Raw genomic sequence first — 144,179 nt, 5'->3', positions numbered from 1 at the left:
ATGCATGGAAAGTGGTATGGAACATAACTGTGACAGAAAAAGGCAATCTAACATACTGCACTGTGAACTCTCTACCTCTTTTGCTATTTCGCCTTCTGTACTCCACGTACCAAAGACCTCAGACCCGATGGTTGTGGTGGATATGTGGAGAATGGGCATACAAGAAACTCCCCTCCAAATGGAGTGGGACTTGTTTCCTGGGATGGGTATTACCACCAATGTGGATTATGCCTACTAATTTGCCCAAGCGTACACGAAGAAACGCTGATATTTCTCATATAGCAGGAGGAAGTACCCAAAGTTGGAGCGGTACTGATGATTGGCCACCAGAGCGCATTATAGCCTATTATGATCCTGCCTCCTGGAATCCTGGTGAGCTCATACAAGGGGCACGGGATCCTATTTATAATCTAAACAGAATAATTCGATTGCAAGCAGTAGTGGAACTTGTAACCAATGCAACGGCCCGGAGTTTGAGACTTATTGCACAACAGTTGGATGAAAGTAGAGCCGCCATTTTGCAGCTGAAAATGGGAATGGATTATGTACTTGCCAAGCAGGGAGGCCTATGTGGAGTCTTGAACTTGACAGGGAATGCCTGTTGCTTTAACATTTCAGATAATGGTGAGGCAATCCGTGTGTTGGCCACAAAGATGGAGAATATAGCACATGTCCCAGTACAAACATGGGAAGGATGGGATATGGGATGGCTCACCAATTGGTTACCTAATGTCACAGGACTCAAAGGGATACTATTGTCTTGCTTGTTTTTCTTGACAGTAGTGGTAATGGTTTTATGTATGATGCCATGTATCATTTCATGTTTTAGAAGTACAATTAGCAAGATGATTTCAAATGAAACTCTACCTCATATCATGGCCCTATACAGAGCTTTACCTCAGGAATATGATGAAGGTCAAGCTATCAAGGACACTTGGGATGAAGGTCCTTGAGCTTGAAAGGGGGGAATGAGGCATCTGTTCATAGTCTGCATTTTAATCAAGGCTTATATTTTGATCAAACACCTGTATTCTTAAAATGAGCTTAAAATATATTTTAAAATATCTGTATCTCTCATGCCAGGCAGCATCTCTCATGCCAAGCAGTGAGTGCATCGGCAGATGTGCTCATCTTAAAGAGGGCCCCTGGTTTATTGCGGTCATAAAAAGGCTGAGAAGCGAGGTCACTGACCTTACAAATTACAGAATAATCAAGTTGCAAAAACAATTATTATGCCTCCCATTTTAGACTTAAGCCCAAAGGGTAAATTGAAGAAGTTGCTTTTAGAACAGCAGCTGTTTTAGCAGCAAAAGGGGGCTGTAAACTAAGAGGCTTCTCTCGGAAGTTGCTTTTGGAAACTGGTTTTTTTACTAAGTTCCCTTTCTTCTAAATGTATATATATATTAATGTATTAAATATATAGGCTTAAATGTAATTATGCAAAGGATTTAGAAAGCATGAAATTTAGATGTTAGATTCTTATTTCATAGAGACATAGAGTCCTAGAGTTGGAAGAGACCACAGACCCATGCCAAACGGGAGGCACTATCGGAGCACTCCTGACATCTGGTTGCCGAGCCTCTGTTTAAAAATGAAATTAAAAACCATCTGGTTTGTAGGGAATAGGGAAAGAGAGGCCAAAGGTTATCTGGTAATTAAGGTGCCTTGTAGAGGTTAATGGCTACTTGTTTGCCATTTATAAATAGAAGAAAATATAGCTCTCTGTCTCCCATAAAAGGTAATAGGAAATGGGTGTATCTGATATGATTGGTTCTAGCAATCAGCCAATAGGAAATTCAACCAGGCTGATTGGACAGAGGCAGCCAAAGGAGGAGCAAGGGGACTGGGCTGAGGGAATATAAGTGCTGGCCATGAGGGCTGGCAGGCAGAGCATTGGTAACCATATACCACTGTGTCTCTCATTTATTTGTCTGACAAATAAATAATTATTTTAATTTCTCTATTGCTGCGTTGAATATTTCATTCCAGCTAAGCGTTAACCACAAGCAGGGTGCTACAATTTGTTGTGCATAGGACAAGCAGGAACTTCAGCAAATGCAATCTGGATGATTCAAAGAAGCAGGCCCTTCCATGCTACATACTACAGCTCTTCCTAGCATCACAGATTTTTCTCCCAAAGTGCCACTACGTCGATTCAATTAATGAATGATGAACCTTCATCATATTGAGAGATTTACAGCTGTGAAAGCAAATTGTCAATCATGTTTCTGATTTCTTCCATGTAAGTGCATATAAGCCTTCTGTTTCTCAATGCTTCAAAACACCATTGCCTATTGCACTAACATTTGTGCACATTCATTTTGAAGTGAGTCTTATTTGTTTGTCCTTCACTATACTTTCATTTTTGAGTTAATTTTTCAGCAGCAGCTATGAACCAGCACTGCTACATGCCAACTCTTCAGGTGATTAAGCATGCACCAAAATTTAGAGATGGGGAAGTGTGGCACTTCATTATGTAAAAATGTTTCTGTGCCACAAATCCTTCCGTTATCATACTGCAATAGTCTATTGTCAAGAGAAGTAACTCAGTTTGGATAAAGACATGAGTCATATCGTCTCCTACAGCCTGAGAAGAGGAGGAAGAAGAAGGAGACTTATTTTCTATATAAAGGATGGAGCATGTCCAAAAATAGAAGTAACACTTAAAAGAATTCTGCTTCTGGAGGAACTGCAAATTCCAAGCACCAAAAACACAAAGGTTGGAATGTTAGGTCAGCTCTGCAGAGAATATAGTGTGAAAGGCAGCCTGTTGCATCTGGAGTGTAAATCTCTCCAATCACAAGGAAGACTTAAGTGATTCAAAAAGTTCTATTCTAGTTTTACCATTTTCACCGTACTCATTATATTCATCCGTTTCTTCCTAAGGGCTTAGGGATTTGTGCTGCATTGGCAGAAACAGAACAAACTCTAAGCATTAATATGCAGGGATTTCAAATAAAAGAAATTGCTTTAGTTTACATTTGAATGCAATTATAAATAAAGCAGTCGAGTAGGCACTTTTCATCATATGGTTTTGCGATCCAAATGGTGTAAATGCCCAGTTCTCATTTTGCAAATGCCTGTGGCAGCTTTCCTTTTTTTTTTTTTTGTAACAAATCAAAACACTGCAAAATGAATTGTGGTGTTTAATTAACTAGGATGCCGTTTTGTGTACGGTAAAGTCCAATTAGTCAGCTGAAGTCATTTGTCATAACTTTTCGGGGACTGTGAGTAGAAGAAAGTATCTGATGACAGCTTTCTTCTTGTTGAAGTCTGGAGGGTGATCAGAAAAGAGGACCCAATAAAGCACATGTCGAGGTCTTGCCCTGTGTGCTGCTACACAGATTATCAGTTCTGCAAACTCTTGCAAGGGAGGGGGGATCAATCTGTCTGAGTTGGGGTGCTCCTTCCTCCACTCCTTCCTCAACAGGAAATTAGTTTTGATCATTTTATTATAGTGGTCCTAAACTAAAGATGATCTGCCAAGCTAGAACTTTTACAAGTGTCCCATAATGTTCATTCTGCACTTACAAGGAAACCAACTTTTAGTGTAGGAGCACCTCTGGAACTCCCTGCCCAATGACACCAAGTGGGTGACTTCACCGCACTGCTTTTGACAGCAGACAAAACCTTCTTCGTTTAAGCAAATCTACCCAGAAATGCAAGGTAGACGTGTATTCTAATGTGCGTGTGTGATGTTTTGAATTTTGTGTAGGTTAACTTGCTTTTGATGCTAATGTTTATTGATAATTTCAGTGTCTATTTTATTTTATTTTAACTTGTGGTTCAGAACAAGTTTAAAATCTTATAAGATAATATGCTGGAATTTGAATACTATCAGGCCAATTCTAATTAATGGGATGCGGGTGGCGCTGTGGTCTAAACCACTGAGCCTCTTGGGCTTGCTGATCAGAAGGTTGATGGTTTGAATCCCCGTGGCGGGGTGAGCTCCCATTGCTCTGTCCCAGCTCCTGCCAACCTAGCAGTTCGAAAGCACACCAGTGCAAGTAGATAAACAGATATCACTGCAGTGGGAAGGTAAATGGAGTTTCTGTGTGCTCTGGTTTCTGTCATGGTGTCCACATGACCCAGAAAGCTGTCTGTGGACAAACGCCAGCTCCACCGGCCTGAAAGTGAGATGAGCGCCGCAATCCCATAGTTGCCTTTGACTGGACTTAACCGTCCAGGGGTCCTTTACCTTTTACCTTTTTTTGAATTGTGATGCTCACAAATGTGCCTGCAAATATGTACTACTTTGTCTATTCTTTTGGCACACACAAAATATAGCAGAGACCCATTCCAGAGTGGAATGTTGGAACTACTTCAAAAGAAAATAATTATGCACACAGCACATAGCTAAATTATGGACTTCACTTCCACAAATGGCATCACTTTGGATGGCTTTAGAAGAGGATGAGACAAATTCATGAAGGTTCCTAGCCATGATTGCTATGTTCTGCTTCTACTGTCAAAAGCAAGATACCTCTGAACACAAGTTGCTGGCAATCACAAGTGGAGGAAGCCCAGTTGTACCCAAGTCCTGCGTGCTGGCTTCTCATCGGAATCTGGTTGGCCGCTTGTGAGAACAGGATGTTGGACTTTGGCTTGGTCAAGCAGGGCTCTTCTTTCATTCTTGCACAATGCTCATTCATCATCATTTTATTTCCTGAATGGTTTGTGGGGAGTAGCTAATGCATGGAAGATAGCGAGATGATCAATGGACAAAAGTGTAGCTTACGATGTAGTCCTTTACTAGTGAATCTTCGCTATAGCTGACTCACGGCTTATACAGTGGTGCCCCGCAAGACGAATGCCTTGCAAGACGAAAAACTCGCTAGGCGAAAGGGTTTTGCGGTTTTGCGTTGCTTCGCTAGACGAATTTCCCTATGGGCTTGCTTCGCAAGATGGAAACGTCTTGCGCTTTTTTTTAAAGCCGCTTGAAGAGGCGCAGTTGTGATGGACCGTGCTTCGCAAGACGAAAAACGTCGCAAGACGAAAAGACTCGCGGAACGAATTATTTTCGTCTTGCGAGGCACCACTGTATAGCTAACCACCTTCTCGCTGAAAGGCATCTCAAATGCCCGAGACATCATAAAACTGATAATTGGATTTTGAAATGATTTAGTGCAGAAATGTTTGCTCTAATATTACCGTAAGTCATGCATTAAACATGAAAACTCGGTCGGGAGTACTTTGCTGCTTTCATCTTAGTGAAAGGTAGCTGCTTTTTCAGCTCTTTTGGCAGATGTACCCTTTGAAATGTTGGGGGGAAAGCGTCCAGGCACATTATGATCTGTACACTCTCTAAGCTACAGGTTGTTCCTCATTGTGTTATGAGAATAAGTATAGTACATATTGTTCCGAATAAACATGGGAGACTTCGGTCCTAAACTTTAAAGACACGAAGAGCCAACCACTGTTTTATGAATAGGCCATCAATATAATGCTGTCATATGTTGCTAGTTGGCTAGAACAATTATAATACTACTTTACTGAGCTAATGAACTCCCAGGAAAGCCTTATGGGCTTTTCATACGTAGGTAAAATATGTACAGTATGTTGCCCGATACCATATCCCGATGCTAAAGGAAGAAGTGCTGTCTTGAGTTATGTTGAGCAATAATGTTTTATTTTTACATCCCCTGGCAAAGTCAGCCTTGTGAACTTGCCTCGTGAACTTTCCTCACTTTAGAACAGACTGTTCTTTAAAAATATATTTATCATGCCTCATTTTCCCAGAGACAAAAGTTGGGTGGGGGGAGGGGGTACTTTCCCAACAGTATTCACTGTGTGAGGAAACTTTGCAATGGATCTGCCCTAATAATAGGAAGCAGTAGGAGTCAGAGAAAATGGAATAGTTGTATTTATTGGGAAACAATACAGCAGCTAAAGCTTGTTACACAAGTTAAGACTATGGTTCCAACTAGGTCTGACCAAACTATGGAGGGAGCCACACCCAGAGAGGGGAGGGGTGTTTCTAGTACAGACCAGGCATCTCTCTTAACAGACAAGTCACGCATACAACAAAGGGGACCCGCCCACTTCACAACATTATACAATTATTATTTTTGGTGTTGGCATTGAATTGCATCAGGAAAGGTCAGCCCAGAAAACGATAGGTGATTTTTAGCAAATGTGTAACAAAGGCACTATTTAGGGAGACCTACATGGGATTATTCTTCAGGGCCATTCAGGGCCAGCCCAAGACACTTTGGCACCTGAGACAAACCACAAAATGAGCACATACACACGAGGGGAGAAGGGGTGAGTGAAAAGCTACATCAGGAACAAGCAGAGGGAATAAAGATCTGCATTGGAAACAAGACCATCAGCGCCTTCTGTTCTCCAAGAGGCCAAGGAGCAGACCGCCATTGTTGCTGCCACCTTAGCAGCAGTGGGTGGTGCATTCATTGGAGACTTGATTAGCTGCCCCTGTGGATCTTGCTGCCTGATGCGCTCGCCAAACCTTGCCTCATGGGTGGGCCAGCCCTGAGGCGACCTTTGTATCTTGATCATTCATTTCTTCTAAACACTGGCTGGTTTTTACAAAGAAATTTATACTCATAAGTACTAGATCTGTATGCTGAAGACACACATTCCTTGACTTTTTTCAAAAAAATTAAAATAGTAACCTCATCTGAAACTGCTCTAGTTTTTGTAAGTTATTTATACTTCATCACAACAAATGTTTGCAAAAAACCCAACAATACCTATTTTTTGACAAATTGATCTTGAAGAGGTCCAAGAGTGAGTGCTTGAACTTTGCTGAGCATGTTGTTTGTCCCTTCACTGAAATACAGCGGTACCTCGGGTTAAGAACCTAATTCGTTCTGGAGGTCCGTTCTTAACCTGAAACTGTTCTTAACCTGAGGTACCACTTTAGCTAATGGGGCCTCCCGCTGCCGCCGCGCCACCAGAGCACAATTTTTGTTCTCATCCTGAAGCAAGGTTCTTAACCTGAAGCACTATTTCTGGGTTAGTGGAGTCTGTAACCTGAAGTCTGTAACCCAATGTACCACTGTACATTGAAGCCCTCACTGAAATAGTCCCCTTAAGCAGGGTTGCCATGGGGCAAGTCTGAGCAACATGGGGATGACCACACCAGCTTCAGCTCATGAACTGTGTACTGTAGCTTGTTAGTAGCTCATTTCCCCTCCTTTCCAACAACAACAAAAGGGAGGGGGCATCAAAGACATGGAAAGATACAAAAAGTGGCAGTGGACTACAGTTTGGTTCCGTCAATCCACATCATCAGCCATTAGTTGGCTTGTTTCTGAAGGTTTCCCTAACTTTCTTTAGAAATTGCTCAAGGGGGAATGATTTCTAGAAACACGAGTCTGTTACTGTAATCGGACGTTACACATCTGAAGAGTCAGCAGCATTAGATTTTTTTCCCCAATAGGAGAGCTGCTGGAATATTTTAAGAAGCAGGTTCTGAATCTGAGTTAACATTCCAGCGACGCCTTTCTTATAGTTTCCAAATGGTCTTTGTTTGCTTGCCAAGTTTGTGCTGCTCTGCAGCCTTGGGGGGGGGGGGGAGAGAAAGAGAGCAGACATAACTGGAATCCTTTCGAGGGGCAGAACTAATGGATGTATTTGAGAGCGGAGAAATATTCCGGACAATGCAGAGGGGAAAATAAAGGTAGTCCGAAAATAAAACATTTCAAAACGTTTTGGCAGGCGAAAAGAACAGGGGATGGGAAAGGGGGTGGTGTGTTGTAATTGCATGTTCTGGTGTTTTCCAGAATACATATTGTTTTCTGGCAAGCCACAATGAGTTTGACAGGGTACAATGAGAAATTTGGAACAAGTTTGAGTAAGAGGAGGATACCAAAACAGAACAGCAATTGGATTGTTCTAATTGCTCTTGTAGATACATGGCAAATTCTACTGCAGCCTATCCTAGACTGCTGTCCTCCAGATTACAATAAGCCCTCAACTACCGGGGTTATGATCCGGGTGGGTCACACCTCAAGCCAAAATCATGTATAGCATACCCTCCAACATTTCTCCAGTGAAAATAGGGACATCTTAGTCTACATCAGGAAGCGTTTGTACGGAGCCTCCGGTCGTCTCACAGACTATTGACCTGTACACCACTAATCCGCTGCCACCAACCAGGTTCTCCCCGGTAATTCACTTAGTCTCAGTCAGGTTCTCAAATTAACAAAGAAGAGTGTAGTTTATTTCAGACACAAACAAACTTTAACTGCATTCCAAACGTTGTTACTCTTTACATTCTTAGTCTTGCTTTATCCTGTCTCTACCTCTTCTACCTCCCCTCACACGAGAACCCACTGCACTAACTGCCTCTCTATTTCCAACTGCCTGCCAACTGCTTTTCCAGCTGCCTTTCCCAACCAACCAACCCACTAAAACCAACCAACCAACTACCAACAACTAACTCAAATCTCGGGCTAAGCCCTTTTATATACAGGTAGGCTCCGCCTCCGGCTTTCCTATTGGTTTACATATTGACCCTTTCTCTCCACCTGTACAGACATTTTTCAAACGAACGGGCAAACGCCACAAGCATACCCTCCAACATTTCTCCAGTGAAAATAGGGACATCTTAGTCTACATCAGGAAGCTTCTCCCACATTTGATTTCCCACAGACATAAATGTCATATACAGATCAACATTGGTCACCTTGAGCCAATCTCTCTGCCTCTCCTGCCTCACAGGGTTGTTGTAGAGACTTCCTCCTGAGCAGACAGTGTAGGGCTCAATTTACAATAAAGAGAACAACATGAAAATGATGTACTGTTGGTATTTGACTCCGGTAAAATTACCCAAAATGTATAAAAACACCTCCAACTTTTTTTTGTAAGGCTTAATTTCCAGACCCTTGAACATCTTGGTTGCCCTCCTCTGCACACGTTCCAGCTTGTCAACATCCCTTCTTAAATTGTGGTGCCCACAGTGGCGTAGTGTGGGTTCTCAGCACCCAGGGCAAGGCAAGTAATTTGCGCCCCCTAACCCGTGGATTTTAGCACTCGAGTCTCTTCCGCGCCCCCCCCCAGATGTTGCGCCAGGTGCACCCCCCACGCTACGCCACTGCTCCCACCACAAGTGTTCAGGACAGCCATCCGAAGGCTGGCGCGGGGAGAAGGTCTCTCCGCCCCACCGCCAGGCTTCGGAGCAGCCTTCCGAAGGCTGGCGGCGGGAGGAGGTCTCTCCGCCCCACCGCCAGGCTTCGGAGCAGCCTTCCGAAGGCTGGCAGCGGGAGGAGGTCTCTCCGCCCCACCACCAGCCTTCGGAGGAGGTCCGAGGACAGTGGGGAAGATGCGCTGTGCTTCCCCGCTGTCCCGGAGATTTCCCTATGGACTTTCGTCTTGCGAAGGGCCGGCCAAACGCGCCCCCCCCACCAATGTTGCGCCCGGTGCGGCCGGCACCCCTGGCACCCCCCACGCTACACCACTGGGTGCCCAGAATTGGACACAGTATTCCAGGTGTGTTCTAACCAAGGCAGAATAGAGTGGTACTTCCCTTGATCTGGACACTATACTTCTGGTCTAGAATAGTGTTAAACTGCATCACACTGTTGACTCATGTTAAGCTTGTGGTCCACCAAGATTCCTAGATCCTTTTCGTGTATATTGCTAGTCAGCCAGGTGTCCCCCATCCTATAGTTGTGCATCTGGTTCTTCCTGCCTAAGTTCAGAACCTTACATTTGTCCCTGTTGAAATTCATTTTGAATTTTCTCATTGCTGGTTAAAAAAAAAAAATTCATCTGAGGTTGCCATGAAAACTGAAACCTAAAAAAAAAAACCCACCTTACAATGGTATTATCAGCAGTCATTTTAATAAGATTCTTTGTGCATCTAGAGAACATTTTAAGAGCATTAGCAGAAGAGAAAGCCTGTCAAGGAACATCAGCAAACAAGAAGGGATACTAAACCCTATCTAATCCCTCATTAATGCATGTTGCTGGGTTATTGGTAATCTGAATCTTTATGCTTGACAGCTTTTAGGGAATCAAATACACCATAAGGATCAGAGGATGGGGAGACAAACTTTATGACAGCCGGGACTTTTCACCTCAAGCTAGTTACTTCAAATTTGACCCCAATCACTCAGTAACATTTGGGATAATTCCCCACTTTCCTTTTAAAGGGACGCGGGTGGCACTGTGGGTTAAACCACAGAGCCTAGGACTTACCGATCAGAAGGTCGGTTGTTCGAATCCCTGCGATGGGGTGAGCTCCCGTTGCTCGGTCTCTGCTCCTGCCAACCTAGCAGTTCAAAGGCATGTCAAAGTGCAAGTAGATAAATAGGTACTGCTCTGGCGGGAAGGTAAACGGCGTTTCCGTGCGCTGCTCTGGTTTGCCAGAAGTGGCTTAATCATGCTGGCCACATGACCCGGAAGCTGTACGCCGGCTCCCTCGGCCAATAAAGCAAGATGAGCACCGCAACCCCAGAGTCGGCCACAACTGGACCTAATGGTCAGGGGTCCCTTTACCTTTAATGATTGTTCTGCAATGTGTTTCTAGGGGACAGGAAGCCCCGTTGAGAACTGGCCGCAGTAACTACAGTTCATAGGATATGTCTGTAAGGCAGATTCCCACAATCTCATTCACCCACATGGGAAATTCACAGATGTACTCTGTAAATTCTGTGCGAAAACATATCACGGTACTGGAAATATTTTACTGAGCCTGATTCTGATATTTGGAAACACTATCATGACCCTGAAATGGAACAGATACTGAGGTCCGCTGGAAAATTGCATGTCCCAGGGCTTCCTGCTGATTTGTCCCAAAAGTTATGCTATTGTCCAAGCTTGAGGACAGGGGTGCCAACATGAATAAAAGATGGGGGGGCAGATAAGCCCCACCCCACACAATCACTCACATGATGCGGTGCACACACATTTGAATGGTAATGCCCATCAACTTGGGGGGAGAACCCATCTCCCTCAAATATTTTATTGTGGGGGCAGAAGCCCCTGTGGACCCTAGGAGTTGGCTCCTATGCTTGAAAATAAATTGGGGGGTGGGAACATGGTGCTCAATTTGTATTGCAGACAAGCCTTACTAGCAGAACTTCTCATTCCAAGCTAGAGAAGATAACATTCTGAGTCATGCCAGCATTAACTTTAGCAAATCACTACAGTACTTTGTAAATTCAGGAAATGCAACAGATATTCTTAGCCAAATTGTGGCAGTGAAATTCAGGTTCCAAGAATAAAATCAGTAATTAGTTAGGTGTGACCTTCTGCATGTGTAATGTGTGTGCTTTGCCCAGAAGAGAATATGTTGCGCGGGTTGGAAACAGGGGTGTGTGACAGGGTGAAGCCAGGGGTGGGTGGGTGTGAATGTTAAGTTGTTCTTAGCTAGGTTTTTTTGTTTTGTTTTTTTGTTTGCAGGAGCTATTCTGCCAGGATTTTACCATCCGCATAAATCTTCATGGCCCTACTGATGCCAAAGAGGGATGTATGCGGATCCCTTCATCTGAGAACGTTTCTTAGTTGTGTTTATAATAAGACAAGTGCTATAACAAAGCTAGCTACAAGAGACCCATGTTCTTTGCAAGGCTTCTCTTATGGTGCTGAGCATAAGAGCATAAAAATAAGCCTCCATTTTTCACCTCTCTTTTTGTCATCTCTAGGAAAGCGTTGCTTGAAGGGAACTTTGGAACATTTGGGGGAAAGATTTTCGCAGCAAAGCTGTCATGTCCAGTGGGTGTGAGCTTGCTTTAGAAAATAACCTTCTCTCCCACCCCTAGTGAAGAGGCATGTTTATGTCCATGGACGTTGGTTCCAGGTATCTGTAGGTTTACCCGAATACCTTTTTGATGGCTTTGTGTGAGCACTGACTGGTAAACTGCCAGAAAAAAAGAAAATTATTTCCTGCCTGTTTCTCTCTCCTGTGCACAGAAGTCATTACTCTGTTCTAACAAGAGAGGCTTTGTGGATTTTTCTCTCTCTTCAGAATTCCCAAGTTTCATTCCAAGTCCTGTGGCAGCTAATCATGACCGTGGTTGCTGATAAGAAACCATAAATTGTTAGAGCCCCTCACGTCCGATAGGTATATTCCAGTTCTCACGCCGGGCTCTGCATTCTACACATTATTGTTCACAGATGGGAGCTGTCAGACTCTGTCAGCCCTCTATGCATGCTGAGAGAGTCACATCCGCCGCATTCCTGGAATTTATGGTGGCCTGGGCTTCACCTTGTAGGGTCCTTGCATCAATTACATGTCACATCACTTCGGTCTCACCCTACCCTAAAATACTTTCACCCACTTATGGGCATTCCAGTTAGGAGGGACAAGCCCCTGAGTTATTACAATGTAAATATTTTAATAGACTCGGGGGGGGGACAGGGGGGACTATTGTAGCTTAAAACTGTCTCATTGATATGTTAAAACTGATAAGTAAAAGTTAATGGAATATTTGGGTGTTGTTGTTTTGTTAAAGTTTATTTAACTTCATGGCACAGGGAAGTAAATGCATATCCCTTAAATCAGTTGATACTTCCAGCTGATGAAGGTGAATACATCGAAACAGGGCCCTGTCCTGGTTTCTAATCCATAATTGACTTCTGACGTCTGCTCTATGATTGAAACTGAGTCTCCATCTGCAAGCTGATAAGGATCAACATTATTGTTGAGTGAAAAAGAGAAAATCTTTGTAACGAATTATTGTGTTATACATATCTCTTTGAGTTTGAGTTTGTAATCTCTGTTAGAGTTTGTAATCTCTATTTGAGTTTGTAATCCTTATCAGAATACAAACTTTTGAATGGATTAGTTTTTGTTACTATTGACTATTGAATTGTGAGTAGGGACCACTCCCACTACTGAAACTTACATTGGCCTGAGTTCTTGGTGTGCTTTTTTTCTTGGTATATCCCTTAAATCAGGCATAGGCAAACTCAGCCCTCCAGATGTTTTGGGACTACAATTCCCATCATCCCTGACCACTGGTCCTGTTAGCTAGGGATGGTGGGAGTTGTAGTCCCAAAACATCTGGAGGGCAGAGTTGTCTATGCCTGCCTTAAAGCTTTGGCTAGCACTATCTTATGAGACTGCTATGCATTCGGCACTGGTATCAAATGGAAATTTGCAATGCAAGGACTGCCTGCCACAGTGGCAATCCCATGCCTCCAAACACTGGGTTTTTTTTAATCTCCCTCAGTGGCCCATTGTGTCCAACATCCTGTTCTCACAGTGGCCAAGCGGATGTTCCCCAGGAACTGGTATTCAGAGGCATAGCATGCTGGAGGGTAATATAATCAATATGACTAGTAGCCTTGTCCGCCATGAATTTGTCTAATCACCTTTCAAAGCTGTCCAAGATGGCGGCCACCACTACCTCTTGTGGCAGCAGATTTCATGGTCTAACTAGGCACTGTGTGTAGAAGTTCTTTCTTTTGCTTGACCTGACTCAGTGTTCACCTTCATTTCTTCTAGTTTTGTGAAACAGCACAGTCCCCATGCAATGCATAAAATGTTTATAATACGCTGGTACCTTGGTTTACGAACTTAATCACTTCCGGTAGTCCATTCTTAAACCAAAACCATTCTTAAACTGAGGCACGCTTTCCCTAATGAGGCCTCCCACCACCAGTGCCCTTCCACTGTTCAGATTCCATTCTTAGATCGAGGTAAAGTTCGCAAACTGGGACACTACTTCCGGTTTTGTGGTGTTCGTAAACCAAATTGTTGTTAAACAGGACTGTTCTTAAACTGAGTTACCACTGTAATAATAATTTATAATAACAATTTATAATGTATACCCCACCCATCTGGCTGGGTTTCCCCAGCCACTCTGGGCAGCTCCCAACATAATAATAATAATAATAATAATAATAATAACAACAACAACAACAACAACAACAACAACAACAACGCGATAAAACATGAAACATCTAAAGCTTCCCTATTGGTCATGCCTTCCTTCCTCACATTATTTTCTAAGGTACAAGCCTTTATGTAAGTGTGCACAGAACTGTCGTCTTAATACAGGCCGAGTTTAAACCATCCTGTCATCAGTCAAGAAAATCCCTTGACTTGGCGGCTTTACCTTACTGTCCAGGTCTCTGGGTATTTGGAAAAACAGTTTGAGAAGAACCAGATGTCTGTTCATTAGAACCTGGTGTCCTTTGGGGAATCTAGCTGTGCAACAATTTCCCGGTGCTTGTATTGCTATGAACCTAGGCCTTTGAACCAAGATGGCACCTGTGATGTGAAATGGGATGGAAAGTCTAGGAAGATCATTGCATTGTTCCAGCTCAGCGTTTCATGTTCTAAGGCTGCAGTGGCTGTGAACTATTGACCGTTTCACAACAAGAATGCCAGAAATCCATTTTTGGACATGAGCTTTTTTCTTTTTAAAAAATGCCTGGAAGGGAAAGCCTTGGGTTGTATCATTCAGGAAATAGTTCTCTAGAAAGCAGCACACCTTGATGCCTTTGCCACCTCTCTGTTGTGGAACAACACATGACTAAACACAGAATGATTCTCACAAAACTCTGGAGGGACCTTACCAGAGAGTCTGCTGCCACTGTGTGTTAAGCTGTGGTCTTTGTTGTTTCAGCATCTCACACTTAGTTGTATTGGACTTGCTTCTATATTCGGGTAACCAACTATATTCGGGTAAACAACCTTTTCTTCAACAGGAACACAGTCTATGCCTTTATCATCTGCATGTTAGGAAGAAATATAACAGGTGCACATTTTTGCAGCTGTGATGGGAAAATATCCACTTGCCCCCATGCAGCTATTAGGAATGTTCAGCCAGATGTGTGTTTGTGCACACACAAAATGTTACTTGTCAAAGTCAGTTGCCTGTCTGAGCTACCCCTTGAGGTATGGTTCAACCATATTTGGAATGTGACTACCTTAGAGCTTAGAAGGTGCTTTGAAGAGAGATACCTTTGCTGAAACCTGGTCTCCGGGGAAGAAGATAAGATGTCTCTCCCACCAACTACTCAAATTTCTGTATATCAGTGTCTTAAGAATATGCTTGAAATGACACTACAAACTCAGTGTAAAGTTTTCTGTGGAGACTGTATTATATAACTAGACTTGCACCCAGTTATTGTCATTAAAAGTTTTATTATTTTGGAAAATAATGATTTTATTGCACACAAAAAGTCAGTTGCCTATCAGTGCCTGTTGTCCTTAATCAATAGCCAGGCCATATCCAAACACAGTGGAAAGGCAGTTTTCTGCTTCTTTTACAGAAGAGTATGACTCATGGCAATAGCCCATGCAACTTCATCTCTTGTCACAATACATTTTCTCGCCACTGCAGTTAACTGCTGAAGATAGGATACTATAAAGATTAGTAGCAAAGGGGGGCTCCTCATGCCTGAGCTTATCCAAAAGCAAACAAATACATTGAAACAGTGGTTTGATAAGGGATATCTTGGCTAAATGCAAAAACCTCTTTTCAAACAACAACAACTAATCAGAACTGTGGTTAAAAAAATAATAATGCATGGATTTCTTCAAGAGCACAGATAAGCCACCAATCTTTATTTAGCTTTTTCTTGGGCAGCTGCCGTCAAGAGAAAATTCACAACAGCATCTAAAGGTTGAGTCATATTGTGCTGTCATTCAGAAGAACAGATGATTTATATAACAGTCATTAATGACAGGCTAACAATAGCAGCAGCAGCAAACTCTGAAGAATGGTTCTGAGAATACAATGCCAAGCATTAAAAAGATCAGCTTGTAAACTATCACGAGGTCAACCGAATCTGTGCTTATAGAGCTCTTTCCATTGCTATAGCAGGCACTATTGATGGACAGCAGCAGTCACGAATTAGGGGAGTATGAAAAGAAGTGTCCTTAAATTGAGTGCAGGGCCTCATGGGTGAACTCTGGGTCAGGTAGTGCACAGAGCACGGTGCACTCTGTGCATTTTAATTGCAGGATACTGGATTTTCTCCTTTGTGCATCAGCTTTACCTGCATGTAGAAACCTGTTTCCCCACCAGTGGCGTAGTGGGAGGGAGGGCACAGGGGTGGTTGCCCTAGGGGCAAAATTGTTAGGGGATGCAAAATTTCAACACCCAGTGCTGCCTCAATACAGCTGCGTGCTTCCGTCACTGGGTTCCATTGAAAATGGCTTCTCCTTCTGAACCAGAGAGTGACCTCTCCAAACGATGGAACGACTCTTCTTTTCTTATCTCTGTGGCTGCGATCTCCTGGGTGACAGAGACGCTGTTAGGCAGTTGAATGTACATGTGTACTCCGCCTGTTTCCCTCCCTCCTACCCCCCCCCCCTGTGTGACTCCGGGCACAGACAACCCATGCTACACCACTGTTCCTCACATTATGGTCTTTATTAGCTTGAGGTTCAAACTACACACAGGTCCCCTCAGAGACTGAGAGAGGCCCAGGCCATGCCCACCTTTTGAAGCTCCAGGGGACATGTTAAATTGGTGCTTGGAGGCAATGATGGGCTGGTCGTGGGCCAATAAGCTGAAGCTGAAGCTTGAAAAGACAGGTGGGTTTTGTGCCCTGAGTTCTCGTGTCTGGGAGGTGGGGAGATGGTCTGTTCTGGACAGGGCTACATCCCTCTGGAAGGATCAGGTCTGCAGCTTGGGGCACTCTAGAATTCAACATTGTCACTAGAGGATCAGGTGACCTTGGTGGCTAGGAGTGGGTCACCAACTATAGCCTCTTTTGGACAGAAAATACTGAGCCACTGTACTCCATGCTCCGGTAACTTCCAGAGTGGGTTACTGCAACGAGGTCTATGTGGGGCTGCCCCACATAGACTCAGCAATTCCATTGGTTCAAAATGCTGCCATGAACCAACCAACATTAGTACAAATGGATGCACTTTTCTAGCATGTAGTGCTCAGACTGAAAATACATTGAAAACTAGTGTTTCATGAGAAACATGGGATTCTTCTTTCTCATATCTAGTTCAATGTGAAGGGGTCTTTTTATTTTTGGTTGGGCGTTCAAGCACTTAATAAAAATAAAAACAATCATTTTATCATTTATACCCCACCCATCTGGCTGGGTTGTGGTCTAAACCACTGAGCCTCTTGAGCTTGCCAATCAGAAGGTCAGTGGTTCGAATCCCCATGACAAAGTGAGCTCTCGTTACTCTGTCCCAGCCTTTGCCAACCTAGCAGTTTGAAAGCACACCAGTGCAAGTAGATAAACAGATACCACTGCTGAGGTAAATGGTGTTTCTGTGATCTCTGGTTTCTACCATGGTGTCCCGTTGTGCCAGAAAAAGTTTAGCCATGCTGGCCACATGACCCAGAAAGTTGTCTATGGACAAACACCGGCTCCCTTGGCCTGAAAGTGAGATGAGTGCTGCAACCTCATACTCGCCTTTGACTGGACTTAATCCTTTACCTTTTTTTACCCCAGCCACTCTGGGTGGCTTCCAACACACACACAAACATAATCAAACATCAAAAACTTCCCAATACAGGGCTGCCTTCAGATGTCTTCTAAAAGTTGTGTAGTTATTTATCACCTTGTAATCAGATAGGAGGGCATTCCAAAGCCGAGAAGGCCCTTTGCCTGCTTCCCTGTAGCTTCACTTTTCACAGTGAGGGAATCACCAGAAGACCCTCAAAGCTGGACCTCAGTGAATCTGGAGTACTACAGCCTGGACACAGACTTACCATTCCAAGAAGAACTAAGTCTGAGAGTTTTTCTGCCTTAAGTCAAAGAGGCAATGAAATTCTTCCTTCAAGTCAAGATTCACAGGACTTGTGACTGGCCAAATAATTCTGGCATGAAGCCTATTACTAAATATAGTAATAAATCAAATAAGTAACAATTTGCTGTCCTTTCAGGACACCCCAAATCTGCTGCCTGATGCAACTGACTCACTCTACCTAATGGTAGGGCAAAACCCCATGGTATCTGCCAGTGGAAGTGGGCAGGGAAGATACAGTGGTGCCTTGCAAGACGAAATTAATTCGTTCTGTGAGTTTTTTTGTCTTGCGAATTTTTCATCTTGTGAAGCACCATTGTACACTGTTCAAGCAATGCACCCTGGGTATTAACGGTTTTAAGAAAAAGGAAACAAACTTGCAAGACGTTTTTGTCTTGCGAAGCAAGCCCATAGGGAAATTCGTCTTGCAAAGCAACTCAAAAAACAAAAAAATTTTTCATCTTGCGAGTTTTTCGTCTTGCGAGGCATTCGTCTTGCGAGGTACCACTGTAGATGATAGCAAGAATTGATGTCTGAGTGGTGCAGCAAGGTTTTTACATTAGTAGTCTTAGCCAGGAACAGCCACCATTTGGGCTCCATTTTAGGCAACAAAATGTCTTTGAGCACTGCAAGCAGCTCAACTGTTCCATTTTATAAACACGATGTAGCATCTATCTAGTGATACAGTGGAATCATTGTGCTGTGTAGCAGATTTCATGCTGACATGCACACATTCTTCAGGTGCAACAGGACAAAGAAACTGAGAGTTTTTATAAAGAAGACCTGTGCAGGTGCAGAGGTGAATGTATTGGAGCTGCATTCTTCTCTGATATGACGGCTCTCTTTGTATCGCAGCTACCCACAAACGCAGAAACCACTGCGTTCTAAGCAACTCTGTATAAAATAACTGCACTTGTCAATATGAACAGTAACAATTTTTGAAAGTCACATTGTGCTTCCTTGTCTTGCCAATTTAATTTAATTTTTTTTTTACAAACCAACCATTGTTGAACAATCTGTGCATGAAACAGAATTTAGCAGTGTAAAGTAAAACAAATACGAAACCCCTGAGACTTACTCAGAAACCCTTATCTTGGTTTACTCGCATATGGGAGGTGGGATTGCTTGATGACGTTTAGTCAATATACCATATTTTTCCGTGTATAAGACTAGATTTTTAAACCAAAAAATTAGATTTAAAATTGGGGCTCATCTTATACATGGGTAGTGCTGAGGGGTGTTTTCTTAATTTGGAGTCCCCCAAAATAGGGGGCGTCTTATACATGGAAAAATATGGTAGGCCCAGATGGGTATGAACCAATTTGGATGGAGTCAGTTCCAAATTGACTCCATCCAACACACCAGCTTAACTCAGCATGACTTCTGCAGTTCCACTTTTCCATTTGGCCACCTATCGTCCTGTAACCTTTTCTGTTAGCACATTATTTTATTCAGTTGCAGCTTCAGCAATGTTCTATGGGATTTGCACCTAGCAGCAGCATATTTATTTCCTTCTACAATGCCAGCATCTTGGGTGAAAGTTTGGCAGCTACCAGGTGAGAGCTGGGAGGGTCCACCCCTTTCTGTGTGCAACCTTTGAGAGAACCCTCCCTCCCTTCCTTCCTTCCTTCCTTCCTTCCTCCCTCCCTCCCTCCCTCCCTCCCTCCCTCCCTCCCTCCCTCTGTTTTTGTTTTTATTTAGTTTCTTTTCTTTTATTGTATTATGAAAAGGCTTTAATACAAATTGTTTTTTAAAAAGAGACTTGATATTTGTTGTAGTGGATATTTGGCAGTGTGTGTGTGTTTGTCATTTATATCTGGAATCATGGATCCATTCTCCTCTTTGTGGGGTATATTTGTGACTTTGTCCATGCTCTCTTTTGTATTCTGACTCCTGCCCACTTGTGAACAGTGTCATGATCTTTTGTAAAGGAGTACAAACAACAACAGCCCACTGAAAATAAGTGTGTGTGTGTTTCGGAAAGGAGAGATCTTCACAAAAACACATCTGGTTATGCTCTACTTATTTTTGCCCTCTATATTCTTTTCTTAATGCATCAAGATGAAAATAATCTTGAGCGATCACATCGGTGAGTCATCTGCCCTGACTATAGCAAATGTGGTCATCTCCTAAGTTGTTGTTCTGAAAATCCCCATCAGTAATGGCTTACTTGTGTTTCTAAAAAGCCCAGAACATCCATGTTTTTAATGTCACAATGATTTGATGCGAAGGCACTATGTATGAATGACAGTGCTGTAATGTGAACTATAGGGGAGGAGAAATCCCAAAAACCTTTTAAGAAACTTACATGATACTCCAGTCTTGATAATGTCTTACCATTCTGACATTAAAAGTTGTAGATCAAGCTAACTGGAAAGCCCCATGATCACTGGATTCCCTGACCCCTGGACTGCCTGACCATGCAGACTGCTGTTCACCTGACCCTAGGACTGGACCTGACTTTGGATGCTGAGTCAAGTACACCTCAGAGACTCTTCTGTTTGTCTGGCCTCCCACTCCATCAAGTCCTGCACATTGTTGCTCAACAACAAGACGACAACAGGGAGCCACACCCATTGCTCCACCTGCTTTTGCCTATGGCTCCACCCACTGCTATCACATGGCTCCCAGAAGGTTTCCTGGGGGAAATGTGGCCACAGGCTGAAATACCGTGTGTTCCCCACCCCTGGTCTAAACACCTCTCACCTATGCACTGGTCCAGTACAGCTTCAGCATACCAGTCTCTGCTACCTACTGGGATATGAGACACCGGCTTGTGAATGTTGTAGAGGAGGGGTGAGGAAAGGAACTCAAACACACCGGAATAATAACCACTGATGGGTTAATATGTTTTCACGGTTGCCCTGAGGGGTCCCTAAGAGCACTTCTGGAACCATAGAAGCTGGTCCCTTTAATACCTGAGCAAAAATGGGAATTTCAGCAGATGTAGTTTGTGTATCCTGAAACTTTGACCTACCTGGTGGCAAGTCAGTATGTCCAGGGTCAGTCCAAAGTCCAAACCGAGGCACAGTCCTGCAGAGATCCTGAAGCACCCAAACTGAGGTTCAGTCAATATGGGCAGTTGAGCAGACACAGCACCTCAGCTCTGCTGCGTTTTATATTTGCATGCTGAGGCATGTGATCCTCACCTGTTTTGGACCTACTCTAGCTGAGGAATCACTCCCCTCCTCCCAGAGCTAGTGAGCCCCACCTGGCCAGCTAGGGAGCTGGGCTGTGGCCCCTTGCCTGCCTCAGCCTCCTAAAGTGTCCCTCCCACTGCTCCCTATGCCTCAGAGCACGACGGGTTTGGGCAGACAGGGCCCTTCCGTCTCTGGTGATGGGTCCTGCTGCTCTGGTTCCTGTGCACTGACCCCCATTCCCTCACCATCACCCTGCAAGTACTTTCTTCTCCATCTCCTGCTTGCCCTGGTGTGCCCTCACTGGGATCCTCTTCCTCCTCCCTGTTGTCCTGTCAGTTCATGACATCTTGTGACAAGCTAGGCCAGCTGAGAGTCACTCTTCCGCAGGACCACGAAAGGTGCAGGAGCGCAGTCCCTCTTTGCAACTGGCCAGCCTGCCTCCTCCACAGTGTCTGACGCTAGAAATGTCCCCATTTCCCACTTTCAAAACCGTATACAGCGGTACCTCTGGTTACGTACTTAATTCGTTCCGGAGGTCCGTTCTTAACCTGACACTGTTCTTAACCTGAAGCACCACTTTAGCTAATGGGGCCTCCTGCTGCTGCCACGCTGCCGGAGCCCGATTTCTGTTCTTATCCTGAAGCAAAGTTCTTAACCTGAAGCACTATTTCTGGGTTAGCGGAGTGTGTAACCTGAAGTGTATGTAACCTGAAGTGTATGTAACCTGAAGCGTATGTAACCCAAGGTACCACTGTATGGGAAAAGGTTTCCAATGCTTTCAGAGGCAGGCCATAAACTCATTTAGGATTCAGCCCTTCCTTTGCTACTTAACAAATAAATTCCCCATTTCTCACCGGCTGTTTTGAGAGCCGTGAAAATATACAGTGACATGTGTGAAGCCGTAAATCTGCCTTTTACACAATTTCTACTGTCTGCAGCATTTGCAGCATTCTTGGTGTGCAGGATTGTGTGCTTTTATTTATATATTGTATCCGTGTGTACACCAACCCGCTTGCTGCCCAGGGACAGGTATCACGCCCTCCCTTTCAACTCTTTAGGCTTTTGTTTCTGAAGCTGGAAGAAGAAGAAATCAAAATTAACATCTCTCTGTGTAAGCAGATCTGGCTGCATGAATGTTCATCAGAAGCATAATTGGAAGCAGCGGGGATTCTGCACTAGAGCAATCTGGGATTGTCGGCACCTAAGGAGAGCCTGAGGCCAGGTGTCAGAGCACGAAAAACAAGCAACTCCTGGTGCTTATATGAAAAATATGCTCTTAAATTAGAGTTGCAAGCACTGAAAAATACTGGCCATGAGAGGACAGGTACACTACGGAGAAGGGAGGACCTCAGCAGAAGCTCTGACTGCCCCATTTACCTCTTCTACATACCGGTAATTATTATTTTTAATTATATTTGCATCCCGCCCTTCATCCAAAGGTCTCAGGGATGTGCACAGCATAAAAACAGAACAAAATCGCAAAGTACATAAGAAAAGCAAGAACAAGAACAAACCGATAAACCTCCCACAAACAGATTTAAAAGGATGTAGACTTGTAAATCAGCCAAAGGCCAGGTTGAAGAGGAACGTTTTTGTCATTGTACACCTAAAGATGTATAATGAAGGTGCCAGGCAAGCTTCCCTGGGGAGAGCATTTCACAAATGGGGATGCACTGCAGAAAAGGCCCGTAGTTGTGTAGCCACCCTCTGGACCTCTTGTGGAGGCGGCACATGAAGAAGAGTATTAGATGATGCTCACAGGGTCCAGGCTGATTCATACAGGGAGAGGTGGTTTTTGAAGTATTGCACTCATGAGCCTTTAAGGCTTTTTAGGTCAAAACCGGCACTTTGAATTGTGCCCAGAAACTAATTGGCAGCCAGTGCAGTCAGGCCAATATTGGTGTAATATGCTCAAACTGCCCTGCCCCATTGAGCAACCTGGCCAGCGAATTCTGCACCAGTTGAAGTTTCTGAACAGTCTTTGGAGGCAGCCCTACTTATGACGTGTTGCAGTAATCTAACCTAGAGGTTACTGGAAGAAGAAGAAGAAGAAGAAGAAGAAGAAGAAGAAGAAGAAGAAGAAGAAGAAGAATAGTAGTAGTAGTAGTAGTAGTAGTAGTAGTAGTAGTAGTTTGGATTTGATATCCCACTTTGTCACTACCCGAAGGAGTCTCAAAGTGGCTAACATTCACCTTTCCCTTCCTCCCCCACAACAAACACTCTGTGAGGTGAGTGGGGCTGAGAGACTTCAAAGAAGTGTGACTAGCCCAAGGTCACCCAGCAGATGCATGTGGAAGAGCAGAGATGCGAACCCGGTTCACCAGATTACAAGTCTACCGCTCTCTACACCATACTGGCTCTCTGTATACTGGAGTGTAGACAACAGAAGATGGGGGTGCAGCTGGATTACCAGCCCAAGCTCATGGAAGGTGGTCCATGTCTCTGAGGCTACCTGAGCCTTAAGCAACAGCAAAGGATCTAGCAATACCCACAAGCTACGTACCTGTTCCTGCAGAGGAGTGTAACGATTGAATGTATTATGCCCCAATACTTACAAACCTGATCTTAGCAGGTCAAAAGTCCACTTCTTGCAACAATATCTACAACCTCAACCTCCAAACCAGCTAACTTCGACCTGGGAAGGCTGCCAGCTTTTCAACCTACCCTGATGTTGAAGAGCAACTTTATGGGCTGAGAATAGCCAACCGTGACATGCAAGCCAAACGTGGCCCCAGCTGCTGCCTGTGTGCATATATATGAACACACATTAAGGCTCCAGCTTAATTGGCCAGGTTTCTAATTCACACACAACAGCTTGGTGCATGGACAGATGTGTACACGCAGGTCCTCTTTCTCATGGCTGCTGAATGTGCAGCTGCTGGAGGCCAGACTAGCCAGAACCCTCCTTCTCCTTGCCCAATGGACACGTGGTGAAGGGAGGGTCTGGAGAAGGGTAATGTTTACCTCTTTTCTATGAAATACTTCCCCTGCTCATTTCTGCACACCAAAATGCTGTGGGCCAAGCCTTTCAGCCCCAGGCCAGTTGGTAAGCATAGCCTTATGCCAGCTCTTGACTTAGACCAGGCATAGGCAAACTTGGCCCTCCAGATGTTTTGAGACTACAATTCCCATCATCCCTGACCACTAGTCCTGCTAGCTAGGGATCATGGGAGTTGTAGGCCAAAAACATCTGGAGGGCCGAGTTTGCCTATGCCTGACTTAGGCTGACCAAAGCGATACAATTACGTAATCCAAGAAGCATGGGCTTAATTGGTTTATGAAACACAGCACTTTAAATTATCGTCCAAGGAAGACTGAGTTGTTTCCATGATGACTTTCAGCCGGTGCAGAATTGTTCTGCCGATTCCACACTGGGCTCCTCTGTGTTCTCTCTTTAAACAATCCAGACAAACACTTTGGTATTTGCTTTTCACATTCCAGCAGTAATATTGTGTGTGTGTGTGTGTGTGTGTGTGTGTGTGTGTGTGTGTGTGGTACTGTGGTTAGTTTCCATTATATGCAATGCTTTCTTTTTATTTAAAAGAGGTGTCAAATGGAGAAGGTCAAAGGATAATCACAAATTGTATATATAGTTAGGATGTACAGACAAGACAATAAATTCAGGGTTTCTTCTTTCCCAGAGTGCAAAGGAAGACCATATAGAAGGTAAAGATGACGATAGATTTGGTCCCTCTCTCTTTGATAAATGCTCCCAATTCCACCCTTGTCCCGTGGTTACTTCCGTGGCAACTATGTTGAGGTTTAATGTGTCCACCCACAAATGCAACCTGCAACAATTGTTTCAGTTCTGCCACTTACCGGTAAATACTGCTTTGGAGGATTGTACAATCTGCTGGTATGCCCCAAAGCTGCATGAATTTGTCTGACTTGCAATGCTCCTGCCAAGGGAGCAGGAGACCTGACTGACCAACTTGGCATCTAGCAGGTGGGGCTAGCCACATGCACTGAATGACAGAAAAGGGCTGGAGCTTTCTTAGCAGTGGCAGTCAGGCTCAGTGAGAACTCTGACACATTCTTCAGTAACATGTTCACTATTTATATCTGTTAGGTATTGCAGTTCCTCACTGCAATAAAGTATTTGTGGCTGGTGTTTCTGACTTGCCCTTGTATTCTGGTTTTATTTTTTTATCCACAGTTTTGTTGATCAGGAATTGAAATTATTATTTTTTTTTAAACTGGGATTGTTGTTCATCTTGGGAGCATTGTTGTGAAGTCAAGGGGTGAGATAACAAATATTGCCATAAATAGATGCTATAAAAGATGGGTTTCATAATACTAAAATGCACAGCTGAAACCATCCTAGTAATGTATTTGCCAATATTCCTTCTGGCATATTACTTCAAAACAATGTACCCTCCCTCCTCCAATTCCTTTTAGTTTCTAGTCTGTTGTTTTGAAGGACAAACATTGGTTAACTGCCATTTCCCCCCCCCCAGACAATCTGTCAAGTTGTCCTCTTTTTGAGTGAGAAACTTTACACATCACATTAAATCTTGACTCCGCTAATACTTCTCTAATATCGTGGAATACATAAACACTGAGGAGTGCTTGGTAGCTTTTTGGAGAGCAGCACACAATGTACTGTTTTGTATACTGTCATTTAAATTAGGCTATCCTCTAAGAATGGGGTTATAGTTGAATTCACATCTGGAATTTATATCCAAGGGCTTGGCATGAGCCCCACTGCTCGCTTCTTAAATCCACCGATAAGACCCCATGGCTGCGAAGTTCTTGAAATAAGTGACATGCTTTGCTGTTGCACCATAGTTTAAATGAAATGCCAAATGTCTCGCAGGGATAGAAAACTTAATTTGCTTTTAAATCATCAAGAGTCCACCAGACGAAACACATTAAAGGAAGGAGAGTCTTGGAGTCCATCAGTTCAAGATGTTTAAAACTTGTTCACACAATTACCATTTCGGCTTGTGACGCGACTGAAATGAAATTCACCGAAGGACAAAGAAAACGAGCTTCGTTAGCTTAAGCCTGGCATTTTCCAATCTATTCAGATCCGAGAAACATGGTCTCCACACCCACAAAGGGCAGGCAATAGAGTGCTTAGACCTCACCCCACTGAGGGAGAAAGAAGCTGTGGGGACAGAATCAGGGAAAGTAGCAAATAGAAAGGCAAAGTACAGTGGAATCTCAGGTCTTTAACATCTCTGCTGATGAACATTTCGGAACCCAAATGTCGAAAACCCGGAATTGCTTCCATTTTTGAACGTGTCTCGGAAGTCGAAAGGTTTCCGCTGTGTGTTTTTCAATTTTCTCAGTTGAATTTGCCAACAGCCCTTTGCGCCTCAGTTTTCTAACGGAAGTCAGACGGTCTTCCAGAACAGATTATGTTCAAGAACCGAGGTTCCACTGTACCCTCTTTGCTCTCCACATTTCTCCACTGCTTCTTCTTTAGAGCTGTTGTTGCGTGGCGGCTCTGGTTCCTGCACCCAGACTGGCTACCAATTGTTGACTTGGCTCCTCACTCACTTCTTCTCTACATTCCCACCACATATGATAAAAAGTCCCTTCTTTTTCTTTACATTTCCAACATATGTTTGACCTGGTTTTATACATTTTTGCTATCTGTACTGGTGTAATATACCATCCACACATCATTTTCATATAATTTTATTTCAAAAGAGAAAAATCTGTAAATTTTACAATCATTCTAACATTTCAAAACTCAACTTCCTCTTTCTGCAGATCCTTAATTTTTTATTTTTACATTTCCTGCATATTCTCAACTTATTCTTTTTTTATCTATATATTCTTATGAAACTGCAGGTTATTGCAATAATCCTTCCAATGTTCTTATCCGTTTACAGTTTGTTTGTAAAAATTCCTTTACAATGGTACCTCGGAAGTCGAACGGAAACCAAGGCACGGCTTCTGATCAGCTGCAGGAAGCTCCTGGAGCCAATCGGAAGTCGCGCCAAACGTTTGGGTTCCAAAGAACGTTTGCAAACCAGAACACTCACTTCTGGGTTTGCGGCGTTCAGGAGCCAAAACGTTAGACTTGCAAGGCATTCTGGATCCAATGTACGACTGTACTAAACTGTACTGGCTACTGTAGGAGTGAGATCTCTCATGAATCCCAGCTTCCTTGCATCATAGTTGAGGAATTATTGTGTGCTAGATGCCATATTGAGACAATGAAACGTTTTCTCTGCCATGGATCAAATTATTAGTGATTGATTCTGTGATTCCCCTCCATGTGGCTTTTTTCTTGGGATTTTATATATATATTTTTAATATGGCCAAGCTAACTGTACCATTCTGGAACTAGTGGAGTTGTAGCTAGCAGCCCAACACTGGCCTCACTTCCGTCAGAATTCCTTAGGCTGAGAAAGCACTGCAGAACACTATTCAAAATCCCATTTCAAATTTATATATTTCCAAAAGGCTTGAGAATTGAGAGTTTATCGAACCTGTCCCAAAGGTATTTGCCACAGTGGATATTTGCCAGCTTAACAAGCAAGCAAGCAAGCATGATGCCAAGGTATGGGCTTCACAAGACTTAGAAAGCACTTCTTAATTAAATATCATGCTTGTCTGACAAGAAATGTAGCTATTTCACCTCTCTGAGCAATAAGGCAAGGCATTGTGAAGCTTATTCCCCACTCCCCACAAGAATGCAGCAAGCACGTTCCTCGATACTCAATTATATGCAAAACTTTTTCAAGCAATCCAAGTGGTAAATCTAATCTTGAGGTAATAAAAGCATGGATAACTAATTTCAGGGTCTGACAGAGAGAGAAATGAATTCAGCTCTACCATTGTGGCTGTAACTGCTTAAAAATGTTCAGATTACAAGCGACAATTCCCCTTCTCTCCCAGCCCCCTTCTCTACTCAAATTACTGCAGGACTGAGTCATCTAAGTATTGAAACCTGAACTATGAAGAAAATCAGATGAATTAAAGAGAACCATCAATAAGCAAGGTATGACAAGCACTCCATATTATTTAAGGCCTTTTTTTGCCATAGTGCTTGTCATAGCGAGCATCTTAAAATGGTTTGGAAATGAATTGATTGCATCAAGGAATAAAGAGTTAAACTAACAAACATTTAGGTTGGGTTTTTTTTTAAGTAAGATATTTATTACAGTGTATTTGTTTCATAGCATTTAATACAAAAGGTAAAACAATATAAACAAGAAAAAAATTATACCCATGCTTAAAAACATACAAAAGTTAAAATAACCTTGAACGTTGTGATACTGTTTTGAATTTGAAAACCTTAAGACATGCATAAGAATTCATCTTCATAAACGTATTATTTGCATTAATAGCAAAAAGTCTATGAATAGCATTGGGGAGGGCATAATGCGCTAAGGATGAAGCTCAATGAAAAATGCAGAAACGCTGTAAATAACCAATGACAAGGGCTCAAGGATGTTGATAATATTCAGCATGATTATACAGAGCCTTGTAAGCATGAGTGGAACACAGTGACCATACAAATCCAACGTCTGAAGCTCAGATTTGTAGGGGCTCTGAGTAGCCCATTTTATCTCCCTGTCTTCATTTGAAAGCTGGAACTTGAGTTGGTCGCTTGAAAGTGATGGAGCCATTTTCTCCATGTCAAAAAGCTGCCAGACAAAGTGGAATGCTTGGTATACCTTACTTATTGGCAGCTTTTTGGTTCTTTCAAACCATTGTCTTTCCATTTGCATCTCACTGTTGTTGGACTGCATAATAATTGTTCTCTGAAAGGTTGATGGGATAGTTTTTAGCAGGTCAGGCTCAAACACTGAGCCCTTTTCCACCATGAGTCTGACAAACAGGAATAATACATGGGTACTGAATGTACTGCATGGGATGTGGGTGGCGCTTTGGGTTAAACCACAGAGCCTAGGGCTTGCCGATCAGAAGGTTGGCGGTTTGAATCCCCGCAATGGGGTGAGCTCCCGTTGCTCTGTCCCAGCTCCTGCCAACCAAGCAGATCGAAAGCACGAAGTGCAAGTAGATAAGTAGGTACCACTCCAGCAGGAAGGTAAACGGCGTTTCTGTGTGCTGCTCTAGTTTGCCAGAAGTGGCTTAGCCATGCTGGCCACATGACCTGGAAGCTGTACGCCGGCTCCCTCGGCCAGTAAAGTGAGATGAGCGCCGCAACTCCAGAGTCATCTGCGACTGGACCTAACGGTCAGGGGTCCCTTTATCTTTTTACTGCATGCTAGCATAATGGAGCAGTTCATAACTTTTCCTTGTTCGGTGTTTGCAAAGTTTGATGAAAGAGGAATAATTCGGGGGGGGGGGAGAGTCAACTGATCTGATGTAGGTAAACATACTGAAGTCTTCAAATCTCACTTTATCTGGAATTTATACGGAATTTCCCTCTGCTTGTTTTTCAGCAAAGGCAGGTTTTATTCCGCTGTGCTTGATGACGTCTGCTGCCAAAAAGCTTTAGAAAGTTATGTGCACTTTTCAGAAAATGCTGTATTGATGCAAGTTAAGGTCATGTCTTACACCAAACAGATATATAAACAACCTTGACTTGGCTCTCTGTGCATCCTATGTAAATTATGTAAATAAATTCTAAAGCTGAAGGCACTTGATTTTGTGTGCTGCCTTGACTGTACAGAGACAAACGATCAAGAATAACCTCTGTTCTTTATATACAGGGCATTTTTCCATAGTTGACTTAGACCGCTATCTTGACACAGAGTCCAAAAGATTATGTAAGGAAAACTAAGCAAGGGAAGCAGCCTCCAACAAAGCAACCATTTGTGAAGTAAGGACACTTTCCTCACCAATAAAATCTATTTATTACTTACTGTTTTTTCTCCAGGGAGTGCTGAATGGCACACTAAGGAGTAAATTCAAGTGGATTCCACTGCCCCACTCCTTATTTTTCCACATTAAAAACTTATTCAAAAGGAAGTGGGTACCAAAAGACTAGTCACAATGACAACCTCCAATCAAGGCAATTAAAGTAAAGCGTAGTTCAACAGAAATGCCAAGTGTAGAATGAAGTGCACTTATTTGAGGTTTGAGAAGGTTGTAACAAATTGAGTAAGGACGACTACGGTATATAAAAGCAATTTGTTGGGAAATCCTGAGCTGATGTGTTAACTTTTTTATGTGCCACACCTTTTGATACCAAAATTCAATGGTGAGATAGTCTGTCTTGTAAAGTTTTGGCTACTTCTCATCAAGGTTCCACAAATCAGAATATGACAAGTTCTTTGTGTACTGGCAAATAAGGTAAGGGTTAATTTTGCATCTGGAGACAACCAGTTTCAGGACTGTTGATACTTCAGCAAAAGCTTTCTGCCATACCTTTTTCTACTGCTTTCATCCCAACCACAAATGGAAAATAATGAAGATAATGACTTTGATCTCTAGCCTTTTATAGAGGCTGGGGTGGGCTCAGGTGCAACACCAAACCAGTTTGGCATTGTGTATATGAACCGGCTCGAATTTTCAGAAGCATCTGCATCTGGCAAGCCAACACGTAACCAGGAAATACAGAACGTTTTATGGTTTATCCAAATGTGCCAGGATCACAAACCAGCTGGAAGTTAGCTTGCTTGGACAAATAATTACGTAAAATCCAGTGTTTGTCTGTTTTTGGATAGTGACCCACTGTGGCTAAGTGAAGCAAACGCTTTCAATATCTTTGTAGCAGAAGGCGCACATGAGATCAAGCCATGTTTTCCAGCACCAAAGCAATTGAATGCTGTATACCAGGCCTGTCCAACAGGTAGATCCTGATCTACTGGTAGATCATTGGACGTGATGTTTGAATTCCTGCTCCATGATTGCAGTCATGGGATTGTTGTCTTTCACATTTTCACATGACGTGGTATGTTTTGACTCCACAAAGTCAGAAGTGACAGAGACAGAATGTTTGTGTTACTGTGTTTCATGAAGCAAGGGAGGAGGCTTTCCCCCTTAAGCAAAGGCAGCATGTATAAGGTACAGTGGCTTTTCTGTGATGCCCCCCCCCCAAAAAAAAAAGACTGTGGGATGTTCTTTATTCAATAATTCACATTATCTTTTAGCCTTTAGGAAACAAAATTATTCTTAATTCTTATGTGGAGTTTATATTGTTGGACACTGCCAAGTGGGAGGAAATGTGTGACATTAAACTAATAAATTGGCTTTCAATTAAAGTTCAAGCAATGCAACTTTGTATCTTCAAGATCTACACCACTCTTGTTTAGAGCTAAACAGGCTGTGCTTGGATGTAATCTTTATCAAAATGGCAAACACTTAGGGCTGGCTATTAGTCACTAGTTTACCTTGAAAAGATTGATATGGTATAGTAGAGGAAAAAAGAATGTCTTGGAACGAACTCACCATTGAGCAAAGCATAATAAATACTCCCAATATCTCTTGCAGCTCTCCCTTACATTACTTATGGCATCATTAAAAATAGTCACTGAACCTTTCGCCTGAAACTATCGAAATATTCCCCAACTGTGTCTCAGCTCCATTCTACTCCCCCACCCCTTTTCAGAATGTGTACACACAGAAACGCATATGTAGATTGTGTGCAAGTTGAGATTCCCTGTACCTGGTTAAAACTTGTGTTGTTTCATCATTTAGCAGTTTTAACTATCATTTTTAAGGCTTAACATTTAGGCAGTAGAACTTTGAAAAAGCTTTTTTAAAAATCATGAGTCATTCATTGCCCTGCTAATTATTTTTTTTGTAAGCTGGGGAAAACTGAAAACAAATTTAAATAAAAAATAATTTAAGAAAATCTGAATATACCAATGGGGAAAAGATACAAAGTTGCATTTTGAAGCAGATATAATACACTAAATCATTTATTCTTCATTTTTTTAAAAAGGTTCAGTAAAAACATAGGGCACATAAAATGTCAGTCTTTATTATTAGCAAGAAACCTGAGTTTGCTTATTGTTGCACAGCTTTTCAAATATTGGCACCAATATTTACTGCTACCCTTCTTTCTTTCTCCACATCCAATCCTGAGCTGTATTTGCTTTTTATGACAGCCATGGCTGGAAACCCAGACTTGCATAGATGGGATGTTGCAAAATTAATCATTATCTTCAGTGCTTTGTTACTCAATGTTGGGAACTCCTGTTTTACTGAAGTCCAAAATTTTGGCACTAGCGTGTCTATAAGCTTTCCTTTTAGTGAAGCATGTGATGGAAGTTGTATCAGTTCCTCCTCTTCTACAGTATTAAATATGTAGGAGGATCAGTACCAAAGGGATCTTGAATCCACTGAAACCTGTCACCATTTTCAAAAAAGTACTTATCAAAATGGGCACTGAGATGAGCTAAATGTCCACTAATTAGTGAAATAGTATCTCTCTTGCTGTAGAACTGGGAAGCAGTCCATTCCTCCTCCTTCAGCTTTTCTCTTCCAAAGAAGTAGTTTATTTTCAAAGGCCGAAACTTTACAAGTGAGTCTAAGCAAATGAGTTTCGCTCCCTTATGAAGACTTATTGAACAAGTTCAGCTTTTTGAAAATATCAGAGAGATAGGCAACTTTTAGCAAGAAGTCCGCCTCCAGAAAACACTTAGCACTGGCATGGTTTTCTTGGTCAAGGTAAGAATGGAGTTCTTGAGGAAGTTCAAAAACAACAGTTAAATCTCAGCACATTTTATTGATTAAATCTAGCTTTCTGAGGTTGAGTTTGGATGAAGTTAACCACATCTAGCACTGTTTGCAGGAATTTGTTCAAATCAGCACTCAAATGCTGAGAAGCAAGTTCTTCCTTATGGGTAGTATGATGTGTAAAAACTGCATCAGGGGCTCTGCTGAGAATGAGTGCTTTTAGGCCATTGTAACAGCCTGCCACAGAATGAGCACTATCGATGCACACACCGACACAATGAGCCCCGTCTATTTTATTTACTGTCATGAAGTTGTCCACAATTCCAAACAAATCTTTGCCTGCTACTCCTACATTTACGTCCTTACAAAAAAATACTTCCACCATTTCATTTAGATCATCATCAAACCGCACATAACAGGTTAGATGAGCATCTCTATTGCTATCAGTGGACACATCAAACTGCAAACCAAAGTCCTTCCTCCTCATTTTTTCTAAAAGCTGCTCATTAAGTCCCTCTCCTAAATCTGGTGGCCGATTGCATTGTCAGAGGATACTCCAACCATAGGTAAAGGGACCCCTGACCATTAGGCCCAGTCGTGACAGACACTGGGGTTGTGGCGCTCATTATGGGAGTTGGAACGTAACTGGTTAAGTTGTTCCCATGGTGCCTCAGCATTCTGACGTCAGCCTAGCAAGCTGGGAGGAGTTTGGCAAGAGTTTCTCTCAAATCACAGGGGGAGGTGGCGCAACTGTTCCAAGATTGGGTTGCGAAGGTGGAACTAAGGTTCTCCACCAGGGTGCAAGGGTTCAAGAGCGACCGAGGGTCACAGTTTACTGGGTCTGCTCTGGAGAAGTTTGTCAAGGAAAAGGGAATACGTCAACAGGTGACGGGTGCAAAGTCTTCTCAAGGGAGAAGGGAGGCTGTGGCTGAACCCAGTGATGGGGATCAGGTCCAGAATCAGGGTTCAGAACCCGGTGATGGGGACCAGGTCCAGGGTCAGGGTTCAGGGCAGGTTTGGGCATCTCCAAGGGTTGTGAAAGGAATGTCCAGGTGTGAGGCTTCATCTCCGGTAAGCGTAATGGAGAAAGCTCACGGAAGGGTTGTCAAGTCAGAGGGGGAAGAGTCTGACGGAGAAGACACAACTGCTGGCCCTAATGGGTCAGTAGGGTATCAGGTATCAGGTCACAGGTGCGTGGAAAAGTGTCGCACAGTGTGATTCTGGGAGTGTTGAAGGGGTTCAACAGGTGCCTGGGAAAGATGCCGGGAAGGGGCACAAGGCAAAGGGGAAGGTGTTGAACTCAAAAAGGTCTTGTCAGAATGTGATGCAGAGGGGGTATGGGGTATGGGAACTTAACTGGTTAAGTTGTTCCCATGGTGCCTCAGCATTCTGACGTCAGCCTAGCAAGCTGGGAGGAGTTTGGGAAGAGTTTCTGTCTGTTCCCCTCTGGTCGTTGAGGGAGAAAGACGTAGCCTGTAATGGCGGAGAGGAGCCCAGGAAATCCCTGGGGGAATGTCGGAATAAAGAGCTGTAAATAGACAAACTGGACTCTGTGTGTTTGTCTGGAAGCTGAATCAAGCTGGTGACAGTTCTACACCGCTGTGTGAAACTCTGCTGAGCCGTGACTGAGTGGCGCAGCTGAGGGAAGCGCGCCGGACCGGGCAGCCATATATCACTAATCGAGGTTCGTAAATCAATTAGCGGGGGTCACGGCTAATAACCAAAAGTCACACTCATCTCGTTTTATTGGCTGAGGGAGCCGGCGTACAGCTTCCGGGTCATGTGGCCAGCATGACTAAACTGCTTCTGGCAAACCAGAGCAGTGCACGGAAACGCCGTTCACCTTCCCGCTGGAGTGGTACCTATTTATCTACTTGCACTTTGATGTGCTTTCAAACTGCTAGGTTGGCAGGAGCAAGGACCGAGCAACGGGAGCTCACCCCATCGCGGGGATTCAAACTGCCAACCTTCTGACTGGCAAGCCCTAGGCTCTGTGGTTTAACCCACAGCGCCACATAGTAGACACCATATCAATAAGAGTTCTTCTGTTATTGTATGGGTTTCTTACATTTTGCGACCCGGTAGGTTATTTATAGGATGCTAAAAGAGTTTTACTAAAGGACGGTAACCTGTGTATTAAATACTGATTCTTTCACCTGACTTAGTTTTCTAGAGATATATTCCATTGGTTTACCCACATCGTTCTTATAAACACTTTCTAAGTGGTGTTTCATTTTGCAAGGCAACGTGCATTCAATGGGGAGTATTTTCAAACACAAAACACACTGTGGGTGCTCTTCATTGTTCACACTAATGAAACCAAAATACAAATAACTGTCATCTTGTTTTCTGTATTTGCGGCTCCTTTCTTCATCAACTTCTTCTTTGTCATGCTCAACAAGTTCTTGCTTTTTACTAGTACTTGCCAAACTAAAGAATCTTTCCATTTTGCTGTTTTAATTTAAGCGTGGGACCCGGATGCAAGAAACTCTGGAAGCAGAAAAAAGTAGCACAGGAGGAAATGTTAGGCTAAAACAGACATCAGTTGGCTATACTTATGGGTATAAGTGAATGCCATCAGTGTTGACACATGCCTTGACTGCTAAGCGTGGCTCCTGTGCCTGCCCTTGTGAGCGGCAGAGGCTGTCAGAGGAGCCCACCCCCAAAAAAGCTTGCCGACCCCTGTGAAAAGATTTTTCAACCCCCAAAGGGGTCGCGAGCAACAGGTTAAGAACCACTGATTTGCACTATCAGATTATTGCGTCTCTTGTACACTGAGGACAAGAGCAAGATGCATTTTGGCCTCTAGGAGGCACTGCCATTAACACAGAAGGAAGATTCAGTGCCTTCTTTGTGGGCTTCCCTTTGTTAGCAAGGTTGGTGTGTCGCTTTCTGTCCTCTCGTAGGAGAAAGTACAGAGGAACAGGAAGAATCTGAAATTGATCAAAGGCTTGTTTTGGGGTTCTACTTGTAGCAAAATAACAAGTAAATTCAATTTGTAATTATTGTCTGAATAAACTACTTTTAATATACCAAATATGGTAATGCTGTGGTAAACAAAGTTATATAGTGGTCCCTCGGGTTACAAACACCTTGGGTTACAGACTCCGCTACCCCAGAAATAGTACCTTGGGTTAAGAACTTTGTCCCAGGATGGGAACAGAAATCATTTTCTGGCGGCGCAGCAGCAGCAGGAGGCCTCATTAGCTAAAGTGGTACCTCAGGTTAAGAACGGACCTCTGGAACAAATTAAGTTCGTAACCAGAGGTACCACTGTAAAAGAAAACTTTGTTTCTCAAGTAGCAAAGTAACTTTTGATTTGTAAAGGGCGATGGAGTGGGCAGAAGGACTATGTATTTTTCAAAAAACAAAAAACACACAAAAAAACACACCAATATTTTTTGTTTTCTCACATGGTTTCAAAATTTCTCTAGGTGTGGGGCATGCATGGGGAGGGGAAAGTTCCACTGCACAAACAGAAATCATTTTTCCTACAGGCTACAGCATTGGGCCTCTTCTTTACTTGGTAATGAAATGCCAGCCAGATGAATGAATCTTCCCTTGCCACACCTGCAGTTTCTACAGAACCATCTATAATCCATTCATCTGCAGCTAAAATAAAAAAATTCCTTCCTGTAGCACCTTAAAGACCAACTAAGTTAGTTCTTGGTATAAGCTTTCGTGTGCATGCACACTTCTTCAGATACCTATCTGAAGAAGTGTGCATGCACACGAAAGCTTATACCAAGAACTAACTTAGTTGGTCTTTAAGGTGCTACAGGAAGGAATTTTTTTATTTTGACTATGGCAGACCAACACGGCTACCTATCTGTCATCTGCAGCTGTTCATAGTACTCACCCAGATGCTTGGTCTTCCTAGTTGTCAGGGATGCTCAAAGCCCTGGATAACCGCCCAGGCATCTGCTAAAAGAATATATCCATCTTAACTTTTCCCTCCTAAAAAGTTTTACATGTACCTATCAAGAAAGTACAAAATCCATGGGCCGATGTTTAAAATGCCACTGACATCAGTCACAGTAATTCTAGAGCAAGATATATCATTGTATCACAGTAGACATTTAACAAGTATTTTCTTATGTTTGTTCCTCCCGACAGGATCCAGAGGAAAGTTGCGTTCTCGCCTCTGGGTTGAAGAGAGAATTACTCTACCCCTTTGTGTTGGCCACTTAAAGCACCACCAGCCTTAAGAGGGCAAAGCTAAAAAGGGGGAAATCTAGTGCCTGCAACTCCAAAGACTTTGACTCCAAATACTTAGTTCACACATTGATGTTTATCACTTGGCAACTACTAAATCCACTGATCTGCAAACATTCACACCAAATCAAGAAACAGACTGAACCACATAAGCACAATGCTTTTCAGATTCATCAGTTGCTGTATTAGGCCCTTTTCCTTTAAATCCTTCCTACTCACAAATCTGGAGGAACGTGGCGCTGTGGGTTAAACCACAGAGCCTAGGACTTGCTGATCAAAAGGCTGGCAGTTCGAATCCCCGCGACAGGGTGAGCTCCCATTGCTCCGTCCCTCCAACCTAGCAGTTCGAAAGCACCTCAAAGTGCAAGTAGATAAATAGGTACCGCTCTGGCAGGAAAGTAAACTGTGTTTCCATGCACTGCTCTGGTTCGCCAGAAGCAGCTTAGTCATGCTGGCCCCATGACGGCCAGCATGACTGTACGCTGTACAGGCTGTACGCTGGCTCCCTCGGCCAGTAAAGCGAGATGAGCGCCGCAACCCCAGAGTCAGCCACGACTGGACCTAATGGTCAGGGGTCCCTTTACCAGCAAGGCTGCTTGATCCAGCCTTTGCTGAAACCAGAAACACAATAGAGAGAAATAGGCGGAAGCCCAACTCTCCCGCAGCTCTTAACTGCAACTAGAAATGGCGGAGCTTGTGACAAAGTAACACCTTGTACTGTTACGTTGCAGTTCCACTTATTTCGTGGGTCAAACCTGCGCATCAAATAGCACAATGCAAAGCGGCTTAGTCATGCTGGTCACATGACCCGGAAGCTGGATGCTGGCTCCCTCGGCCAATAAAGTGAGATGAGCGCCACAACCCCAAAATCAGTCACAACTGGACCTAATGGTCAAGGGTCCCTTTACCTTACAAATCTAGCATTGTTTCTTTGTTTTTTATTAATCAGCCCAGTTCTGACCCTGCATCTCCTACACAGGAACAAAGCTGCCCCTTATCTTACTTAGCATTTTGTGCAACACTGGTACAAGTTACTGGCCATTAGCAAGTAGTCTCAAGCAATGATTATCTAGCACCATCAAATTACGGGACACTTAATAAAAAGAACTGTGCAAACAACTGGTTGCTGCAGTATTTTGAGAGGCAGGAGACATGCATGCATATGCAATATGCAGCAAGGGGTTAGGGGCCAATGACTTCTTGGGAAAATGGGTGGCACTGAGGAAGGATTTGAAGAAAAATAGTATCATGCAGGTGTCCTTGGATAAGTCACAGACATCAAGGATAGCAAGGAAACATAGGTAGAATTGTTTAGAAGAGAGCTTTGTAAGACAGCACTGGAGGGGAAAGAATCACAGGCAGTGTTGTAATGGGAAATGAGGGCAAAAAGACTGGAGCAAGGCCACTGAGTTTTAAGTAAGGCGCTTGGAATGTATGCAAAATAGGATGAAAAGTTAGTGTAAGGGGCTCACTGCAAGCTCTGGGGCCAAGAGACAGATTCAAATGATGTTCTAGAGAAAGGATTGTCATTAATTCTTACCTTCTACCTAAAGGAATATTGCTTCCAGCTTGTTCAGTGGCAGAACACTTTGTGGAAGGCCTTGTGGGTAAGATGACAGGGGTTTTGCTTTTACTGGAACATACCTGCAACAGAAGAATTAGTTAACTGGCTACTTTTGTTACTATGGCTTTTGAACAAGACAAAGCTAGCAGCAAATGTTTCAACCTTGTAAGTCAAGGCAACTGTGCCAAATTTTGTCATAACATGTATCAAAAGCCCACTAATCTGAAGAATTGCAACACTGTTTTTCATCATGCCACTGCTTGTAGACCAAACCAGGGGGAATGCACCATGGGAATACTACTAATTCAATCAAGATTTATTGCTTTCTTCCCAATGCTAGTAACCAAAAGGTTCTGAGCAGGTGTGTGTTTTAAATTTGAATTCCTGTAGCATTCAAGCAGCATTTTCTGTCAGTTTTTGCTGTTCCAGAGCACTATCCTGACCCTCAAGTTGTACTCTAGAGACTCATACTGCAGAGTGAACATTGTGGGAAGATGCCACAGATGGTTCCTTGTTCCCCAATATCCTCATACAACATATTTTTAGGACCCATCCTATTTTTTATGATTGGAAACTGTTTTAATGCTGTAACCTGCCCTGGAACCTTAGGGCGAAGGGTTGGGAATAAATGAATGAAGAATATTTATTATTTCTATTGGTCCAGTGTGATGGATGTTTGTAGGATTAACAAAACATAAGAGACAGAAGACATGATTCTTTGTGAGGGAGAAAACTCAAAATAATTTTATGGCAACAAAATTTGCAAAAAAGTAATAATTAAATGTGTTTCTTTTTCAATGCCCAGAGAAATTGTCTGAAGGTACCTGATGTAGTTCCAGCAGCTGTAAGCAGGCCTGGCCATATATAAAGGCCACTCTGAACGTTTTTTGGGGAAAAGCAGGGTACAAGGCTGTGTGCGCACTGTGCATTTAAAGCACATTTCCTCCCTCAAATAATTTTGGGTACTGCAGCTTTTTAAGGGCTGCTGGTAATTACAACTCTTTAAGGGGTAAACCACAACGCTCAAAACCCCTTGAGTGTGCTTTTAAAGTACAGTACATATGCAGCCCAAGCATAAAATACAAGGGGACATGCCAGGCTTTCATATCCAACTCTTAACTTATTTGCACTGCAAAATTAACTCTTGCTGAGCAGTGAAGGACAAGCCACACAAACGTGGGTACTAGTTAGCCCTTTAATATGTTTTATCCTCTTTCGCCTGTATTCACAGGCTATGAACTCCTGCATTGCAGGGGGCTGAACTAGATGAGCTTTGGGGATCCCTTTCAACTCTACAATTTAGGCCGGTGACTGAATGCATGGGTTCAACGACATGCTTTTTATGATTAAATGCTCTTTCCTGAATGAAGCTGGGAAACTTAAGGGGGTGCAGGGCATCTATTTTGGGGTAGACGAACTGCTCATGCGAAGCCTGCCACTCACCCACCCCTCATCCATCCAGCGCTACAGTCAGATACACACCGAAATGACCCTTCCTGGGCCAAGCAGAGCTCCAGCACGTGTCTCTCACGACAGGATCCGGAAGCAGAGAGCGGCAGCCCTGCCCCGGGTTTCAGTGAGAGGAATCCTCTGCCCCCCTGTGTTGACCACCTCAAGCACGGGACGCTTGAGGTGCGCAATGTTTAAGGGGCTCCGCGGGGAAAAGACCAATTTCAAGGCCAGCTCCACCTCGCACGCGGCCATGCTTACCTCCAACCTCGGAAGGCCCAGCAGCCTCAAGCCACCCCGACCAAGCAGCCCAGAAGCGGAAAGGGCGCAAAGGGGGCAAATGCGCCTTCAGCGGGTTTATATAGCGAGCGGGCAAAGCCGATCGCGCGAGACTTAGGGCCCAGGGCGCGCGCAATGGATGAGGACGGCGCGAGATGTTGGGGGGTGGGGTGGGAAGAAAGAGAATTCGTCCACTCCTAGCAAGCGCCTCTTCCGGCTACGTCGCTGATTGGTGGAGAGGAGAAGGCACGTGACTTATCTGAAAGAGAAGGCGGGCTTGGCGAGAGAGGTGGGCTCAGCTCTAGGCATAGAATGCTGGAATGGGAGAGGTTGGAAGGGGTCCCTGAGGGTCATCCAGTCCAACCCCCTTTTAATGCAGGGAACTCGGTCAAACAGGACAGGTGGCCATCCAACCTCTGTGGAAATGGAAAAGGGAGAGGGGTGGAAAGGGGGGCGCTTTTGCCTACACGCTGCAATGCATGTTGCGCTCTTACAGCAGGCGCCTCTTGCTTTCAGAGGGAAGGGAGATGTTGTCCATTATCTGCGCATTGCAGGAGGATAAATATTAAGAGACGGTGGCTTGCAGTCGCCCTGCCGTGTAGCCCGCGACTGGTTCCCCCCTCGTGGCATGGGGAGCTGGGGGTGGCAGTTCGCCATCGCTTTGCATTGTGCTATTGGATGCGCAGGTTTGGCCCACGAAATAAGTGGAACTGCAACGTAACAGTACAAGGTGTTACTTTGTCACAAGCTCCGCCATTTCTAGTTTCAGTTAAGAGCTGCGGGAGAGTTGGGCTTCCGCCTATTTCTCTCTATTGTGTTTCTGGTTTCAGCAAAGGCTGGATCAAGCAGCCTTGCTGGTAAAGGTAAAGAGACCCCTGACCATTAGTGGCTGACTCTGGGGTTGCGGCGCTCATCTCGCTTTACTGGCCGAGGGAGCTAGCGTACAGCTTCCGGGTCATGTGGCCAGCATGACTAAGCCGCTTCTGGCGAACCAGAGCAGCGCACGGAAACACCATTTACTTTCCCGCCAGAGCAGTACCTATTTATCTACTTGCACTTTGAGGTGCTTTCGAACTGCTAGGTTGGCAGGAGCAGGGACCGAGCAACGGGAGCTCACCCCATTGCGGGGATTTGAACCGCCGACCTTCTGATCAGCAAGTTCTAGGCTCTGTGGTTTAACCCACAGTGCCACCTGCATCCCATATATACTGTACAGTATTTCCTTCTTAATCCAGCCCTCCCTTTCTAAATCACAGAATCATAGAGTTGGAAGGGACCCTGAGGATCATCTGTTCCAATGCAGGAATGTACAGCTGGTCCCATATGGGAATCAAACCTCTGATCTTGGCATTATCAGCACCACGCTATTTATAGCAAATTAATTATTATTTTTTATAAAAATGTGAATTATTGGTCTTGCCAGTAACATTTGTAGTTGAGTCTGGATCGGTAATGTGGGCCACAGACTTTGCCAGGGCACAACCATCCTATTCGAGAGGGGTTGCCAGATGCAAAGCCCTGCTGTCTAGTTGTGGCCAGAGTAAGCAGGACACCAACAGCGAGATGTTTGCACTTGCCATAAATCACTTCCATGAATATGAAGGGAAGGTTCTGGAAGCACAACTTGCAACTGGGCCAGGCTCTGTCTCCACCAGCAAAGCAGCAAACATGCCAGTTCTTCTTCTTTTTTTTAAAGCAACTTCAAAAATAATTCTAGATTTTTGTGCAGCGGGACCAGCAAGGCCCAGAGAGCATTGCAATACTAAACATGAACACACTTTTATCCTTCGTTCAAAATTACCCCATGAACTTTTATGAAGAATACAAGCCATAAATAAAAGCTAGTCGAGCTGCAATTTCAATTTGGAGTCCCTGGCTGCTGCTATTGCATGGATTTATGCTTGCCCTATACATGTTGGTCTTCTTAAACGATGCTGAAAATAGCTCATAGTATGTCTTCAGCCCACATACTGTCAGTGCACCCCACTATTTGACTTCCACAATGCATATGCCCTGCAATTAACATTTCTAGATTGCCATACACAAATGCTGGATGGGAAAAGAGCACATAGAAGCAGTATGTATTTTATAAAGGCAGAAGAACTGTTTTGCACTCCTTGTCAGCCCTTCAGTGATAATGTGCTATCTTTGTTTCTTAAAGGCCACTTTCAAAATGTTGTTACACCCCTCCTCTTCCCCAAATGAGGGGTGCAGAAGAGCAATCCTGTACCCGGGGGTAGATACATCACTGTGCCAAAGGAACTGCCATTGTATCCAATACTAATCCCAAGGACGGAATGACACGGCTAGAAACATCCCAGAACACTGTGAATAGAGCAGACTGCCACCCTGTCACAGTCCCTGGAAATATTACTAAAACCTACCAATCAGGAATGGTGCAGATGGTCCTGGGACCTTTTCCTGGCTCTACACCCCCAGCACAGTGGGGTGGGAAAGCACAGACAACCAGGCAAAGTGTCACAGGAATATTCAAGAGACCTCTGTTGTACTATCTGCTAAGGCCAACACAAATGTATAAGCATGTCCTTAGAATCACTAGTTCAAATCCCTCTAGGACAAAAAATATTTTGTTCCCCAACCCCCACGAAAGAGAAATATGCAACTAAAAATGATATTAAGTGGAATATCGCTTCTGAACATGTGAGATTTTAATTTGCTATCAATTAAATTTGCTATCGGTTTAATTGCCCTGGATTTGTCCATGCCCCCTTTTCTAGTTTACTTGAAAAAACAAAAACAGAACAGCAATATGTCTCTTCTATGGTTAATTTATGTTTTATCAATTATCAGGAAAGGTGGGGAAATCATATGTTCCTGGGAAGGATTAATATTTTCTGCTGAATTTCCCCTATTTTAAATGACACCAGTGCTAGTATAATTTATGACTTCTTCACTGAACAAGTTACCAAATTATTATTAGGTCACAGCTGCAACCTTATTCAAGCTTTTACACCACAGAAGGCAGGAAATTTTTTGAACCAACCAGCAGCTGCTGCAATAAAGACAAATATTATGTACACAAAGAAGGTTAGTCTCATTGGGACTCTCTCTACAAAGGCACTAATTTGCACAGGGAATACAACTTTTTGAAATGTAATTAAGTTGCAAGGTAGGGGAAGGAATGGCTATACTATAAAATAATCATATTCCAGGGGTATTTATGGAGAATCGGACCAACCACAAAAAGCTGCTGTAAATAAAGGTAGGTAGGAATAAAAGCCCCTAACTTGCTATTAGCACAAAGTGTTAACCTGCTTTATGCATTTGGTGATGTCTTGTTCTGGTTGATGAATTTGGTAGGTCAGTGTGAGGCTGCCTGCTGTCTAATTCTTAGACAGAAAACAAATCCTTCTGCCATTCCCTTCTCACTATAGAAAAAAACACTGGTTTCTACCCTCTTTGTTTATGACTAAGAGGACCACTGTGGACCTTTATGAATGGTCAGAGGTGAACTTGAGTGGGCATGGACAGGAATGCAGTACCATCAAAGTGATGAGCTTAAAAAAAGGAAAAGGACATGTACTCATGATGCTGTCCAAATTCATGAGGCCAATGCTTAATTTCTAAAAGAAAAGAAAGAGTGTGATAGAGTTAAGGTTTGCCAGTGTCGTTGTCCATCAGCCCATATTTCATTCATGTGACAAGCAAAACTATTTTATAGATGTGGGCAGAAAGTAATGGAAACTCCTACATATTGCTGTCAGTAAATCAACAAGGGTTTTTGATTCCCAATGGTTTCACATAAGCCACCACAACAAAAAAGACTCCCAATTAAGTTGGTTTTCTTGGCTGATTGTCCTTCTTTGTCACTTTCCATTCAGATGAATGCCAAAGCGCCTTACACACAATAAGCAACAAAATCAGGGACATAATAGAATATTATCATTAGAGCACAAGTGATGTATTATCATTAGCAAATGCATAATATAAATAATTTATTATATATAACAATAATAATAAGACAGAAGCTAAACATTGTTGCATACATTGCCGCTGCCACCAAGCCAGCTTAATAATCATGCACTTTACTTAGTCAGCATACAAGAGTATCCTGATTCAATAGAAGCCACTGCTACAGAACCAGACTGTAACAAACACCCAGTTTTCTGACCCCAGTCAAGTGTTAGAATTCCTGCTCCATGATTGCAGTCATGGGATTGTTGTCTATCACATGACGGTGTATGTTTTGACTCCACAGAGTGGGAAGTGACGGAGACAGGATGTTTGTGTTACTGTGTTCCGTGAAGTGGGACTATTGTCCTTTGTTTTTTCTCTTTGCTGTCTGATGCTAGAGAGAGAGGGAGCCATGTTGCAGTGCTCTGTGTGTGTTTATATGTAAATAAAGTAGATTAGCCAAAATGCTGAGTTGCTGAGGTCTGTCACGCAAGCTACGAAGACTCTGCGGATCCCTAAGTGTGCCTGTGCCAGTTGGCATCAGTCATTGTGATGTTTGGGCTGAAGAAAGCTTTCGAAGCTCCCAAACGAACTGCCAGGAGGGAGAGAACATGCCAGTTGGGCATGTGTCTCTGCCAGGGCCCTACTCGAGTGTAGGGCTGAGCTCCTGACATCAAGTACATGTGCATTCATGGCCAGCAGGCCTGTTTCCACTCAGGCTGCTGTCCCCCAGACTCAAGCTCTCACAGAGAGATTGGAATAAATGCTACTCCTCCTCCCTTGGGACTCCACAGTCTCACTGAGAACCACCATCCATCCCCCACAAATAGCAGCAGCATGAAACAACAAGCAAAGGCAGTGATAAACTTGTTATGCCCTACTATCAGCTTCTGGTTGTTCTTGTTTCAGATGACCTGCATGATAAGCTTAATCTCAAGAGTCATGGTCTGAGCACTACACTGGGCAAAAGATTCCTGCAATGCAGGGGGCTGGCCTAGATGACCCTTGTGGTCTCTTCCAACTCTACAATTCTCTGATTCCATGGATGTCTTAACAATTGGCAGCAAGCCACACACCCCATCACTCTTCCCACCAGTTCTGTTACAGCCCAACATTAGCCAGGCTAGTAGACCTGCCAGGGAACAGGGTGAGCTGATGGGGTCAGTGTGCTCATACTGTCTGTTGCTCAGGCTTTTCACTCTTGGATTAATCTGTGTGCTTTTGGAGGGGTGGGGAAGTCTGTGGCTCATGGATTTTGAGCTCCAATTCTATGCATGAGCTTGAAATGTAGATAAGGCGAAGCAATGTTAGCTTGTCTAGGTAGCTGTATGGCTTTGAGGCTCTTACCACAACCACCCACAGCAAAATGGATATTTTCTGATAACATTTTGGTTGGGAGTATTTGGAGGCAAATGAGCAGCAGGCTGTGAAAAGGAAATGCAAGGGTGAGTGTTCTTTTGACCTTTCAATAAAAATTATATAAGCACAGTTGTGTTATAAATAGTTCGTTTTGTCTTACCAGAGAAAGGAAACACAAGGCTGTTTTGTTTGTTATGAAGGGATACAATGGGAACAATTGCTCAGTGTTCTTATCCTCCTGATACTATTTTGAAGAATAAAATTTCTTGCTTTCCCAACATTTCTTTGTCAACCATTAAAAAGAAAATACGTCTTTGTGATATGCACCCTGCCAACGTTGCACTTATTTGCTACTAGTTTTCAGAGGGGCAGCTGTATTTGACACAATCTCACAGCATCTTAAAAGACCAACAAACTTATTGTGGTGTGAGTTGAGCCCCCCCCCCCAAGCCTCCACTTTTAAAAAACAAAACAAAACAACTTAGCATCAGTGGTAGTTAAACCAGAGTTTACAGTTAGCTCCTCAAGAAAGGTTGAAAGAAGACACGCAAACAAAGACATTCAGCAAACAAGATTGTGAGGTGATGTATTTGTAATAATGCAAACATCCTGGCATGGCTAAGCTGATGAACACCTATATTGGAACAAAACAAACCTGTTATCTTTATTTATTTATTTATTTATTAAAAATGATATTTATTAAAGTTTCAAAAAAGGTTACAAAAATAAGAAAAAGAGAAAAAAGAAAAGAAAAAATACAAAATACAGAAAAATAAAAACACTTAAAAACAAATCAATCTTTCCATGTCTTGTCTTTCATTTACTTGTTTCCCTGACCTCCTCACACCTCCCTTTTTTGTATTCCAGTTCAGTTAGTTAATTCAGCAAATCCTTTCCCTCTTTGCTTTTATCCTAATCCTTTAACTTAATGTATTGTAACTTTGGATTCTCACCTGTTAACAAACCATTTTTACATACTCCTTTATAACATTGCTGCTAAAACCACTTAACTTCATTCTGACATCATTCTAACATTCATTAATTTTGCAGTATTTCTGTAAATAGTCTTTAAATTTCTTCCAATCTTCTTCCACCGACTCTTCTCTCTGGTCTTGGATTCTGCCAGTCATTTCCACCAGTTCCATATAGTCCATCACCTTCATCTGCCATTCTTCCAGAGTGGGTAAATCTTGTGTCTTCCAGTACTTTGCAATAAGTATTCTTGCTGCTGTTGTAGCATACATAAAGAAAGATCTATCCTGTTATCTTTATTAACCCCCCAAGTGATTGGGTTGGATTTTTATCTTGATAAGTTGTGATTTAGTGGTTTCATACTGGTATTTCCTTTTGAATTTCCTTTGTTTGAGAATCACCCCTTTTAAGGTCAGCAACAGAGTGTTCTGAGAGACTGAAATGCTCTTCTACTAGCTTCTGAATCTTTTTAAAAAAATGTTATTTTGTTGAAGGGCAAGTATATACATTGCACGACGAAATAAAATCAATTCTAATTTTATTAACGTGAACTAATATTTTAAACTAGCCTCCAGTTATGCCTGTTGGGCAGGAATGGATCACTAGTAAAACTGCCCTAAGCTGGAACACAAACAAAATATGCTGGATTTACAGCAGATCACTGATGCTAGTTCACACTGAGTGGTGGATCCTTATGCTGGCTAGGAGAGCAGAATGGGTGGAGTAGGGAGTTTGGTGAGAGAGAAGCAGAACATAGTCAGAAACTCACACCAGGGTGATGCTCTTCCTCAACTCGGCCCTCCAGATGTTTTGAGACTACAATTCCCAGCATTCCTGACCACTGGTCCTGCCAGCTAGGGATCGTAGGAGTTGTAGGCCAAAAACATCTGGAGGGCCGAGGTTGAGGAAGCCTGCTCTACAAGCAAAAACAACTGGGGTGGAGCACACAATGGAAGGCGCTAGATGCTGCTTACAGTGGAATACAGTATTTAAAAAAGGGATTGGGAACTAGATTGTTGGTGCACTGCAACTCCCATAAGGTAAAAGTAAAGGGACCCCTGACCATTAGGTCCAGTCGTGGCCGACTCTGGGGTTGTGGCGTTCATCTTGCTTTATTGGCCGAGGGAGCCGGTGTACAGCTTCCAGGTCATGTGGCCAGCATGACTAAGCCGCTTCTGGCAAACCAGAGCAGCGCACGGAAATGCCGTTTACCTTCCCACTGGAGTAGTCCCTATTTATCTACTTGCACTTTGCCGTGCTTTCGAACTGCTAGGTTGGCAGGAGCAGGGACCGAGCAATGGGAGCTCACCCTGTTGCGAGGATTCAAACCGCCGACCTTCTGATCAGCAAGTCCTAGGCTCTGTGGTTTAACCCACAGTGCCACCATACTGCTTAGCAATTGACCATACTGGCTGAGACTAATCCAGTAAACAGTCATAACTTGAAAGCGGGCTGAAAGGAAAAGCCTTGGTGTAGCAGCTGCCCATTTAGCAGCAGTGCCGATCACCTAGCTGAGCTGCAACCCCATTCCCATCCCCTTTGGAGAGTGTTCCAATAAATTTGGTGGAACTTGCTTCCAAATAATCATATGTGGAATTGTGCTGCACAATTGCGGTTCTGTGTACATTTAATGAGCTGGGATAGCTCAGTCGGTAGATCATGAGACTCTTAAGCTCTACAATTCTATGAACGGAGCTCAGTGGAGCTGACTTCTGAGTAAACTTGCCTAAGATCACACACATGGTTGTTCATCATTCAAGAACTGCAACAGCAAGCAATGAATGGTAAGGGATTCAGCCAGAACACATCACAGGGCATCGCTTCAAGCACAGCACTCTCAAGACAAAGGCACTTTGCAGAATCAGCTGCACTGGGCCCACTTTGCAAACTCCTGTCCATCCATGAGTATAGCCAGGGGGTGCAGGGGTGCAGCTGCCCTCCCATCAAGTAAATAAAAAAACCTGGACTGACCAATTGCATTACAGATAACTCGGTTCTCCCCCCCCCCAATAAATCATGTGTCCATTCCTTCATCACATAACACTTGGGGAGTTGCAAGAGAATGCACGAACTGTCTCCAGTGATAAATGTTTGTGTTGGGGTGATATGATGTCTCCTGCTTCTGGGCTTGCCCCACCAGAGCAAGGCAGTTGCCTCAGACGGCAGAGGCCAGGGGCAAGGAAGGGGAGGTGAGATGCTGCAGACAGACCTTTGCGCATCACGCAGTGTGCCCTGTGTGTCTTAAACCTGGGGGATATTGACCAGTTTCCAGTGTTAAAAGCCGGTAAGATCAGTGCTTTTTTTTTTTTTTAAAGGTGCCAGTACCTTGAAGCTCTCACAGCAGGCACCCCCAAACTTCGCCCTCCAAATGTTTTGGGAGTACAATTCCCATCATCCCTGATCACTGGTCCTGTTAGCTAGGGATGATGGGAGTTGTAGTCCAAAAACATCTGGTGGGCTGAGTTCGGGAATGCCTGTCTTACAGTAAGTGCCATACAGTGGTACCTCTGGTTACGTACTTAATTCGTTCTGGAGGTCCATTCTTAACCTGAAACTGTTCCTAACCTGAAGCACCACTTTAGCTAATGGGGTTTCCAGCTGTGACCGGAGCATGATTTCTGTTCTCATCCTGAAGCAAAGTTCTTAACCCGAGGTACTATTTCTGGGTTAGTGGAGTCTGTAACCTGAAGCGAATGTAACCACTGAAATATTACCTCAGGTTAAGAACTTTGCTTCAGGATGAGAACAGAAATTGCACAGCAGCGGCGCTTTCAGGTTAAGAACGGACCTCCGGAACAAATTAAGTACGTAATCAGAGGTACCACTGTACTTTTTAACATTTGGAGGGAGGAAAGGTGCTGGTCCTGTGAACCCTTGAGTAACGCCCCCCCCCCCCCAAGAGCACTGGGAAAGATTCAACTCTCAGGCTGGAAACAAGACATTTTCTATACCATTCTTTAAGAAGGAGGGTGCTATTTCACTCATGTCTTGCTTGTGGGTTCTGGGAACAGAATGCTGCCCAAGAACCAGCAGGCCACAGATCTCTTGCATTCTTAAAAACACACTGGGCATCTCTCCTCCTGCGTGGCCTTGGTTATATGTCTCTTGATACTGGTGGTGGAAGAGCAGGATCACTAACATTTCCCCCTTGTCCTTGTCAGCGAGGGAGATGATGTTTCTTTCTCCAGAAGCAAACGTCTGCTTTACAAGACATGCACACATGCCTCACTGGGTCCCTCTCTGCACTTGATCACTGCACAGTTGACTGGCTGCACCAAGGATGTGAGAACTGATTCGCCTGGGAAAGCAATTGCATCCGAGGCGGCGCGAGGGATGCGCAGCTTCCAGCGGAGAGGAAATCTCTCCCAGCCCTCGAAACGGCGACGTTTCCCCACGCGCGCGTGCATCAAGTGTTCCCTATCACTTGATGCACGCGTGTGCTCAAGTGTCGCCCTTCTGAGTGCTGCTCCTGCAGGATCTGAAGCCGGCATCTTGCCCTGGCGTCCTAAAACGTGGAAAAAAGAGGAAAAAAAGAGGCGAGATCCCTGACTCTTTGAACGTGGGGATGGGAGAAACACCCAACCCCTTGGTGCCCCTTTGACCCGTAGCTGGCGGAACCCGCCTCCCGCCTCTCTGGCATTGGCTGCTCGGCGCGCCCCCTTCCCGGGGCGGTTGGCTGGTGGCGACGCCACTCACCCGGCCCTGACCTCCCCTTCCCCGGCCGCTGTCAAAGTTGACCGCCGGGCGCTGCGTTGCAATGGAGAGAAGGGAAGAGGCGCAACAGCACCCGCTGCGGGGGAAGGAGGCGGAGGAGGAGGAAGAGGAGGAGGAGGAGGAAGGAAAGCGGGGGGATTGAGATCGCGCCTGTCCCAGCTGCTGGAAACTAGCGCCGCTGATCCGCGCTCGCCTGGTGGCGGCTGCGCGCCCACGAGAGAAGCCGATCGCCCCCAGAAATGCCGCGCTGCTGCTGCTGAGAGGGAGACCCCGGCCATCCCCAGCGGTTCCTGGACGGGTCTGGGAGCGGCGGAATTAGCCGGCAGAGCAGGGAAAGGGGGTGGGTGGGTGCCCTCTGCCTCCGATCTTGCAGAGCCCCGAGGCGGAGCAGCCGATCTCTCTCTCTCTCTCCCTCCCCCTCCCCCCCGCCTCGGCAGAGCTTCCGTTTCTCTCCACTCCCCCCCCCCCGCCGCCGCCTCTCCCTGCTCCTCCCGGCCTCTTCCCGATCCTCCCCAGCCATGACCATTCCGGTTTTCACCTCATAAAGATGGCGGTGCGGGATCACTGCAACCTTTAGACTCATGACTGTCAGAAACATCGCCTCCATTTGTAATATGGTGAGTATTACTTGCTCGGCCTGGCTGGGGGCGGGAGGGGCGCACGGGGCGGGGGAGAGAGCCGCACAATCCTCCCCCGCACCCACTAAACACACACACACACTCTTCCGCCTCCCCACCCACTACAACCCACCCATTTATGGGGAGATCGGAATCCACAGAAAGGTGCGTGCAGAGAGGGCAAGGCTTCAACCCCCCCCCCGCCCCGAATTGGTTGCCAGAGTTTCAGGCTTGCAATCCTGGGCCACACTGAACTTGGGAGTAAAAAGGCCCACTGCAGCCCAGTAGGACTTGCTCCCGAGTAATCCCTTCCCAGGATCGGGGCCATTTTGGAAGGAGGAGCTGCCGAAGTCTGGAAATGCAGGCGATCTCTCTGCCGATCCGGTGGGCGGGGTGCTGGAGGTGGGCACCCGAACCATGTGTGGGGAGGAGGGGGGCGTCCTTGAAAGTTTGCACAGTGTTGCACAGGAGAATACCGGGTGTACAGTGCTAGGTGCGGATGAGCCAGGGATCTGAATTACTGGGTTTTGGAAATAAGGGAGGAATTGTTTTTTTCAGCGTGCAAACATGTTGGGCAGGTTCAAACATGAACATGTGATTTCCGTCTGGGCAGTGCTAGTCCCTCAAGGAAGCATGTGCTCCAAAAGGAACTGGTCCAAATGAGAGTTGTTTAAGCTTCTGTGAATAAGCCGAGCTAAGAGATATGGCCTTCAACCTGCCTCTCTTTTGAGTGAAAGGAATAAATCAGGAGTTAGATGCTGGGCTTTGATCAGTTTTGTTGTTCTTCTCTTAGAAATTTAGTTAACCATGAGGTTTTTGCATTAAACTTCTTGACCTAATGTGACAACATTTTCCAAACATTTTTCTCCTTTTTAGATTGGCAGCTAGATGATAAAAAGTGTTGTTTATCTGAAGGATGGAGGAGAGGCAATGCAAACTAGTTGCAGGAAAACTTGTACAGTAGTAGCTCTTTAATGAATTGCAATATTTTGCAGCGTGTGGGCAAGTCCCCCCCCCCCCAAGGGTGAAAAGTCACCAGGTCCAGTGAGTCATCTCCTTATGTGCCTGTAGGTAACAGATTGTGTGAAAAACAACTACCTAGATCTTACTTGCTGTACCAGTGTGTACATGCGTAGACTGGAGGGCATCAATAACTAGGGTGGTCCCTGCCTGCTGGAAAGAGGCAGTGGTGAAAACCACTCATTAAGAATCCCTCCTGCTCTCAGAAAATCTAAGTAACTACCCATCAGTTGCTAATCCCCCCTTCTTGGGCAAGGTTCTTGAGTGGGTGGTCACAGATGAGATCCAGGCACTCTTGGAGGAAAATGATTTTCTAGATTCATTTCAGTTGGGGCTTAGGCCCGGTTTTGGCACTGAAACTGCTTTGGTCGCCCTGTATGATGAGCTCTTGTTAGGAGAAAGACAGGAGAAATGTGGCCTTGTTAATGCTCCTTGACCTCTTGCTGGCTTTCAATACCATTGCCCATGGTTTCCTTCTGGAGTTTGAGTGGGTGGCACCCCTTTGCAGTGGTTCTGGTCCCACTTGGATGGCCGTTTCCAGAGGGTGATGCTTGGGGAACGTTCTTTGGCCCTGTGGAACCCTCATTGTGTGGTTCCTCAGGGCCAGTGCTGTTTTGCTAGAAAAAGAGGTGCCGGAACTCACTATGAACACTTCCCTTGGCAATGACACTCAACTGAGAGATGCCGGAACTGAATTCTGGTGAGTTCTGGGTCAAAAAAAAGCTCTGCTCAATTTATCCCCTATCAACATGAGACCTCTGAGTGGGGTTATCTGGAGTTTTGGAGCACATGGTCAGCAATCTGCTGATGACACACAGATCTACCTCTCCTTTACATCTGCAGCTGTGGCAGTGGATGTGTTGGAACATTGCCTTGCCTCGGTAATGGACTGGATGAGAGCCAACTGAGGCACTGTTAGTGGGTGGTTCCCTTGACTGTATGGATGGGAGGTTGCCTGCTATTGATGGGGTTACACTCTCTCTGAAGGAGTGGGTACATAGCTTGGGGGTCCTCCTGGATGCTTTGCTGTCGCTTGAGGCTCAGGCGGCCTCAATGGCGTGGAGTGCCTTCCATCAACTTTGACTGGTGGCCCAGCTGTGCCCCTGTCTGGATAGCCTAACCTCAGTCGTCTATGCTCTGATAACCTCTAGGTTAGATTACTGCAATGTGTTAGATGTGGGGCTGCCTCTGAAGACAGTTCGGAAACTTCACCTGGTGCAGAATTCAGCAGCCAGGTTGCTCACTGGGGCAAGATGGTGTGTGAATATTACACCGATCCTGGCCTGACAGCAATGACTGTAAATTAGCTTCCTGGTCCAATTCACAGTGTTGGTTTTGACTGATAAAGCCTTGAACTGCTCAAGGACCACCTCCTCATTTGTGGAATGCTCTCCTATGGGACGTTCATCTGGCCCCTTTATTATACAGCAAAAATGTTCCTCTTCAACCAGGCCTTTGGCCGATAAACAGTCTATGGCCTTTAAAATGTTTTTTTGGGGGGTGGGGGTGGGGAGTTATAGGTTGGTTTTGTTCTTGTTCTTATTATGTACTTTATGGTTTTCTGTATTTTTATGCTGTGAACTGCCATAATAATAATAATAATAATAATAATAATAATAATAATAAAATATATGAGAGCACATCACGAAATATGGTGATGGACCAGCCTTGTGGTCAGAACACATGCTTATAACAGGAAGTGTAAGACCTGAGTCTTCAAGCTGATTCCTCCAGCGCTTGCTCATTGAAGTCAAAAGGGGTTCTGAAAATGTGGGCCTTGGAGCAGCCTGTATTTCATTTCTAGTCTGGTGTCTTCCTTTCGTGACAGAACTTGTGTGTGCTGTTAAGCAGTGAGTTGGTCTGGTTTCCTTGCCTTTAATTTGGAAGATACTCAAGATGCAGTAGTAGGACAGGTTCTGAGACTCGTGCAGCACAACACACACACACACACACACACACACACCACTTGCCTAGAAGAACCAATTTACTTTCTTATTTTGACAATTAAATGACTCACGGTTGCATAAACATATACCAAAAAAAGTGACTTGGGAAATAGAATGATGATAGTACATGTTCTGCCCTTCTCCTTAGTGGCCAAAAACTAACTTTCAACAACAGAGGCGTGCGGCAACTTCAAGACTAAAAGTACCGTACTCTGAAGTTAATTCCTAAAGCTGAAATCCTATATAAGCTTGCTTGGGATAAGTCCCACTGTACTCAATAACCCTTTCCCTTCGAGTAGACATGTATAGGATTTCATTGTAACATATTTATTAGGGCATTACTTTTCATGTACTAGCGAGAGTCTGCATTACCAGATACATGAAGTGTTATCCTCAGTTGACTGGTGTTGTGTTTGTGTGTCTTATTGTTGACATTTTATTATATTACCCTCCTTTCATCTGAAGGTTCCAGGGTGGATTACAGCATATGAAAACACAATAAAATTAAAATAGCAATAAACATCAACAAGCTCGCCCTTAAAAGGATAATTCCATATATGTGTATATAGAGAGAGAGAGAGAGAGAAAAAATTTGTAAACTTGTGTGTCCAAATGGCAAAAAAATTGCAGTTTGTGACAATTCTGTGTAAAGCTGTAGGTAAGCAAAGTGATCTTCACAACAACAGTAATTGGTGCTGTGATCTAAACCACAGAGCCTAGGGCTTGCCGATCAGAAGGTCAGTGGTTCGAATCCCTGCAATGGGGTCAGCTCCCGTTGCTCAGTCCCAGCTCCTGCCAACCTAGCAGTTCGAAAGCACATCAAAGTGCAAGTAGATAAATAGGTACCGCTCTGGCGGGAAGGTAAACAGTGTTTCCGTGCGCTGCTCTGGTTTGCAAAAAGCAGCTTATTCAGGCTGGCCACATGACCTGGAAGCTGTCTGTGGACAAATGCCGGCTCCCTCAGCCTATAGAGCGAGATGAGTGCCGCAACCCCAGAGTCGTCTGCGACTGGACTTAACGGTCAGGGGACCCTTTACCTTTTCACATAGCAATGTGGGTTGAATCCACGTGGCCCCTTCCAACTCTACAATTCTGAGCAGGGGCTCTGTCTACTGAAGTGTGTGAGAAACTGCTTGGGGAGATGCAAGCTTTTTATCCAGTACCTAGTCCTGAAATGGGTTTTGTGTGTGTTTTATAGCCTATCCCTGGGTGTAGCCAGGACTTTGGGGGGAGGGGCAGATCCCACATGATTCATCAGTGAGTTAAGTATTTCTATTGTTTTACTTGAATTGGAGGGGGCAGCTGCCCCCTGCCCCCCCATGACTACGCCCATGAGCCCATCTGCATGTTCAGCAAAAGTCCACAGTGCAGTCTTCCTAGAGCTGTAAAATGCGTGTGGAGGATTGCATGTTTGAATGATTCCCCCCATTTAACCATTCTTTTCTGTGTTAGTGAAAAGGCAGTCAGCATAACATGGGTGGGTATTTTTTGCTTCCCTTCATGCCGTTTGATGATTCTGTAGTTGGAAGAGCAATAACAGAGACTCCTTTCTTCCTTTGAAGCGGTAGGAAGCCGCCTTGAAACAGTAGGGGGGCACAGAGAAATTCCTCACTTTTTTTTTTGCAGTGCAAAAACATTCTTGGGATTTCTTTGTTGGGGGCAAACAAAAATCAGGCCTGTTTGGGTCCCATGGAAGCTCTTGTCCCCCATCCTCACTTTCAGCCTCAATTACAAAAAGCTCCATGGCTCTACTGCCCCCCTGCCACAAACCAAGCAAAACAACAACAACATCCTAGACATGAGAGAAGGCTTTGCCACTGCTCTGCGTGTGTCGCAACAGAACAATGGGCTTTGATGAGTTGGAACAGAGACTAAACGGAGCAGAGCAATGGCTTTTATATTTGTACAGTACGCCACATCCCTCACTGCCCTCCATCCAGACAAGCAATAGGATTTCTCAGCGTTCAAGGACATATTCCAGACATGCAGAAGCACTCAAGGAAGGCTGGTGAGGGGCTTGGTTCAAGAGGATTTGTGGCCTGGAGAAAGTCCCAAGGGTCTGTGTTTTCTCCATCCCTGGGATAAAAATTAAAATAAAATTACATAAAAAATAAAAATAATGCCGGGAGCCAAATCTGACTGCTGGGGATTTTGATTGCCTGTTTAGAGCCACAAAATCTTCAGTCAAAATGTTTGCTTCATTAGTGGTAAAAATTAACTTGTATTTAAGGAGAGGTGGGAAAATTGGCTTTGTGGCATTTGAAACTGGAGTGTACTGTTTTTGCTCCTATGTTTCATATTTTTGTGTTTGTATATTGCAAACCACCCTGTGATTGTTAGAGGAAGGGCGGTATAGAAATTTAATAAATAAAAATATTAAGAATAAAAGGAAGTATCCAAGTACAATATCTGAAGCCATTCCTCAGAACATCTTTCTGTTTTAGTTTATATCCCCCCTTATTTTCAGGTTCTTGCAAGAGCAGCTAGATACAGTCACTATCTTCCCTCCTTGCGGTGAGCCTGCATGTCCCTTGCTGATGATGTCATAGGCGCCGTTCATCAGTGGTGGACAATGGATCCTTCCTATAACGTAGTGCACCTCTCAGCCTGTGGGGTCTTGACCTTCCTGGGGTCACTTGCAAGGCTGTTTGAGAGTCATGAGCACTATCCCCTCCTCTTTCTTGCCAATATTTTGTTGAAATGAGTTTTCTCAGTTGCCTTCATTGCCAGAAACAGCCGTACAGAGAACTGTGCTGAGGTCCCCAGTCACACCCAGCTTAAAAGGTTGAGAATTCCTGGAATAAGCGACACTATTTAAGAAACCATGTTTTGACTGGGAGGAAAGAATCCTGGACTCTCCTATTGATTTTTGTTTTGTTTCACTTGGAAACATTATGTTATCATGTGCACCTGAAATGAATACTGTAAATTGAGAATTAACGCTGGGGAATTAGACATATCGAATTTGGTTTGTCAGAGCAACCAGAAGGATCCTTGTTTAGTTACCATTGGTTGCCTGAAGATGATCATTTTTACAAGAGCGAATCCTCATGATGGAGAGCATTTAGACCATTCCTGAAATGGCAGAATTTATTCGGACTCTTGTGGGGATATAAGGATGAAGCTTCTAATTCTGACAAGTAAATAAATAAATCTATTTTCCAGCATATTAAATAGAAAGGAGGTCCGCCCCCACCAAAAAGAAAGGATCCTTCATATCAAGGGTATTGGAGCTCATCCAGACTTTCTTTTGCACCATGCTTTCCAGGCACAGGCCTGTGAGAGCTTTGTGTCAGAGCAGTTTTGTTGTCTCTGGGAAAACCTGTGTTTTACTGCTGAATCACAGCAAATGGCAATTCACAGAAAACCTGGTTGTTGTTTGTTCTGATTCAGCAGTAAAATATGGGTTTTCCCACAGAAAGTGCCAACACACACAGAGAGAAAGAGAGAGAGAGAGAGAGAGAGAGAGAGAGAGAGAGAGAGAGCTCAGAAATGCATCTGTAAAGCCTAGACCTGTATCCTGAGTCAAAGCAACAGCATTTTGTGCCTGGGCTCAGAACTAGATGGATCATTACAAAAGGAGATGGCAAGGTCGTGAGGGCTTTGGGGATTTTTTAAAATACAAAGCTGAAAGGCTAAAAAAAGAAAGAGAAAAAAATTGTTCCTCCTGTGACCCAGGGACATGTCAATTTATCCACCAACTAGGAAACCCAACAGCACATAGAACTTGCAGTGTTGCACTAATTGGAAAGAGGAAGGATGCGCAACAGGAGTTTTGGGATGTGATGCAGCAGCAAGGTAGGGAGAGCCAGGCTAAGATGTGCACAATATATGGGGAGGCCTCTGGCCTCATTGCATGCACCAAGATGTCACCAACTGGATAAAGGAGGCAGGGAAGGCCTGAGCCATTTAAGTTCATTCTAGGTTCCTTTGGGAGTCCAGATTTTGAAATAGTTGGGAAAAGAAAAAGGACGAAGATAGGCCTCTCCCAAATACAGCAGCCTGACCTGGTGTTTGGCGCCAGCTTTAGAAATACTCGAGTCCTCAAACTTAGTTGTATTTACTTTTGATATCTTTGAATCCTGTGGCTAGGTCAAGTGATAACTCCATGAAAATGCTTCCAGCTTAAGGAAGCTGTGACCAGCATGCTATGGAAATTGGCCACATTGAGGGTGTGGCAAACTTCAATTTTAGTTTTGTGCGTTTGGTGTAGTTCCGTTTATATGGGCTCCTTGAGAATGCTAGAAGAACAGTGACTGGTTTTGGCAGAGGGGTTTGTTATATTGAAGGAGGATTTCAACATGTGTCACTTCCATCTCACAGCCTGACGGGAGTTCTGCTCCCTCCTTTTATCTGTGGTCCTTCAGTGCTCCTTGATGAGTTTCACTCTTTCATAGGCGCTGTTCCTCTTTTTATATCTTGCTGTGTTGCTAGCTGCTCCCTTTTCCAGTGCCCTGGTTTTGCTTGTCTCGTGGTTGTTGGTTGTGGGACTCCATCCACTAAGGACTTGCTTCTTGTGACAAGTATTCTGGTTTCGCCAGGTAGACGGGGCTAGCCCTGACTTTCGAAAACAATATCAGTGATATGTGGGGCAGCAGCTGGAGCAATAGATTTCCTGTGCGTTATGTGTTTGTTCACATTCTCAAAGGATATACACTGATTTGAAAAGCAACAATGCTAAAACCCCCCACATAATATAACTCTCAATGCAATTTCTCTACAGCACCCTCTGGTGTCACACTTTTATAACACATTTTAATGTTTTAATTGACCAGTGTAAAGGTAAAGGGACCCCTGACCATTTGGTCCAGTCGTGACGGACTCTGGGGTTGCAGTGCTCATCTCGCTTTATCGGCCGAGGGAGCCGGCGTACAGCTTCCAGGTCATGTGGCCAGCATGACTAAGCCACTTCTGGCGAACCAGAGCAGCGCACGGTTCCTTCTGGAAAGTTTGCAGACAAAGCTTATGTGAGTTTGGACTAATTGACCAGTGTAGGTTAGTCCAAACTCGCATAAGCGTTGTCTGCAAACTTTCTAGAAGGAAAACCAATAAGCAGTTGGGTGGCAATTGTGGAATCTGTTTCCACGGTTTCTAGTCATGATGGCAAGGGTGATCCCTTGCATGTTGATGACGTCTGAAGTGGAGGACATGGTTCTGTCCCTGCGCATTCTATGTGCAGAAACTGATCAGTCTGACAATTGAATTTTAGGGTGTGCTGTTGGCATCCATCTGTCTCAAGAGACAATGTGTAGACACCATCCATTTATCCTGGAAACTGTAGTTCACCCCTCAGAGATCTGTAATTCCTAGCACCTACAGTTCCTAGGAAGTATTTTTTTTTTTTTTGTGGGTAGGGAGCATTTTAAATGTATGGTGTGCATACAGCCTAAGTTTGATAAAAGCAATGCACCAGTGTCTTCCACTACACCTGAGGACGGTAGGTGAGCTTAGGGGACAAAGGGCAGGCCTGCTCTACCTTCCAAAATCCTATCACTGCCTTCCAGAATCTGCCACCTGAGGCAGTCACCTTATTCTGCCTAATGGTAGGGTTGGCCCTGCATGATAGTTATATGGAACCTTTGAGTTTGGAGGCTGCATGCCACTGGATACCAGCTGATGGGAACAACTGGGAGCAACAGTGGGAGAGAGCTATTGCCCTGTTGGCCACTGTGGGATTCTGGACTAAATGTGCTTTTTGGGGTTGGACTAGATTACCCTCGGGGTCCCGTCCAACTCTGCAATTCTATGATCCCGCAGGGCTTTTCTGATGTTCTTGTGATGTGTTGCCACTTTCCCCCCAAATCCTCTGCAGCACATTTCTCTGCATCACTCATAATCTTCCAGTTCAGCAGCTTCAGACTCTTGAAGTTAAGCGGTTGCTGCAGTTCAGCTGCAGAGGGAGAGAAAGAGAGAGAAAAGGAAAGAGAGTGATTGCTGCCATATATAATCTTCTCCACCTGCAGTAATCTGGCTTTTCTTCCCACACTTCATTCCTCCCTGGGATTCTGAACAATAGCTAAAATTATCTGTTTTGAGTTTGGTGCCAAATTTCAACATGTCATAATAGCTCCTGATTCTGTCGCACACATTATAGCAACTTGAGATGCCAATTTGTTTCCAATGCTTGTCAATCCCTGCAATGAGAATCTGTGACTTGAATAAATCCATTGATTGTGATTCTGTGTTGTATACTTCTGGGCATTATTATTATTATTATTATTATTATTATTATTATTATTATTAAAACCCCATCTTTGAAAAGTGTATGGCCTGATTTTTTGATTCATAAAAAGCCTGGCAACTACACCTCAAACTTTTAGAATTTTGCAGTTACAGGGTTGACAGTGGCAGATCCTAGCAGCTGCCCAAACATCCCATGTTTGGCAGCAAGCAGGATGCTAGTTTTTGTAGAAAAAGAAACTGAATGGGTGGACTACAGTACGTACTTGAGCACCAAGGACAGAGTTATAGGTGCAGTCTATAGGTCTGGAAATAGCAAGCCTGTTCAGAAGCAGTAGAGGAGCAAAAAAATAAATCGATTCCTTGCACTATACATCTACACTGCAATTATTATTATTATTATTATTATTATTATTATTATTATTATTATTGTTGTTGTTGTTGTTGTTGTTGTTGTTATTGTTATTGTTATTGTTATTGTTATTGTTATTATTAATTAAATTTGTATACTGCCCTGCCCTAAAGGAGTCAGGGCAGTTACAGCATAAAAACACAATATTAAAAAATTACATAATACAGTGGTACCTCAGGTTAAGTACTTAATTCATTCCAGAGGTCCGTTCTTAACCTGAAACTGTTCTTAACCTGAAGCACCACTTTAGCTAATGGGGTCCTGCTGCCGCCGCACCGTTGGAGCACGATTTCTGTTCTCATCCTGAAGCAAAGTTTTTAACCTGAAGCACTATTTCTGGGTTAGCGGAGTCTGTAACCTGAAGTTTATGTAACCTGAAGCATATGTAACCCGAGGTACCACTGTAAAGTACATAATAAAAACATAATAAAACAACCCAATACCCCCCTCCCCAACCCATTTTAAAAGCCCATTGGATCAGCCAAAGAGAGAAATTTTGAAAACACATGACTAATGAATAAGCTGCTGGAGAATGAGTGTAGGCATGTGTACACAAACTTTGTGTGTGTGTGTTAGAGAGACAGAGCGACAGAGAGAAAGAGAATATGAAAACTTCGCAAATAGAAACTGACAATGTAAACCTCAACAAGGGAATAGAATGACAAGTAGCTGCAGGGGAAGAAAAGCAGCCACTCACAATTGTAAGAGAGATCACAAAAGTGGGAGAAAAGGACCTGACCTACATCTTTGTATTTAGCAAGTTAGCAAATGACATCAGTGAGAGAAGAGGGTCTCTGTGAAATGGTTTATTTTAAGACATAAATCTGTCAGATGGTTTACAAGCTAGTGAAACCAGTCATACACAAAGCAGCCACAAGGCCTGTGCACAAAGCATCCTATATTTTCAGGCCCTCTTGTATAAAAAGAAACATTTCCAGTGCTAAAATAAAAAAAAATTCCTTCCAGTAGCACCTTAAAGACCAACTAAGTTAGTTCTTGGTATGAGCTTTCGTGTGCATGCACACTTCTTCAGATACACTGCTGATAGACACTTGGCAAGGGACACAGGAATCTAGACCACAAAGAACTTTATAGGGTACCAACAACAACATAAATTTGGTGCAATAAATAACCAAGAGGTCAGTACAGCTGCTGCAAAATGACAAATACAATTTTGTATGAAGTTTTGTTGCTCCGCACCTGAGCTACAGATTTCTCCTTCTGAAGTCTTCAGGACCATCCCTATGTATAGAGACCAAACTACATGTAATCCTAAATGGGTACTAAATGGGTATAAGCGTTCTATATGCATGTCCTTTATTCTTTAAGCTGCCAGGTTGCCTGACCATGGTGTGTTTAGGGAAGGCGATTTAATCTCTTCCCTCCCGTAGTTTTGGGTCATAGATAAACACTTTCAAAATCAGTAATCCTGGTACACCTTGCAGCAATGGAAAGTTAGGTCAACTGGACTCTGGGAATGCTTTTCCTTTTTCAGGGCTGATGGCAGCATGATGGATGGGTTGGATAAAAAAACAACCCTTTCACCTGATCCTCCCTGGGATGCAAATGATATAATTTGAAATACAGATTCATAGTAGCTCAGCTCCTGGGCAACTGGAGTCACCCACAATGCATTGTCTGCCTTTCCTTTGGAAAGGCTCAGGTGTCTTGGGGAACTGAGGTGTTCTGTATGCCTGACGAAATTCAATACAGCCCTTTGTTCTCAGTGGGAACGGCTGGGACGGGATATGCAAAAACATCTGCAGCCTAAGGTTCAAAAATAGGGAAAGTGTTCCGGCGCATGAAACTTTAAAAAAGAACCAGACCCAAATGCTTGTGACTTTTATTACTGGCTGCCAACTGCAAGCAAGTTGATTTACATTTCAAGCCTACAAGCTCTCCGCAATTATCTCTTCTGATTTTCATTCAGCCGTTCCAGCTCTCTGAAAGCATTTATTTTGCTGGGGAAAAATCAGAGTCGCTTGCATTCATCCAAGCGAGAGAGAAAACATTGCTCTGGTTCCTCTCTCCCAACCCCTGCAAATCAGGCAAATAGAAGGGCTGATAAGGAAATGTTAGATTAGATTGCAGAAATGGATAAAATCAAATAACATCAAAAAAGCCCTGGGGAGGGCCTGTTTATTTTTGTATATTGCTCTGTCTGGGAACCAGATGATGACAGGTTAATGGATGTGGAGTGAGAGGTTTCTTTGGCAATCCATTCCCATGTCATGTGTTGGAAAGAATGGATCCTGTGCTCTGTTTCCAATTTAAAATCAATGGGGCTTGCATATGCTTCTTGGCATGCTGGATAACAGCCCTTTTCTCTTAGCAAGCATTTTCAATGGGATGTTGCGTTTTCACAGAGTTCATGGCAGCCTCATGTCATTGGCTGAGCAGGGCTTGGGCTGTAAGTATTCGGAAATGTCTAAAACACTCCAGACAATCCATTTGGCACAGCTTTGGGGGAGGGCAGCAGGAAGTGACCTAACCTTTCAGGATATTTCTCAGACTTGTGTCATATTTTAACCTGAAACTAAAATAGCTGGCTGTTTCCTTTTCCCTAGGGCACCAATGCCTCTGCTCTGGAAAAAGACATTGGGCCAGAGCAATTTCCAATCAATGAACACTACTTTGGACTGGTCAATGTAAGTATTACTGCTGTGGTGTCAGTTTCTGAAAACATATTTTATGACTTGCCCTGTCGCACCTCGGAGTACTGTCTAGAGGTGGAGATGTGTCCTCCATTTTGTTACACCTCTAGCTCCTCCATTTTGCTACACCTCCCTCCACCACCCCACCTGCTGGGTTAAACTCCCATGTTGCCCCACAGCAGTGGAAAGGGCTATGGGAGGATAGGTCGAGAGAATATGTAGCTTCTGCAGCACTGGTAGAACATCAGGAGAAGAGCATAAAAGGAGCACTGTTGGACCAGATTGACTAATTCAGTAGGTCTAAAGGCAATCTGGGTGCAGCCTGGTGTGAATGGTACATTCTCCATGCCTGGGGCTGCCTGGTTGGTGGTAGTGACTTGTGACAGGGCCTTTTCAGTGGTGGTTCCTCATTTGTGGGATGCCCTCCTTAGTGAGGTGCAACTGTCTGCATCATTATTAGCTTTCAGGAGGAATCTGAAGCCTTCTTGCTAGCCTAGGCATTTGGTGGCTGCAGAATACTTTTCCCAGCAACCCTGACATCTCTGGATGAAAATTTGTATTTATTTGTAATTTTAGAATGTTTTAACTGCTTTTGGAATTTTTTTTTTATAATGTGGATATGTTTGCTGCTTTGGGCTCCTTAGAGAGGAAGGGCAGTTTATAAATCCTATCAATCAAATGCAGTTTGGTTGTTATCATGAACCTTACCCTGAGCAGCAGTACAGACAACATACCAGCCCAGATCCTAATATCGCAGCTTGGTTTCAGCCAGAGCCTGTCAGCCAGGGACCCCTGGGATTTCTGGAGATAACAACCACTAAGCCTAAACCTTCTGAGGAACTGGTCTCTTGGCCCCAAAGACCTCCACTCCCATGTCTGGCAGGCAATGAACTTGGTGTTGGGGTGGAGTGCTCACTCCAGGTGAAATGACTGCCTCTTTAAGGCCTTCTACATTACCAGGAAGGGGCAGAACATGCAAAGTGTAATATTTCCCAAGAAGGATAAAAGCCCTCCATCCAGCTTTAGACTTGCTTAGAGTAAGTTGCTCACTGGAAGTTTTCCAGTGGTCAGTAACTCTACACTGCATTGTGGACTATATTGTGGCCCGTGGGCTTCTGCTTGAGGTCAGGATAGGACACAGGTGTGGGCAGGTGCATCCACATGTTCTGTATACAATAGATTGGGACATTCTTTCATGTGATTCCCCCTGATTTGTGGTCACTGATCAGATGATCTGCCCCCAAGTGCACAGGTATGGATAGTATGCTAGGTGCGCAGGAAGGAGAAACTACATGTGCCTCTCTGTGTGTTGAGCCAGTACATCATCCGAACTAGCCCACTTTTACCATGTTGACCATACTTTAAGTAAAATAGAATTTGTAAAGGTCCAGCCACCCTGTTTTGAAGAAGGAAGCGAGTTCTGCGTGTGAAGCATGCATTTATGCCTTATCATAATAGGTTTTTAAAATACATATATATATTCAGGTGTAGGTCATGCATGGTAAAGGGCTCTCTGGGTCACAGACAAAATTTATTTTGATGAGTGCTTTGAATACCGATTTTGGGAACTTCTAGAATAGTAACACTGGGCCCCTCCAGGTGTGCCTTTTATTATTCCTTTATTTATGCTCGTGATGGAAATGGGACAGTTTTATGCAGTGGTACTTTCAATGCTGTTTGCACCTGGAAAAACATTGGAATGGACGTCCCACTTCATTTCCAGTCAGTGCGTGTCCTGTAGCTTCCTGCTGAAACCCTGTAACATTTTATTCCACAAGTGTTCCAAGAGAGGTGGTGGGTGTCCCTTTGTGCTATAATGAAATGTAGTGAAATCCAGTAATACTGGAAGAGCATTGTGAAACAGCTATGAAGCAGAATGATGTGTGGATGGTCCAGTAAAAACCTGGCACTAATGCACTGTTACTACATCAATTACGTGTTGCAGAATACAGAAAGCCTGCAACTTACATGCATTTAACTTGTGCACATTCAGCTTTACGTGCATGACTAATGATGATGATGATAGCAGAAAGGGTGCGGGGCTCTGAGGGCCTTACAGCGAGAAGTGAGGTTGCAGGGAACTAGGCAGAGGTCCTTCTCGGTAGTGGCGCCTGCCCTGTGGAACGCCCTTCCATCAGATGCCAAGGAAAGCAACAACTATCTGACTTTTAGAAGACATCTGAAGGCAGCCCTGTTTAGGGAAGTTTTTAATGTTTGCTGTTTTATTGTATTTTTTTATATTCTGTTGGGAGCCCCCCAGAGTGGCTGGGGAAACCCAGTCAGATGGGCGGAGTATAAATAAAATCACAATCATAATCACAATCATAATATTCCAGGAAAATTGAGTTTGGCAATCCTGCCTGCCATTGAACCTAATGGGTTTTGACTATACATGATTTTGGCTTTAGGCATAACCCCCAGAGTGTAACTCCTGCATAAGTTGCAGACTTACTGTGAATCCACAAAAAAGCACCAAGTCTGAAGGCAACCACTGTTTTTAAAACCATGTTATGCCTGACACCAGAACAAAACTGAAGAAGCCTGTTTTAGCATTACGAAATTTTTATTCCTAGCTAAAGAGTAATACTTTGAAGCTCCACATACAGACCCGTTGACCTACATTCAATCTACAGTTATAGATTTCTCCTCTTCTACCGAGAGGAGAAAATACTGAGGCAAGGGAGATAGGATATTGGGTGTTGCACTAAGCTGCACTTCATGATCCGCTCTCTCCCGTCCCCACTTATATTTTGCAGTTTGGAAACACGTGCTACTGCAACTCCGTCCTGCAAGCCCTGTATTTCTGCCGGCCCTTTCGGGAAAATGTGCTGTCCTACAAGGCCCAGCAGAAAAAGAAGGAAAACCTCCTGACTTGCCTTGCGGACCTTTTCCACAGTATTGCCACGCAGAAGAAGAAAGTTGGAGTGATTCCACCCAAAAAGTTCATCTCGAGGTTACGAAAGGAGAATGGCAAGTATAGATTCGCACATCCTTTCAGACCACGGCCCTGATCCCAAACCATTCTGGAAGGCTGCCGAGAGAGGAGAGGAGGGAGGAGTGGGTGTCCTCTCAGATATGCCTTTGCTTTCTGGTCAGTTCTGCTGTCCAGTCCTCTGTGTCGCCTCGAGACAGAGGCCAGAGAAGGGAGTAGAGACAGTAGCAGCCCCCGTGAGGCCCAGTCCTTCCCTGTTGAGGACAGAGGCAGAAGTTAGAACAGTTGTACCTTGGAAGTCCAACAGAATCCATTCTGGAAGTCTGTTCGACTTTCAAAGCCTTCGGAAACCAAAGCTCCTGCAGTCATTTGGGTGCCCTGTCGGATGTTTGGCTTCCAAAAATAGTTCGCAAACTGGAACAGTCACTTCCGGGTTTGTGATGTTTGGGAGCCAAAACATTCGAGAACGAGGCTGTTTGAAAACCAAGGTGCGGCCGTACTGTAGTTCTCTCTGGGCAATGTGGCCGCTCAGTCTTCCTTGCTGCACTGCTCAGAGAAAGAGGGGGAGATGCAATTCAGAGGGTGAGGTGGCTACTCCTTCAAGGGTTCCTCCTTGCTTGCTTTTGTGCTCTCTCTGGGCAGTCTTGCTGGGCCCAGATTCTCCCTGTCACACCAGAAGGTGAGTGAGGGGGCAGAGGCAGAAATCACCACCAAGGGAAATGACAGGTGAGCAATCAGATGCCCTAGTGGCTGCATGGACCACACATGGGCAAGCAAGTGAAGACAGCCCTGTGCGGACTGTGCTCTCAGGCTGTGGGGAGGAGGGGCTGCTTAAATACAGTGGTACCTCGGGTTACATACGCTTCAGGTTACCAACTCTGCTAACCCAGAAATAGTCTTCAGGTTAAGAACTTTGCTTCAGGTTGAGAACAGAAATCGTGCTCCTGCGGCGCGGCAGCAGCAGGAGGCCCCATTAGCTAAAGTGGTGCTTCAGGTTAAGAACAGTTTCTAGTTAAGTACAGACCTCTGGAACGAATTAAGTACTTAACCCGAGGTACCACTGTATATGCCTTCCTCCTGTTTTTTCTACAGATCTCTTTGACAACTACATGCAACAAGACGCCCATGAGTTTTTAAACTACTTACTGAATACCGTCGCTGACATTCTGCAAGAGGAGAAGAAGCAGGAAAAGCAAAACGGCAAACTGAAAAACGGCAACATGAACGAAGCGGAAGAGAACAACAAGCAAGAACTCACCTGGGTGCATGAGATTTTTCAGGGAACGCTGACTAATGAAACGAGATGCTTGAACTGTGAAACTGTAAGTACTGGGCTTATTGGTGTTTTCCTGAAAATAGTTAGATTACTTTATAGCAGCTTGTAGAGCTAAATATGTCGCTTTATGAAGCCGTTCAAGAAATATGAGTGTTTCTATGGAGTAAAGCAGCTATTGTCTATGTATATTTATTTGGGGCTTTGGATAACTTTGGTTAATCCACCCCCACCCCCCTGTGTTGAACCTTCCTAAGACAAGGACAAATTATTCCCCAACCTTGTCTCTGCATACAAATATGGGAAGCTGCATTATACTGAGTCAGACCATCTAGTTCAATATTCTGCACTGAATGGCAGTGGTTGTGCAGGATTTCAGTCAGGATTCTTTCCCAGCTCTAACTGGGGGTGTCAGGTTTTGAACCTGGGACTTCTCCATGCAGAGCAGATGATCTACATGTAAGCTTTGGTCCTTCCCCATAAGAGAGCCCCACATGTGACATATTGCATCTTAAGGTATTGTAAATGTGTACATGCCTCCACTGAGGTTAATTTGACTTTGGAGCAGCTCCAGGAATTACTTGTGGCAAAATAAGAATGAGGTTACCCTTCTCCAAACTTCTGATATCCCCTTTTTCCTGAAACTGAATTGGAGGCACACATCACTCTTAAACCTCAGTTGGCATGGGCCAATCTATGTTCTTAGGTTAGTACTCTAGTGTGTTTGGAGTTCCCAATTTTCTTCCCATGGGGGTGAGAACTGAACAGGATTGCATTCTGGTGAGGAGAGGGTCTAATCAGGGTTTCCCAAACTTGGCTCTCCAGCTGTTTTTGGACCACAACTCCCATCATCCCTAGCTATCAGGACCAGTAGTCAGGGATGATGGGAATTGTAGTCCAAAATCAGCTGGAGACTCAAGTTTGGGAAACCGTGGTCTAACGCTAATGCACCAATCCAGATGACCTCATCACACAAACTGCTGTTACATTGTTAAGGCTCTGGGATTTCACTTCTGTCACTAATGAAAATTTGGTGGGGGCCGTCTGGATCAAGGCTGTGCTGCAGGGTGGGGGAAGGATTAGACCCATTTCTCCAGCACTGCAGCCCCAATCCAAGTTGGGGTATGTGAAGAGAGCCCCTGTTGGGCACTCTAAATGCAGAGTTCCAGCAGAACAAACTTAGCCCTCGGAAAGACTTACCAGAGCTCGAAAGAACCCACCTCTGTGACAGCCACTGTGCTAGATGTGCCTCCCAGACTTGGGCACAGACAGAGCCCAGGGTGTGCTCTGAAGGTACATGGGAGGGAACCCCACATCTGCCCTCTTGCATTCCATGATGAAAGGCACCCTTCTGTGTCCCAGAGGCAGTGGTTTGGTTAGATAATTTTAGACTTAATTGTCTTGGCTTAGATAATCTTGTAGATGGTAATGCGCATTACTTCAAAATACAGTAAGCCAGCACTGTTGTGTTTGCTGGGCCGCCCTGCTCATTCTGTGGAGTGGTCCTTGAACGTTTGCCCTCAAGTCCTGCCCTGTTTGTGCCTTCCTCAGATAGCAAGCCAGAATTATCCAACTAGGCTAAAGTCCTGCTGAATCAGTGACTCATGCAGTAAGGCGTTGAGTAGGTACTTTGAGTGAGTAGTTCAGATTCCCCGGAGCCCCTAATGATGGAATTAATTAATTTTTTCCTCGATCAGTAGCAGGCCTGTCATCACACACTAGTGTGCCCTGGAAAACAGTTTGGTCATTAGTGGATTAGATGAAGACAATCTCTTATAATTGCACCGCTAATATCGTATCGTGCGGTTTTGTGCTTCAACTTTCTGATGAGGGCATATTAGGACCATTTATGTAACAGTGTGCAAGTCAAAGGCCATTGCGGCCTTTTTTTATATTCACTGTTGCGGCATCCCTGTGAAGTCATCACTCTTATTCATATCTTAGAAATAGGGTGAGAAACAGAATGTGTGATCGAGGAGGCAGAGAGGTTCACATGAGAGTTGGGATTTGGATGGATCTGGGACTCTTAGGTGGAGCTTGATAGCAGCCATTTTTTCCAGGTTGACTAGCTTACCCCTCAACCTGAAAAACAGTCAGAAATATGACTTATCATCTGAATTGTCATTGTCAGATTTGGGGCAAGGTAAATCTTGACTAAGATTGATATATGCTTCTTTTTGCAGTTTAGCTTTTTTGGATTAAGTTGCATGCTGTGCTAAAGGGTACTAGTTGAGAAAGAGAGAGCCCTGGATCCAGATTCCATGTGTCAACACATAATTACTGTATTTATGAGATTTTGCCATAATCAGTTTCTTGAAATAAGCAAATATCCTTATTTTATTCTTTCAATATAAAGTAGTTACAAGATATTATTTCTGCTGTGTGTAACAAGTAATGTTTGTTGTTTGAAGCAATCTATTTCTCCCCTTCAAACAGGGGGAAATGGGTCTAGTGGCAGCAGTATAAGCAAACGTCCAAAAGGGATTGTATTCTCATACCCATGTTCAAAGTGACTCATATAATGGGCTTCAGCAGGACAAACTCTGGAATGAAGAACTTTCATCCCACAAATCTCTTCCCAGCAGTTGAGCCTGTATCTACAGTTCCTAATCTTAAGAAAAACTCAACTAAACTTGTGTGGTTATAGTTTTGCTGATGCCAGTGACATTATGTAAACGCAAGCATTTCTTAAAGCACCTCGCAATATGAGCAAGAGAATCTGTAATTGGATCAAAGCAATGGCACTAGAGAGTAGGGATCCACATTTAGGTCTGATCTACTTGCAACAGTACTCACAACTCAGAGAAATTGAAGAGAGAGACTTTTAAAACAGCCATAGCTTGGGCCAATTATATGGAGGTGAGGCTGGTAGGGAGCTCCAGTGTATTGGAAAGGGTCTTTGGAGCATTGGATGTGAGAGGTCCGGTAGGAATTTCTCTACCTCAGCAGGTCCAGAGTTAGAGGGCATTCTTGGCCCTTTCCTGGATAAGCATGTAGCAGCAGTTCTGGAGTTTATGCAGAGTTTTCGGAGAAGGGGGGATTTCATTGTGGTTTTATAACTTATAGGACTGATTATTGCACTGCCCCTTACTGGGGAGCACCACAGAGAGCAACTCTGAAGACAACTCTGAAGCTGCAATTGCTACAGAATGTTTGCTCTCCTGACAGGCAAAGGGAAGTAAGGTCATATGCAACTGATATTGCAGGCTTCTGCTGCTCAATGCAAGGTGCTGGTGCTTATCTTTGCAATAGTTCATTACCTGTGGCCAACATCGTATAGAAAAGCCTTTGGGAGCAGCCTAGGGTCGATGGAGGTTATAGTCTGAAAGCGCAGGAGAGCACCAGGTTGGCAGAACCTGCTATAGACTGCCTCTCAAAATATGAAGTTCAGTACACTGTCTGGGCTCTGCAGGAAGGCTGGAGAGGAAGGGGGAATGCTATACTCAATACAGGTGTAACAATTATGCTAAAACAAACCTTAGTTGGCAAAAAACCCACACACCCTCAAATCACAGTTTCATGTCCTGGTTTGTGTCCAGTCCTTAACTATGGTGGAGGCATTTTTGTAACCATAGTTACAGAAGACAAACCATGCTTAGGCATCCCATCATAGAGCTGCGAGAGATTAATATGCCTCCTTTTCCCAAACTGCTTTCAAAGACAGGACCATTCAGCTCCACAACTTGAACCTAAACTTTTAAATAACTTGTTTTGGTGTACTCATCTGCCCCACTGCTTAATTCTTTCTGCAATGTTGGCATCTTCTAGGTTTTGATGTTGTGCTGACATAATGGTAGGCATTTGCTTTGCTGGTGCAGCTGGTCTTAGGATCAAGCTGTTGGTTGTGCAGTACCCAGAAATATTACTGCCTCCTATTTTTGTTGCAGGTTAGCAGCAAAGATGAAGATTTCCTCGATCTCTCTGTTGATGTGGAACAGAACACATCGATTACTCATTGCTTAAGGTAAATGAGTGGCTGCAGAAATGTGTGTTGAAAATAGTGGGAGCAGGTTTTTGCTGTCTGATCATTTTAGATTAGTGGGATTTGAAAGGAAGAGCGGCATGAGAGTTACGGTATGATATGGCATAAATCAAATCAAGAAATATAAATGGAACTTTTTTTGGAAGGTAGGAATATAAATCAGTCCTGCTGCAATTGAATATTCAGGAAGAAACTACAGCTTTTCAATCTTTCAGTTGCTTACTCAAGGGAGGTTCCACTGAAGGCAGCAGATTTACTCTGGAGCAAATCGCTTGAGAATGGTGTGCATGCATGCATAACATGTACTTCCTGGGAAAGTAATTACCATCTGTCAATCAAAGGGCTTACTGATGAATAATATGGAGCATTTATCCCAAGTATTAGAAAACTTTATTTATCATAGCAGTTAATCTGAAAGAAGTCGTTAAGCATCCATTAGGTCCCACTGAATTAAATACAACTTTGAATTTTGATTTACCAGAGAGATTTACCAGAGTTATACTAAACTAAGAGTGCAATTTAACACATCTTTCCGAGTTCAGAACCTGCTTGAGCCTTGTTATCAGTTGGGTCCAAGACGTAGCAGTACTTGGAAGTCAAAAATCCCCCTTTGCCTGACTGTGCATGTACACACACACACACACACACACACACATGCATTCTCTTAGGTTTATTGCTTCAGCTCTTTAGGCAGGTGACTGCATGAGTCCATCTACATGAAAACATAGCTCTTACCTAAGGGATCATATTCTCTTCTGCTTCCCATCATGTGACACAAGTGCTTTCCCAAATGCTTATACAGTCGTACCTTGGAAGTCGAATGGAATCCATTCCAGAAGTCTGTTCAACTTCCAAAACATTCGAAAACCAAATTGTGGCTTCTGATTGGCTGCAGGAAGCTCCACCAGGAGTGGTGGAGGGTGTGGCTGAAGGGGGGCTGTGGCCTGGGGAGAGTCATATGGGATGCATGGAGACCTGAATTTGGCCTCTGGATCTGAGGCTCTCCACCCCTGGCTTAGTGGGTCATACATTCTGTTCTTGGTTGTCCCATTTTCTTGTGGAAATCTGGATGTAGAGAAGCACTCTCAGTACCATTTCCACAGTTGTTTGTCTTCCTTATCCTGGAAACTCATCAAAGTCTAAGCATTTTCAGAAGAGTACTTCAGGACTGGACTACCATAATGCACTCTATCTGGGACTTCCCTTGTGCTTTGTCTGGAAAGTGCATGGCATCATTTTATAACCTTTGTGAATGTTACTGGCATTTGTTTACTTCTTAAATTTCCCTCTTGTCCTTCTTCCCAAATGGGCCCTGCGAAGCCAACACCAAAGTTGCAAAACAGTATGAATGAAAATAAAATATTTGAAACATTAAAAAAAATCCAAAATGTGTGTGTGTGTGTTTTTTTTTTTACCAATCATGAATATATAAAAAATCTACAAGAGTCAAAAACCCTCAAAGCTAATACAGTGGTACCTCGGGTTACATACACTTCAGGTTACAGACTCCGCTAACCCAGAAATAGTACCTCGGGTTAAGAACTTTGCTTCAGGATGAGAACAGAAATCGTGCTCTGGCAGCGCGGCAGCAGCAGGAGGCCCCATTAACTAAAGGTGTGTTCTTAACCTGAAACTGTTCTTAACTAGAGGCATGCTTTTGCTAATGGGGCCTCTTGCTGCTGCTGTGCTGCCGGCGCACGATTTCCATTCTCATCCTGGGGCAAAGTTCTCAACTCGAGGTAACTCTTCCAGATTAGCGGAGTTTGTAACCTGAGGCGTTTGTAACTCGAGGTACCACTGTATTAAGATTTTGGACTCACTGTAGTTAACCCCTTGTAAGAGTATGAGCTCTTAACATAGAGTGACTTCAAATCATGTCTGCCCGCATGTGCAATGGAAACGAACCTTTAGCTGGCAGGTTTCCCAAGTGTATTTTGGAAATTATAATTGCCATGTTTGAGAACAGAAACGGCATTGTTTGACCTTAATTGTATAAACAGTGTTGAGCAGGAAAGAGAAATAAGTAAACAGGAGCTATTTCAGAGGCAGTAGCTCAATTAGTCTTGCTTCCCTTTAATACTACAGCAAATTCTCTTTCCTCTAAGTTATCGTTGAAAGAAAAAGCCCTTTTGTGTTTAAGCCCCCAAACATAATTCTTTTCCTCTGGGCATCAGTGCTGGCATTAAAAGAGGAATTCATAAAATAACACAATAAATTATGTATCAATTATTTTTATTTCCACGAGGAGTTGAAAAGGCCAGCTGGTTCTGTCAGTTTTACCTCTCTCTCTATTTTTTTTTCTTAGAAAAGCATTACCCCATGAATAAACCAACACCTCCAGCATATTTCTGTCTAAGAATAGTTTATATGTCTAGCTTTTATCCAGAAATTAGAAGTTTTATTTTAGCTAGGTCAAAATGAAGTAATCTGTCATCTGTTGAATGTAAAACAAGCATTTCTTATGCCTGTGAAAACCACACTTCAATAAAATTTGAAGAGCAGAATGAGTGCCCATCTGTACTACACATTTAAAGCAGCACCACAGTAGTTTAAAGAGGCCTGCTTTCCCTCAAAGAATTTTGGGAACTGTAGTGTGTTACAGGTTCTCAGAGACGTTGGGCGACCCCTATTCCCCTCACAAAACTATAATTCTCAGAGTTCCCTGGAAAGAAGGATTGAGAGTTAAACCACTCTGAGAATTATAGCTCAGTGAGAAGATTAGGGAGTCTCCTAACAACTTTCAGCGCCCTTGACAGTTCTCAAGTAAGGCGATCCTGCAAGTATATTCTCTCTCACCACTGTGTTTGAGTTACAGTCAAGCAACTGTACAATATTTTGCAACCAGCTCAGGATGCATTTGGGATGGGAAGTATGAAACTGTAAGCACTGTTCCCTCCGTTGATTTTTTCAGAGACTTCAGCAACACAGAAACATTGTGCAGCGAACAAAAGTACTACTGTGAGACTTGCTGCAGCAAACAAGAGGCACAAAAAAGGTAAGCAAAGCACCTTGTGGCCTGGTCCCAGGGAGGCTAGTATAAATTTTAAAGCAGTGGTTGAAATAAAACAAATTCTTCCTGCTTTCAGTTCTGCAAAAAACAATAACAGAGGTGTGCCTATGTGGGAACATAGACCTGTTTATAAATAGAATGGGCACTTATTAATTGTACATTTTTATTATGGATATCATGGACTCCCTTTTGTGCATATTTAAAGTATTACACTGTTGTTGTTGTTTGTTTTTAAAAAATAGCTTTTATAACAAATAATTGCTGGTTGCTTTTTCCCCTTTGGAGGAAAAAAAAAACAAAAACCTGCACAGGTTCTGTTCTTATCCAGTGATATTATTTTGACTTCATAGGATGAGGGTCAAAAAGCTGCCAATGATCCTTGCATTGCACCTGAAAAGATTTAAATACATGGAGCAGTTACATCGGTATACCAAGCTCTCTTACCGCGTGGTATTTCCTCTTGAGCTGCGTCTCTTCAACACATCCGGGGATGCTATTAACTTGGATCGCATGTATGACTTGGTGGCTGTAGTAGTGCATTGCGGCAGGTAAGCAGCATTCTCTTTCATTTATAAACTCTAACGCGAACACTAAAAATCCTATCCAGCAAATGATTTAAGTGCGCTGGACAGTTCTGAACACTGTTGGGCATTTTCTAGAGCCTGCTTTACTGTTCTCCCTTCAGCATTATTAGAGGGCACATATGATGACATCCCAGTGGAACAGAGATGGTGTCCAGTGTGGTGTAGCGGTTAAGAGTGGTAGATTAGTAATCTGGGGAACCAGGTTCGATTCCCTGCTCCTCCACATGCAGCTGCTGGGTGACCTTGGGCCAGTCACACTTCTCTGAAGTCTCTCAGCCCCACTCACCTCACAGAGTGTTTGTTATGGGTGAGGAAGGGAAAGGAGAATGTTAGCCGCATTGAGACTCCTTCGGGTAGTAATAAAGCGGGATATCAAATCCAAACTCTTCTTCTTCTTCTTCCATGTAATTCTGATGGGATTGTCCCATTTGGCACATTCTTCTATATTGCCCACTGTATCGTGATACCCAAAAAGAGCTAATTCAACTGTTACTAAGGAAACTACCCAGCCACTCAGAGGAAACCTATGTTAAATACCTTTTTGCTGAAGATCGCCAGGCCTGTCTTAAAATTCTGTTTTATGGCAATGAGGATAAGACAGGCTGCAGTGACAGTGATGGTCGATGAATGAGAACTGATGGTAAACTCTGGAACATAGATTTTAACTGAAGGAGTGCTATTTTTAATGCAAATAAGTTTAAAGGGAATTTTTAATTTCATCTGCCCCTTGGTGCTGATGCAATGTAAGTTGCTGTTGTAAATTCTGCTGTCTGACTGGTCAGATTGATGCTTTAATGAAGCATCAATCTGACCACAGTCAAGATTGATGTTTCATTAAAGAAAATAAATCCTGTGCAGAAGAAGCAGTATAATTTCCTTTAGTCAGTGCTTTTTTTCTAAAAAAAATGTTTAGTGGTACTCTCATTTTCCTACTCATTTTGAAATACTGCCCCTCAATGAGGCCAAACTTAAATTCACAAAATGTTTAGGGGTATGCTTAACCCCAGAAAAAAGCACTGCCTTTAGTACTCAGGAGTGCCTGTCAGTTTGGAAACAAAACAGGGTCACCTAAAAAACAAGGGTTTCTGCACCCAAAAATGTGGTTTCTACACATTTGGGGTACTACCTAGGTATGCAGGTGTATATAAGCTTGTCAATTAAATTATTATTATTATTATTATTATTATGGTTAAAGAAGACAGGAGTGCCTGGCGTGCTCTGGTCCATGGGGTCATGAAGAGCCAGACACGACTAAACAACAACAAATTATTATTAAAACCCAAATGGCATAACAAGCACATATGAACTACCTTGATTGAAAATCAAAATGTTAAGGTATCAGTTGAAACAGAGTTGGAAAATAAATTGGATGTGGGAGAAGATGGAATTCACCTGTTCAAGCCTTAACATCTTATAGACAATACCCTGGAGGGGAGAATTATAGTTGCAGGGAATGCAACTTTTATGTCTAGAAGGTTGACTCAGTTGTGTCCTTATTCTTTTTTTAAATTTAATGGTGTTTCTTTTCTTTTAGTGGACCTAATCGTGGACATTATATTACCATTGTAAAAAGTCATGGCTTTTGGCTATTGTTTGATGATGACATTGTAGAGGTCAGTATACTTGTTCCTGGGATGTGGCTTATAGCTTGAAGGTTAATCCCCCCCCCCATAAGAGCAAGCCCCCAATACTGAAAAACATAAAAACCAATGGGACTTATGCAAGGATCCTAATTTTTAATTACCCTCAGGTGTTCATTGCAACCTAATCTACATATGCAACAGAGCAAGATAACAGAATAGATGGAATCCCCTCTGGGTGTAGATAGAGGATTCTGTTTTTGATTTTCTCCCTAATTAAAAATACTCTCCATCAATAGAAAACCAGCACAGCAGCCCTTAGATAGAACCCTTTTCTCTGATATACTGTGGAAGGAATTCAATGTAGCACCTTGGCATTTGTTCCATTGGCACAAGCTTTTTTCTTTCCCAGATTGAATTACCCCCACAAGCTAATTTTAGTTGCATATAGCATAATCAGCCCAAGATAAAATGGGGGGGGGGGATTACAAGTAAAATAATAACCAGTTACCTGCTTCATAAATGGAACATCATTGCAAACAGTAATTCTTCCATGCCCTGCCTCCCGATATTTCTTGAAGACCTTTTCATGCCAACAGGCCTACTCAGTTGTTTAAACTATTTTAAGATGAGCCAGTCATTTGTGTGATTATTTTATATTGTGTTTATGGTTTTTTATGTTCGGTTGCACCTGCGTATTTTGCTGTACACAAGCCTATTATTTTGTATGGAGGGGGTTTGTCTGTAAATATTTTTGAATAAATAAATAAAATCTCCCAGAAACTTGGGAGTAAAGGGGACACCATAGATTTGAAAAATAAAAATGACGGTTAACACAGAAGGGCCGTGCTGCGACAGAATGCAAAATATATTTGAACCAAGTAACTGTTACCTGAAGGCAGCTAGGATTACCTAGGCCTTTAGCTATCTGTACTTGGTTGGTTGATGTTTGCATAGCCAGTTGTATCACATAGCCTACCTGCTCATTGTCTTGGTGAAAGGATTAGAGGCACTTGCTCACCAAAGAAATTGTAGTCAGTAATAAGTTGAACAAAAGGTCTATAGAGGGGACTTGGATGGAATAAAGTTAATTGATGTTCTTTCTCAATTGGACAATGCAAAATAAGCTTACTTCCCAAAAGTTTGTACTGCAAGTCACTCCAGCCACAAACAGGAGAAAGATCTCAGCTGTCTGCAGCTATTGCAGTAACTTGCCAGCCTCTGTGCATTTTAAAGCTAAGTTTATCTCTAAGTGTTACATAAATTGAGAGTTTGGAAGGAGCTGGACAACTATTTTGCCACCTTGTCTAAATTTCTAACAGAATTTCCCCTTGGGCAAAGCCTATTTGTTTTAATATTGTTACATCCATTTCCTTAATTTTTCTCCGTTAACATTTTGATTATTTTACCTTTGCAGAAAATCGATGCGCAGGCTATTGAAGAATTTTATGGTCTGACTTCTGATATATCTAAAAATTCAGAATCTGGATATATTTTATTTTATCAGTCAAGAGAGTGACTTGGGAAGACACTTGACTTTTTCCACCCCGAGAGGAGAAACTGACCAACACTGTTAACTGACTTCCATGTAGACCCATCCAATACAGTATGACAGTGATAAGCTCATGCCGAAATTGTGAACTAAGACTCTCCATCTTTGACTGGAAGATCTTTTTTTCTTTAGTCTGAATCTCATTAACTACTGCAAGAACAAATTTATACAGCTCGTGTTCATTTGCTGAATCCTGCTGAACTGAGGTATAATGTGGCATAGATGTTTGCACCACCACTAAGGACCATTTGTTCTCTGTTTCTAAAGAACCATTCCTTTAGGCTAGTGGTTTTCAGACCATGTTTTGAGGAACCTTGGGATTCCTGAGATACCTGTCAGGGGTTCCTCAATGAGAAGATGCAATAGTAATGGTAGACATCCATCCCTTAATGGCAGCTTGCCTGCAGCTACCAATCTTCACCTGTAAAGGGCAGCTGTGGGGAGCACTGGGCTGTGTCCTAAGTGGCACTCTCACCATTCACACAGGACAGTAGTGAGTTCCAGGAAACCTAGCCAACACTCCAAATGAAATGTGCAGCCTAGAACACCCAACTCTTTTGCAAGAACTCTGGCAAATGCACATGGGTTCCTAGGCAGAGCAATCCATGTGAAAAGTGTTCCCTTAAGTTGGAACGTTTGGGAAATTGCTGCTTTAGATACCTACTGAAATGTAACTCATATTCATGGATCCTCAATCTGGTTGGATTGTGGATTATGTCACATGGTACTCTTCGACTAGAAAACTATTATCTCCCGATCCCCCTCAAGCTTTGGGTCATGAAACAATATCAAATTGGCAGCCACAAAACACAACGTCACTCAGTCCCGTTTGAACCAAATTCTGCCAGTCTTCCTGTTTATCATGTGACAGCACAGATCAGCCAAACTGCTCCTTTGGATTCCCACACTGTAAAAGGCTTTAGGAGATTTTGCACTGAAAAGAAAAGGGGGGGGGGAGTTGTTCTTCCATGTTACTTTCACTGTGTGATGAGTGATAGTATCCTTTTATCCCAAAGAAATACCACAAAATGTCCTTGCTTACCTGAGTTTGCACATGTCTATATGAGTATCATGCATGCAAGCAAGTATTGGTTGTACAATCCAATTAAGCAATAGTGACCATGATCCAAAGCTCCATAGGATTTTGGTACAAAGCTCCGTGCAAAGAGGAGTTTCTCATTCTTCCTGGTGTTTGGGGATGCATCATGGGCACATAAGAGATCCTACATGCAGATCAGAATCCCTGGATTTAAGTGAATAGCCGTCATATTACGCAGAGCTGTGGACTTGGGCAGATGGCACCGATTGCACTGAGAGCCAAATTATGTGGCATTGCACAAAGATGTACTACATTTGTAGCCATATGTAATGAAAATCAGTTTTTTAGGTTCCATCTGTTTGTCACGCTCTAGTGTGATGAACGCCGGAAACCTAAAGTAAATAGGACCTGGTCCAATTTCAGCTACTCCCATTAAGTACAAAGAAAACTGGCCCAAATTGGCAAAGCTGTTGGGTAAAATACAGAGCTGCTGATCCAAGAGAAAGGGCAGATTTTGCTCCCATCTCGAGGATATGCAGTGGTGGCCAAGCATGCTCTCTGGCCCAAACACTGGGTTGCCAAAGTTGTGCTGAGTGAGACTCCCCATTTGAGGAAATATGTGTCTCTGCATGCCACCAGTAGAACCTGCAATATACAAATATCTCTGGCTCTTTTGCTCATCATATTCGCAGGCATTTTGCTTGTTGTGTAATCATGAAGAGCATTTGGCCCTGCAGGAATTAACAGCATCAACAGCCATGAGCAATTTACTAGCATGAACTTATGTTTTAAGACTATATGAATGTTTTGAGGTGTTCCCTGTTAGTTATGATAAATGCACTCTAGCTATTCAATAGCTGTTTAAAAATATTATTGCATAAGTCATGTTTAAATGCAAATATCAGAAGAGGAATGGGAATAATTTCTACTTTGCTGAATTAATGGATCTAAAATTGCAGAGTTGGATTGTCTTGACACTTGTAAGGTGCAGTGCATGGTCTTCGATCAAAATAAAAGGCAAATAAATACCCTGCGAGATATTCACGTTTGCAATATAAGAAACGAATAGGAATACAATAAATGAATTGTGCAAAAGCTACTTCATGCTGACATATACCCTGGATTTGTGCAGATCTGAGTATGACTTCAAGTGAGAAAATTCCAGAAGAGATGTACATCATTTTTTCTATTTTTTAAAAATATGCATGTATTTATTAGGAAAGAGCCCCTTTTAGTACTTTCTGAATAGAGATCTAATTACAGTTTTACTGCTGTGCTGCTTATTTTGCCATAATTCAACACTGTTGGAACTTGCATCCTGGTTTTCCATCTGGGAATGAAAATCTTTCTTGTGCGCATGTGTTGTGTACCTTGTTACATTGTGGTGATCTTACAGTATTAGTGAGAACACCGTGTACTGTGCATTTGGGACAGGAAACAGTGCATTTAGAACTACTTTGTAGCACCTTACATGAGCATAATTGGATATTCTTTAAAGTGCCATAAATTGTTTTATCTTTGCGTGATCTAACAGAGTAGAGGGAGAGTCTTGCTTGCATGAATATTCCATTTATTCAACAGGGCTGTGGATACTCTGTGTACATAAACAGACACCTATACATAGATTAATAAAGCCTGTGTGTATGCCTGACCACTTGAAGTCCTGCTCAGACCCAATTTTGACAAATTAAATTTTATAGCAGGCATTCCCCACATCTTTTCCAAACATGTCAGTGGTAACAAAGATTAGAAATACATATATTTAAAAACAATTTGAAGAATTCTGACTTCTCAACAAGATGCCAGATCCCACCCTTGCACAGTGACGTCAAATGTATAAAAATATACATAGTCCTGAATATAGCATAAGAAGAATCATTCCTGATCAGACCAAAGGTCAATCAGTTTCAAGCAGTAGCCAACCAAATGTCCCTGGCTAGCTACAAAGGCAATAGCGCTTGCTTGCTTGTCCTCAATATCTGATACTCAGTAATATATTCTGAAAAAGAGTTAATTATAGCTAATGTCCTTCTGATTCACCTAGGCCTCATGGATTTGTTGAATACTTAAATATATATATCAATGTGAGTGATTAACTCTGTTCCTTTTCATTTCCCCATGATTCAATATCTATGTACCTATTTATGTTCTGCTAAACATCAAAAAACCATTGACCCAATAATACCAGTGATATTAATTATCTAGAGCTCAGTATTTCAGGAAGGCAAAATGTACACCTTTTGTGTTCAGTGCAAGAACACAATATAGGTCCCTATATGCAGAATGCCTGAGGGCTATTTAAATGGAATAACTGATGCTATTGAGTTACTGTGAACAAATACGTTAGTCTGCAGGTTCCTGACTAGGCTACTCACTGAAGCAAAGGATGGAAGTGTTGGGTTTATATCAAGAAGACCTCAAATTGTGCCTGTCGTCTTTGTCACTGCACACACACATGCGTCACTTGATTCCTCAGTGGTTTCTTTCTGACAGCTTGATATGTCGATTGACTCAGACCTGTTTCAGATGTAATGGGAAACCCTCGCCTTTTGTTGTTCCAAGGAGGAGATTGTGGACGCGTCTACTCCTGTTTTAAAACAAAACACAGATTCCCATTATGCAGAAACTATGGTTTGTTTAAACTACAGTTAGGAAATAAACCAGGATTAGAAACCACAGTTTCCTCCCAGCTTTCATTTTATTTTTGGAACTTATTGGAGTTTAAACAAATCACAGTTCCCCAAGTTTCTACATAATGGGGGACTGTGGTTTGTTTAAAACTAATATTATGGCCACAAAAGAAGCAAAGCAGGAGGAGTGTGAGAGCCCAAGGCTTATCATACTTCATTCACCTAGCTGGACATCATCTGAGAAGCATTGCACTTTAGGCAATGATGTGAAAGTTGTGTCGCTGGCTTTTGATCTGTGCTAGCACATTCACATCTGTGAGGCATCATTTGATCAAGTGATTAACAGGCATGTGTGCAGCAGCCCACAGCATGTAGATCTTGCCTCAGAATACAGAATATAGAAACTATTCCTTGTGTTGGGACTGGAACAATGCTAGCTTGTCTCATCAGTAGCTGGAATCAATGGGGCTCTTTCCATTAAAGCCCATTTACATCAAAAGACAACTGTCCTATTGACTCCCATGGGGTTAGGATATGATCCTTTTGTGAATGAAATCCTTTACTTGCTTTGCTATATTGCACAGCATTTCTCTCGAGGTGTGACCATCACTTTTCTGACAAGCTAGGCTGCTCTGGTTGTGGTGAATAAATGCACTTTCTAGTTCAGTGTTAATCAGTGTAATACAGATGTTTTGTACATTGCAAAGGTTGCTGCCAAACATTTTAAGGATATATGTTGAACCTCTTTTTAAAATAAATAAAAAGAAGCTAGTATTAATGTATAACTGGAATGTTTGGAGCTGATGTTTGTATGGACAGAATTTTTGCATTACTGGTGAATATTTTTTTAAAAAAACAACTTAGGGGTTAGGGTATATCTGTGTTTTACATTAACTACAATATTCTTTTTGTGGCAGGTAATAAAGCCAGAAGATGGAAATAATATTTAAATATTATAATATACAGTTCAACATGTTTTTCCTTGCTGTATCTCATGATTTGAGTTGGATAATAAATACGGATAATTATACTGGGGTTTTTTTTAATGGTAAAATTACTATGCTAGGTTTCCCTTTTCTAGTTTTCTTACAAAATCAGGCATAACACAGTCAAAACTGTCAGTGCAGTCAGTAGTGAGATAGATGAACCAATGGTCTGCTTAGTATAAGGCACTGTCCCATGTAAGCCTGTGTGTGTATTTATGAATGCACAGCCAGCCCCCTACTTTCTCTCCCCTTCCCCTTCTCCCTCCCACTCTCCCTCCCCCTCCTAAACAGCTGAAAGATGCTATTCAACATCTCTAGCCAAGGCTATGCATATACAGCCCTGACCAGTGGATCAGGCTGCAAATGATTCATGCAGCGTTTGTTCTCAGGTAGGATTCCTCCTGCAGCCAGGCTTATCGCAGAAGTCAGTTTCTGTGTGAATATAGCAGGCATGCACATAGTCACGGGCAGGGGGCAGTCCCCCCAAATCAATCAAATAAATAAAAATGCTTAACTAACTGACTGATTGCATCACAGATCAATTAGTTCTGGAGCCCCCTCCGACGTAAATCTGGTTACACCCATGCTAGCAGGATTAAGGCAAATTACTTCAAGCCCTAAAGATGTTAAGGAGAGACTTAAATATGTACTAGACTCTCACCAGTCTAGTACATATCTAGACTGTCTAGTACAGTCTAGTACAGAAATCAGCTGAATGCGCAACAATCCTGAGCATCCTGTCTTAAGCGCGAAAATTCAGAAATAAGTCCCACTGTCTTCAGCGGGACAAAGGTTGAGTAAATGCACATTTGCTGAGAAGTCGGTGCCATTTCCCCCACTCCTTCACAATTTGTGCAAAACACATCTTCACACCCTGCTGGGAAACAACATTCAATCTGCTTCATCTGTCTATATCAATGGTTGACTACTGGAGCTGTGAGTGTGTCTCTCATCCCAAAGGAGAGTAATTTACACATGTGCAAAGGCATGTTTTACTAAGAACCTGGCTAGCAATGGGTCTCTGGATGTCTGTCAGACATGTGTCTTGTTTATCTTCAGGAGGGCAGTTCCCCCCACCCCCCACTTTAGGTGGCCAATATATACATTTATTTTCTGCTCTGCATGTTCTTCCATAATGTGAAGTTGACCCTCACATCCTTTTGTTTTGTTTTGTTTCTCTATCGTTCTTTGGGGCTAGCAACTGTGCTGTACTTTAGGATTTTGATAATGAGTACGGTCGCGCTGTGGGTTAAACCACAGAGCCTAGGGCTTGCTGATCAGGAAGTCGACTGTTCGAATCCCCGCGATGGGGTGAGCTCCCGTTGCTCGGTCCCTGCTCCTGCCAACCTAGCAGTTTGAAAGCACGTCAAAGTGCAAGTAGATAAATAGGAACCGCTCCGGTGGGAAGGTACACAGTGTTTCCGTGCGCTGCTCTGGTTCACCAGAAGCGGCTTAGTCATGCTGGCCACATGACCCGGAAGCTGTATGCCGGCTCCCTCGGCCAATAAAGTGAGATGAGCGCTGCAACCGCAGTCGGCCACGACTAGACCTAATGGTCAGGGATCCCTTTACCTTTAACTTTACCTGCTGGTTACACGCTGCCACATTCTGTGTTGCAGGTGCAGTACTTGGAATCACCTTGTTGTTACTTAGTCGTGTCTGACTCTTCGTGACCCCATGGACCAGAGCATGCCAGGCACTTCTGTCTTCCACTGCCTCCCGCAGTTTGGTCAAACTCATGCTGGTAGCTTCGAGAACACTATCCAACCATCTCATCCTCTGTTGTCCCCTTCTCCTTGTGCCCTCCATCTTTCCCAACATCAGGGTCTTTTCCAGGGAGTCTTCTCTTCTCATGAGGTGACCAAAGTATTGGAGCCTCAGCTTCACGATCTGTCCTTCCAGTGAGCACTCAGGAATCACCTAGCTCAGTTTAAAGAAGTTTAAAAAATCTCTGAACTACACCTGAAAGTAATTGCTGGGTGAATGTGAATTACATTAATTTGGTGGCAGCACTTGGTTACGATTTCTAGTTCAACTTCAGGTGCATTCTCTTACGTCTGTTTTTTGCTCTTTAGATCCTTTAAGCTTAAAGAAAATAATTTTTGGGGAAAGTACATTAAACAAGCCACATACTTCTCTCTGTGTATCTTGATGTTTTCTTAGTCATCTTAGCTATAGTTTATGCTTCAGCACCGCAGCTTGTAACATTCTGAATGCTGAAAACACTTCCCCAAGAATCATTTAGGTGAACTTAAAGCGAACTGTGAATTGAACATAAACTGAACTAGTTTGTGGTGGACATGGAGGTGACAACTTCAACAAAATATGGGGGGAGGCAGGTAAGCCCTTCCCCATATAATCAATCACAAGATGTAGCACACATTTGAATGGCAATGCCCATCAACTTTTGGGCCCTGCAACCACCTCAAATATTTTAGGGGGGGGCATATGGACCTCAGCCTTAGAAGTTGGCTCCTATGATGGACATGATCTGGAATTAGTTCCTTTGTGGACATGTTGAGCTTGAATAAGATGGAGTTCCTATTTTAAATGAACTTTCCAAGCTCTTCACAGAGGGTAAATGAAAATATGTTTCCATAGAGCCTGAAGATGTCTCTCTACTCAGAGCTGTGACCTATAACAAAGGGACATAGACTCCCACACAAATTAATCAGGCTAAGGGGTAACCTACCCATTTCTGAAATTCATTAAGGAGCTACCATGACCACCTTGTTCGCTCCCAAGCTTGGAAGCAATAGTGGGTGGAATGTGAAAGCAAGCAGCATTTGTTGCTACTGTTGTTGAATAGCATTGAAGAACTCTGACCAAGGCTTTGTACACCAGCCTATTATGAAAACCCAGGGCTGGCCAGAAGAATAAGCTTATGCCCAATGCTTTTAACGTTGACATTTGCAAATAAAATGAGCACTTGTACTGCAGTCTAGAGTCCCATATGGTCTGTGAAATGTAGCATGTGGAACGCCTGCACATGTGAAATGTGCACATGTGTTTTTCTGCATTCTGCATTTCGCCCCTCCACTGAAGTGAACATGGAAGCCCTAGCAGGCGAGGGAGCTGTTTTGTGTGTGTTGTATGCACTGGAGTCCACAAGAGATAGTTGGAGCAGAGCGTAAGAGTCTTCTATTCATACGTTCAAATAAGAGTGTGGAAAATTAAGGCCGATGACATTATTGACCATTTCTGTCCTCGTGTTCTTTTGTTTCACATCTATGGAAAGAACGGGAATATTTTGCCAGCTGAATATCTGAATCAATTTTTATACACGGCACTTTCAAGTGTTTCACTAGCAATGTTCTCAAAATTCCACAGCAGCCTATTTTAAATGCACATTGTCTGACCTTGCCAGAAGGGATATCCATCAGTAAGAAACTAAATTTGAACAAAATGGAAACTGGCAATTTGAAGCCAGCCTTCTCATCATGTCAACCAAATTGGTTAAAAAGGCCTTCTGCAAGATGTTCTAGCAATATCAGGAAAAGAGAAAGTGGGAAATGACCTTATAATCTGTTCATCTGAAATGATTAGCAAATCTAGTAGCAGCAGGGCATACCTAATAGAAAGCCTTTGTCACAATTTAACAGATACCGTACTTGTTACTACATCAGCAGCTCAATGAGGGACAAAATGCCAATTGGGAGATCCCTGGAAGGATGAATTAGCAGTTTGAGGGGCAATTTTTGTCAGGACTGTGACAAGAAAAGGGGGGAGGATTAATCTTGAGCTTTATCAGCCTAGACACACACGTGCGTGCACACACACACACACACACACACACACAGCTAGTTTTTTAAAAATTTAAGAAGCCAGGCATGTTAAATGCAGTCACATATTTAATGTAATCCATTTTGGTCCTTGTTAATGTTTCCCATCTTTGTATGACGGCGTGTTTATGGGCAAGAGATCTTGGGTGGATCTACTCATAAGGGGGGGGGGGAAATGCTATAAAGAAGTCAGAAATTAAATCATTACAAAAAAAAGGAAAAAAAATTGCTATGGAAAATTGAAAAGAAATTTGTTTTCCTCCCCAGCACTACCTAGTATTGTGTGTTTATAACATATTCAAAATGGTGTTTTTTGACTAATCTAGCTGATTCCTTGATTTGATTCAGTTAGGATTAAAAGGTGAACCTAGCTAATTCACACTTTCTGAAACAATACACAGACTAAAACTCAACCATGCTTTGAACTGTAAATTTTGTGATGCAGTTCTCCAGCCAAATAATGCATGCAGAAAAATGCATGTAGTAGTGAAATTAACAAAGCAAAATGTGTTACATTAGGGGAGATCGCTTTGCAAAAAAAATAAAGAAAAAGTGTGCATTAGGGAAAATTGCATTCAAGGAGGTATATGTTAAGATAAATCCGTACCAAAATGCTGATGAATTTTCACAAAGACCTTTTGTTTGCTTGTTTTAAATCAGTTGTGAAAATGTGAAGAAATCAACTTAATATTGGGAAAACGAGAAACACAGAGAAATTGAAATTGGCAGAATCACCCATCATTAATTGTGGATAATCTCTTTCCTCCTTAGACTCAAGCTGTGTAGCCAAATTTCCTTAGCTACTGCTAACCAGGCCGCTCTGTTGTTATTGATGGGGCTCTTAAACATAACTGACTGGACGTCTGCAGTGCTTAGGAATGGTTTAGTTTACTGGGATGGAGGTAAAGAGTGTTATGTTCTTCTCTCTAAGGTTCAAGAGCAACTCAACAAATAGCAGAACAGCTGAAATCTACATGCGGAAACAGGTTCTTTCTGCATATAGCTCTATTTTACCAGCCATGCAAAAGCTACCTGTGACATGTGTGCATGTGCGTGCGCACGTGTTTGGGTTCAGTGTGGTGTGGTGGAGTCTACATTTTGCAGTTGATGGTGCGAACCAAGTGCAGCACTCTAAACAGGGGAGCGCAAGTCTCCCAATAGTCAGTCCTGCAAGAATACAAGAAAATCAGCATGATGGTGAGGCATATAGCCCCCTGAAATAGATAATATAGGCAGCCATCCATCTGGCGCTCTCTGCTTGAGTGCTAATGTGGATAAGAATGTCACTCTTGCTATGGAGAGTGGGCCTCAGTCAACTGTTGAATGTCTTCAGCAACACACTTTTGAGGAGGGATGTGCTTGTGAAAAGCTGCCTTGGTGGTGGGCAGGAAAGAAAAGTTCCTGAAGGCTTGCAACTACTGAGGGAACATTTCAAGTTTTTTTTTACACAATAGAAAAACGAGGCAGTTGATTAGCAAGACAATTGCTGAGGGAACATAAGAACAAGTTTGGCAAGTAAAATAATGTATAGGTTCACTTATGCACAAACTGAAATTGTCCTTCTCACTTCAGCATTTGCTGTAGGTCTAAAATTGCTGTGACTACTGTTGGTCACACAGTGCCTGAACTTTCAGCTCTTTGAAGGAAGAGTGAGGTGTATAATAAAATAATAATAAAATATGTGCCACATTTAAGCCAACAGTGGGCTTAGAGCTGGTCCTTGGACATTTTGTTTTAAACATATAGTGGTACCTCGGGTTACATACGCTTCAGGTTACATACTCTTCAGGTTACAGACTCCACTAACCCAGAAATAGTACCTCAGGTTAAGAACTTTGCTTCAGGTTGAGAACAGAAATTGCGTGGTGGTGGCGCGGCAGCAGCGGGAGGCCCCATTAGCTAAAGTGGTGCTTCAGGTTAAGAACAGTTTCAGGTTAAGAACGGACCTCCGGAACAAATTAAGTACTTAACCTGAGGTACCACTGTATGTTTGTTTCTATTCAACTCGCATCTTATATTTCAATCAGTTCTATAACCCATTATGTTGTGTTGGCTTTATTGATAGAACCAGTTCAACCCTGGCTCCTTTCAAGTTTCCCTTCATTCACAAAAACATCCATGTAGATTCCTAAAGCCATATTATCATGCCTCCATCTTTTCCAAAGCACTGCCTTTTAGCTTTACTAAAGGCGACTTATTTCCATTTTGAGACACACACATTCCAGAGGTATCATGAAGCGGCACTTGTTTTGGCTTTTAAAAAGTTATTCCCAATTTTGTTAACACATGCCACAGCTCATGAGTCTTCTGGATAAGAAAGTTCCTGACAGTATCCTTGGTGACAGTTGCTATAGCATTTGTCAGAATTTCAGTTCTGCTCATTCTTCAAAAGCCTATGTTTGGACATCTCTGTGGGAGGCTTGTAGTTCTACTAACATCAGGCTTTATAGACTTTATTGCTCTGCTCCCGCTAGGGAATAATCTGTTATTACTATCTTCTCCACCTGGAGCATATCTCAGATATTTCTGGCAAAACCACCTTTCATTCTTGCTTTATATCTTCTCTATATCTGTTGCTGCACATTTCCCCTCTTTTCCTATTCCCAAACCAACATTGTTGTCCTAATCCTCAGACTTTTATATAATTCTCTTCCTTTATCCATTTTCTTGTTTATTTTGGGGGGTATGATCACATTAAACCTGACATGCAACCATAAGAAACTCTCTGGGAACATTTAACACATTGTACACAGCAAACCTGACTGTGCCACTGAATTTACAGTCAGTGGGAAGCTGGAGCCAAATCAGATCACAAGAGCACCATGTTTGAAAACTTATTTTCTTACATTTTCACTTTACACTTCAGGGACATACTTAGAACTTCTTAGGTGCATATCTTAAAAAAACACAGCACAAGTTTCGACTTACCATGTCATCCAAATCTGGGCTCTTGGTTTAGCTCTCCCACATAAACCACAAGCTGTAAACTATAGGGCTTAACTCAGCAAAACAACCAGGAAAGAAAATAGCCTCCTCTCCAGGTGCAACAAAATCTGTCCCCTGCCCCAACTCCATTGCTGTATTTAGTCCCCAAACACCCTCCAAAAACCCCACAAAAGGTAGATGGGTCTACCTTTGGCCACAACCACTTCTCTCACACACAAGAGTTTTCTCCAAAGAGGGAGAGAATTATTTCATAGGTAATGAGAGTGAAAGGGGAAGAGCCCTTTCGATTTATGGAACTGCTCTGCAGAAGAGGGGTATCTCGTCCCATTTTGTCACATGAGACGAAACGGGAATGTGCTGCCATGTGCTTCCTCTAGTGCGCCCCCCACCCACCACTTCCACTGCTGATGGAAGGCATTGCCACTCTTTGCTTCAGGGGTGGGGAAGATGAACGGCAATGCCTCACGCTGGAATGCCTCCCTTTTGCTGGTGAGAGAAGGACATTCCAGGTGGTGGATGTGCTCAGGCAGATAATAATGCCCAGCCACTCTGGGTGGTTACCAACAGAAAACTAAAAACAGAATAAAACTTCAAGCATTAAAAACTTCCCTAAACAGGGCTGCCTTCAGATGTCTTCTAAAAGTCAGATAGTTGTTTATTTCCTTGACATCTGATAGGAGGGCGTTCCACAGGGTGGGCGCCGCTACTGAGAAGGCCCTCTGCCTAGTTCCCTGCAACCTCACTTCTTGCAGTGAGGGAACCACCAGAAGGCCCTCGGAGCTGGACCTCAGTGTCCAGGCTGAATGATGGGGCTGGAGACTCTCTTTTAGGTATACTGGGCTGAGGCTGTTTAGGGCTTTAAAGGTCAGCACCAACACTTTGAATTGTGCTTGAAAATGAACTGGGAGCCAATGTAGGTCTTTCAGGACCGGTGTAATATGGTCTTGGTGGCCACTCCCAGTCACCAGTCCAGCTGCCGCCTCTTGCACTTCCACCACCTGAGGAGGGTACTTTGCTCCACCTCATCAATTGGCCAGCTCTGCTCCAGAGCAATATGAAACCTGTTTCACCCACTTCAGGAAAATCTTATCTCCAGCCAGGTTCAATATTTTGACTGATAACTTCCTCTTTGGAAGGGTTAGAGGCTGAAGGCTGACTTTTTTAAAAAAGGAAGAAAGGAAACTCACACACTGTGACCCCTTGCAGGCACGGGCCCTGGTGGAATTGTTCCAACTGCCCTGTGGCTTATCGGTCCTTGGGGGTCAGCATGCAAAGCAAATAATCAAAGGATATTTCAAACTTGACACCTATGTTTGTGGCTTGGTTCTGCTCATTTGCAGAGATTGTAGCTCGCTAGTCAGAACAATTTTATTAAGATAGAAGATTTAAAAAACAAAACCCAGCTTGTCTTTGTCTAAGAGAACAGCCTCTAGACTGAGTACCCAGGTATATTTTTCAGTATAAGCTGTCTTCCTGCTTTTTCATAAGTAGATAAAAGAAGAGCCCTGTTGGATCAGACTGATTCTTGTGGTGGCCAACGAGATGCCTATGGGAAGCCTGCTGACAGGATATGAGGGCATTGGCATTGCATAGCAAGTTAGCGTTACCAAGAAAGAAGGTTCACTTCCAAGAAGAAATGGATATCTACAGTGGCCTGAATTCCAGCTGAGGACTTGGTGGTTCATTCGTGTATTTGTACATGTTGGGCAGTAGAAATTAGGCAGGAGGGTACAGGAATTTATTTACTGTATTTTTTGCTCTATAACACGCACCCGACCATAACACACATGTAGTTTTTAGAGGAGGAAAATCCATAGGCATGCCACCCGTAGGCATTCCCTCCATAACACGCACAGACATTTCCCCTTACTTTTTAGGAGGAAAAAAGTGAGTGTTATGTTGCAAAAAATATGGTATTTAATTTTCATTTATTAAAGTTGTATACCGCCCTATACCCGCAGATCTCAGGAATAACCCTGTGCCTCCCTTTTGTTCACAACAGCTACAGAAGTATCATAAAAATCAACCCTCCCCCAAAAATGAGGTGAAAAAGATCTGTGTTTATTCAAGGAATGTACGTACCTGCATTAAAAAAAATATATACTTGAATTTGTTGCCTTTATGCTAGAGAAAAACACTTCCGATTCTCGGTGTGAAAATGACGGCATTGGTGTGAGCCTCGTCAACAAATTCAGCAACAGATTACATTTTTCATGTGTCTCTACCGATGATACAATGGTTGCCAAAACAAAGCAAAGGGCGTATTTTAGCAATTCTGCCACTCTGTACCACATCTGTTTAGCTTAATATGGGCAAAAAAACAGAACCTCTTTCAGAGCTGGCTGGTTCCCTTTTGTTTGCATCCCTGCTGCCTGTCAAGCTCTCCCTGCTCAACAGGAAATTCTAAGCCTTCCAGAGAATCTGTGGTCCACAGTTATAAACAAAGTGTAGTAGATTTACTTTAAGTCTAATTATATAAGATGTCTACCTTGGAAATGCCCAATAAATTTTTTTGTAAATACTTTAAGCAGGCACTCAGTGGTCGTGAAATTAATAGGCCTACATAAAAAAACAAAGAGGCAGGCATGATACAAGAAGGCGCCAGGAAGACTACTTCAGGGAACTCTGTTGTAGGGCTTCTAAATCCTAGGCTGCAACATCCTTCTTATTCCAATGTGCAGCCTTCAAAGAGCCATACCTCATGTTCGGTAGTGTTCTATGCTACTTTCCTCTAATTAAAAAAAATTAAAAGCATCTGCTCAGGCTGTCTTAAAATAACCGTAAAGCTGAGAGGTAGTATGTGATGGAGAGTTTGTAATGTAACATGTTAGGTTGTAGAAGTTATTTATCATCATCATCAGGGCTTTTTTAAAGCTGGAACTTGCCAGAACTGAGTTCTGGCACCTCCCGGGTGGGTGCCATTGCTATTATAATAGAACAAGGGAGGTGTTCATGGTGAGTTCCAGGACCTCTTTTTCTAGATAAAAAGCCCAGCACTGTTTATTACTATGGGCGCGTGGAGCTCATTGAACTGGGATGGTAGCCCATCTAGGAGAAAGAAAACTGAACTTGAAGCTGAATTTGAAGCATGGGAAGCCTCAACAAAAATTTATAATTTGGCAGAATATTTGGACTATATGATATGTATTTGTATAATTTGGAATACTTCATGTGATTTGATTGGATTGTTAAAATGGAAAATTTAATATATATATTTTTTAAAAAAGGAGAAAGAAAACTCTGATTCTAAACTTATGCTGCTTTGTGTGATATCTTCAGGAGGAGGAGGAAGAGAAGAGGGAGAGGAGGAGGAAGAAGAAGAAGAAGAAGAAGAAGAAGAAGAAGAAGAAGAAGAAGAAGAAGAAGAAGAGAAGAAGAGTTTGGCTTTGATATCCCGCTTTATCACTACCCGAAGGAGTCTCAAAGCGGCTAACATTCTCCTTTCCCTTCCTCCCCCACAACAAACACTCTGTGAGGTGAGTGGGGCTGAGAGACTTCAGAGAAGTGTGACTGGCCCAAGGTCAGCAGCTGCATGTGGAGGAGCGGAGACGCGAACCCGGTACACCAGATTACGAGACTACTGCTCTTAACCACTACACCACAAAGGCTAAGGAGTAAATGTAACACAAATCCAAAATGGAGTCCCTAAGGTGGTTGGATGGTGCCTTGTACGTCTCCTTCCGGCAACTCCTGCAGCCAAGCTGGTGCCAAGTGTATTGCTCTTCTTTCCTTTGGACCAAGTCAGTGAGTCTGAGAGGAATGGAGAGGAGGGCCTTGTCTGGACAGCCCAAGACCTCCATACACACTTCCCAGGCTTGTGCCCCAGGGAGGTCACTTTGGTGCTGCTAACACAGCAGTTTGACTTCACTCCCAAAGGCGAACTCCATTGTCTCGAGACAGATGGATAGAGATGGATGTCAAGAGCCATGCAAAGTGAGACCACCGGTGCAGCTCCTCAGTTGATTATCAGGCTTTGGCAAACTCATAAAAATGGGTTTCCACATGGAGGCTTATTATTGTACAGTGGTACCTCGGGTTAAGTACTTACTTTGTTCCGGAGGTCCGTACTTAACCTGAAACTGTTCTTAACCTGAAGCACCACTTTAGCTAATGGGGCCTCCCGCTGCTGCCGTGCCGCCGGAGCACGATTTCTGTTCTCATCCTGAAGCAAAGTTCTTAACCTGAATCAATATTTCTGGGTTAGCATAGTCTGTAACCTGAAGCGTATGTAACCTGAAGCATATGTAACCCGAGGTACCACTGTAAAGGGTTGCCAAGATATTGCTATCAAATAACCAGCAATAGTTTTGTTTTGTTTTGTGTGTTTTTTCTTCAGTTTATCATATTTTCCTTAGAAATGGTAAATCCAGATTAAAGGGGGAATTGTGGAGTGGCCTTTTTTTGCCAGTGAAGTCACACAGACACTGCAAAAAAGGATTTCATGCCTGAACGTGCCCCCAGTGACAACCTGGCATCAAACAAACAAAAAACCAGAGATGTTGCATGGTTTTTAACCTTTCCCCGAAAACCAGTTTTCCTTTCAATACTGCTGCTCTCACTTTCTTTTGATACAGATCAGAAAAGCACTTTTGAGTGGGAAAATGGCTGGCAAAGGAAGTGTCAAGTCCCCCCTTCCCTACTTGTCCTTCTTCCATTCCTGCTTTTCATTTTAAAAAGAGAGGGAAAGGGAAATTAACATGGAACTCCACAGAAAGTATACTTTGGCGCAAATCCAGAACTGGCCTTTGCTAGGGCTCTTTTAAGTGTCAAGATCTGAAATATTTTATTCCGAGATTGGGGAAGCAGTCACTGTAGAAACTGCTCTGTTTGTCTAGCAAGATGCATGGTGGTAACTGAGACACAAAGAAGAAACAAAAGATAAAACCCAGCAACTAACAAAACACAACAACAGAGTTGCCTATTTTCTTTCTTTCTTTCTTTCTTTCTTTCTTTCTTTCTTTCTTTCTTTCTTTCTTTCTTTCTTTCTTTCTCATTTTGGTCAGCTCAAGTCAGTTCTAACACCTATTTGGAGTTCTGCCTTTTTTCCTTTTTTATTTTTAGGGTGAATGATGCCCCAGTGCAGTAGCTCCCCCTCCCCCGAAACTGCTTGGCGGGTCACAGGAATAACACTGCCAGATTGCTAGTCAGCAATGTTTATCATCTGAAGAACTACAAAGTTATCTGATTAGCTTTAAAACTCTGGCTTTTGTTCTCGATTAATGCAGATTTTCTTGGTAAACATACCCAACAGAGGTGAAATGCACATCTTGACAACCGTGTCCTAAACTGGGGGTGCTGTAAAACGAAACCACACTATCCTTCCAAACAGGGGATACTGCTGAAGTGAAATCACTGCTCCAAAATGTTTAACTCTGCTAAAACAAAATATTCCTTCCATCTCTCCATCCCTTACCTTCTTGAGCTTTGGGGTTTCCCCAAACAGCTTGGTGAACACCCCAAGTTCAGACTACGATTTGTTCCCAACAGCTTCATAACATGCCATGAAAATAAGCATGGTTGATACCTGAAACTTTGCCCTCGACTTCTGCTTTGATTATGCCAAATTGCTACCTTTATGTAATCACCCACTTTATCTTGATTCACTATATTGAGTATTGCACAGTGACACAAATAATTATAAAATTTACATACATACTTCTGGGAAAAAATGGAACTGTTTATAAATTAGTATTATCCCTTAATTGTAGAGATGAAAAGGTATTGTATGAAATGAGCAGTTACTATATAGTAGATATGAGATGATGCTATGGAGGGCTGGCATCATGACACAGCATCGCCAGACAACTGTGTTATAAGAACTTTAAGGTCTCAAATATAGAATAAGTATTAATAAATGCACACATATCTAAATATATGAACCATGTGTCTGAAATAGTATGGGAGACCAACCCTGAAGCTGTTCTGACTCTTTCAATGACCTCAAATATTCCTCTGCAGTAAGGGAGGCAAACGGGGAAAGCCTTCCCATTGTCTTTTTGCATGCAAATCCTGTCTTAAGGGTGTATTTGTGTCTGAATAGGGACGTGGGTGGTGCTGTGAGTTAAACCACAGAGCCTAGGACTTGCTGATCAGAAGGTCGCCGGTTTGAATCCCCGTGACGGGGTAAGCTCCCGTTGCTCGGTTCCTGCTCCTGCCAACCTAGCAGTTCGAAAGCATGTCAAAGTGCAAGTAGATAAATAGGTACCGCTCCGGCGAGAAGGTAAATGGTGTTTCCGTGCGCTGCTCTGGTTCACCAGAAGCGGCTTAGTCATGCTGGCCTCATGACCCGGAAGCTGTCTGTGGACAAACGCCGGCTCCCTCGGCCCATAGAGCGAGATGAGCGCCGCAACCCCAGAGTCAGTCACAACTGGACTAATGGTCAGGGGTACCTTTACCTTCTTTAGGGTGAGCCTGTGACATGGATTCAGGAACTAAAGTATTAACCAGCACAAAAGAATGCCCAGGCTGCCCAGGTAATGCAATCGGTGAATATTATCAGGTATCCTGGCAGGCAGGATTTCTGCTGTAGACTGCCTCCCTGTGTGAGGTATGTAAAATGTTTTGGGGGGTGGTCTTGGGCTACAGGGTGGGCAATATCAAAAGTCTATATAAGGGCTTGCGCACTGTTGTTCAGGGTTCTCCTCCCTTCTGTGTGTGGTGAGTGTTGCAACAGTCCCTTTAATAAAGATCAGGCTTACTAGCCGCTTTGCTTCTCAGTATACTCTGGTTGGCCTCTGTTTTCTCCTACTGATAGGGAACCCACATAAGAACTCTATACGGGCTCTGGAATGCCTCATAAGGTAAAGGGAGCAGTTTTTCTTATAACAGTTGCCAAGACTCTAATACTCTGTCAGAGCCCATTACTCATACCCCTGCACCCCTAATTTAATGTGTCTTGAATTAGCACTGGGGAGACAGGAGAAGAATTCTGGGACAACACTGGGATGGGGAGATCATTTTGTGGATGATGACCATTAATGGGGAGATTGTTGTTTGTTGTTGTTTAGTCATTTAGTCATGCCTGACTCTTCATGACCCCATGGACCAGAGCACGCCAGGCACTCCTGTCTTCCACTGCCTCCCGCAGTTTGGTCAAACTCATGCTGTCCAACCATCTCGTCCTCTGTTGTCCCCTTCTCCTTGTGCCCTCAGTCTTTCCCAACATCAGGGTCTTTTCCAGGGAGTCTTCTCTTCTCATGAGGTGGCCTCAGCTTCAGGATCTGTCCTTCCAGTGAGCACTCAGAGCTGATTTCCTTAAGGATGGATAGGTTTGATCTTTTTACAGTCCATGGGACTCTCAAGAGTCTCCTCCAGCACCATAATTCAAAAGCATCAATTCTTTGGTGACCAGCCTTCTTTATGGTCCAGCTCTCACTTCCATACATCACTACTGGGAAAACCACAGCTATAACTATACAGACCTTTGTCAGCAAGGCAGGTGCAAAGCCACATTTTGCTCTGTTATGGACAAGCTTGGTGTTACATAAAGCCACTCAGCACCAAGCTATTTCTGGGAACATAAATGACCTAAATTGTTTTCCAGCCCCTCAAGAAGTGGTTCTGTTTCTTTATTACAGCTTTCCCACCCAATGTGGGCATCTTTGTCAGTCTGCCAGTTGACCAAATAATTTCACTGTCTGGAATGAAACCATTAAAGGCAACAATAACGAAAACATATTTTCTGACTTACTTGCTTTAAGTGTTGACAGCCATGCAGAATTTAACTGAAACGGCAATGTGGGTCGCCGTACTTCTTCAACAACAACATTGTGTAACATGTGTCACTGTGCCACAAGCTTAATTCAAGCTGCAAGGGTAATAATGTTGGGGAATTAGACCATCCACATATATGGTAACACATATTTCCCTTGGTTTTGGATTCTGGGATTTTAAAACAAGTTACTTTCCACCTTAACTCCTTTTCAACAATATCCTGTCAGGCAGCTGTCCAATGACCTTTTTGAAAAGACTTCACGGAGTAATTGAAAATGAATTTTATAATAAACTGCTTTCAGAAGGAAATGCATTCTTGGAAATATTTATAGTTCTTTAGATGTTGATACCTGGGCATCCTAGTGCCTGGTCACAGATGTCAATCAACCTTAATCTGCCTTTAGGTGCTTCTTCCCAACCTTCTGTGGAGGCCCAAAGTTGCGCTCCCCTCTGCTGGTGTCACAGTTTCCCCACATTAGACTCAAGCCTCCCCAAAGAAGTACACACACTTGTATGTAAAGATACGAAGACCTCCTCTGATGAAGCAGAATTGTACTTGTCTTTTGACTGTGTTAAGTCACTTCAGAATGTAGACAATGTATTGTGGCCGACCACACTGGCAGTCAGGGATGCAGATGGCACTGTGGGTTAAACCACAGAGCCTAGAACTTGCTGATCAGAAGGTCGGCAGTTCGAATCCCCGCGACGGGGTTAGCTTCCGTTGCTCGGTCCCTGCTCCTGCCAATCTAGCAATTCAAAAGCACGAAGTACAAGTAGATAAATAGGTACTGCTCCGGCGGGAAGGTAAACGGCGTTTCCATGTGCTGCTCTGGTTCTCCAGAAGTGGCTTAGTCATGCTGGCCACATGACCTGGAAGCTATACGCTGGCTCCCTTGGCCAATAAAGCAAGATGAGCGCCGCAACCCCTGAGTCGGCCACGACTGGACCTAATGGTCAGGGGTCCCTTTACCTTACACTGGCAGTCAAACTAAATGTGATGTTGGAGTGATTGAAAATTGTCCGTTTTTATTTTTATTCCCCCGCCCCCCAAAAGTCAGCTTTTTCAGGCAGGGTGAGGGCTGAATTGGATCAGGAGGACTATGGCATACAGGTTTGGCTTAACTCTTTTCCTCCTACTGTCTTCCCCACTAAAAATGTCTCTTCAAAGCTGCTATTTGTTCCAATTACCAACATTTACTGTTACAGATTTTTCCCCTCTCTGGTGCAATGGAACCAGGGCATAATGGAATAACCAGATCACCCTAAACCACAAATGTGGTTAAACCTCAGGAACATTGCATGGGTCAATGGCATCATCACAATGTATATTCAATGCTAGAAACCTTTAGGCATGCAAAATTAGACCTAACACAGGCATCCCTTGGTTTGCTAAGCCTCACCATTAGTGATGCCAGAGAAATCAGAGAAAAATTGCAATGGAAGTGCAAATTGTCTGGAATTGAGATCAATCCAGCAAATATGATTGGTATTCACTGTTGTTACGTTCCGTCTACAAACAATACATAATTGGTTATGCTCCCCTCCCACAGCTATTTACATTGTGTTTCCTTTCATTTCAATTCACTTTTAAGTTGTATACCACATTTCTATATTACTATACACAAGGCAGTTTACAGCAACAAAATACACAACAAAGAGCACACACCTTATAATAATCTGATCCGATATAGAAAGTCATAATAAAACATAACTTTAAAATGGAATGACTTATATCAGATAAAGTAATATTCCATAAGCTATTAGAATATAATAGTACACTATAAAATTAACTCTCAAAACAATACAGAGCCTTTGTATTGAAATGAATGTGGTGGAATAACAGTAGCTATGTAAGTTAATTAATTAATTATGTGACTTACATAATTTCACCATAGTGGACAGCTAGATGATAATAATGCTGTTTTTGGTGGAAAGCAAAGTGCAAGGGAATGGAAACAGTAGTACACACGATGAATACACAGTAGAACAAAAAGCAAAGCCTTCCAACATCTTTGTTCACCAAACATGTGTGAAGGATCTCAGCTTTGTCAATAAAAACTACCTGTTTGAGGGAAGGCAGGAAACTGAATTCAGGTTCCAGGGCTTTCTCCTGGCTCCTCCAACAAATGAGTTGCTGTACCTGTGGATCCGAGCTTCTGATTATGATACTACAAAACAAAGTCTTTTTTTATTTTAAGGATTGGTTGAAAACTAGCATGAGCAACATGAAGCATTCTGGGAGCCTCTATTATCCATTAAAAATTTCAGATGAGTATTCATTCTTCTAAAGCCTACTCCATTTATATTTTTAGGATATCTTATTTCTTTGTGACTAAAAGGGAACCTTACCCTCACAAAATAAAACAAAAGCTGGATTTGAAAATAACTCAAAACTCCCCTCCCCCCCCATAAGAGCTTAAAGGAAAATACCAAATATCAAAAGACTTTCATTAAAAGGACAAGAACTGGCAACTCTGAAGACTGCAGGATTTTGAGGGTCCAGTCAACTTGTCGTTCGTTCCTTCTATGGACTCTCTCTTTGAAGGCTGAAAAAAAGTTTGAATGGAGTTCATCAAAGAAACATTCATCCTCCAAATTGCCAAAGAAACTTCAGTTTGTTAGAGGAAGAATTTAATAAAGTCGGGCACATTCGGGTGATAGGTCATTCTTGACATCCTGTCGAAGACTTGGGTACCTGTCATATCACTGTTCACACTGTTAATGTCTAGGTATGGGATCAAAAGCATCCCATGTTTCCTTAAATCTGCTGACCTCAGCAGTCAAACACACATAATTTCCTCACAATTGCTTGAAATGGATTTGTAGCAGTTCATTGAAGGATGCAATCAGACCCAGCATGTTTCATGCTGTTGGTTGTTTAGAGAGCATGTTCTTAATACTCCAGCAAATTATATTATAGCTGAGGCTTTAAAGATATCCTACATTAAGTTTCAAAAGGCATCTTGGTAGTAGAAGGCATTGCAGCATTTTCCAACGTGCATATATTTGCATAAAGTCCCAACACTGCCGTGATCTATGCTATTAAAATACTAAGAAAAGAAGTGGGATTTTGAGAAAGCAAACAGAATTGATGGGCCTTCTGAGGGACTCTGCATTAATGAAATTAACCGCCTGCCTAGATCTAATTGCTGCACTCAGGGCTCAGAGACCAACAAAATGCACTTTGGACGTATCATCAGCCTGTTAAATGTGCAGGTGTTTTCAAGATCCGGAAACATAGTGATGGCTAATTGCTGTACATGTTACATAAACACACAGCTCTCTTTGTTTTTGGCACAGGAGGAAAATGTGCAAAAAGAAATAAATTCTTTATGGTGCACACAGTGACAAAATGGTGACTGAAACAGCTATTTTATATATACATATTAGATTTGCACATGTATATTTCTTTTTAGCAACATCCTGTTCTTCGTTACTAGACTGGTGTAACTTTCATTACAGTGGTACCTCGGGTTACATACACTTCAGGTTACATACGCTTCAGGTTACAGACTCCGCTAACCCAGAAATAGTGCTTCAGGTTAAGAACTTTGCTTCAGGATGAGAACAGAAATTGTGCTCTGGCGGCGTGGCAGCAGCAGGAGGCCCCATTAGCTAAAGTGGTGCTTCAGGTTAAGAACAGTTTCAGGTTAAGAACGGACCTCCGGAATGAATTAAGTTCTTAACCCGAGGAGCACTGTATACGATGACAGTGTGTCATACGATGTGTGACAGAGACCTGGTTGGAGGAAGCAGATGGGCCTGTCCTTGCTGCCGCTTGTCCACCAGGTTTCTCTTACGCACAGCAACCCAGGCCATGTGGGCGGGGAGGGGGGGGGTTGCAGTGATTTTTAGGAAGTCATTAGTTTGCACCAGGCGTCCTATTGGAAAGACCCAGTTCTCTGAGTGCATGTTCTGGAAGTTGAGCAATTGGGGCAGTACAGGATTCCTTTTGGTGTACCGACCTCCCCGCTGCACCAAGGATTCCCTGCCCGAGCTGCTTCAGGTTGTGGCGGATGTCCTCCTGGAGACACCTAGTTTGGTTGTCCTAGGGAATTTTAACATCCATGCTGACACGACCTTACAAGGGGCCGCTCAGGACTTTGTGGAAAGCATGGCCTCCATGGGGCTGTCCCTGAATAAGTCTGGCCCAACTCATAGCCACGGGCATGCCTTAGACCTGGTGTTCACCTCTATGGATGTTGGTGATCTGACACTAAGTAAAAGCGAAACCAAAGAAGTGCCATGGTCAGATCACTTCCTGGTGCAACTGGACTTCTCTGCGACTCTTCCCCTCTGCAGGGAGGCGGGACCGATTCAGATGGTCCGCCCCCACCACTTAATGGATCCAAATGGTTTCCATAGAGTGGTAGGGGATGTTTTATCCCATGTTGATGGCCTTTCAGCTGATTCCCTGGTGGCCCGCTGGAATGTGGAGTTAACCAGGGCTATTGACTGTTTGGCTCCAAAGCGCCCTCTCCGATTGCATGGAGCCGGGACAGCCCCGTGGTTTTCCACGGATCTGAGGGCAATGAAACAATCGTTGAGATGGCTAGAGCGCCGGTGGCGGATAACCCATTCTGAATCTGACCGGACACGGGTTAGAGCTCAATGTTGAGCCTACCAAGTGGCGATAGCGATGGCGAAGAAGACTTTCTTCACCGCCTCTATTGCATCTGCGGAAAACAGCAGCAGGAGACTCTTTCAGGTGGTTCGCAATTTAGCGGAACCACCTGCTCCATCAGGGCCCAGTAGGGGCAACATGATCTGCAATGACTTTGCAAAGTTTTTTGCAGATAAAGTCGCTCAGATTCGAGAAGAAGTAGACTCCACCGTGGGAGCAGGGCCGGGGCGGGAGAGTGCTAGAGTCCTGTCTAGTCAAGTTGTGTGGGATCAATTCCAATCTGTTACCCCCGAGGATGTGGACAGGCTGCTTGGATGAGTGAAACCAACCACTTGTCTCCTTGATCCTTGCCCATCCTGGCTTATAAAAGCTAGCCGGGAAGGACTGGGCGATGGGCTTCATGGGGTGGTGAATGCTTCCCTCCGTGAGGAAGCCTTCCCAGATTTGCTGAAAGAGGCGGTTACTAAACCGCTTCTTAAAAAACCATCTTTAGATGCGGCCACGATAGCCAACTATCGCCCAGTCTCAAATCTTCCATTCTTGGGCAAGGTGATTGAGCGAGTGGTTGCTGAACAACTCCAGGCACGCCTGGAAGAAGCGGACCATTTGGATCCCTTCCAGTCGGGATTCAGGCCTCATCATGGGACTGAAACTGCCTTGGTCGCACTGGTTGATGATCTCCGGCGGGCTAGGGACAAAGGTGAGAGCTGTTTCCTAGTTCTGCTGGATCTCTCAGCGGCGTTTGATACCATCGACCATAACATCCTTCTGGACCGTCTTGAGGGGCTGGGAGCTGGGGCACTGTTATACAGTGGTTCCGCTCCTTCCTCCTGGGCCGTGTTCAGAAAGTGGTGGTGGGGGATGAGTGTTCAGACCCCTGGGCCCTCACTTGTGGGGTGCCTCAGGGTTCTGCCCTCTCCCCCATGCTTTTCAACATCTACATGAAGCTGCTGGGAGAGATCATCAAGGGATTTGGGCTGGGTGTTCATCAGTATGCGAATGATACCCAGCTCTACCTCTCTTTCAAATCAGAACCAGTGAAGGCAGTGAAGGTCCTGTGTGAGTGCCTGGAGGCGGTTGGAGGTTGGATGGCGGCTAACAGATTGAAGTTGAATCCTGACAAGACAGAAGTACTGTTTTTGGGGGACAGGAGGCGGGCAGGTGTGGAGGATTCCCTGGTCCTGAATGGGGTAACTGTGCCCCTGAAGGACCAGGTGCGCAGCCTGGGAGTCATTTTGGACTCACAGCTGTCCATGGAGGCACAGGTCAAATCTGTATCCAGGGCAGCTGTTTACCAGCTCCATCTGGTACGCAGGCTGAGACCCTATCTGCCTGCGGACTGTCTCGCCAGAGTGGTGCATGCTCTGGTTATCTCCCGCTTGGATTACTGCAATGCGCTCTACGTGGGGCTACCTTTGAAGGTGACCCGGAAACTACAACTAATCCAGAACGCGGCAGCTAGACTGGTGACTGGGAGCAGCTGCAGAGACCACATAACACCGGTCTTGAAAGACCTACATTGGCTCCCAGTACGTTTCCGAGCACAATTCAAAGTGTTGGTGCTGACCTTTAAAGCCCTAAACGGCCTTGGTCCAGTATATCTGAAGGAGCGTCTCCACCCCCATTGTTCTACCCGGACACTGAGGTCCAGCACCGAGGGCCTTCTGGCAGTTCCCTCACTGCGAGAAGCCAAGTTACAGGGAACCAGGCAGAGGGCCTTCTCGGTAGTGGCGCCTTCCCTGTGGAACACCCTCCCACCAGATGTCAAAGAGAACAACAACTACCAGGCTTTTAGAAGACATCTGAAGGCAGCCCTGTTTCGGGAAGCTTTTAATGTTTGATGTATTATAGTATTTTAATATTCTTTTGGAAGCCGCCCAGAGTGGCTGGGGAAGCCCAGCCAGATGGGCAGAGTATAAATAATAAATTATTATTATTATTATTATTATTATTATTATTATTATTATTATTATTATTGGAATGTGTTGGCATGACACCTCCCTCATTTGTTTAGGGCAGGCATGTCCAACAGGTTGATCGTGATCTACTTGTCGATCGTGGGGGTGCTGCAGGTCAATTACTGGATTTATTAAGTTGATCAATGACAATGGGTAGATCACTGCCAGATTTTTTTATACTGAGAGTAGATCGCTGTCTCTTTGGAGTTGGACGTGCCTGGTTTAGGGTTACGACTTTCAGCTTGCAACTAGGATGGTGTGGAACCACGTTGCTGTGTAAATCAGTGAGAGGAGCTGCAATTCTGGATCTGGCATGTAAATCCCCTCTTCCTTTCACTCTCTGTGTCAATGCTTGTTCTGCGGTTGCAGCAGAAGGTTGGCTGCAAGGGTTTTGATGACTGTGGAACAGGGGTGGGAAAACTTTTTGGCTTGGTGAGTGAGATCTCTATCTCCCCCCTTCACCCTACAGGTCAACTTTGACAGAGGATGAGGCCACCCACTTGTCAGATGTCAAGAACACACAAGGTGACTAATAGGTGATAGATTTGCATACACAAATCATGTGCTATATGGGTCTAATCTGAATTGTTACTGTCACATACAGTAACCCCTGCCTCGTGAGGATCCATATTAATTAGGGCTGAGATGAAATTTCTCGTGAAAGTTTTCTGATAGATTTTGAGTTCTTCTTGAACTACTGGATAATTCCACTAGTCCTCTGAATGATATTAGGCAAAACAGGCTCCCACGTTTCATGATTTGTGATGCAATGGTGGATCCATTTTTCATATTTCCATTATTATTTTAATATTGTTGAGCCAAGCAATGGGCTTGATCCTTCTTACCTCCAGTCCTTCTCTTCCAGACCATTATTTCCACCACCCACCAATCTGAATAAATAACAGACTTTTGTCAACATTATGTCAGCCAACATTTCTCATAAAATAATTTTCTGACAAATTTTGAAAACCTTCTGAATTGAGCTGTTCCTGAAGTGTTGGAGAATTCTCCCCGGAGAATATTCAGCAAAGTACTCCTCTCCCAACTTGCTGTTCATAAATAGCATGGACAGTGTTGGGAGTCCACTTTTGCTCAGCCCTCATATCTATTCCTTACCATGTGCAACGGCTGCATTTCATCTTTATCTTATTTCATCATCACAACAACCTCATATTACAGACTAGAAGATTAAAGGCTGCCAAGGATATTTCATGCCTGAGCAGAGATTTGAACTTGGGCCTCCCATTTCCAAAGTCTGTAGAAAAGATGCAAATAAGATAAATGAGAGAATATTTCCAAGTATCACACTGAAAACAGCACTTTGCACTTCCAAGTACCTTCCATGTGTCCAATGTGTGACTGGGGTACTTGAGAGTGGAAAAGAATAAAAACTCTAAGGTAAAATGGCTAATTAAGAATAGCACCGATGTAAGCAGCTAGAAGAAATAGGCAAGATAAAACAGGCTCTGTAATTTCCTCAAAGCTCAGTTTGTGTATTCCATTTCTTGGAAAATGAGGAAGATATGAAAATAAAGCATATGACATTTTCCTGGATTACTGAATGCTTATTTCCCCTAGCAAACAAACATCAGGCTTTTTTGTTTTGCTTTGTTTCTTCTGCCTACTTAGAATGAGGGGGAAAGTACATCATTACAATTTGCTGTTTTTAATTACAGCTTGATGTACTAGCAAAATTCAAGGAATTCTCTATGATGTTCTGTTACATAAAGAATCCAGCATATCTTTGTTCTTGCGATGAACCGGAACACACTTGTCTATTTCAGAACAAATTGCAAATCATTAGTGGCTATTAGAATCATTCTGTGTTCCTGTAGCCATATTTAAATATGGAGTCTTTCCTGGTAATAAGCCACTTTTCTAGAATGGATAGTTAGGAATCATAACAACATATCTTTAAATAAACTAAATAAGTAAGAACTTTTTTTTCTTTGCTAAAACCTCAGCTCACTTAGATGATGAGGCCCACTGCATTTGAGGAAGATGCCTCTGTGCTTTAGGAAGTAAATGAAAAAAATAAATATATTGTGGGAAGCTGAGATCAGTCACACACGGCACACAACACAGAAGTGACCAAAGGACTTACAGGTAAAAATGTACAGAACACACTCAAGAATATCACACCATACACCCCTTTGTTGTGCGACACCATTTCAATCTGCAGCTGGAATCATGTTCTTGAAGGCTTCACCACATTAAAACAAAAATTGCTTCAACACAAAAAGACCCAGCCACCATGGCCAATGGTTGAGGGTGATGGGAGTCGGAATCCAAAAACATCTGAAGGATGCCAAGGTACAGATCCTTGGCTTACCAAGTAAGAATGCATTTATGGTTTTGTTTCTGTGGATTGTATTCAGCTTACTTTTACTAGGTGTAGACTCATTGAAATTAATGGCCATGGCTCATTTAGGTCCATTAGTTTCAATGGTTGACTCTGAGTAAACTTTAGTTGAATACAACCCTATTGTCGCATCTATAGCTATCAAATATTATGCTGAGATCCTCATATTATTCCAGGCTGAGAATATGTTGGCTGGATCTGTATATCAGCTATTTGCCTTAAAGGACAGTGTAGAAAAAATAGAATTATTTCTTCCCCACAAATCTCCCTATCCATGGAAAGAATTATCGGTGTCCCACACTGAGGCACCACACACCTGTATTTATTTTATTTTTTAATGAATTCACTTCCTATATTGAAGAAAATAAAATAAAAACCTGCATTTTTCAACAGAACTCTGTCTGCAGTGCACAAAACACAAATGTGCCCATAACAGACTAAGCTCCACCATATGTTCTTTTCCTTTCTGAGGTTCTATATTAAGAAAACTCCATGTGTTATTTTTGTTACTCATAAATCCATTCATTCACTCATGGCAGATGCTAAAGGAACATCTATTAATACTTTTGCTGGGTGCTGAAAAACTTGCTTGGTTTTCTATCAATGCATCATGATTTAAAAGTCCGCACAGACATATATAATACTCATACATACTTTGGAGTGGGGCTTTTTTCAGCCGGAACTCACTGGAACTCAGTTCCAGCACCTCCCAGGTGGGTGCCATTGCCATTCTAAGAGAACAAGGGAGGTGCCCATGGTGTGTTTTGGCACCTCTTTTTCTAGAAAAATAGCACTGATAATCTTCCCTTAACTAATAATAATAATAATAATAATAATTTTTATTTATACCCCGCCCTCAACAGCCAAGGCTGGGTTTAGGACACACCCAAAATATTGTCAGTCCTTTTCTCTTCACTTAAAATACAGGGGCCATCAGAAACACTGGAACACCAGCCATCCATCTGTTGTGTGGAGAGGGGGCACAATTCAAAGTGCAAATAATCAATATAAAGCCCTAACTAAACCAGTTTGGACCTGGTTCCCTGAAAGGCTACTTTTTACCGCAGGAGACTACCTGAATTCTCCCCCATGTGCCTTCTGAAGTTAGCTATAGGGCCTTTTTGGTTGTGGTGCCCTGCTTCCATGGGAACCAGGCCCAGCATCAACTATCATTACATTCCCCTGAAGAGCTTTTTATCTGCTGCAGGCATTCCAGAACACAGCCTAAATTGGGCTTAACTGTGGCTGCTTTTAGTTCTGCTGAGGTTTCATCACTGCTTTGTTTCATCCAGAGCTTTTTAATGGCTATACAGTGGTACCTCGGGTTACAGACGCTTCAGGTTATAGACGCTTTAGGTTACAGACTCCACTAACCCAGAAATAGTTTCTCAGGTTAAGAACTTTGCTTCAGGATGAGAACAGAAATCGTGCGGCGGCAGTGGGAGGCCCCATTAGCTAAAGTGGTTCTTCAGGTTTAGAACAGTTTCAGGTTAAGAACGGACCTCCAGAACAAATTAAGTACTTAACCCGAGGTACCACTGTATAGCCACTTTTAAAGTAGTATTTTAATTCACAGTGCCCTGTGAGTTTCATTCTGAAGAATGGCACAAAATTCTCTGAGTGAGTAAGTAAGCAACCATGATTATGCTAACCCCCAGGCTGGACAATTTGTGATTCACCAGGCAGAATGCCACCCACCACTCTGCCGGATACTTGACATTTTCCCCCTCCCATTGTTGGCTTTTTTCTTTGCAGCTGAGAGGCAGTAAAAACAGAAGAGCAATTGATTCACACAACCTCCCAGAGTGCCCAGTGTGTTCAAGTTGATGGCTCACAAGCTGTGCAGGGCTAAACATAATAGTCCCTTTTAAAAAAAATAACTGTATGGTTAGTATAGCTCTGCCCCTATAAATCCACTTTTATAGCCAGTTTGATGCCACATTGGTAAACATGCAAAGGCTTACGAAGAATTCAGCCATATTTAGATGGGATGTGTTGGTCATTCTGTTGTTGTTGTTTAGTCGTGTCCGACTCTTCGTGACCCCATGGACCAGAGCACACCAGGCACTCCTGTCTTCCACTGCCTCCCACAGTTTGGTCAAACTCATGCTGGTAGCTTCGAGAACACTGTCCAACCATCCCGTCCTCTGTCGTCCCCTTCTCCCTGTGCCCTCAATCTTTCCCAACATCAGGGTCTTTTCCAGGGAGTCTTCTCTTCTCACGAGGTGGCCAAAGTATTGGAGCCTCAGCTTCAGGATCTGTCCTTCCAGTGAGCACTCAGGGCTGATTTCCTTAAGAATGGATAGGTTTGATCTTCTTGCAGTTCATGGGACTCTCAAGAGTCTCCTCCAACACCATAATTCAAAAGCATCAATTCTTCGGTGATCAGCCTTCTTTATGGTCCAGCTCTCACTTCCATACATCACTACTGGGAAAACCATAGCTTTAACTATATGGACCTTTGTTGGCAAGGTGATGTCTCTACTTTTTAAGATGCTGTCGAGGTTTGGTTGGTCATTCTACCAGAACTCTGTTTCTGTTTGGTTGCATCCAGTGCTATTTTCAGGGGGTACTCAAAGGTATGCAGTATAGGCACCTCTTTTTTGTTGTTGAAAAGTTTGTCACTTACTATAACAACTTCATGGCACCTATTTTTCTAGGAAAAAAGCACTGGTTGCATATGTTAATCTCTGTCTTGGTGGCATAGATGAAGTGTTCATACAATGCTTCGACACTTATGGCACAGTTAGTTGATGGGAGCTGGCCCCTGGGGACAAATAACTTAATGCAACAATCTGAAATTGATTATACAAGTGCTCTTAAATATCCTGTAATTGAAAACAAATTTTTAGCCTTTTGGTACAGTTAGTCACACTATCACTATGGAAACTGTTTAAGAGTTGCTTCTAATGGCAACCTTCTTCTAAAATGCTTTGTGCTGCTGGAGTAATAAGCAGATGTGAACTTCATTTTGGAATTTTAATGGTTAAACATTGTACATCATATCCTTTAAAACATGCTGCAGTTTAGATGCTCTATCTAACATAGAAGCTAACACTGTGCTAAGTAAGGAAATATTATTAAATTCAGAGAGCTTTCTTATATCCCATAGTTGAAGAAATCTAACAGTTCATCTTTATAGTGTGCTGGAAAATATTTGCTGTTGCAGTTTTGTACGTTGCTTTTCAACATTTCTTCCTATTTCCATAGGTAATTGTGAAAATTCACCAGCATTTTGAGGTGAATTCTTCCTCATATACACATTTTTGTGCCTGCTGGTGCCCTTGTATATGCATTTTTGTACACATTACATGGCTGGAGAACTGCATTGCAACTTTTGGAGAAGTGGAAATTTCAGTGAATAGCTGGGTTTCACTTCTCAATACAATTAGATCAGCCCTCTTCTAAAACAATGCAGCTGTAGGTTTTTATGTACAAATTAGCTTCTTAGGAAGGGTTAATGCAAACTAACTTTGCCCTAGTTTTACATTTCTCTTCTGCTTTTTTGGGGGGTGGTCCACTAATAACAGCAGTGCCATCTAATGGCTAACAGTCCACTGTAAGCTTCTCCTGTGCTCAGATATTCTAAAATAAATCTGTTTCTTTAATCAAATAAAGTTACCAGGGAAAGGGTATATATTGGAATGGTAGGTGGCACTGTGGTCTAAACCACTGAGTCTCTTTGGCTTGCTGATCAGCCTTTTACCTTTTACCTATATATTGGAATGAGAACTTTTAAAAAGAAACACATCTTCTGATATGTTTCTGCTACAAGTCTTGCCAATGTAGAAGACACGGGTCTCAAGATTTGGGGTCTCTGGCTCCCCATCTACCCTCAAATATCCATAGACCAAGATTCCCCTTCCAACCCTACAGAATGAACACCTCCTTCATATTATGCCCACCCCAGGTTGTGGAGCTATTACTGATATAAGGTTTGTGAAAAGAAAAGAAATACCAATTTTAAAACCAAACAAAGCACAGCTTCTATCGCTCAACTTTCTCTCCTCGTCTGCAACATAAATCTAAAACACATGAAAATATATTCACCCGAGGGCTTTACAGAAATGTTCATAGCTCAAGGAAATACTTCAAGGTTTTCATCCTCGGTTGTCCAGGCTAACCAATTGCAAGATCTGAAGCTATGAAGTGTTTTTTTGCATTTCCGTGATAAGATGTTGGATTAAGTCTGAGGGTGGCCAACAGACCATATTCCATTTTAAAAGAAAAATTAATTAGACAGTTGCTTATGTCTTTGATCATAGTAATCTCCTGTAAGGAGGGGGCTATGCGGAAAGCAAGGGAAATTCTTTTTCAGCACTGATGTTTTTAGAAATATCTGTTCACATATTTTAGGTCAACTTGTGTGGTAGAGGCTGAAATCCTATACCTGGGTGTATGCCCCATTGAACTTCATGGGACTTGCTTCTGAGCAGACTTACACTGTTATTTCCACACTATGAGCCCAGGGAGCTCTTAGTTGCTGGGGGCTGGGGAATATCCCATATTTCCATAGATTTGACAGGAGCACTTGAGAAGCCTGAATGCCAAAATACAAAGCAAGTTTCTGAATCCACAATGGAAGTGTACAATTGTCTTGTCTACAGTGTGTTACTAAACAGCCCCCTTTGCCCCAACACCACCATGGTGGGTAGGGCTGCATTTATATTTAAATTATAGGAATTATTTTTAAATCCATATTTATTGATATAAATGAGCAACTGTAAATTTTATTGAAATCTGCCTTCTCTTGTTCTCTTTGGGCAATGTGTGCCCTCTGTTTTGGTAACGTGGAAAAGTAGCCAAGTACAGTCAGACTGGAAGGAGTTATTTATTTTTTCCGCACAATCTGCTATTTCAAAAAGGGAAAATTCAGTTCACACTTCATCTCAGAGATTTACTACTCACAATCAACGTTCAAGAATTTGGGGTCCATATATCTAGAGCTTAGCTGAAATTTAAGCTTTTTAAATTTAAGCTTTGCTTTACATTTGAACATTCCTCCTTTTTCTGTGATTTCCCCCCAGCAACTCTCTTAAAAACATTTTCTCTGTTTCATCTGTGTTTCCCCCAGTTTTATTTATTCATTTAACCATTATTATAAATGATTGTCATTCTATATCTCCAGAATATGGGCCTCTACCAACCCCAGGTAACTAGGGCAGTGTATCCATCCTTTGGGTCTTGTTCTTTCTCCCATTCCTGCCAAAACAATTGAACTGTTATATGTATTCCATTTCCTGATACCCTCCCAAAGTGCAGGCCATGGGCTAAGCTGTAGAATGCTGGCAGGTGTTGGTCAACTAGGCAAACAGTTTGAAAAAAATCTAAATAAATATCTCAGTGCAATGGTTGCTTGGCTGCGGAGGTCCAGCACTACTTAAAACTGCTTAAAAACTAAGTAAACCCCTTTTAATGTTTAATAGGTTATTGTATTTTAGTGTTTTGTTGGAAGCCAATATTATTATTGTGTAGGTAAAGCCATCATGGGTTGTGTTCAGCATATGTCCTACACAAAGTAAGCCCACTGAAATGAATAGGCATGACTAACATGAGGCCATTACTTTCAATGGGTCTATTCCGAATAAAAGTTAAATACAACCCCATCCCCATCAAGAAGGGATTGCATGCAACTAGTGGCTTCCTGAGATAAGCCTTATAAGTCTGCCTTATAAGATGGTCATGTAGCATATATCCCTATCCAAACTGTAGGGCAGATGAATTGCACTGAGTCCCTCACATCTGAATGACTAGGACAAATTATAACGCAGATGCACACTTCATCTGCCCCATCTGCACCTGTGATTCCCAGTCCAGAAAATGGAAACCTGCTTTTATATGGGGATCTCTTTTGTTGCACATGGGTGAAGTGTTACATAATGATATACTAGTTAGGGTAGACTAAAACTATTGCCAAGGACACGGGTGGTGCTGTGGTCTAAACCAGAGAGCCTAGGGCTTGCTGATCAGAAGGTCGGTGGTTAAAATCCCTGCAATGGAGTGAGCTCCCGTTGTTCGGTCCCAGCTCCTGCCCACCTAGCAGTTTGAAAGCATGTCAAGTGCAAGTAGATAATTAGGTACCCCTCCGGCGGGAAGGTAAACGGCATTTCCGTGAGCTGCTCTGGGTTGCCAGAAGTGGCTTAGTCATGCTGGCCACATGACCCGGAAGCTGTCTGTGGACAAACGCCGGCTCCCTCGGCCTATAGAGCGAGATGAGCGCTGCAACCCCAGAGTTGTCCGCAACTGGACCTAATGGTCAGGGGTCCCTTTACCTTTACCTTAAAACTATAGCCATTTGTTTTAACCATCCAGAGTATGAGTAGTTCTGATTAATGCTAGAATCAGCCAATCATTTGTTATGCTGAACAGAGAACTGAAACAACTTTGGCTTGGGTCTGTCTCTAGCACAAATGTGCTGCTACTTGCCTCTAACAACTCTTTGATCCTGTTTTATTTTGGCCCCGTTACCTCTCCTTGACATATTAGGTTAGCTTATGAGTAGGTGGTAATGGAACAGACAAGAATATCATCTGGTTTCTATCTTCAAGGATAATATCTTCAGATCTATTCATAAGTCTTCTTCCAAAATCCAAACAAGCCGTCCTCCTTCAAAGAAGTTAAACAGGCATGTATGACTCTCACTACCCTAGAAATCCTTCAACTTTGCTGGAATTTTAATTGACACCCTGGTGAGGTTCCAGGCTACTGAGCATCTAGGAGAAAGGTTATGCAATTTTAATTGAACTTGACCATCTATAAGGAATGGTAAGCCTTTCAACACACTGGAATGTACTTATTTGGGGTTGCATCCAGTTGTCTCAGCTTTGGCAGCTCTTTATGGAACAGCTAGACGTAAAAACAGGAAAGCAAAACAGCCACTTGCACAGATACAACCAGGAGTGAATAGTATGAAATAGGTCTCCAACACACTAATCATGTCTTGAGGAAAGGGGAAAATCACAGAAACAGTGAGAGGTGTGGACCATTGAATTCAGTCAACACCCGAGTGCTCTTTTTATCCTAGTATCATGGGAGGCACAGAGGTGTTCAGGTGTCATGGATTGGCAGGATGCAGAAGAAGGGGGGGCACCAGTTGGGGAATCCTCAGCTGAACCCCCAGGGGAGGAAGGCTCGGAGTGGGATGACAATGAGTGGTGAGAGGGAGAAGAGGGACAGCCTGGGAGGAGGAAATGTCAGAAGCTGGAGGGGCAACAGGGTTTAGTGATCTGGAAGACTCTTTGGCAGAGTGCAGTTCAGACTTGGAGGCTGAAGCAGAGGCTGGAGGGGAGGATGTCAAGAGGCTGCTGAAAAATCCAGGGAGCCTCCTCCTCCAGCTGCTACCAGCTCCCCTCCCCCCTGTTTCCTGAGAATGAGCAGAGAAATAAAAAGAGCAGAACAGAGATTAGTTGTGCACAGATGCAGTTTGGGACTGCATGGGGGAAACCCTGGAAAGGAGGAGATTCAGAGGGGGATAGGAAGGCAAGGACCTTCAGTCCTTGCAACTATCTCATCAGGGCAAGACCTACTGGGAGAGGTTCCTGAGATCACTAGGCCTGAGCCTAGGGTCACTTGAATTTCACTGGCATCGGTGACATTACTTTAGTGCTAACCTGCGTCTGACTGCAGAACCTGACATCAGGACTGGCTCTACCATTAGGCAGAGTGAGATAGCCACCACAGGCAGCAGATGCGGAGGGGAGGAGAATGGTGGCCAAGGTGCTAGCCTGCAGCCCTCAAATCCAGCGGAGGGTGCTCTCCCACTGCCAGTGTTAAAATAAGATTCAGCTGTCTGTCATTCTGCACAGGGAATGAGGGGAGCACCATCTTGTCCTTTGTCTTGGGCACAAAAATATATTGGGCCAGCTTGCCAGTACTTCTCCTTACCACATCACTGTGGGAACACAAGAAACCCCAAAGCAGACAGGAGGGGCCCATGCTACAGCTCTTACCAGTGTCAATCCAGGTGTGTGTGTTGTGGTTTTTTAGGGTCAAGGCTGGCACAGAGAGGAGTCCTGCTGCTGCCGCCACCACACTAACAGGGTAACTTAAATACCCAGTCTGGGATGCCTTGTATAAACATTCAGTTCCCAAACACAATCCACCAACCACTGATGTAAATAGGCATTATGCCAGAGGAGTACTTTGTCTCTAATGGCGCTTTTAAAATCCAATTACCCTACTTTCCTTTCTTCCTCATCCAATAAACAACTCTCTGTGTCACTAGTCATGCTGCATTCAGGTGGCGTACGACTCTGAAGAGAACTCTGTTTTTGGGGAGTTTAAACAAGCAGCCGTTGAAACAGTAATGCACTCATGAACAAAACCAGGTCTATAGGAGCAGTTCTCTAGTTTGACACATCATTAAGCAAAGGCTTAATAAAAAAATACTCAAAACAATTGTAATATAGTTGTGATCAGTGACAGTGCAAAACATGCACTGTAACTAACTTAGGATGCTTGGAGATGAGGGCTTCATATTGCAAGTGGGACATGCTTAAATTGTAAATGAGTCTTTCAGCTATCACAGAGAGGTGGTTGGCAATAGTGTTTTCTGTAAAAAGGGAACATCCAGATTAAATGGAGGGCTCAATAAGGCCTTGCATTCTGATGTCAACAGTGTTGTGTGAACATTGCAAAAAAACCTTTTGATACGCGAGCAGCACTGATCCAGCAATAAACCTGCATCTGAAAGTACCCTCACAGAACAGAAGGGTAGCTAAGGAATGAAAAGTGGACTACAACCTATTAAAAGTGTCAGCTGTGATGAAGGAAGCCAGCTTCTCAAATGCAGATTTCTCCTGTTGGACGGGGCTGTTTGTCTTTATTTTTCGTTAGCCCAGTTAGCAATTACTGTCAAGCAAACTTCAAAAACGGGGAAACTCTCAGGGAAGCTGCCTTCCCTTTTGAAATGAAGCAAACTGTACCTTTTACTGGCGTAACCTGATACATGGCTTTCAGAGCCAATTAATCCCAATGCACAGTTGCTTATGCAGTGAGGTTTGTAGTATTAAAGCTCCCACTGATGAAGCCTGTAGTTCATGGCTTATCAAACCATCCCCTAAGACAAGTATGGGGAGCAAAGCGTGGATCACTGAAAACAAGCTTTCTGTGCTGAAATACACTTGGAGTCGAGTGTGAATTTCATGTTCTTTATTCAGCTCATAGTAGCAATGAATTAATCTTTCCCCAAAACCTCTAGCTATATATACATTATTTACACAATGGGCCCCATGTGATTGGCTAATTCTGGGCTGCTCCTGTATGCCAGTCAGGTTGCAGATTCACTTCCTCCAGAAGCCTGATTGGCTGCTCCTGCAGGCCAATCAGGTCGCTGATTCACTTCCACCTGAAGCTGGATTGGGTGGCTCCTATGGACCAATACGACTGCTGCATTCTGGATCCTATTGTTCTAGGATTCAGCTCAGTACATAACATATGCCTTAGTACAGTGTTTCCCAACCTTTTTTGGGCAAAGGCACACTTGTTTCATGAAAAAAATCTCGAGGCACACCACCATTACAGCCCCGTGACGTCAGCGCGCAGCGTCACGCCAGGAGGGACATGAATTGCTAGCAAATTACATAATCACCTCCTTGAGGGCTGGCTCATCTTCTCCGAAGGCAGAACCCCATTAATTAACAGCACAGACTCACACCATAGCCAAGACGAGGGGGGAAAACCTCAGTCATGCACAGTCATGCACAGTCATGCACAGTCATGCACATGTGGGGGCTAAATGAGGACGAAGACCGGGCAGAGAGCAGGGTTCAAATCACCCCACCTGGCCAGGACAATCCCTGGGTGCTCCCTTGGGCCACTCGCCTGACCCACCTCGCAGGGCTGTTGTTGCGAGGATAACACGGGGAGAACCACGCACGCCCCCGGGAGCTCCTTGGAGGAGAAAGTGGGCGATGAATGCAATGCACGAAATATATGAGAGGCGACCAGGTTTTGCAGGTGAGGGGCCCCCGCCAGCCTCCGCTTCCAACACCCAGCGCAACGACGCCGAAGTTTCCCCCCGGGCTCGGCTCGGGGAGCAGCGCTGCTCCCCCCGGCTCCCCTTCGCCCTCCCGGCTCTCTCTGCTGCCCACTGGGGACCCCCTCACCTGCCACGTCCGGAGCGCCGGTGGAAGTTGCATGCATGCATGCAGGGCGCCGCGTTGCCATTGCATTGCACTGCACTCCATGCAACGCCTGCACGCATGCATTGCCTTGCACGCCCGCCAAGGTGTCTCCCCGCGGTCCGATGCGTCCCCTCCGGCGCGGATGCAGCATTGCAAAAATAAAAAACCCCCGACGCAGCCCTACCTGGGGGGCAGCCTCCGCCTCCGCCGCTCCGCCTCCGCGGGGATCCCCGGGCTCCATCCTGCCGCCCGATCTCCGCGGGGGCGCAGGCAGGCTGCGCGGGGTCTGCGCGGAAGAGCCCTGCCCGCCCGGCCGCCACCGCCGCGCTCATTCCATGGCCGGGAGAAGAGCGCTTCAAACAAAACGCCCGGCCCGCCAGGCCACGCTGGGAAACGTAGTTCGCGCACCCTGCGCGGGCGCGGAGCCCAAGGGTGAGGGGACTACGGATCCCGGCAGCCCCCACGCCGGGGACGGAGGGGGAGAGGCCGGGTGCAGGGATGGAGGGACGGGTGGGCGAGCGAGTGAGTGAGTGGCAGCCGCCAAGCCTTGGCCGAGAGCCAGGAAGGGCCTCCCCAGAGGAGGAGGAGGAGGAGGGAGGCGCAGAGCGGGAGGGAGGGAGGGAACCCCAGGGGTGATCTAGTGACGGCGCCCCAATCGAAAATTTGACTTAAAAAAAAAAAATCTTTCGAATTTTTTAATTTTTCCCGCGGCACACCAGGCAACATCTCGCGGCACACTAGTGTGCCGCGGAACAGTGGTTGGGAAACACTGCCCTAGTAGGATCCTAGCAAGTGCACCAGCCCAGGGGCACCACCTGGGTGGAGGGCCAGAGATCTTTGGGCCCCACAAATAATAATTTGGCCAGGGCAGAGGGCCCATCCCCAATGTTCAGGGGGCAGTGGAAGCTGAGCATGGAGCTGCAGCTCCTCCTCCTCCTCCCGCTGTTGGAGAAAGAGGTCCTGTGTACTCCCAATGCCACACATGTGGTACATCACACGTGGCATGCACAACGCTCAACACAACATCAGGAGGAGCCAAGGCCTCTTTCCTTGGCAGCTGCAACAGCAGGAGGAGGAGGAAGAAGAGGAGAAGCCAGCACTCAGGATGCTCAGTGCCCACATCGCTCAACACACACACACACACACACACACACACACACACACACACACACACACCACACATGCCAAGTGGAGTTATCTGTTGCATTACATCTACAGAATATCCACCAACTAAGCAGAAAGGCCTTTCCTTTAAAAACTCCCTGAATTTATTCTAAGCATTTACAGTCGGAAGGTTTTCGCTGCTATTAAAACAAGACATTTTACATTTTCAGAGCACCATACAAGCACACCACTGGCACATTATAGATAGCCTGCCTTGCTGATGATGGTCTTTGCTCAGCGAAATGTTTTCCTGCTGAGCTGTCTGGGGGCAGTAAGAGTGGGTGACCTCAGCCCATTAAGCAGCAGAGCAGTGACATCGTAGAAGAAGAAGTCACCAGTACAAATCACATCCTCTGACCCCGCTTGCAGTCTCAGCTGAGAGGTCAAGGAATTAATAGAGTGTGCTGATCCCCTTTGCACTCGAGACTCGGTCCAGCAGCTACAAAATGGAGGAGGAAATGATGCAAATCAATGCCACCAAGCAGAAGGGCTGTAATAAAACAACCCAGTAGCTTCATCCCACTTGAAAACAGCCCACTGGGCATGAAGATCTTAATTTCCCCTCTGCCTTCCTGTCTATTGCAATGGTAAGGGCCAACTTTCCACCGGGGGGTTGGGGCAGAGCTGCTGCTCATCTCACCTCCCCATCTCTCACAAATATTGCACTGCTGGTTGTTGCCGTCGTTTGCAGGAAAGTGAGTTGCTCATTAAAAATAAATTCACTTCATTGTCATCTTTCAATACATATCACAAGTAGTAGCACTGGAACTACTCATGAGTAGAGATGGATGAATATGTCAGTTTTGGTTTCTCTCAGTTTCTAATTTTTCCACTCTTCAGTTCAGTTCTCTGCATTTCCACAATGGTTTGCTTTTTTCTTTAAGGTCCCTGTGAAAATTCAGCAGCATTTGAGTGCAATTTCTTATCACGTGCACATTTTTGTATTCAATTTGGTAATATGCATTTTTAGAAAGCAATTTACCTAATACAGTGGTACCTCGGGTTAAGAACTTAATTCGTTCTGGAGGTCTGTTCTTAACCTGAAACTGTTCTTAACCTGAAGCACCACTTTAGCTAATGTGGTCTCCTGCTCCCGCCATGCCGCCGGAGCACAATTTCTGTTCTCATCTTGAAGCAAAGTTCTTAACCTGTGGCATTATTTCTGGGTTAGTGGAGTCCGTAACCTGAAGCATATGTAACCTGAGGTACCACTGTACTTGGGCTGGGGAACTGCACTGCATATTAGGTAAAGGTAAAGGGACCCCTGCCCATTAGGTCCAGTCGTGGCCAACTCTGGGGTTGCGGCACTCATCTCGCTTTACTGGCCGAGGGAGCCGGCGTACAGTTTCCGGGTCATGTGTCCAGCATGACTAAGCCGCTTCTGGTGAACCAGAGCAGCGCACGGAAACGCCGTTTACCTTCCTGCCGGAGGGGTACCTATTTATCTACTTGCACTTTGACGTGCTTCCGAACTGCTAGGTTGGCAGGAGCAGGGACAGAGCAATGGGAGCTCACCGCATCGCAGGGATTCGAACCACCGACCTTCTGATCAGCAAGTCCTAGGCTCTGTGGTTTGACCCCCAGCGCCACCCACATCCCACACTGCATATTAGGAGGTGCAAATTTCAAAGGCTGTCACTGTTTCGGTTTGCATATTATTTTCAAAAGTATGAATTAGGTAGGTTCATCTAGGCATGCAAACAGAACTGAACTTCACGAGTAAGCACCCTAACCTGCCATTTTTTGTGGCAGGCTATAGTGTTTACAAATTATTCCCTGTAATTTACTAATTGTTAACAGATTAGATGGAGCAGTGGGAAAAGGGTGTGTCTTAACCACTGAATTTAGCCAATATATTTTGAATTCAAAACAATCTTCTTTTCTAATCCAGCTCTGGTTCTTCAAAATTAAAATTGGGTGGTGGGGGGAGATCCTATTTGGGATTATGCTTTAATCAGTCTCCACCCTTTCTCAAGCCTGTTTCTGGGGCAGAGGACGGGACATATGGAATATAGATTCAGTTATATGGAAAATAGCAAGCCATAGTCTTACAAACAGTTAATGAGCATGCTGAAGCCAATTCTGATGGGCTTAAGTTTATGTTTAATTCTATTTTGGAGTGTATCCATCAAATTTAAATATTCGTGTTCCAAAAACAGAAGACAGGTCTTGACCCTCTTCTCTGTCTCTTGCTGCCCCCTGCTGCTTCCAGCCCTGTATGTATCCAACCTCAAATATGCCTTGGAAGTTTCTCTACTCTGGATATTTAATGAATTAATCGAGAGCCAGAACTGAAAGCCGACTCATATGTTAGCTCATGCAGAATTACTCCCATGAGTAATCCCAAACAATGAGTATTTTGTATGGTGATGCATGAAATCTATAAATATAAAAAAGCAACTTTCTCCATCAGATCAAGGCTTCGTCTAGTCCAGCATCCTTTTTCCAGCACTGGTAGACTGACACTTCTAGGAATTACACAAGCAGTGCATGAAAGGAACAGCAAAAGTGGATTTAGGGCAGTGCAATCGGTTCCTCCTCACTGGGTGCCGAGCCAAGGGGGGTGCCACATAGCATCGCAGCTATGACATAGTGCATGTGCAGAATGGAAAGTGCCAAATTCTGGCCTCACAAACTGAAATAACGTAAAGGTAAAGGATGTGGGTGGCACTGTAGTCTAAACCACTGAGTCACTTGGGCTTGTCGATCAGGAGGTTGGCGGTTCGAATCCCCGCGACGGGATAAGCTCCCATTGCTCTGTCCCAGCTCCTGCCAACCAAGCAGTATGAAAGCACGGCAGTGCAAGTAGATAAATAGGTACCGCTCCGGTGGGAAGGTAAAGGCACTGGCGGAGGAAGAGGAGTGCGGAGGGAGTGCACCGCTCCTGGCAGTGCGATCCTGGCAGGGTGCCATCGCGGCTGCCGCCCCGCCCTCGCTGGGCACCCCGTCCCTGCAGGCAGCACGCCACACCCCCAGGACGCATGCCAGCCCTGCTCCCGCCTGCTCTCTGACCCCCGGTGCCGGAACACGAAGCTCCGCCACTGGGTAAAGGGTTTTTCCTGGGCTCTCTGGCTTCCATCACTGTTATGTACAGAGTTGAATAGGATCCAAATTGCAGCAGTCTGATTGGTCCTAGAACAATAGGATCCAGAATGCAGCAGTCTGATTGATCCGCAGGAGCCACCCAATCCAACTCCAGGTGGAAGTGAATCCGTAACCTGATTGGCCTACAGGAGAATCCCGGAACTGGCCAATCACGTGGGGCCCATTGTGTATATAATGTATATAAAGCAGACATTTCGGGGGAACTTCAATTCCTCACTACTATGAGCTGAATAAAGAGCATGAAATCCACACTCGACTCCGAGTATATTTCAGCCACGGTGTCCCATTGTGCCAGAAGCGGTTTAGTTTTGCTGGCCACATGACCCGGGAAGCTGTCCATGGACAAACACCGGCTCCCTCAGCCTGAAAGTGAGATGAGCATCGCAACCCCATAGTCGCCTTTGACTGGACTTAACCGTCCAGGGGTCCTTTACCTTTTTTTTTTTAACCTTTACCACTGAAATCTGAAATACCAAAGTCCGCCTCTGGGAACAGAATTCTGCCATAGTCCGACTGACTGGTACTCATTGTAGCTCTATCTCTACACATTAAGTTAGATTGTTTTATTTCCACCATGAGGGTAAAGGCATTCACACTTTTCTGCCATAGACACTAACTGCCTATTACATACAAACGCGTGTATACTCAAAGGTCAATAAGCTTCATCTTCCAAGAAAAAATGCTTTTGGAACAGGGAAGGAAAGGGGCTTCCCCCTTTCCTCTGCGACTCCCCCACACAAACACCCAGCTGCCTTTTCTCCTGGGGTTCCAAGCTCATGTTTCAAAGACAAACACACACATTTGGCATTGCTGCAAGGAGCAGAGAAGTCACAGGCTTTCAAAAGCCAAGGTGTATTGAGCTGAATCTAATCAAGAAATGCATTGTAGCAATGACATTGTGTCAAAATTGCGGGGAACTTGTGGGGAACCTTCAGACGTTTTTGGACTCTAATTCCCACCAGCTGGAGCCACCATGATCCAGAGTAAGGGATGGTGAGAAAAAATATTCCAACAACATCTGGAAGGGCACAGTTTCCCCATCCCTTACAAAGGGCAACCATCAATGGTAATAATGGCCATAAAAACATAAAAGTTGAACTTTTTAAAAGGGTGTAATATTTGGAGTAACTTCACTGAAGTGACTAAGCTTGCTCCATGTAGGGCTTTTGCCTGCTTCATAAACTGACTGTTAATGGCTTTTGTTCTGGGTGAAATCTGAAACTAAAGTTTTAGAAACACAGTAAAAATTAGATACTAGCAGCAAAATCTAAGCATAGCACACAAGACGTCGTAACATCCCCACACAATGTGGTGGCAATAAACTGCAATGTAATTCTGGAGGTGAAACGCAAACCTGACAGGATTTTGGCATAGAGAAATTTTCTCCCACTTTCTCAGTTTCAGAATCATTCATAGTTGCCCACAGTAAGATCTCTTAACCTCATACAAAAAAATCTTTAAAAACCATCTGCTTTTAAACTCCACGCAGATTATTATTAGGTAGAAAATGGCAAGGGGTACTTGCTCTATCTACTGTCTATGAAATTTTGAGAGGTGAGATTGCGGCCCCCAAAACGTGCTTTTGTGAAGGCAAGAGTGCAGCACCCAAAATGGCCATCAAGATCTCGTGAGGAAAAAAATGGAATGCCCCTTTCTTTCTAGGGCACTTGGAAGGTACGGTCTTTACTTCCAGGCAAATACACCAGGAAATTAATTAGGGGGGTGGGGAAGGAGATTTGTGTGTTAAACCCCAAACCCTACAGGGGACTTTTAATACCCATAATTCATTTGTCTTATGGGGCAGAGCCCCAATTTTCCTTAATTTTTTTTACAAGCTTACTTTTCTGACCAAGCCATATATATCTCTCCCCCTCTCCCTCTTTAAGAGTAAGCTGCTGGATGAGTGGTGTTTGTTTTGGGAATAGAAGAAAGTCTAATATTCAAGGCAACATAGTATTCCAAAAGGGGCAGTTTCAAACAAAGACTGTGAGTTACAGAGGGCCTTATTATCCTGGGGATATAAACAGCCTGAGCGACTATAGCTTGGAAAACCAAGACTGTAAAACAAATACCGTTTCCTGTTTTCCTCTCCTATGCCAACCTCTTGGGACAGAAGTATAAAAGAACTCTTTCTGACCCAAATGCCAGAGTTAAAGAAACTTTTGTGCTGTGTGTCAGATTTTATGCGTTTTCTATCCGTTTTGCTGCTTGGATCTTGATTTAGTCACAACCACCTCATTGCAAATCCAAACTTTGGGAGTGGGGTCATTTCCTTTGCCTCAGTTTGCCCCCCCCCACCAGCCGTTTAAAGGTAAAGGTAAAGGGACCCCTGACTATTAGGTCCAGTCGTGGCTGACTCTAGGGTTGCGGCACTCATCTTGCTTTATTGGCCGAGGGAGCCAGCGTACAGCTTCCGGGTCATGTGGCCAGTATGACCAAGCTGCTTCTGGTGAACCAGAGCAGCACACAGAAACGCCGTTTACCTTCCCGCCGGAGTGGTACCTATTTATCTACTTGCACTTTGATGTGCTTTCGAACCACTAGGTTGCCAGGAGCAGGGACTGAGCAACAGGAGCTCGCCCCATCACAGGGATTCGAACCACCGACCTTCTGATCGGCAAGCCCTATGCTCTGTGGTTTAGACCACAGTGCTACCCACGTCCCCATCAGCTGTTTACCTGACTTCTAATGCAACAAAACCTCAAAGGTGCAAAATACCTCAGCAATTAATCAAGGAAGAATGGCTATATATTTATATATACAAAATAGAAATCAAAACAACACTGTCTTGTTTAAAATTGTAGCTATTTATCAGAGACTTTTTTTATCTTTGGGGCATATTCACTAACTCATTTTGCTTCCAAGAAAGTGAAGTTATTTATGAGCATAGTATCTACCTGGGCCAGCCCAATTGTTTATCAAAGGGACCTGATTTTCAGTTAGGATATTATGCATCACCTTTCCCCAAAGGAAATGTGTCACCAATGAAGAGGATGCAAATATGTATCCTCTTTTGGATAAAATACGACTGAACTCAGACCAGACAGCTTTTCAAACAGAGGACTCCTTCAGGCACTCTCTATTGTCCCCTCACAGCCCTTCAAATAGACGTCAACAAATATTTGGTTTTTAAAAAATGTTTCCTATTAATGTATTTTTATTGCCAAGGAGAGGTGCTTGTAGGATATTCTGCAGCTGTAAATAGTGTGACTGGATTTGGGGGCTGGGGGGCTATCTGCTGTTTTAGCTCAGGCAGGAAAATGTCTTGGGCCAGCCCACCCCCACAAAAAATTCCCCTGCAGCCTTCAAGTTACCTCACACCTTCTTCTACATCCATAGCCACATTTACATATCTTATAACATTCATCTAGGCTCCTAAATACCTCCCAGCTATCTCTTTCTACCAGCTTCTTGTGCTAGGGATTTGCATACCCCCCCATGCTCATTTACACACAGAGATATGGCGGGTGAGTTTTAAAATAAATATCCACAGCTTGCTGGCAGTTTTAAGTGTCAAACTAGATGTTACCTTGAAAATAGCAACTGTATATGTGACTTCCCTCCTACTCTGTAACATTTTAACGGAACAACTCCTCTCTTCTTTGCATCATTGTCTCTCAGGTGTTAGGAAATCAGAACTATCATAATGTTTCCTTCATGCATGCCATACATTTAAAGCATATCCCCCCCTTAGAAGAATTGTGGGAACTGTAGTTCACCCTGCACAAAACTACAATTCCTAGCACACTTAAAAAGCTACAGCTCCCTGGATTTTTTGGGGGAGGGGTGTGCTTTAAATGTGCTTTAAACATATGGTGAATATGCAGCCATTGTGATATGAGGTAAACTCACTGAGGTAGCACTAGTGGAGATGCTAAACATGCAGTGGCTGATTTGAGTAGCAGCTACATGTTTTGTGCAATGTCTAGTAATGCAACAGAGGCTGCAACTAGGAGGTGCCAATCATGCCATCCGGCATTTGTCACAATCAGTGCTGTTTCTGTTCCTCTGTAATTTGGCTTCTGCTAAAACCTATGTGATTCATCTCCCTTGCTCAACAGCCTAAACTAACATAATTAGTTATGTAATTAGCTGCAATGTATTTCAATGGAATGAAAATGTCAAAAACTGTGCAGAGAATAATGTAATTAATTTGGTGACATTCTCAGACTAAAAAGAATCATTAAAAAATGCACACTAGGCCAAAAAGGGTTTTAAAGACTAGGACCTGAGAAACAGTTTCTACCCAAAGGCGATTTTTGTTTTAAATGCATTGTAAGGAGTCTGTATGGGAGTATATTGTATTTAAAAATTGGGTATCAGGAGTTTTTAGGGAGCTAACCAGGTTGGGATAGCTGGGATAGCAGACTTGTTGGTTTTTGAATGTCTTATGTAGATTTTTCAATTTTGTTGTTCTGTATGGGACAATGACAATAAAGATTATCGTAGCGTAAAAACTTTATGCTAAGTTGTGTGTGATCATCAGCACTGCTTTGTGAATGGTCACTGCAATTCTTTCAATTACATCTAATGCTAAACTTTAATCTAAATCAGGGGTCAGCAACCTTTTTCAGCCATGGGTTGGCCCACCGTCCCTCAGACCATGTGGTGGACCAGACTATATTTTGAAAAAAGAACAAACAAACGAATTCCTATGCCCCACAAATAACCCAGAGCTGCATTTTAAATAAAAGCACACATTCTGCTCATGTAAAAACACACTGATTCCTGGACCACCCGCGGGCCGGATTGAGAAGGAGATCCAGCCCACCGGCCTTAGGTTGCCTACCACTGATCTATATCCACTGCTCTGAATTGGTTGCATTTAATTTCCCATTGACCCCCATAGCGAACATTTCCGCTTGCTCGTAACTCATGCAAATAAGCACCTAGCTTGCAAATTCAGAGCAACATTCCATGTATCTCATGAAGTGGATTCTAGTCCATGACTGGTAAGCCCAGAACAAACATTGGCTTATCATTGTGGTTTGTTTGGAATGAAACAGCTATGATTCCTGGTTTGGATGTAACATTAAGTCAGGGATTGTGGTTTGCTTTGCCGAATCATGAGCAGGGAGGAATAAGGCAAGCACTATTAGCTCCTGCACAGTAAGTGAAGGCTTAGGGGTTACCTTCATGTAGGAATGTGGCCATTAGACACTGTATATCAGAGTGGCTCAAAACCTATTCCTTCAGATTGGGGGCAACAAGGGAGTGCTGTAACTATTGTTATTATTTGTTTTATTACATGTTCTTCACCAGAAGGTATTGTGCACCAAATAGGTACACAATATCCTAAAACAAATTCCTCCTCCCCCCCCCAAATTAATAATATAAAATTATATCCTTTGACATAAATGTTATATCCCTTCATATCAGAAGACAGAACATCTGGAGAAAAGGGGGTGGGGCATCTGTAACTTTTTGTGTGATGTGCTGTCCATTCTTCTGCCTTTGCCTTTAAATTGTCACTGACCCGAAGTCCTGAAGAAAGTTCTAGTATAGACAAACAATTAGTTAGAAGGTAGTTCTGTTGGAATGATTGGGCCATTGTTTTGTGTGAGTATGGTCAGTAGTTCTGGCATGCCTTAGAGCAGTAGAGGAGTGGAGATGCAAATTAACAGAATATGCAGAGTTAGATAAATTAACGGGAAAGATCAGATATATAAAAGACCAAGTGTTTATCAGGGACTGGGGAAAATATGCAAACTATCTGGAAAACATCAGCGATGGGCAAATAACGCTAAGGGGGTTTAGAGATGTATTGTGATAGACTAAGGTTATTGTTTAAGGAAAATAGAGATCAACAATGGACATAATGACAATATAAAAGAAGAAACGTGTGACCTTACTTATTGATTCCGTATGATTTGTGGTCAGGCTGAAGGAAGTCCCAAAAGAAAGAAATATGTTATGAAAAAACTATGGAAATAAGAACTTTGCGCGCTTTTGTTTTTCTTGTTTGTTGTGATTGAGAACTTTTGTTTTTTTCTTTATATGTTTGTGTCTCGCTGATTTTCTGTGTGTATGTTGTCTTTACGGAATAAAATAAAAAGAATTTGAAAAAAAAAAATAGAGCAGTGTTTCCCAACGTTTTTTGGGCAAAGGCACACTTGTTTCATGAAAAAAATCTCGAGGCACACCACCATTACAGCCCCGTGACGTCAGCGCGCAGCGTCACACCGGGAGGGACATGAATTGCTAGCAAATTACATAATCACCTCCTTGAGGGCTGGCTCATCTTCTCCGAAGGCGGAACCCCATTAATTAACAGCATAGACTCACACCATAGCCAAGACGAGGGGGGGAAACCTCAGTCATGCACAGTCATGCACATGTGGGGGCTAAATGAGGACGAAGACCGGGCAGAGAGCAGGGTTCAAATCACCCCACCTGGCCAGGACAATCCCTGGGTGCTCCCTTGGGCCACTCGCCTGACCCACCTCGCAGGGCTGTTGTTGCGAGGATAACACGGGGAGAACCACGCACGCCCCCAGGAGCTCCTTGGAGGAGAAAGCGGGCGATGAATGCAATGCACGAAATATATGAGAGGCGACCAGGTTTTGCAGGTGAGGGGCCCCCGCCAGCCTCCGCTTCCAACACCCGGCGCAACGACGCCGAAGTTCCCCCCCGGGCTCGGCTCGGGGAGCAGTGCTGCTTCCCCCGGCTCCCCTTCGCCCTCCCGGCTCTCTCTGCCGCCCACTGGGGACCCCCCTCACCTGCCAAGTCCGGAGCGCCGGTGGAAGTTGCAGGCATGCATGCAGGGCGCCGCGTTACCATTGCATTGCACTGCACTCCATGCAACGCCTGCACGCATGCATTGCCTTGCACGCCCGCCAAGGGGTCTCCCCGCGGTCCGATGCGTCCCCTCCGGCGCGGATGCAGCATTGCAAAAATAAAAACCCCACGACGCAGCCCTACCTGGGGGGCAGCCTTCGCCTCCGCCGCTCCGCCTCCGCGGGGATCCCCGGGCTCCATCCTGCCGCCCAATCTCCGCGGGGGCGCAGGCAGGCTGCGCGGGGTCTGCGCGGAAGAGCCCCTGCCCGCCCGGCCGCCGCCGCCGCGCTCATTCCATGGCCGGGAGAAGAGCGCTTCAAACAAAACGCCCGGCCCGCCAGGCCACGCTGGGAAATGTAGTTTGCGCACCCCGCGCGGGCGCGGAGCCCAAGGGCGAGGGGACTACGGATCCCGGCAGCCCCCGCGCCGGGGACGGAGGGGGAGAGGCCGGGTGCAGGGATGGAGGGACGGGTGGGCAAGCGAGTGAGTGAGTGGCAGCCGCCAAGCCTTGGCCGAGAGCCAGGAAGGGCCTCCCCGGAGGAGGAGGAGGAGGGAGGCGCAGAGCAGGAGGGAGGGAGGGAACCCCAGGGGTCATCTAGTGACGGCGCCCCAATCGAAAATTTGACTTTAAAAAAAAAAATCTTTCGGATTTTTAAATTTTTCCCGCGGCACACCAGGCAACATCTCGCGGCACACTAGTGTGCCGCGGAACAGTGGTTGGGAAACACTGCCTTAGAGGCATGACTCTGACATTGTGACTTAGGACAGAGGCAGGGAGCTTAAACAGGGTGGGTAAGGGTTAAGTCTCAGAGACAAAACCCGATGAGAAGTGTTGTTGAATAATAAGGAACCACTCCAGTTCTATGCATATCTAGTTGGAAGGAACAGAATATTGCGGGCACACGCGCTAAACCCTGTCTGTGGTGCCTACCCCTTTCCCCAAATGATAACACAAGAGACCAGAGTATGGGTTCAAATTGGCCACAACATTATTGAATTTTAGAAGTGGGAAACTTGGCACAGGCCTTGGCAGGTAATCCTCTTAGCCCCCCTGGCTGAGGATATGCAGGCAGTTGAGGTCCAGTGAGAGGGGACTGCAAAGCGCAAACTTACACAGCATGCCCTTCCACTGACCTCGTCCGGGGAGTTTTACCTACATGCCACCGCTCTAGGGCCAGGGACTCCCGGTTTTGCCCTTTAACGGGCCCTGCAAACATCGCCGCATGGGGAGGGAGCATGAATGCACCCCCCCAACTTGATGTTAGACTAAAGGCTACCTTGCCAAGGCCTAAAACTGCCAAAGTTGTGATGAAATTGCTACGGGGAAGGCGAAACCTGCCAATGCAGGGGAAATTCCTTCCCGGTTCTGAATACAGCAACCATCTTACGACTGCAGCAGCGCCCGCTGACCTGGAACGCAAAATATTAGCCTGTAAAGAAGAAATCGTTAAACTGAAGATCGCTGACCTAAGCTGAAATTAAAAGGCAAGAAATATTAATTGAGGGAGGGTGGGTGGGTGATCCCAGAAGGAAGAGCAGCAAAAGAGGCTTGAGCCCGGGAGTCAGCCTCTTTTCTTTGGCCTTAGGCCCACCCCCGGCCCGGCCGTCCATTGTCCTCCCTGGCCGAGGGCGGGTCAAAGGCCAGCTCAGGCAGGTGGGTGGCACCCACCCAGGTGAGCCTCGCTTGGTGCCGCAAACACCGCCCACCTGTGGGGAAGGGAGGGCGGATATTCTTGCAAATTGTGTTTGGCTCCAAAGAGGGTTACCTTAAGCAATTGTTTTGGTTCACTTACAGTTTTCATTTACAACCAGAACCCCAAATTTATATTATAACTAGGGCTGGGCAATATATCGTCCAAAACTGATTTGAAGTCCATATTGTGATATCTGTTTCATAATTTTTGACCTGGCAATATATTGTGAATCATGATGTGTGGTTGTGTGCTGTGCAAAAATCACAATGTGAGAAAAACCACAAAGCCAGCCAGTGCTTCTACATAGCTCCATTCTTATTTCAAACACCATGATCTATTGGTACATATTGCAATGTTTAGCTGGCAATAAAATGTGATGTTGAAAATCAGATATTGCACAGCCCTAGATACAGTGGTACCTTGGGCTACAGACACTTCAGGTTACAGACACTTCAGGTTACAGACTCCGCTAACCCAGATATAGTACCTCGGGTTAAGAACTTTGCTTCAGGATGAGAACAGAAATCACATGGCAGCAGCATGGCGGCAGCGGGAGGCCCCATTAGCTAAAGTGGTGCTTCAGGTTAAGAACAGTTTCAGGTTAAGAACGGACCTCCAGAACGAATTAAGTTCTTAACCCGAGGTACCACTGTATAACCAATGATTATCATATTGCACAGATAGGCTTACATCATACATACGCCTCTTTAAGGCTCAACTGCAATGTAATGCAGCAAATGGTGGTCAAATGATGGTCATTGAACTCAGTTGCATACAGTTGTGTGATAATTACTTTTTAATCCTCCATCTGTCTTGGAAATGAAAATGAAAAAAACAAAATACAAAAAACCCAACCCCCCAAATCTGCACCTTTTGATATTTCTCATCACTGTTCAAGGCCCATTCCAGTGATGTCAGAACACTGTTTGATCTCAGCAGGAGTGCTAATCGACTATAGCGAGGTGGCAGAAAGCTTTGTGATTTATTTTAATCAATTTCCTCCCCTTTTTTAACTCCTTGGGTGTTGAGATTATCTCCATTTCAGGAAAGCATTCTTTTATAGAATAGTTGCACATTTTGTACCGGTCAAAATATATAAGGGATAAATTGCAATAACATAGGTTTCTTCCAGATTCAGGTAGGTAGCTGTGTTGGTCTGACACAGTCAAAATATATATATATAAATTTAAAAATTGTCCAGTGGCACCTTAGAGACCAGCTAAGTTTGTTCTTGGCATAAGCTTTTGTGTGCATGCACACTTCTTCAGATACCAGTAGGTTTCTTCCAGTTCATTCTCGCTGCTCCCATGGGTTAGAAGGCAAAGCATGAGCAAAAAAGCTTGACCTGCATTTAAGGACTCTGAAAAATAGCCGAATATGTGACTCACGAGTCCGAAGGTATAAAATGAACGAAAATGTGACCTGATCAGGAAGACTCTAATATATGAGTAAAAAACATGACATTTAGGTCAGGATGTGAAAAATGAGGGGAAAGGTGATCCAAGCATCAGGGCTGCAAAAGATGAGTGAAAGCATAACCTGCAGTAATCCTGGTCACATTTGGGGACTCCCCCCCCCATCTAAAACCTCAATCACATTTTGAGGCATTCTTCTGAAGCTTTCTACAAAGAATCCTATCTATGAGCCAACTTTTGTGTATCACTTTGTTTATTCCCCCCTCCCCAAATCCTTAGTCGCTTGTCAATTTTTGTGCTTTTTTTGGCATTTCCTGAAAGTCATGCATTTTGAAAATTTATCAGAATCCTAACTCATGGCTTCTATTTTTTCCATAAAAAGGCTTTTTAAGAGGGCCACCTGAAGTGAACATTATTAATGTTATTAATAATTGAATCTCCTTCATGGATCACTGCCTTGCCGTGGCGAAGGGGCTTGAATAACTCAGAGAAGCTATGAGCTATGCCGTGCAGGGCCACCCAAGATGGACAGGCCATAGTGGAGAGTTTTGACCAAACGTGATCCACCTGGAGCAGGACACCAGCAAGCCACTCCAGTATCCCTGCCAAGAAAACTCCGTAGACAAAGACAACAGGCATATAAAAGTTATGACGCTGGAAGATGATCCCCTCAGGTCGGAAAGCATCCAACATGCTACTGAGGAAGAGCGGAGGACAAGTACAAGTAGATTCAGAGCTGATGAAGTGCCTGGCGTGCTCTGGTCCATGGGGTCACGGAGAGTCGGACACGACTAAATGACTAAACAACAACAATAATTGAATGAATTAATAACTAAATGAATTAATAATTTAATGACTGAATTAATGAATGAAATCCATGAAATCAACCTGGAGTTTTCAGATAAAAAATATAAAGATCACTTGTTTTACATAGGTAATATATTTAAGGACTGCAGAGCTTTATCTTAAGCTGAGCCATGTGATTTTCCTGACATCTAGTGGCATGTGGTATAGTTGTATTTTCCCTCTAGCAGTAATTCCAACCATTTCAAAACAAATAACACCCTCCTTTGTCACCTGAGGGCTTAAGTCAAGTGTTGTGGAAGCTGTGGCCCTCCAGAAATGGTTGGACTCCAATGCCCATCAGTCTCAGTCAGTATAGCAAATGGTGAAGGATGATGAGAGTTGTAGTCCAACAATATCTGGAGGGCCACAGGTTTCCCACCACAACCTTTGTAGGACTCTCTGTTTAAGAACACAAAAGGAAAGGGATCAGCATGCTTGGGGTGGGGAGAGAAATGTGTGAGCTTGCTTAATCCAAAATTGTCAGAATTATTGTAATGTTTTCACAAGTTTGGTACACATTTTGTCTTTCTAACTACCAGACAGTTAACTACCCATTTGCTCTCTGGTGCAGCCACTTCCCTTAACAACTCATACTTAGGGCCATGATGGCCGTTGCCTGGCTAATTCAGCAACTGAATCCCTGCTGGATCCAGGAATTGGAAGGGAGTCATGCAAACAGCCTACCCCCACCGTCCAAACACATAACAATATACAGTGGTACCTAAGGTTAAGAACTTAATGTGTTTTGGAGGTCTGTTCTTAACCTGAAACTGTTCTTAACCTGAGGTACCACTTTAGCTAATGGGGCCTCCCGCTGCCACCGCACTGCCATAGCACGATTTCTGTTCTCATCCTGAAGCAAATTTCTTAACCTGGGGTACTATTTCTGGGTTAGCGGAGTCTGTAACCTGAAGCGTATGTAACCTGAAGCGTATGTAACCCGAGGTACCACTGTATTTGGAAAGGATAATTTGAAGTACTACCATATCAACCTCCAGAAGCTACACTGCAGAGGAAACACAGAGCTGACCACATACACAGATCTCTTCTTCTGATGCTAAATGTCTGGTGTTTGACAGAGCAAACGCAAATATGCCCTAAGATAATCAGATTCCCATTTGCCCCCTGTTTGTATTGTTGAAACTATTTCAGTTCTGCAAATCTACAACTTCTGCGTATGGACATAGTGAGGATTTTTGTTGGGGGGGCTATGTATTTTTATTGATTTTTTGGGGGGGGTTTCCTGCCCCTGCCCCCTGGCTACGCCCATGCTTCTGCATCAAAAATGATTACTTGGATAAACTCAACACACCAGAAAGACCCATCAACCAGCACTTACCATTCCACCCCACCCCATGAGGATATATCCTGATTTGCTGATATAGCAGTAGGGCTAAAATTCAACTAGCTGCTGTTGAATGAAAGGAAAATCCCTCTTAGCTGTAGTTCAGAGTCCAGCTGCCAAGAAATATTCCTTCCACTAACTTTGCACCTTTAAAATGAGAAATATTTTAACAGGCAGGAAATTTAAACACGTTTTCTTGGAACTTCATATTGGGTTTTCCACCCCTTTAGCATCCTATGGAGAGTAATTTAACCTTGAATGCCATAAAATCCATGCTTTGTTTCAAACTGGGAATTTTCTTTTGGGTTATTATTTTCTTTTGCTCGAGTTAGCTGATATTTCATTGTTCCCAGGGAAGCAATTAGCTGAAGTAAGCACCTGCACAGCACAAAACTTCATCTTCATAGCCAAATAAATTGAGCTGCTTTGTTTGCAAGTCAGATATTATCAAAAGAAGGGGATATAATATGAAATTCTTGCTTAGCATGCTGTTTTCATCCACTAGATATGCACAATGACGATGATTATTATTATTGGAAACATTACCAATTGTATTCAGTTGCTCAGGATGGCTCCCATCTGCATTTAATAATTGGAAAGGAGTCTTATCACACAATCAATATGAGGCTAAATGAGCCTTTTCATTGGTTACTGTAAAATTGGGCAGATTGCAAAAAAACACCAACTCCCAAAACCTAAATCCAAGACAGAAATTCCAGTGGGACAATTAAATGGTACTATCTAGTAATTATCATATGTGGTAGGCACCTTCAAAATTAAACCATAGCATCATTTTTCTGCTTGCCAGTAATATAAAAGTACTTCAAAGCACACAAGCACAGAACGCGGTAGAGAGCACTAATCTAACAGAAGTTGGCAAAAGTGACAACACCAAAACGTGTGTTATTGCACCTGAGCTGATAACACTTATAGGGACTTTGTCCCTACAGAGGTGGAACTAGCTGCTCTAGCACCTGGAGTGGCGTGCACCCGGCGGGCAGGAATAGTGTCCTGGCAGGTGCACCGGCTGCAGCGTCCTGGGGGAGGCACTGCTCGCAAGCGAACATCGGGGGCAGCGCTGCATGTCACCTCCCCTCAGGGATGGCACCCAGGGCGGACCACACCCACCACACCCACCTTTCTCTGCCTCTGTGTCCCTATACTGCCTGAAGCACTCAAAAACTTAGAAAGCCAGTTTGACAGGGGCATGAACCACAGACCTATAGCACCTCCACAATTCCAGAAACGACTATTTTCCATACCTACGGAAACAAACTCGCAAAAGCCACTAGCCGCCAACAACAACAACAACAACAACAACAAATCACCTTACAGTGGTACCTTGGGTTACATACGCTTCAGGTTGCATACGCTTCAGGTTGCGTACGCTTCAGGTTACAGACTCCACTAACCCAGAAATTGTGCTTCAGATTAAGAACTTTGCTTCAGGATGAGAACAGAAATCGTGCTCCGGCGGCGGCGCAGCAGCAGGAGGCCCCATTAGCTAAAGTGGTGCTTCAGGTTAAGAACAGTTTTAGGTTAAGTACGGACCTCCGGAACGAATTAAGTACTTAACCCGAGGTACCACTGTACTAGCTTTTGGGGGGCCAACAGGGGAGGGACAGAGAGCTTTGTTCTTTTTCCGGGAGCCAACTGATTTCAGCGCTGGGTATGGAAAACGGGGGATCCCTCCCTCTGGCAACCCACTTGGTTTCTAAAGTTGGCACGAAGGAAGCCTGGAGCACTCCATTGCTTTTCCTTCACTTACTCACCTGCATGGAATTTCATGTCGCACAAGCTACGAGCTGTAGCAGTTGGTAAGGCTGTGCAGCTGGGACTGTGTGTTTTCTCTCTCTTCCCAACACTATGCATTGCTGTCCGTTACTAAGAGCAGGAGGGGCAAGGCAGCAGGGAGCTGGGCATGATGTAGGCATGGCATCGGAGCCTTCGATGGGCTCTGTTGGTGCACCTACACCAAGGCAAACTCCCTGCTCCTTTGTCCCGTCCCCTCTCCCTTCTGGCAACAGGCAGCAGTGTGCAGTGTTGGGAAGAGAGGAAAACCAGGCAGGCCCACAGGGTTAGGGTGCAGCCCTGCTGGGCTCTGCTGGCTACCAGGCAAGTGCTGTCATACAAGGCTGTAGCAATCCATAGCAGGTCCATAATTCAAAGGCTATAGATGAAACTCTTTGTCTTCATTCATCAAATCAAATCAAATCAAATCAAACAGCCACATCATGGTGCCCTTATACAAATCTGCCCTTGGAATATGGCATATTATTCTGGTCACCACACTCCAGAGAGGATAGAGGTGGGAAAAGTTCAGTAAATCACCTAGGAGAAAAGGGTACAACAGCTGGGGATTTTTTAGTTTAGGAAAAGGGTGCTTAAAACAGGACATGGTAGAGGTGTGCAAATTAAGCATCGTGTGGAGCGAGTGGAGAAAGAGAGAAGCTGAATATTGGAAGATTAAGGGTATCTTCACCTGAGCAGGTTAAAAAAATGCAGCAAGGTCACTTGTCCCTGCTGCATTGCAAGCTGCATTTGCACAGTGTTGTTCACATCAGAGAGAGGTAGGCGTCCTCACCCCACCACACATGTTGTTTTCAGGTTTCTCCACCCCTGCAGTCCATCTCCGCATGAACTATTCACGGAGCTGTCATCTGCTCACGAGAGACAGCTGTCAGGGCATGCCCACGGTACTGACTGCTTACTCCGTGCACCAGATCGTTGCTGGTTTGACAAAACAAATGCATCAAACAGCAGCACTTGCCAGGAAACTACGAGATCGATATGGATTGTGGTTAACGTTGCGTAAATGCAGCTTCAGAAAACTAGCAGTGGGAGCACCCTGGATGCAAAATAAAACAGTAATCTGAACAGGACAGACAAAAAGAACTACCATATTAACACAAATCGAATGTGCCATTGAATCTAATGCGCACCCTAGTTTTGTGACATAAAGGTAAAGGTAAAGGGACCCTTGACCATTAGGTCCAGTCGTGACCAACTCTGGGGTTGCGGTGCTCATCTCGCTTTATTGGCCGAGGGAGCTGGCGTACAGCTTCTGGGTCATGTGGCCAGCATGACTAAGCCGCTTCTGGCAAACCAGAGCAGCGCACGGAAATGCTGCTAACCTTCCTGCTGGAGTGGTACCTATTTATCTACTTGCACTTTGATGTGCTTTTGAACTGCTAGGTTGGGAGGAGCTGAGACCAAGCAATGGGAGCTCACCCCATCGCGGGGATTCGAATCGCCGACCTTCTGATCAGCAATTCCTAGGCTCTGTGGTTTAACCCACAGTGCCACCTGTGTCCCTTTTGTGACATAGTTGGGCCAAAAAAGGTGCACATTGCATTTGAGTAAATACGGTACTTCTTCGCAGAATGCATAGTTAAACGATAGAATTTGCTTCTGCAGGACATCAGGACGGCCACGATCTTGGATGACTTTAAAAGAGGATTAGACAGATTCACGGATCATAAAGAAGCATAATAGGAAGGAGTAGCCTCTGAATGCCAGTCACTGGGAATTGCATGTATCGAGAGCACTGTTGGGCTCAGTTTCTGTTTGTGGACTTCCCATAGGCCACTCTGAAAACAGGATGCAAACCACATTCACTTTGCAGTTAAACTGAGGTGTGCACATTTGAACCAAGGCACACGTGCAGATGACAACTTCATGAATAGGAGAGGGGCACATTGCAGTGCAGGGAAACCAAACAGCTAATATGTATCAGGTTAAGACATCTCCAAAGGACGCAGGTGGCACTGTGGGTTAAACCACAGAGCCTAGGACTTGCTGATCAGAAGGTCGGCAGTTCGAATCCCCACAACGGGGTGAGCTCCCGTTGCTCGGTCCCTGCTCCTGCCAACCTAGCAGTTCGAAAGCACGTCAAAGTGCAAGTAGATTAATAGGTACTGCTCTGGCGGAAAGGTAAACGGCGTTTCCGTGTGCTGCTCTGGTTCACCAGAAGCGGCTTAGTCATGCTGGCCACATGAGCCGAAGCTGTACGCTGGCTCCCTCGGCCAATAAAGCGAGATGAGTGCCGCAACCCCAGAGTCGGTCACGACTGGACCTAATAGTCAGGGGTCCCTTTACCTTTACCTTAAGACATCTCAACTCCCCCTCTGGTGTGCACAGCAATGTGCAAATGTAACTGGAAATGCAGTGGGGAGACAAACTTGCTCTGTTTTGAGCTGCTAATGTGTATATAGCTTTAGACTGCAGTGCTCTGTTAACAGTCTAAGTCCTTGTTTTTATTATACCAACCAACCTCCCCACTTATCACCTGCAAATGATCTCATTCTGCTTTTCTAAAATTCAGGAGGGATTTTTTTTTTAAGAGCTCTGAATAGCAAATTACCTCATGCTGTTGAAGCTCTGTGCATTCACTTCCTAGGGGGGAAAGAATCTGAAGATTCCTAATGAATTCCACAAGGTTTCTAGGATACATACATATTCCTTTAACTCTTCAGCAGATTTGCTGTAGACTGGTTTAGATACCTGTTTAGATTTCATATGACCATTCCAGATTATTGGTCTTTGTGATGCTTTCAGTGCACTGCAAAAAATATTGCTTGGAAATACTGGATTGTTTTCATTGTGTAGAGGCCTGCATGCATTTAATTCCATATACAGTGGTACCTCGGGTTACAGACGCTTCAGGTTATAGACTCCACTAACCCAGAAATTTTTCAGGAATGAGAACAGAAATTGTGTTCCAGCGGCGCGGCAGCTGCAGCAGCAGGAGGCCCCATTAGCTAAAGTGGTGCTTCAGGTTAAGAACAGTTTCAGGTTAAGAACGGACCTCCGGAACGAATTAAGTACTTAACCCGAGGTACCACTTATATTGATAGATAGATAGATGATAGATAGATAGATAGATAGATAGATAGATAGATAGATAGATAGATGTGCCTTGTTTACCAGGCTCTGGGAGCCTTCGACTAATTAAACAACCTACAGCCTTTTAAACTGTGGGGGTTACCTCAAGTGACTTGATGTTAACCATAATGCTACTATAAAAGAAGTAATTACAGCGATAAAAGATATGCAATGTAAATAAGAACTTAAATGACTCAAAGATGACGAGTGCTGGTGGAGGGGAGTCCAATGGATGTGGTACTTTATCCTTTTTTCTTTCTTACCCTTTCCCTTTACTCTTCTTGGTTTTTTGGGTTAAGTGTGTGTACTTTATTGTTTGTTTGTAAATATGCTTAAATAAAACATTAAAATTAAAAAGTAAATAAACTGTGGGGGTTATTGTTTTTGTTTGTTACTGTGTTGTGCATTTTTTGTGTTTTTCTATTGTAAATCCCATGATACTTGGATGAAGGGCAGTATAGAAATTAAATAACAAAATGACAAAAGCAATACAGTGCCACATAAATGGCAGTACACCCGCACACACACAAAAGAAATAATTGAAAGCACCATAGCATAACCAGAAATGAAAGCAGAGCAGAAACGGCAGAGAGAGCAAAAATAGCAGCGTCAGCAAAGAAGACTGGTTACATGTCAAAGGACCGGTATGCAGATATTTGTCATATTGTAAAGCACTGCCATCATGCGGCAAGGAAGAGGCTGAACATTTGTTTCCTTGCTTTAAACATGGAGGTTTCCACAGTATTTGCCACAAGGCAAAATACAGCGATGCTTGCCATCTAAATACATCAATTCTACCTTAGCAAGAAGGAAAGGGCAGATTCCAAGGGCAACACAATGCAGAGCTGCCTCTGGAAACTGTCAGCTTTCTCCAGATCTCTGTCTAGGGACAGAAAGTAAATCTAAAAGCATTCAATGAAACAATAATTAGTGCTAGCATTCGGGTAAAAGAAAAGTAGATTTGAGGGCAATGTTATATCAGAAGTGATCCTTAATTTCTTCAGTGACATTCTGGTCATATTTTTTATGAAGAAATGGGACAGTGTACACCATACCATTTCCATGTCACTTTGCTCTCATGCAGCGTTAGTTATTTTGATCACATTGAAAACTTAACTGAGTACAGGAAGTCTCTGTGCAGGGGACCATAACCCCTTTATTTTATTTTCCTAATTGCAGCTGCTTCCCCTTAGGTCAAATTAGATCTGAGATTAACCACACCTTTGAATCTCATTCCTGAAACAATCCTCCTTTCTCTTTTTTTCTTTTTTAAGTCAGCTGTGTGAAAGCACAGTGATACAGATTTACCCCCAATGGTGGTCTGGGAGATTTTCAGCAGGAAAACATCAAAGGGGTAAAAGGTTGAAAATGCCCTCTGGGCCATGAATCAGATCCAGACTGAGTGGCTTTGAAACAACTACTAGCTTGGGGTTGGGGGGGACAGAGATGAGAAGTATCCCAAGCACGGGATTCAAAGATGTGGTTAGCGTTATGTCAAGTTTGACCCCGAATCTCACATGAATCAATGAAGCAGTGATTCTGACTACTACTACCCGCTGCTAGTGGGTCAAATTCAAAACATAGATTGCCTCCAGACTGACACTATATTGCTGGAGGGATTCAGGTGCCCAATGGAAATTTAAAAGGGATTAAAGTGCATTTTGTCCTAGTGCAACAACCCCCTTATTTAAAAAAAAAAGACTTTTGTAATTAGGAAAATGATGAGAAAGTGTGCAGAAAAATGTGGGACGAATGAATGATTAACAGGAAGATGTATATACACCCTTCAAGCAAATGAGAATAAATGCTCATCGTCATATTGCCACCCCGCAAGGAAAGCAGAAGGAATGCTTAATAAAGATTGGACATAGTCAAACCCAGGGGTCAGCAACCTTTTTCAGTTGTGGGCTGGTCCACCGTCTTTCAGACCATGTGGTGGGCAGGAGTATATTTTGAAGAGAGAAAAAAAAGAATGAATTCCTATGCCCCACAAATAACCCAGAGATGCATTTTAAATAAAAGTACACATTCTACTCATATAAAAACATGCTGATTCCCGGACCGTCTGCAGGCTGGATTGAGAAGGCGATTGGGCCGTATCCGGCCCCCGGGCCTTAGGTTGCCTACCCCTGGTCTAACCTCTGCATAAGCTTTGTGCAAGAAAACGAGAATGAATGCTCAATAAACAGAGGCGTCTGGGGGAGCTTATAGAGGAATTTGAAGATGCCACATGGAAATGTCACATCAAGAAGTCAAATCAGTTTATTGTGTTTTAGCAGACAGCCATTAGTCACATAAAAATGATAATGGAAATAACAACAACAACAATAATAGAGATTTTAAGAAGTGATAATCAAGTCCATCATACTCATACAGTGCAAGCCTATCATCAGTGTGAGGGCATGATATGGAATCCTGTTTGACCAGTGGAGTTCAAATATAAGCTAGTTTCAGGGAATCTGTGCTGACATCCCTACCACAGTGACAGTGACAAGATTCAGTCCAGAATGTACAAAGCAGTGTTTTCAATTAAGGCTTTGAAAATACAGGTCGGTTCAAAATTCCTAGGCATAATACAGATACAAAATAACCCGAGACCAACAATGAGAATAAATCTTACAAGCCTAACATTAACATAGCAGCCATTGATTCTCCCCAATGTAAAATTCAAACGATTCATACTCTCTTTCTTGTTTGATATGGAAGGCTTAACAATATCTCCCCATTGTGGTTATTGTCTTCATGGCATCCTGTTCTGTGAAAAGCCAGTGATTGAAATGAGAGATCCAGGACCAGTGCCAAAAACCTCAAAATGACACTTCCCATGTGCCCTGTCTTCTGCTGAACATCTTGCCTTTAGTAAATTCCTCCATTGTCTGGTCTCTGAATATTTTGAGGTGGGAAGCTATAAGCAGATAAAACCCTGCAGAGTCAAGGGGGTCAGTGGAAGGCAGGATTACTTTAGATGGATGAATGTATGATTGATACCTACACACACTGATGTTGAAATACAATAGTCTGTTAAACATTAAAAGCTTCTCTAAACAGGGCTGCCTTCAGATGTCTTCTAAAAGTCTGGTAGTTGTTTTTCTCTTTGACATCTGGTGGGAGGGCGTTCCACAGAGAGGGCACCACTACCGAGAAGGCCCTCTGCCTGGTTCCCTGTAACTTGGCTTCTTGCAGTGAGGGAACTGCCAGAAGGCCCTCGGCGCTGGACCTCAGGGTCCGGGTAGAACGATGGGGGTCCCTGTCCATCGCTCTAGGAATGAGCTTATTTGGTGGCAATAGCTGCATCTGGAAAGCCACCTGCCATGTTTAATGTCCCACAATGCCCTGAAACACCCAATATAGCATTGCTTTGGACTGAGCATTATGGGAATTTAACATGTTGAATGACTTCCCAACCCCAGGTGTTACCACTAGGTAAGCCTGGAACCAGGGGCTTCCTGATGGCTGGAACAACATCCTGTGAGGCAGGTTTGGCAGTCAGTGGCCTAGTCCCCACATAATGGCAATCCAAACCATGGCTTAGCACAAACAAGCCAAAGTCCTGGCTCTTGATTTGCAGCTTGTGGTTTGTCTGGGGAGAGCTAAACCACAAACTCAAGCTTGGACAAACCATGGGTTATGTCAGCACAGCAGCAGAATCACTGCGGAGGAGCAAAACACACAACATGTCCTCTTTGGAAGCTTACACTCATGCCAAGGCTTAGGGTTACATGGAGAAGAGAGCAGTGACTGACTGAGGGTCACCCAGTAAAATCCAAGGCTAAGCCTGAGCAAAGCATTTGAACCCAGCTCTCTGTGTTCCTAGCAACTCTCCGCTAGTGCCATGTGATATGACCATATCAGGGAGGCAGATGTTTCAGGGTTGTTTAAATTTTGGGGCACCCACTTTTTGCAACATAAATATTTACAACTCTGTCAACATTACAAGGGTAATTTCAGCTAGACTAAATGTGTTTGAGAGGATTTCAGGTACCATCTGTCCTCCTCCTCCACCCAACTTCTCTGACTTCATCGTCACCAAATGAAAGGATTCAAGAGAATAGCAATGGAAATTTAATCCCAGTTTGTACATTCGTGAGTATTTTTAAGAGTAGTGTTTTATTGTTACAGGACAAACAGTCTTCTGTTTATTGACACAGTATAATTTAATACTGTCTCGTGACCTTTTGCTAACCCTCCAGCACCTTCATGTTTTCGGCCTGTGTTTATTTTCTATAATTGGATTACAAGCAAAATCTGTACATTCGTTCAGCCAGGGGATGATGGTTATTCAGACAGAGGAAATGTGGGTCAGGCCCATAAAAAAGTACAGAGCCAACGTTAGACTCTTGTCCGTGGAATCCCCAATACCGAAATTCAGGCACACACCATGTTGATAATGATATGTAATGGACACTCCTGTCAATTTGGCCTAGACTGCCAATCTCCTCTTGTCTAGTCCATCTAGAAATATTTATTGGTTACAAATATAGTAAGAAAGCCATGTGGAAGTGCTCTAAAATATCAATCTCTACCAAAGTCACCAAGAAGTAGCAAATATAATGCTTGATTTCATCTGGGGAAACCTGGGTTCAACTACCTGCTTAATCAACTGGAAGGTGGGCTTGGGCAAGTCACTGTCTTGCAAACGTAACCTTGGGGTTGACAATCTGGTCTCATGAGTGCCAGGGCAATGTCAATATGCTGGTCAGCTCCCCTCTGCCACCAGCTGCTAGCCAATATGACCTCTATGGCTATTACAAACCTGCTTATACCTAGTACTTTTCTGTCAGGCCTTTTCTGCATATATCTGCCCTGCCTTCTATCCTGGTTGGATGTACAACTGCAAGGATGGATATCTGAATTGGTGTGACCAGGGCTGGCTCACCCATGAGGCAGTCTGAGGCAACTGACTCAGGTGAAAGAATCCACATGAGCAGCAGATCCCAATGTACCATAGATCTCTATTCCCCACTTGTTCCTGATGCAGACCTTCACTCACCACTTCTTCCCAGCTGAGAGAGGCTCTTCATTGTGTGGTTTGCCTCAGATACCCAAAATGTTTTGGGCCAGCCCTGGGTGTGACAGAATAGAACAGGCATAGGCAAATTTGGCCCTCCAGATGTTTTTGGACTACATCTCCCATCATCCTTAGCTAACAGGACCAGTGGTCAGGGATGATGGGAATTGTAGTCCTAAAACATCTGGTGGACTGAGTTTGCCTATGCCTGGAATAGAAGACTAGGAGGCAGAGCAAATAAAGCCATGCAAAACCAGTTGTTGTGTACCTGGTGAAAAGAAAGCTAGGCAAGCAGGGTCAAGAATGGAAAAACCAAGAGGGAAGAATAAACACAGAGGTTTTGGCAAAGGGAAATAAACTGGGGAAAGGGAGGATTTTTCAGAATTGTGGCATCTTCTCCAGAACTTAGATTTTTCCAAGTAAAGACAATTCCCTTAAAGTACGGGAGAGTTCACCTACCTTCTCTATTCCTACAAATCCATAAAGTGTCAAGTCCTGCTCAAAAAGCAGGCTATTCGTAAATGTGTCATTGGAGAATCAGCTTAATAAGATTTATCTTTCTTTGAAGCCTATGGACCCTAACTGCCAGCCCCAGCCTGCTAGCCTAACAATCAATTCATTGCTTCCCTCCTGGCTGTTCAGTCCAAAAAGCTGCAGCTGAAACAATATTTTCACAGAGAAGCTATTCAAATCAGTTTCGGTGCAAAAACTCCTGTTCACCTCTCTAAAGACAGTTCCCAGTTCAGCTTCCATTTTTCACTGGGCATCAGATGAGGTTGGTTCATTGCCTATAAAGGCCCCTGCCACACAATACTGTAGTTATGCAATAATCCCGGAAAGCATCCTCAGTGTAATTTACATCTGAGTAAATGTATTTAGGATATAGTACCAGTTGTAGCACAGTGGGGGAGGAAATACTTTGTGCAGAACACTAACAATTAAATAAGATTAGGGATGGACAGCCTACATTTTGTTCCTCAGTCGAGTTTTCTAGTCCCCTTCAGGGGAGTAGCATGGGGAGGGCCAGGGGGGTTGTGGCCCCGGGTGTGTGATTTTGAGGGGGTGCGAACCAGGTGCCTCAATGCAGGGATCCCCCTCCTGCTCACCCTGCAGCCTGCGGTCTCTGGGTACCAAAACCCAGCTTGGCTTTGCTGCCGTGCCCCTGGCCCCCTCACTGAATGGCCGCCTGGTCAACTTAAGGGGGCAAGGCGGCCTTCCAAGGACCACATCGGCCAGCCAGCTCCCCTTGTGTGGGTGGGTGGACAGGTGGAGAACCACAGCCCCATGACCACTCTGTGCTCTGTGCCTACCGTGGGCACCAGCACAGGATGCAATGCTGCTGGTCCCCTTCAACTCATCTCCCTATACCAGGTTGGATATATTTCTTACTTCTCAGGTGTAGTAGTGTAGGAGCATGCCTCAATCCATTCCAATGCTCATTCACACTTGCGGCTCTTATTTTCCATTCCGCTGTGATTCACTGATTTTGCACGAGTCTGTGTTTCATGCCATCATCTGCTGACGTGCGGGAGGGGCATGCACTTGCTGGTTGAAGAGCAGTATTGGTCCTGTATACCTGAAGGACTGTCTCCACCCCTATCGTTCAGCCCGGACACTGAGATCCAGTGCCGAGGGCCTTCTAGCGGTTCCCTCATTGCGAGAAATGAGGTTACAGGGAACCAGACAGAGGGCCTTCTCTGTAGCGGTGCCCGCCCTGTGGAATGCCCTCCCATCAGATGTCAAAGTGATAAACAACTACCCGACATTTAGAAGACATTTGAAGGCAGCCCTGTTGAGGAAAATTTTTAATATTTAATGCTGGGTTGTTTTTAACACTTGATTGAGAGCTGCCCAGAGTCGCTGGGGAAACTCAGCCAGATGGGCGGGGTATAAGTATTAAATTATTATTATATTACTATTATCTTATAGACTGCTTTTGGACCAGCTAGTGCTACCTTACTGACTTGGGAAGCCGCTTGATGAACTTGCGGATGCTTATATGCTGCTTTTTCCGAAAATTTGCTTCAGCCTTTCTGCAGCATTTAGATCTCAACACAGTGCTAATCCTGCAGGGGCTGAGGCTGTCACCTCAGTAAAAAAGATAAAAAAGGTAAAGGTAAAGGACCCGTGGATGGTTAAGTCCAGTCAAAGGCGACTGTGGTGTTGAGGTGCTCATTTTGCTTTCAGGCCGAGGGAGTCAGCTTTTGTCCACAGATAGCTTTCTGGGTCATGTG

General features: G+C 43.9%; 1 protein-coding gene and 1 long non-coding RNA gene across 2 annotated transcripts; one reads left to right on the top strand and one right to left on the bottom strand.

Moving 5' to 3' along the window:
• Positions 1-34,615: 34,615 nt before the first annotated feature.
• Positions 34,616-39,991, bottom strand: LOC310686405. The gene is made up of 4 exons (XR_014515858.1): positions 39,824-39,991; positions 38,090-38,193; positions 36,194-36,258; positions 34,616-34,824 (listed from the first exon to the last, which is right to left on the bottom strand). It is a non-coding gene; the product is annotated as an uncharacterized lncRNA (long non-coding RNA).
• A 9,764-nt stretch (positions 39,992-49,755) lies between these two features.
• USP46 (ubiquitin specific peptidase 46) lies at positions 49,756-82,242 on the top strand. Its single transcript, XM_083460079.1, has 9 exons — positions 49,756-50,418; positions 62,544-62,624; positions 65,387-65,600; positions 66,655-66,884; positions 70,723-70,799; positions 73,729-73,812; positions 74,178-74,375; positions 75,946-76,024; positions 77,409-82,242. The coding sequence occupies exons 1-9, from the start codon at positions 50,383-50,385 to the stop codon at positions 77,508-77,510; spliced, it is 1,101 nt and encodes a 366-aa protein (XP_083316205.1). The 5' UTR covers positions 49,756-50,382; the 3' UTR covers positions 77,511-82,242.
• The last annotated feature ends 61,937 nt before the right edge of the window (positions 82,243-144,179 follow it).

Source organism: Podarcis liolepis (genome assembly GCF_965112155.1).
Source record: "Podarcis liolepis genome assembly, chromosome: 9".
Taxonomy (NCBI): domain Eukaryota; kingdom Metazoa; phylum Chordata; class Lepidosauria; order Squamata; family Lacertidae; genus Podarcis; species Podarcis liolepis.
This window is presented reverse-complemented; position numbering and strand designations above follow the sequence as displayed.

What these genes read in the sequence shown, in the direction of transcription:
- USP46 (XM_083460079.1), top strand. Translation starts at nt 50,383, where the DNA reads ATGACTGTCAGAAACATCGCCTCCATTTGTAATATG. An exon ending in TCGCCTCCATTTGTAATATG is followed by an intron (nt 50,419 to 62,543) that starts GTGAGTATTACT and finishes CCTTTTCCCTAG; the next exon opens with GGCACCAATGCCTCTGCTCT. An exon ending in TTGATGATGACATTGTAGAG is followed by an intron (nt 76,025 to 77,408) that starts GTCAGTATACTT and finishes TTACCTTTGCAG; the next exon opens with AAAATCGATGCGCAGGCTAT.